General features: G+C 44.8%; 7 protein-coding genes and 1 long non-coding RNA gene across 10 annotated transcripts; 5 read left to right on the forward strand and 3 right to left on the reverse strand.

Annotated features, from left to right (window-relative positions):
• Nucleotides 1-11,676: 11,676 nt before the first annotated feature.
• On the forward strand, nucleotides 11,677-32,824 carry LOC120029645 (integrin beta-4-like). The gene is made up of 38 exons (XM_038974931.1): nucleotides 11,677-11,755; nucleotides 11,984-12,066; nucleotides 12,156-12,251; nucleotides 12,596-12,800; nucleotides 12,903-12,999; nucleotides 13,213-13,384; nucleotides 13,668-13,931; nucleotides 14,176-14,265; nucleotides 14,403-14,525; nucleotides 15,192-15,359; nucleotides 15,450-15,526; nucleotides 16,542-16,747; nucleotides 17,084-17,187; nucleotides 18,727-19,081; nucleotides 19,459-19,565; nucleotides 19,669-19,702; nucleotides 19,838-20,032; nucleotides 20,267-20,370; nucleotides 20,493-20,551; nucleotides 20,677-20,849; nucleotides 20,961-21,140; nucleotides 21,351-21,499; nucleotides 21,605-21,812; nucleotides 22,537-22,854; nucleotides 22,964-23,133; nucleotides 23,462-23,642; nucleotides 23,873-24,010; nucleotides 24,151-24,333; nucleotides 24,521-24,649; nucleotides 26,667-26,858; nucleotides 27,156-27,329; nucleotides 27,867-27,983; nucleotides 28,355-28,504; nucleotides 29,111-29,299; nucleotides 29,663-29,818; nucleotides 30,049-30,213; nucleotides 30,407-30,769; nucleotides 30,872-32,824. The coding sequence occupies exons 1-38, from the start codon at nucleotides 11,677-11,679 to the stop codon at nucleotides 31,018-31,020; spliced, it is 6,102 nt and encodes a 2,033-aa protein (XP_038830859.1). The 3' UTR covers nucleotides 31,021-32,824.
• A 1,079-nt stretch (nucleotides 32,825-33,903) lies between these two features.
• On the reverse strand, nucleotides 33,904-48,971 carry LOC120029519 (butyrophilin-like protein 9). Its single transcript, XM_038974776.1, has 8 exons — nucleotides 48,909-48,971; nucleotides 48,317-48,415; nucleotides 48,128-48,245; nucleotides 47,796-47,935; nucleotides 42,073-42,213; nucleotides 41,682-41,733; nucleotides 34,589-34,615; nucleotides 33,904-34,490 (listed from the first exon to the last, which is right to left on the reverse strand). The coding sequence occupies exons 1-8, from the start codon at nucleotides 48,969-48,971 to the stop codon at nucleotides 33,904-33,906; spliced, it is 1,227 nt and encodes a 408-aa protein (XP_038830704.1).
• Nucleotides 48,972-54,724: 5,753 nt separating this feature from the next.
• On the forward strand, nucleotides 54,725-55,255 carry LOC120029775. The gene is made up of 3 exons (XR_005473600.1): nucleotides 54,725-54,819; nucleotides 54,909-54,984; nucleotides 55,107-55,255. It is a non-coding gene; the product is annotated as an uncharacterized LOC120029775 (long non-coding RNA).
• A 936-nt stretch (nucleotides 55,256-56,191) lies between these two features.
• On the forward strand, nucleotides 56,192-69,085 carry si:ch211-250n8.1. The gene is made up of 8 exons (XM_038974932.1): nucleotides 56,192-56,367; nucleotides 56,560-56,692; nucleotides 65,168-65,389; nucleotides 67,884-67,949; nucleotides 68,037-68,096; nucleotides 68,208-68,293; nucleotides 68,760-68,854; nucleotides 68,994-69,085. The coding sequence occupies exons 1-8, from the start codon at nucleotides 56,324-56,326 to the stop codon at nucleotides 69,026-69,028; spliced, it is 741 nt and encodes a 246-aa protein (XP_038830860.1). The 5' UTR covers nucleotides 56,192-56,323; the 3' UTR covers nucleotides 69,029-69,085.
• Nucleotides 69,086-69,157: 72 nt separating this feature from the next.
• On the reverse strand, nucleotides 69,158-71,491 carry LOC120029781 (histone H3.3A). Its single transcript, XM_038975051.1, has 4 exons — nucleotides 71,394-71,491; nucleotides 70,373-70,504; nucleotides 70,066-70,219; nucleotides 69,158-69,964 (listed from the first exon to the last, which is right to left on the reverse strand). Exons 2-4 carry the CDS (start codon nucleotides 70,498-70,500, stop codon nucleotides 69,836-69,838), a joined length of 411 nt encoding a protein of 136 aa, XP_038830979.1. The 5' UTR covers nucleotides 70,501-70,504; nucleotides 71,394-71,491; the 3' UTR covers nucleotides 69,158-69,835.
• Nucleotides 71,492-74,097: 2,606 nt separating this feature from the next.
• On the forward strand, nucleotides 74,098-81,563 carry unk (unk zinc finger). Its single transcript, XM_038974896.1, has 14 exons — nucleotides 74,098-74,327; nucleotides 74,838-75,047; nucleotides 75,783-75,959; nucleotides 76,110-76,240; nucleotides 76,344-76,479; nucleotides 76,606-76,723; nucleotides 76,902-76,989; nucleotides 77,104-77,471; nucleotides 78,530-78,746; nucleotides 79,103-79,198; nucleotides 79,281-79,466; nucleotides 79,628-79,809; nucleotides 79,978-80,238; nucleotides 80,387-81,563. The coding sequence occupies exons 1-14, from the start codon at nucleotides 74,179-74,181 to the stop codon at nucleotides 80,537-80,539; spliced, it is 2,472 nt and encodes an 823-aa protein (XP_038830824.1). The 5' UTR covers nucleotides 74,098-74,178; the 3' UTR covers nucleotides 80,540-81,563.
• On the reverse strand, nucleotides 80,653-93,169 carry LOC120029610 (protein unc-13 homolog D-like). Its single transcript, XM_038974897.1, has 34 exons — nucleotides 92,964-93,169; nucleotides 91,935-91,967; nucleotides 91,761-91,811; nucleotides 91,473-91,529; nucleotides 91,216-91,323; nucleotides 90,977-91,036; nucleotides 90,764-90,830; nucleotides 90,377-90,557; nucleotides 90,145-90,189; nucleotides 89,979-90,050; nucleotides 89,782-89,851; nucleotides 89,518-89,622; nucleotides 89,083-89,175; nucleotides 88,897-88,997; nucleotides 88,696-88,813; nucleotides 88,486-88,607; nucleotides 87,818-87,908; nucleotides 87,660-87,716; nucleotides 87,416-87,513; nucleotides 87,217-87,268; nucleotides 87,003-87,133; nucleotides 86,754-86,874; nucleotides 85,717-85,869; nucleotides 85,462-85,557; nucleotides 85,060-85,266; nucleotides 84,448-84,522; nucleotides 84,243-84,322; nucleotides 83,951-84,065; nucleotides 82,808-82,879; nucleotides 82,575-82,658; nucleotides 82,372-82,492; nucleotides 82,161-82,284; nucleotides 81,758-81,975; nucleotides 80,653-81,682 (listed from the first exon to the last, which is right to left on the reverse strand). Exons 1-34 carry the CDS (start codon nucleotides 93,024-93,026, stop codon nucleotides 81,573-81,575), a joined length of 3,351 nt encoding a protein of 1,116 aa, XP_038830825.1. The 5' UTR covers nucleotides 93,027-93,169; the 3' UTR covers nucleotides 80,653-81,572.
• Nucleotides 93,170-96,719: 3,550 nt separating this feature from the next.
• On the forward strand, nucleotides 96,720-106,594 carry LOC120029316 (WW domain-binding protein 2-like). 3 transcript variants are annotated; one of them, XM_038974537.1, is made up of 9 exons: nucleotides 96,721-96,931; nucleotides 98,923-99,481; nucleotides 99,791-99,899; nucleotides 100,021-100,159; nucleotides 100,697-100,789; nucleotides 100,898-101,041; nucleotides 101,187-101,309; nucleotides 101,529-101,599; nucleotides 105,836-106,594. In XM_038974537.1, exons 3-9 carry the CDS (start codon nucleotides 99,798-99,800, stop codon nucleotides 105,881-105,883), a joined length of 720 nt encoding a protein of 239 aa, XP_038830465.1. In that variant the 5' UTR covers nucleotides 96,721-96,931; nucleotides 98,923-99,481; nucleotides 99,791-99,797; the 3' UTR covers nucleotides 105,884-106,594. The 3 variants fall into 3 exon arrangements, with proteins under 3 accessions (XP_038830464.1, XP_038830465.1, XP_038830466.1); XM_038974538.1 differs by having other exon boundaries at nucleotides 99,053-99,481; XM_038974536.1 differs by lacking the exon at nucleotides 98,923-99,481 and having other exon boundaries at nucleotides 96,720-96,931.
• Nucleotides 106,595-137,490: the final 30,896 nt, after the last annotated feature.

A 137,490-nucleotide genomic window follows, 5' to 3' on the forward strand; every position in this document is an offset into this window, starting at 1 on the left:
ATAATGTGAAGAGGGGTTTGTTCTCTGCCCACCTCATTTTATGGATAAAGAATCTTCCATGAAAGATAAACAAATGAACAATGAAAGTTAAATCAGGGTCCATATCATTTGGATCAAAATAAAACATAATATCAGAGTCTTTCAAATTAACATTAATAGTTGCTTCTTTTAAAATATAATCTTCTAACTCCAGAATCTTCTAACATAAGAACAGTCCCAAAATAAATGGTCAAGAGTTTCTGGGTCACAACCACAAAATACACAGTTGTTATCAAAAGCTATTTTAAATCGGTGTATAATAAAGGTCTTTACAGGGTAGATTCTATGAATGAGTTTGTATGATACTTCTTTCACCTTATTAGATAAATAATATTTACCAGACAACAATGAAACTTTGTTCCAGTTCACTTGTCCTACGGCTGCATTCCAGTTCACTTGTCCTAGGGCTCCATTCCAGTTCACTTGTCCTAGGGCTGCATTCCAGTTCACTTGTCCTAGGGCTGCATTCCAGTTCACTTGTCCTAGGGCTGCATTCCAGTTTACTTGTCCTAGGGTTGCATTCCAATTCACTTGTCCTAGGGCTGCATTCCAGTATATTTTAGCAGAGGGAATAGTAACATATTGACATAGTTTCCTTATATACATGTTATTACATTTAGAGTTTAAAATGTAAATTCCTTCTAATTGTATTGAGGCTACAAAATCCTCAACAGTTGCACTTGGAGTATTGTTATATTCTCCTAAAAGAAGAATAGCACCTTCAGGGACAGCTCTAACAACCATTTGATACTCCTCAGGAGTGAATGTAACATTGTGTGTTCTAATAAATTCTGGATAATCATATAGTTGTCCATCATTATTCAATAATTGTTTAACCCAAACAAAGACTTGTTTTTGTATTTTATGTCTTTATTATTCCAGAGTGTATACCTATGAGGGGAAAAATTGTGTTTGTACATGAGGTTCCAAGTTAGAAGTACTTGTTTATGAAAGTTTGCAAGCTTAATAGGGATTTTACCCAAATCAACGTTACATTTGAGTAAGAATTCTAGACCACCAATCTGTTGGAATATTAAATTAGGGATGACATTCCAGATGCAATCCTTATTTCTTACATAGTTTTGTTTCCATTTAATCTTAAATATCATATTAGAGGTTTTAAAATCCAGAGCATTCAACCCTCCCTCACCTTGGGTGCTACATATTACCGCTTTTCTAAAATAATGAGGTTTATTCCTCCATATGAAGTTAAATAATTTAGTATCAACCATTTTAGTTACTGACAGAGGAACATCCAAGGCAAGGAAGGTATAAACTAATCTGGACAGACCTTAAGATTTTGATAAAAGTCCAGATAAAGAAAGATCTCTTAATAACCAGGAGTTAAATCTCTTTCCAATTTCCTCTACAATAGGAGAGAAATTTAAGTTGGCCTGTTCTTTCTGATCTTTACTAACTTTAATACCAAGATATGTGATCACATATTTAACAGGGATAATCCTCTCGAGGCGAATTCAAGTTTCGAGAGCCATAGGAAGGAAATATGTATTCAGACAAGCATTCGATGCACAACCGTTCTTAATTAAATCGCGGGAAAACACTTTTAAAAACAGCTTTGGCAAATGTATTTTGATAGTATTTATGGCCTTTGTTTAAAAAATCGGGGGATCCAAGTTTCACATTGCCACCACGTGTATTTATATAATCCTTCAATTGCGCATGTGGCATCGTTTTACAAATGCAGTTTTAGAACCGGAGTTTCAAGCATGGTTTAGGTCAGTGGTTCCCAACCTTTTTCGGTTAGTTTACCAACAACTGAATTCTGCTCTGCCTGGAGTAGGCCTACCCCTGAAGTACCCCCTCGTGCATTTTACCAGTAGACCTATGGTCTTCTCAAGTACCCTGTGGATAGACCAAGTAGGCCTACCCCCAGAGGTCCCAGTACCCTTGCTTGGGAACCACTGGTTTAGGCGCAACTGCGCAACAGAGTAGTGATGTGCAGTTCGCGAACGATTCGTTATTTTTTAACGACTCTTTTTACTGATTTGAGAGTCATGATTCGTTTTTCTGAGTGACTCGTTCATACGTTTGACGTGCGAGTGCTGGCCGCAATGTGTTTTATAGCAGGATTAATACACGCTCCAGAGACGTGCTCCGACCACCGTTTTACATATGCGCGCAGGAAAATAGATCATGACGGTAGAGAATAAAAATACCTTAAGAACTGATCATTTATCGCATTGTGCAATTGATTATTTAATGTTATGATGGACAACTTTGTAGAACCAAAACATACACAGCCTCTGCTCCACAAACTCCAACTCGAAAACGAATCGTGTATCACTCTCACAGCAATCAAGCAATGCACTCCGCCAAGAGTCGTTCACACTCTAGTCCTGTAGCAGCCACAGCTAGACTTCGTTTCAAATGTATCAAGAAATAATCTAATTTGTATGCCTAGCAATCAACAAATGTACACTGTTTAAAGCACACGTTAATAAATCAATCACAAATGACAGCTCCAATAAGCCACCTATGCTTGAACTACATATGAACGGGAGGCTCGTAGAGGCATGACTCTTTCGAGTTTTCAGTTCGTCGGTAGTGGGTCCTGCGTGCTCTGGGCATTACTGACTCTAATAAACGAAATAAATCGATTTTTTTTCTTCTTTTGACTGTACGAGTCGAAAAGATCAGAGTGAGTAAAAAGAGCCGAACTTCCCATCAATCACTACAACAGAGCTCTTAAAGGGGCAATGCCGTCTTAAAAGGGCAATGACATACCTTGTCATAGAAACTGAATAATAATAATGTATAATTAAATAATAATAATTAATAATAACAATCAGGATGTTGTGTCCAATGGGGTAGATGCAGATGGAAAAACCCCATGCTTCAGCCTATTTACATTGTATAGCCACTATGCTTCATCGGTTGGGCTACAGGTGATAATGCTTATTGATAATAGCACATCTGATAATATAGACCATGCATAGGCTATATGCTTTGTCCAATATTTTAAAATCATTTTATCATCATTTTTACCAATATGTTGTTGGGCCCATTTCTGCAGGTGGAAATTATATTTTAGATGGTGTCAGCATCATTTTATTTTCATTCATTTTGGAGTAGAAGGTCCTTTTGAAAGGTCACCAGAACTGGGCTTCTCAGTCTATGTACATACAAATTATTCCAGGGAGGATCCCGGACCCCCAAAGCCAGGGGACTGGAAATGGACAAACTTGCAATTTTTCTTAAAAGCATGATGGTCATGACTTTCTTACATGAAAGGGGAGGTTAACTTGATCCCAGACAATCAATCTGAGATTGACTCAAATTTCAGTCATGGGATTTTTGTTGTTGTTGCTTTATCCTCTGTGCCATATCCTTTCTAAGTGTATTGAGGATGTCACATGTGGCTGGTTTGTCTCTTGATGAGTACAGAGGCCTGTACTCAGCAAGGGGAGTTTTGAGTGAAAGCCAATATGGTGGTAACAAAGGAAGCCATGAAAGAGAACTAAGACACATCCAAGGTTCCCTGTCATGGCATTTCAGACTAATCTTGAGACATTGCAAATGAACAAACATTTAAGTGAATAGCTGGGTTAGCTGACAATGTGATGTCAACAATGTGTTCCTGTGATGGGGCAGAAGTCCATGTGTTGTGTTATGGTCAGATAGCTAGCAACAATGAAAAGAAGCTACCATGTGGGGAATCCTAAGTGTCTCATTGTATCTTGTTATTGATACCATGTCTTGTTTTGACTCTTGTCATGTCTATGCTAATATGGCAAAAGAATCGATAGCTAGCTAACCAACAACTTTAATGATGTATTTGAGAGAGATCAAGTGCTCCTTGTGCAAATGTAACAGTCCTTTGATTCTATGCCAACACCCGTTTTGCTCCATTGTTGCTCAAGCATTGTTCTTGTTGCTAAACAACCCACCCGTCTATATTGACTGAGGTTCCTGTGTTTTTCAGCTCTTTCAGCTTGTCAGGCTATAGGGCCCACTGCCCAGATATGAATATGTCTATCAGGAATGTCAGCTATGAATATTGAAGATGTCTGTCATGACAGACGTTGTTCAGAGCCACTGGCAAGCACTCCTGGTTCGCATCCCATCACCAGCTCGGCTTCCCAAGATACTCCTGAACACTAAAACCAGATGAGAGTGGAGTCTGGAGAACTAGGAACAGAAGTAAATCGAAACAGTATGAGTTTCAATATGTCATTAAACTTTATTCTGCTTGTGCAAAAACTATTTCTACTACTTTTCTCTGTCTCACCCCCTCTCAATCTCCCCTCTCTGTTATCAGTATTGTTATTTGTGGGGGGGGGGGGTCTCTTTCTGTCTTACTTCACCTCTCTCCCTCCCTCCTACCCTCTGTTGTTGGCAGTGTGCTGAGATACGTCTGTACCACGCACGCACCCACACACACTTTTGGCTGAGCTGGGCCTGTCCTTGGAACTGCGCGCACACACACACACTTTTGGCTGAGCTGGGCCAGTCCTTGGAACTGTGTGTGTGCGTGTTTCTGCACACAGGTGAGTCACGAGACACACCCAATGTACAGCTAAGTGCTGACCCGGCCTTAACATTGCCTGAAAAATAAGACCTTTCATCCGGTGCACTGACACAGGGTTGACTCACAATGTATTCAGTGAATAAGAAGTCGGATTGTCTAAAACATTATCCACGCCAAATTTTGTGGGTAAGACAGCCTTTTTTAAAGCTAAATATCCTACATAACAACAGGCTAGCTACTGGTCTAAGAGATTTTCAGTCCATGTTTGGACAAAATGCACTGAAACACCAAGCACTTATTTAGCCTAGGCCTATAGCTTCAAGAATGGGTGTTCCACTCCTCCGAGAAACAGGCCAAATGTCGCATTGGCAAAGTTCCACACAAAGACTATTGAGCAAGTGCAATGATCTAAGAACGGGCGCCTTTGTCATGGAAATCCGAGGTTGGCACTAGACAGTGGGTTTCACAGAGCGCGAGAGTTGGAGTTGGGGACAGTATTGGGGACTCCCAAAAAAGCTCTAAACTTGGACATTTTGTACGCAATGACATTTTGACTGGATAAGTGTAAAATAGGCTATGGTAGGCTAAGTGTCATTGAAGACTGTCAATATCATGATTCACGCGTATCCCGTAGGCGCCAATACCACCTGCCATCGGTAACGAACAAGTTGTGTTTATCGGTAACAAACTAAGTTGTGCAGCCTAACATTTTTAGAGTGGAACAAATGTGAGTATCTGTTCAAATCTGTGTTTGTTTATGTTAAATTCTATTATCAATTTGCACTATTCAAAAAGCACCTACTTTTCGACAACGAAGGGCCCACTAGGCTACAGTTATGCTACTGAAGTGTCAAATATTTATTTACAGAATGTCATCGCCCCCGACATTGGGGTAGATACATTTTTCTTTTTTTCTTTCTTCCAGTGTGCTTTTAGCATGTCTAAATGTTTGGCATTGGGAGTGCCACCCGCAGCGGTCATTTCAACAAACATGGCACAGTCAGAATCCGGATGTCGCATAACGTTTAGAAGCAGCTTTAAAGCACATGCGTGTTTGTTAGACACCTCTCTGAGAAATCTGGCATACAATTAGTCTAGTAGGCCTATATATTACAACTTGTATTACTATTATATGTTGTTTATTGGGCATTCAATATCAAGCTTTTATAAAGTTGTTTAAAAAAACTCTCAGAGGTTAGAGGTTACTGGGTTGCCTGGCAGCTATGCCCTATCTGAGAATAGTGTAAGGGTGTGTCACAAAACCAACATCCTTTTATCAAGTTCCCTGTTACCGCCACATTAGCCTGCCATGGGCTGGCTTTCCTGCAGGCATCCAGTAGGTCTCCTTTGAAGTTTCTATGTATGTGTCAGAGCATTGTGATAGCTGGTCTAATATTCATGTCAAGATGGTTTGTACAACACCTGAAAGTAACCGGTATACTGCAATAAGATGCACAATAAGTACTTACACATGTTTACTGGACTGTAGTAAACCTTTTCATATGAATGTCTTACCGGTAATATTGAAGCATTGTTCAAGATTAAGAACACCCTCCTCTCCTACAATTAAAAGTTATAGGAAAGCAACCCCCTATATCTCCCTCAATCAAAAACTAAGGCAAAGTGATGTTTGTATTGGCAACATTGCCAAAAACCGAGGAGAGAGGGAGGGAAGAAGGGAGTGGTGTTTTGCAACATTTCTATTCCTCTGGAGAGGACTAAACCATTGTTAAACCCAAACTTTGTTTATATGAGCACGGCTGTGTTCTGTTTTAATGATGTCGTTTCCAAACAGTCCATTGTGGTGGAAAAGGCTGTTTTATCACCTATGAGTCATAGTGTGCCAGACAGGAGTCTGAGTACTCTATGAGATGCAGTGCCTGTTCTCTCTAATTGCTGAATAAGCCTGTTTGATGTGTTTTCAGTCCTCTGTGGATCAGAGAGTCTTGGTCTCCTGAGTCTTAAGACCCCGTAGATCTACTGTCTTTGTTTTGATCTACGTCTCATGGGCTGTGTGTGGACACTGGACAGTGGTTTCTCCAGTAAGAGCAGGTCTAGCCACAGGAGCTGTGTAACCTGTAACAGCTGGTCTGTGGTCTGTGGTCTGTGGTCTGGTCGGGGCAGAGCTCATTTCCCCTCCAAGGTGAACAGTAACAGATACAGCACAGAGTTCATGTCTTTAACTCTTTCAATAGAGCTGGTGGCAGAAAAATACTATAATGTGGTCATATGTACATATACTATATTTCACAGTGCATGAAGGTGCATGCAACTCTTCTTTAACAGACACACACAAACACACACACAGTCAGAGGTTAGCCCCAGAGAGAGGGCAGTGTGCCAGGTGGGCATGGTGACTGGGTCTGGTGCCCTCTGCTCCCCCTCTTCTCTCTGTTCTCTGTGCCCAGGAATGCACATTACTGCACTGCCCGCTTTTCCACCTCATTTACTCCAGCTGCACGCACAGTTTAGAAGTGTGTGTGTGTGTGTGTGTGTGTGTGTGTGTGTGTGTGTGTGTGTGTGTGTGTGTGTGTGTGTGTGTGTGTGTGTGTGTGTGTGTGTGTGTGTGTGTGTGTGTGTGTTTCAAGTTCAATAAATGTTCTTGCGCTGTGTGATATCATGTCACTAATTAAAGTGAGTTTGTTTGTATATTTGCGAGAGAAAGAAAATCTCTGTACACACACACACACACACACAGAGGTATGTGCAAGTCCAGTACTGCACTTCAGCTCTTTGTGTACTTTTGACTGTGACTGTTTCCCGTAACCTCCAGACAGTGTTCTGTTCTCTGCCACTCCCATGAGATTGGGCCACAGAGGGAGGGGCCAGCTTCGCCAGGCTCAAGCCCACACAGGTGAGCCCAGTCTGGAAGGAATGTAGCAGGGAGGGGGGCCTGACACATTTAGAGGTGTGGAGCTTTGAAAGTAAAAACGCCAGGTGACATATAGGGGGAGAGGAAGGGAGTTATCTATACTGTTAGCTACTTACCTGAGCTTGAGACAGGGAGAGAGTGTGAGTGGGTGAAAGTTAGAGGAGGGATCAAATCTCAGCACACATATTTTTACACTCACATGCTCACACAAACACACTCGGTGGCTCTCACTCTCCCTTGTCTCTCTCTCATTTCAAGACTGTGACACTCACGCGCACACACGGGCGCCTCGCCTCCAGGTTCAAGGGGATAGGAGTCAATATTTGACGGAGCAGAGAAGGAAGGAAGGAAGAAAGAAAGAGAGAGAGAGAGGGGGAAAGTAGAAGTGTGTTTCTCCCCTGTGCACTAGCATTAGAGATTCCTGGAACGTGGAACTTGGACTTGAAGGCTCATAAAGGAGGTTTTTTCCCCCCAGACGCAGGTGGATACTAACTTTACAGAAGAGTGGGGAGTTAAAGAAAAGGGGATTAAGCTTTTCCTTATTTTTTTTGTCAGACTTTTGGACTTGGATTGGGCAAGGCAGCCATAAGAGAGGTATGTTTGATCAGTAATCTCTTTAACAATGGTATAAACTCAAATAATTGCGCCCATTGTTTTGACTGATCTACCACTACTTATAGTTATCTACTTGAGTATTACAAAAGTCGTTTTTATTATATTTATTTTTTGATTTATCCTTATTAGAGTCCTATAGAAATATTTTTGGGGGGCATGGAAGTCCTGGCCACGAGGCAGCAAGCATGCAGAGGACTGTGCATTATAAGATAGTTAAAGCATATCACTTTACAATGTCTACGACCTGTGTTTTTATTAGAGTGTATGCTACTCAAATCAAGGATCACTAAAGTAAGTTAGAGTTGGAGTCTGTAGCTGTACTTCGTTCAAGGTGCTTTGTTGTTGTCCCTCTGATATTGTTCTGCATGTCATTCCTCTATAATTAACCATATTTAGACCAAAATGTGACACAAGTGAAGACAGTTATGTAATAAGAATTCAGTTTTGCAGATGAAATGAACTCACAATAGAGGCTCTTTTTGCAGGTGTCCACCTGCCCTTCGAGATAAGGATTTATAAATTCAAACCCTATGCTGATTCAAAAGGACACAATTTCATGTATTTTATTGCAATCCAACCATATTTGTGAATAGTTTGTAAGAAACGTTGTTGCCTAACAACCTTCTTCTTCTTGCAGAATATGTTTTTTTCCCACCAACTACTCTTGAGTACCGCTCCCTTTCTGGTCACATAGACCCAACTAGATTTACAGGGAAATTACAGTGTGCATTGTGACAGTGCAGACCACAAGGGACTCTCGTTCTGATTGCAGCAGAATGAAAAACCACAGACTGAGAAAAGGTCCTGGACGTCTTTCCACTCTTGCACTCTCAGAGAGCTGTTCCTACATGTATTTACGTGGTCAGATGTATTTACCTGGCTTAGATGGATTGATGGTGTGGTAATTTAGTAACTGTGTTTATACGGGGCTGACTGAGTGCTCCAGGTGTGTAGTTGAGGGTTGATTTACCTAGCTGTATCATGTAAGGCCCTAGCTGTGCTCCCTGTCACTGACCGGCGTGACGCGCCCTAAGGATGTCATAACGGTTTAGGTCCCCTCCCTTTGTTGGAATGTTCACCTGGCCGCCGGGCATGTTATTTAAAACAATAACTACTGAGCTAGCAATGATTCATGTCTTTTTTGGTACTTTTTCCCTGTCTTTCTCTCTCTTTCGGTCTTTACATTCTGAATCTGTCTTTTTGTACATCTCCCACTGGGCACAGATGTCATTTTAACGTATAGTTTTTATTTACATTTGGTTGAATTGTCAACTAACATGAAATCAACAAAACATTTCAACATATCATTGGATTTAGGTTCAAAGTTGAAATCCCTGACGTTGATTACTTTTTGCAAATCGAATCAATTTTCCATGTTTATTCAACGTCATCACATAAAATATTTTAGTTGAAATTATATGGAAACAACATTGATTCAACCAGTTTTCACCCAGTGGTACTATTGTTTATTTGGATACCTATTAGCTGTTACAGTCACAACTTTCTGGGGTCCATATATTTGTTCATTTTTAACCCCCTTTTTTCAATCTTGTCTCATCGTTGCAACTCTCCAACGGGCTCAGGAGAGGCGAAGGTCGAGTCATGCGTCCTCCAATCCGTGCTCCTTAACACCCGCACCAATGTGTCGGAGGAAACACAGTTCAACTGACGACCCAAGTCAGCCTGCAGGCTGCACCTGGCCCGCCACAATGAGTCACTAGAGCGCAATGAGCCAAGTAAAGCCCCCCCTCCAGCCAAGCCCTCAAGACATTGGGCCAATTGTGTGCTGCCCTATGAGACTCCCTGTCACAGCCGGTTGTGACACAGCCTGGGATTGAACCTGGCTCTGTAGTGACATCTCAAGCACTGTGATGCAGTGCCTTAGACCACTATTCCACTCGGGAGGCCCTCATATTTTTTCATTTCGACCAAGGTAAATTCAAACAGAACTTTATTGTTTTTTTTCCCTCAAACTCTTAGCACTTTAACTGTCTCCGTGAGAAAGTCTCTTCAACTTTAGACATTCTTCTTCTTTGATATGGCTGTGTTTAACAGTAGTTAACAGACAGTCTTTAGGGACCTTACATTCCTTCTCACAGTGAAGATATCATTGGTCCTGTTTTTCTCTCATAGCCTACTCAACCTGGTCAGTGATAAATGTGACCGGTAATACCGGAAACCCACACACACACACACACGCACGTGCACACACACACCTGTAGGCAGCTCAAGTTCACGATAAGGTGCTACGCTACAGTAAGTGCCAGTTCCTGTGTTTTTCTGCTCTGTTTTTGTGATGGCTGGGTCAGTTTCTCGCCTTGGGGTGAAATTCCTGTTCGGTGAGTCAATGGTCAAAATAGTGGGGGGGGGGGGGGGGGGGGTTGATCATAAAACCCTCTTTCTCCTCTGATTCAATTACTAGCACATTCTGTCAGCATTCACATCAACTGTAAGTTTCCCTGTGGAGAAGATCTGTGTGGTTTCCCATGTCTATGATTGCTATCTGCTACTGCATAAGACTACAGCTCCTTTCACACAACGTTTACATCAAACAATGTCTCTCTTGCTGTCTGGAAGAACATTCCCCTGAAATATCTCACACAGTTACACTTCAGCGCTTCCCCGTTGCAATTCATTTCACCATGCGTGCCCCAACTCGTTTTTACAAGCTGATTCTCCCGCTCCTCTGGCCTGTCTGAAGTTTGGCTGTGGAGGATCTGTCTTTAGTTTGGCATATGGATAACATAAAAGGGATTTGTGTGCTGCAGTCAGGGTATGGCAGGATATAGCTGGCTCTGTCTGGATAGAGGGTGAAATTGCCTTTAGTTTCCATCTGTTTGATGTGTTAGGGATGTTTTTTCGTTCGAAGTTACATCTGCTTATTAAAGGGATAATCCATATTTTAGTATTTTTTTCATTAGTCCACTGTTTATACAATCCAAAAATGTTTTATGAAGTGGACAGGGACACTTTGCTTCTTGAAAGTCCAATATCTTGAAAACTTGACTGCTGACATGTCAAACATTTTTGGACTGTATCAGTAGTGGACTAATGAAAACAATACCAAATATAGTTTTTGAGTGTATTTTCCCTTTAAGGAGTGTTCAGTGTAGATGTTTTTTGACAGTAGAGATATTTCTTTGGACCTAGTTGATCAGGCAGATAGGCTGAGCACAGATCCTTCTCTGAATGTGTGGATGGTTCACAGTGTCTCTCTGTTCTGTAGAAGTGTAAGGTCTGCGGTAAGCCCACAGAGAGACCTGAGCCAACCAGCGCCAGATGGTTTGGGTTACACCATAATATTTCTGTAGAGGAATAACCAGATACTGAGGTCACTGGAGGAATATGCAATACAGGAGGCAGATAATGCAACACAGGAGGCAATACTGGAGGCTGAAAGTAAACTTTCTTTAAATGATGAGGCTCTTTGAGTCAACTTGATGATACTCTTACCTGACCTCTCCAAGTAGAAGTTGCTTTCGGCACATATCTAGGATCACCTTAACCTCTCCAAAGGAGTGAAAACGCAAAACTGACCTTCTATCAGTGTCAAGTAGCAACTTTAACCTACAGTACTCCTACCTCACCAGGTCAGTGTAGTCTAGCCCGTGGGGAAAGTTGAAAGGTCATAAGCTGTGTGTGTGTGTGTTGCAGGTGGGAGATGGGGAGATGGACATTAAATCTCTTGGTGGGGGTTGTACTTCTTGCTGTCATCACAGCCAGTTGCTACGCTGAAAAAGGTGAGAATTATTTTCATGAATCAAGGGATTGTTACTGTGTGTCTCGTATTACTACAGTATTGACTCTTTCTTTGACTATTTTAATATGTCGATAGACCCCGTCTTGTTTATGCAGTTGGGCAATAGGTTGAATCATCTTCACTGAAAATCAAATCATATTTTTCATTGGAATTCTACTGATGCTAAATGTTAACACAGATATTCCTGCTATGCTTCTCTGTCCAATAGTGAATCACTGTCTGGCTACGAGGGCTAGCACCTGTTCAGAATGTATTCAGTCAGGGAAGGGCTGTGCCTACTGTCCAGATGAGGTGAGAAGAAACTACTACTCAAGTTGCCCACAGACACCGCTTACCCGCCACAAATATTTAGTGTGACCCATGTTTGTGTTTGCGTACAGATCTTTGATGGACCCCGCTGCGACCTTCATGACAACATCGTAAACCGCGGCTGTAATAGCGCGGTGACAGCCAAAAGCAGTATGTCGATGGAGAGAGTAAGTATCATAATGACACTAATCCTTACTACATGGATGCATGAATTAACAGGTTTTCATTAGACTGTTGTGCTCACAAGCAAGGTGTGCTCACAAGCAAGGTGTGCTCACAAGCAAGGTGTGCTCACAAGCAAGGTGTGCTCACAAGCAAGGTGTGCTCACAAGCAAGGTGTGCTTACAAGCAAGGTGTGCTCACAAGCAAGGTGTGCTCACAAGCAAGGTGTGCTCACAAGCAAGGTGTGCTCACAAGCAAGGTGTGCTTTTTGCTGAGGTTGGAGACACTTCTCTTTGTCCCCCATGTTTTTTACATGATATGACACACCCCTCCCTCCCTCCCGCTATAGAACGAGCAGATCGACATGCTGTTGAAGCAGTCCCAGGTAGCTCCTCAGGAGATGTCTATGACTCTGCTGCCAGGGGAGGAGAGGGAGATAGAGATGGAGGTGTTTGAACCAGCTAAAGGACCTCTGGACCTCTACATTCTTATGGACTTCTCCAACTCCATGGAGGACGATCTGGACAACCTCAAGAGAATGGGTGCTGAGCTGGGTAAGTTCCAGGTGAACGATGAGTCTGATTGTTACACCATTGACCTCAGTGTTGTAGTACTGGAGTAGTCTGTGGTACTGATATGTTCTGTTCCCCATACAGCGGCGTTGGTAAGTAAGCTGTCTGATGATTACACCATCGGTTTCGGCAAGTTTGTGGACAAAGTGGTGGAACCCCAGACAGACATGAGACCATCCAAGTAAGAACTTGAAAACTATTTTGATCCTCTCTACACAGACACACATACAGATACAGATACACACATAGATCCAAAAGTAAACATTACTACGGTACGAAAATATCGGCATTTATACACTACTCATACTCATGGCCCTTCCTTCTATCTATTTTGCTCCCGACCCCCTCTCCCTCCCCTTTCCTCCTCTTCCTCTCCATCCCTCCCTCTCACCAGACTTGCCAAGCCTTGGCCCAACAGCGACCCTCCCTTCTCGTTCCGTCATGTGATCACTCTGACCTCTGACCTGCGGTCCTTCACCGAGAAGCTGCAGAAGGAGAGGATCTCAGGGAACCTGGACGCTCCAGAGGGGGGCTTTGACGCCATACTGCAGGCTGCAGTCTGCGGGGTAGGACTATAGAGTTAGATTTACTAAGACGGATATTACCATTCAATGTTTTGTGGTTAGGGGACACAGGCGACCATCTTTGCTGTACTGTCTGGGATGTTTAATTAGTTGAAGCTTGCTGTTTGATTGGTTAACTGTAGTGCACCGCTGCGTGACTCTTTAAGAGCCTCCTTACACGTGTATAGAACTCTCTCCTTACCCCTTTTCTTCTCCTTCTCCCCTTTTTTCCAACTGTATCTCTCGCCCTCTTTCTTTCTGTCTCTTTCCTCTTCCTCCCCTCCAGGAAAAGATCGGCTGGCGTAGCCATGCCACCCACCTCCTGGTCTTCTCCACCGAGTCGGCCTTCCACTATGAGGCGGACGGTGCCAACGTGCTGGCGGGCATCATGCCACGCAACGACGAGCAGTGCCACCTGGACCCCGAGGGGAAATACACAGAGGACACCAGGCAGGACTACCCCTCTGTGCCCACCCTGGTCCGCCTGCTCGGCAAACACAACATTATCCCCATCTTCGCCATCACAAACCACTCCTTTACCTATTATCAGGTAAGAACTAGAAGAGTTACTACTTACTATCCCTGACCCTAACCCTGAACCTTACTCTAACCCTACAAACACAGTATCATGCCTATTTTTACCATCACCAGTCAATCATACTTATTGTAATGGGGGTTTGGCCACTGAGTTTAGCCACTGTCTGTTCTGGGGGGCCTGAAATACCTGTTAACTCATCTTTAGCATTGTAGATAAAACATATCTTATTCATGTTTTGCGGGTTCTCCCTGTGTAGAAGCTTTATGAGTATTTCCCCATCGCTGAGTTGGGTCTGCTACAGGAAGATTCTGCTAACATCCTCAATATCCTGGAGAAAGCCTTTGAGGTAAGAATGGGCTTGTTTTACAGGTGTGGCAAATTGAACACACTCATTCCATTAGATTGTACTTTAAGCATCCCCTAAGGGATATTACGTAAGGCACTGCCAGATGTCCTAATAACGCTCTCTGTCTGTCCTCTCAGAATATCCGTTCTAAGATCAGTATCCGTGCTGAGGACAGGCCTAAAGCTATAGAAGCTCAGGTCCTATCGTACAGTGGCAGTGTTGCGCAGGCTGGAACCTTCAAAGTCAAGCCTGGACAAATAGTAAGAAACACTTAGATGTCGCATGCACGCACGCACGCACGCACACACACACACACACACACACACACACACACACACACACACACACACACACACACACACACACACACACACACACACACACACACACACACACACACACACACACACACATACACACACAGTCTTGTACAACTAACCTTGAGGGGATACACAAATCAGTCTCAATTCAGTCCCAATTCAGTCAGTCACTGGTCAGCCATATTGATACTCCCCAGAAGAAGTAGTCCTCCATAGGAATGAATGTAATTCTACAGTATTTCAATGAAATGTTTCAATACCAAAATGTATTTAAGTATTTTTGGCTGTAGTGGGGACAGCAACATTAAAACCTTCAACATATTATACTTTAAGGAATTTTTTTAAATTTATTTTTCCTTTTATTTTGGGGGGTTTAGCTCATATAATATCATTCAAAAGTGTATATTTAGGTGTCTTTCATAGAATAAATATGGAAAAAAAAAATGTAGACATTAATAAATGCATTACTTTAGCTTCCAAAATATTTTTACAATGGTGTGGGTGCCAAGATGGAGGCGCGGTGGCTTCAAAACAGCACCCCCTGTCAGTCATCTACTGTGTACATATCAATCATTCACACACACTAACCCATTCTGTGTTTTCCAGGGGAAGTTTAAGGTGCGTGTCAAGGCCAGTGAGATGGTTGGGGAGCAACATGTGTGTAGTCTGGAGCAGGGTGACAAGAAGGGGAAGATGAGAGTCAAACCGACCACCTTCAGCACAGCTCTAAACATCAACGCTGAAGTGCTTTGTAAAACCTGCGACTGTGAGAAGGTATGAAGACAGACACATATGAGCACAAAGACACACACACACACAGGTTTTGGTTTCTAACTGTCTTCTTTCTCTCTTCGCTTCCTAAAGACCGCCACTGAAAATGCAGTGCGGTGTACAGGCCACGGGGACCTGGTCTGTGGGAGGTGCCGGTGCTACGGTGGCTGGTGAGACAAACAGAACTGAATGTACTTTCTCTCTCATATGCTATATCCTCCTGAGATCTTATGTAATGTAGAACATCGAAGCTATAAAAACAAAGAGAGTCGCACACTCCGTATGTATAACCTCCCAGTAATTAGACATCTTTGGGGGGGGAATTTGTTAGATTTGTTAAATTATTGGGAGGTTATACATACCGGTAAGTGTGCGACTCTCTTTGTTTTTATAGCTTCGATTTTTTACAGAAGTATTTGAGGTGAAAGGAACATGTTACCAAGAAATTGTTAATCTTTTATTGTAAGTGGAAAAAGTGTCCTCTGTAGTGGTCATTTAGACTTAAATATGAATAAATGAACATTACAGTGAATGGGTTCAGTAGGTGAAAAACATAGTTGCAGCATCTGGGTGTCCACTACAGAGGACATTTCTTGATAAGATTTTATTTAGCTCTTATTTAATGTGGGAAAAAAGTACACAGTCCTGACAACTCACTTGATTATTCCTGAGGTATTCACTTACTGGAAACAATTTCAATATCAAACTCACAAAAATTGTAATTAGTAATTACACACACACTTCTTTTCAAATTTCCATAAAATGCGCTAACGTTGTCAAGGTCACACCCCCCACACCTGTGATATCATTGAAAAGCCCAGAATGCCCTCTCAATGGGTCAACATGACTTAATACAGTGGCTTGTGTGGCCTCAGAGATACGGACCGAGAACGAGAGAGGGCAAAAAAGGTGCTGGGTCTCAGGAAGATATAATAATAATTGATAGTGCTTTTCCAGTGCTCGAAGCGCTTTACATTATAAGGTGGGAAACTCACTCCTGCCACCGCTGATGTATAGCACCCTAGGGTGATGCACGGCAGAACGCTCACCACACAGCAGTTACAGTATGATGTTGGAGAGCTGAGGAGTGATATATGCCAATTAGGAATCAATTACACTTGGACAGAAGAAAGACAGAACATGATCATGAAAGGCCATCTTTCTCCCCGTGGTGTGTGTCCCCAGGCTGGGTCCGTTCTGTAACTGCTCAACCAGTGCGTCGCCGGTCGCAGGTAGTTCCTGTCTGGGTCCTGGCGTGGGGGAGCCGTGTTCTGGCCGAGGAGATTGCCTGTGTGGAACGTGTGTGTGTTACAACACCGACCAGTACGAGGGACCCCTCTGTCAGTTTGACAAGTCCCAGTGTCAACGATACGGAGGCTTCCTCTGCAACGGTGAGTGTGTGGCCATCATCATTGTCTCAAGATACCGAGCTTGTGGCACCGCGTTGCGTTAGAATAACCCTCACTGTCATAAGACGTGCACATCTTTGTCATGCAGTTTGTGTTCCCTTAACTCCATAAAATCTGAATCTTTGTGAGAGTGTGTGAGAGTGTGAAGCACTTGAAGTAGATTCTAACCATTTCTGTGTGTGTGTGTGTGTGTGTGTGTGTGTGTGTGTGTGTGTGTGTGTGTGTGTGTGTGTGTGTGTGTGCGTGTGTGTGTGTGTGTGTGTGTGTGTGTGTGTGTGTGTGTGTGTGTGTGTGTGTGTGTGTGTGTGTGTGTGTTAGACCGTGGTCGTTGCTTCATGGGTCAGTGTGCGTGTGCAGAGGGCTGGGAGGGACCGGCCTGTGAGTGTCCCATGAGCAACCAGACCTGTCTGGACACTAAAGGGGTGAGCGCTACATCATCTCTCTCTCTCTTTGTCTCTGTTTCTCTCTCTCTCTCTCTCTGTTTCTCTTTATTTTTCTCTCTCTCTTTCTCTCTCTCTCTCTGTCTCTTTTTCTCTCTCTTTGTCTCTGTCTCTCTCTATCTCTTTCTCTCTCTCTCTCTCTCTTTGTCGTTTTCTCTCTCTCTATCTCTTTCTCTCTCTCTCTCTGTTTCTCTTTATTTTTTTCTCTCTCTCTCTCTCGCTCTCTCTCTCTCTCTCTCTCTCTCTCTCTGTCTCTTTTTCTCTCTCTTTGTCTCTGTCTCCCTCTATCTCTTTCTCTCTCTCTCTCTTTGTCGTTTTCTCTCTCTTTCTCTCTTTGTCTCTGTTTCTCTCTCTCTCTCTCTCTTTGTCTCTGTTTCGCTCTCTTTCTCTCTCTCTCTCTCTCTCTGTCTCTGTCTTTGTTTCTCTCCTTCTTTGTATCTGTTGCTCTCTCTCTCTCTTTGTCTCTCTTTGTCTCTCTGTCTCTCTCTCTTTCTCTTTGTCTCTCTCTCTCAATTCAATTCAAAGGGGCTTTATTGGCATGGGAAACACATGTTTACATTGCCAAAGCAAGTGAAAAACAATAAACAAAAGTGAGAAGACACAAAACAACATGAACAAAAAACTATTAGAAATGAACAGTAAACATTGCACTCAACAAAGTTTCAAAAAGATGAAGACATATCAAGTGTTATATTATCCAGCTATGTACAGTGTTTTAGCAAGGTGCAAATAATTGTGGAACGAATAGTGGGGAAAGATAAATAAACATAAAAATATTGGTGGTATTTACAAATATTTCCTCATGGCAACGGGCCACAAAACTTGCTGTTGTGATTGCATATTGTGGTGTTTCGCCACAATATAACAGATATGGGAGTTTAGCAATGTTGGATTTGTTTTCAAATTCTTTGTGGGTGTATGATTTGTGGGAAATATTTGTCTCTAATGTAGTCATACATTTGTCAGGAGGTTAGGGAGAAGTTCAGCTCAGGTCTGCCTATGGCGGCCTCTCTCAATAGCAAGGCTATGCTCACTGAGTCTGTACATAGTCAAGTCAGTCACAGTGGTCAGGTATTCTGCCACTGTGTACTCTCTGTTTAGGGCCAGATTCCAATTTGTTCCGTTTTTTGGTTGATTCTTTCCAGTGTGTCAAATAGTTATCTTTTTGTGTTGCTGGCCTGGGGCTCTGTGGGGTCTGTTTGTGAACAGAGCCATAGAACCAACTGGGACTCTTCTCTAGGTTAATTTCTCTGTAGGTGAGGGTTTTGAGGTGGAATGTGTGGGCATCGCTTCATTTTAGGTGGTTGTAGAATTTAACAGCTCTTTTCTAGAGGGGATAGTCCTATTTCTGCTCTGTATGCATTGTTTGGGGTTTTGTGTTGTACACAAAATATATTTGAGCTAAATTATGCATGCAGAGTCTCAGTTGGGTGTTTGTCCCATTTTGTGAACCCTCCCTCCCTCCCTGCAGATTGCTACAATATTATTCATGAATGATCTAACCCCCCCCCCCTCTCTCAGGGTGTCTGTAACGGGCGTGGTGTGTGTAAGTGCGGTCGTTGTGAGTGCCAGGACTCTGGCCTGGCCATGACCCCCACCTGCGAGGCTAACTTCCAGGCCCAGCTGGGGATGTGTGAGGACAAGAGGAGCTGTGTCCAGTGTCAGGCCTGGAAGACCGGCGAGAAGAAGGACAGCGACAAGTGCGACCAGTGCCAGTTCAAAGTGGTCATGGTGGACGAGCTCAAGGAAAATAAAGAGGTGATTGAGGCGTGTAGTTTCCGTGACGAGGATGACGACTGTACGTACCACTACACCGTGGACTACCCTGAGGACCAGACAGACAAGGAACTGGAAGTCCAGGTGCTCAAAAAGAAAGGTGAGGCATGACCAACGTTCATATATGGGTGACAGGTAGCCTAGCGGTTAGAGTGTTGGCCCAGTAACCGAAAGGTCAACGCGGTTAAACATTTTTTTTGATGTGCCCAGGGTCGCTGTTGATAATGGCAGAAAATTGCTACCCCACACTCTGAGGGTGTCTCAGGGAAAGTGGGATATGCAACAAAAAAAACATTTCCAATTCACACAAGGACAGATATAGGCACCCACCTAATTATTATAATCTTTATACCTTTGTTTATATGATGCTAATACAACTACGGGGGTTCTCTGGTTTGTTCTGGAAGTGCTCAGCATCTTTGTGCACTCTGGTTGTGATGCTGATGTTATTGTTGATGTTGTCGTCTGTCCCCTTAGACTGTCCCCCTGCTGGCTTCCTGTGGCTGATCCCTCTCATCATGTTCCTCATGCTACTGCTGGGTCTACTGCTGCTCTGCTGCTGGAAGTACTGCGCCTGCTGCAAGGTACTGTCCAGTCACAACCATAACACAACCAGCCATGGCCTTGCCATACTCTGAAGGAAATAATCCCTCTTTGCCTCCCTCCCTCATTCTGTTTCTCTCGCAGGCATGTCTTGCTCTACTGCCATGCTGTGGAAGAGGTGAGTTACTCAAGCCATATCACTTTTATGAACCTTTTAAAATCCTTCTGTGCGTATATTACTAGTTCTGTACCTTGTTTCCAGGCAGTATTATAACGTGTGATTGAACATGTGTTTTCCTATGTGTGTCTGTAGGCCGTATGGTTGGCTTTAAGGAGGACCAGTACATGCTCCGCCAATCCCTGCTCACCTCTGACCACCTGGACACGCCCCTAGTGAGGACCGGCCCGCCCAAGAGCACCGACGTGGTTCGCTGGAAGATCACCGACAATGTGCACCGATCGCCCAATCACCCGCTGGCGCAGGTCCAGCCAAACCCCAAAGAGACCAGTGAGTGTGAAGTGTTCCGAATTCCGTCTCTCCCATTGGTTGGAGTTATCACTAGAACTTCCTGGTTTACATGATCATGATTCTGAGTGATGAAACATAACCCTAATCCACCTCTCTTCTCCTCTTCAACTCTTCCTAATTTGCCTCTCCTCCTCTTCCTCCTCCTCCTCTTCCTCTCCTCCTACTCTCTTTCTTTCTCCTCCCCTCTTTCCTCCTCTCGTCCTCCATCTATAGTCCAGTTCCCTCTGTCCCTGCGTCTGAACAGGTTGTTCACAGAAAGTCTGTCCCACCCCGACGCCAGAGACACGGAGATGCTACGCAGGGAGGTTGATGACAACGTGAGTGTGTTTGTGTGTTTGTGTGAGTGTGAGCAAGCTGGGTGTATATATACAGTATTGTATGACATCCCTTGTGACAGTGGATTGCGTGTGTATACTTTATGTGTGTTTTCTCTGTTTAGCTCAATGAAGTGTACAAGCATGTTCCTGGAGCCCAGAAGGTTCAGAAGACCAAATTTAGGTGAGACACTTATTTCAGGATGACTTTCAATCCCTCTTGAATTTATTACAATGTAAGTCATTTTTGTGCATGTTGTCTAAATCGTATTTTCTCAAATCATTACTGATATTCTGGTTGTGTTTCAGATTACAGAGAAATGCTGGTAAAAGAAAAGACCACACAATTGTAGACACAGTCGTGTCCGCTCCTCGCTCCAGCTACCCCGACATCGTCAAATTGACTGAGAAAAACGTCCAGTCTGGAAACTTCCAAGATCTCAAAGTGGTGCCGGGCTACTACACAGTGGCCACAGACAAAGGTGTGTGTTTGTGTTTGTGTGTATGTCTTTGTGTCTGTGTGTTGGGAGTTTATTAACTGTCTCTCCATCTCGCTCTCTCTCGCTCTATCTCTCTCTCTCTTCTCTCTGCAGAGGCGGCTGGTGCCGTGGAGTTCCAGGAGGGGGTGGAGACAGTAGATGTGCGCGTGCCGCTCTTCATCAAGGAAGATGACGATGATAAGAAGAAGCTGCAGGTGGAGGCGGTGGACGTTCCTCTGGGCATCGCTGAGATAGGGAAACGCTTCGTCAACATCACCATCATCAAAGAACACGGTGAGAGCCAATCAGAGGAGCCTTATCTAACCCCTGACCTCCATACTCTCTTACACACACATGATTCTTCAAAACCATATAGCATTACAAAACACTTTCTTACTATTTATTTCCAGTGAATATGTGTAAATTTCTCTTTTCTTTTGTGTACTTCCCTTCTCCTGACCTTATTTAGCTCATAATTGTGTGTGTCTTTCCTCTCCTCTCTAGCCAAGAGTATTATGACGTTCCTCCAGCCTTCCTACACCTACAGCCGACAGGACGGAGTGGCTAACATCCCCATTAGCAGAGAGATCATAGAGGACGGACACACACAAGTCACCTACCGCACCCGAGACCTCACCGCCAAGGACAAGAAGGTAACACACGCGCGCGCACACACTAAAATACAGCAATATCACACCTTTCATTAGTCTGTGACTGTTTCTTTTTCCAATCCTAACTACTCCTCCGTCTCTCGCCAGGACTATGTGACAGTGGATGGGGAACTGTCCTACGGGCCAGGGGAGACCCAGCAGACTGTCCCTGTGCGTCTATTGGAGCTGGGAGAGGGAGACGGTCTGCTGAAGGACACACAGGTCAAACAATTTGTCATGGACCTCAGTAACCCAAGACAGGGAGCCAAGCTGGGACGCTACCCTAGAACCACTGTCACCATCACTGACCAACCAGGTGAGGTTATATACTACTGTCACTATCACTGACCAACCAGGTGAGGTTATATACTACTGTCACTATCACTGACCAACCAGGTGAGGTTATATACTACTGTCACTATCACTGACCAACCAGGTGAGGTTATATACTACTGTCACTATCACTGACCAACCAGGTGAGGTTATATACTACTGTCACTATCACTGACCAACCAGGTGAGGTTATATACTACTGTCACTATCACTGACCAACCAGGTGAGGTTATATACTACTGTCACTATCACTGACCAACCAGGTGAGGTTATATACTACTGTCACTATCACTGACCAACCAGTTAAGAGGTTATATACTACTGTCACTATCACTGACCAACCAGGTGAGAGGTTATGTACTACTGTCACTATCACTGACCAACCAGGTGAGAGGTTATATACTACTGTCACTATCACTGACCAACCAGGTGAGAGGACAGGGTCCAGGGTGTATCACATAGCATGAAAAAAGAAAGAAAGATACCTGAATATTATTTTGATCATTTCATAGTTGTAATATAACAGTGTTTCTTTGGATCTTCGTCAGTTCACAGGATAGCGTCGCACAACAGGTCCCGGACATTATTATCTTGGGTGTTGAGAGCATAGTTGATGTAACAGCCGCATTTGTGGTTAGAAAGCCAGCCATAACTTCCTCCTCTGTAAGATGGCCATAACACACTTCCTCTCCCGTTGCTTCCCTCAGAGCCCAGTGTGATGATGTTTATGAAGAGCACCCAGAACTTCTCCACCGCCGACCCGACCTACTCCATCCCCGTGGTCCGCACACGCAACCAGGAGGGGCCTGCCACCGTCCACTGGAAGACCCGCAATGCCAAGCGCTTCGAGCTGTCCGGTCCCCTCAAGTTTGCTCCCGGGGAGACTGAGAAGAACATCGTGATCGACCCGCGCCCTCACCCTGGACCGGTCAAACCAGAGTCCTTCCAGCTGGAGTTGTTTGACCCCAGTACGAACAGCGCGGTCGGGGAGAGGAAGACGACAATGGTCACGATTACTGATGGAGGTAATACACACAGAAACAGACACTGAAACACACACACATACAGTAGGGGGTATCTATAAGGAATCTGATGCATGAGATGTGCATCACTAGATTAAGTTTATTCCCTCAGCATTACCAGAGATTGCCCAGAAGCAGCAGCAGGGTAAGGACTTCATCAACCGGACAGCCATGTCTCCTGGGGGTCGTCTCTTCTCTCCCACCAACGTGAAGGCTAAAGCCACTGGCCCACGAAACATCCGTCTCAACTGGGACCCCTTAGGAAGCCCCCTGGGCTACAAGGTAAGGAACCCCCCCTCAAGATCTAACCCCTTGGACTGCAAGGTGCTGAGAGGAACTGTCATACAGGACTTAACTTACCTTGACTTAAACCCTTTTACCCCGTGAGGAGCATAGTTCATCAACAGAGGAACTCATTAGATTCGCCCCCATGACACACCTGCCAATTTTTGCTGTTGGAAATTATGAGATTATTTTCCAAAAATCTTTGGAGTGTAATTTTGGAGTATACAAATAAACGTTGGAATGTATTCCATTTAAGATTGTTCATTCCAACCAGTGTTTCACCTGTGTTTTCTGTATCTTCTGTTTCCCTCTCCGTGGTCACCAGGTGAAGTATTGGATCTATGGGGACCCTGAGACTGATGCCCAGGTGATAGATGTGAAGACCAACCACGCTGAGCTGACCAACCTGTACCCCTTCTGTGACTACGAGATGAAGGTGTGTGGCTACAACGCCCTGGGAAACGGAAACTACAGCGACATGGTGCCCTGTCAGACCCTGGAGGACGGTGAGTGAGCACACTTCCTGTTCCTGTCAAATATGGACTACATTTATTGTCTTTCACAAATAACACTTCTAGGATTGTGGACAGTTTTTTTTCTTCTTGTTGAATATTGTTGGGTCGACACAGGATGTAAGCTCAACGATTGTGTCGATGGTTTTCCCCCTTTCCTACCTTGTGATAAATGTTTCCACCTTTCTTTCCTCCCCTCATCCCTCTCTCCTCTCCTCCTCCAGTCCCCAGTGAGCCCGGTCGTCTTGCGTTCAACGTCATCAGTCCAACTGTCACTCAGGTCAGCTGGGCGGAGCCTGCCGAGACCAACGGTGTCATCACCAACTACGAGGTCCTCTACACACCCATCAATGACAACACAAGTGAGTGACCAATCAAATCGAAGAATCACCGAATGCCTCTTAATGCCTGTGCTTCTAAGACATTCTAACGCGTACATATTAGAACTCAATCATTTAATGGGATCTCTGTGTTCTCCTCTCCCTCGTCCTTCCCCCTGTAGAGCCGATGGGTGTAGCTAAGAAGGTGAAGATAGACAACCCTAAGAAGAGGATGTTGCTAATTGAGAACCTGCAGTCGGCCCAGACCTACTGCTATAAGGTCCGGGCTAAGAACAGCATTGGCTGGGGTCCATTCAGAGAGGCAACCATCAACCTGGCCTCACAGCCCGTCAGACCCATGTCCAGTGAGTTCCTCTAAGGGCACTGCGTTGCTGTTTTGTGGAAAATAAATCCTCAAATGAACCAATGAAAACCAACTGTCGCTGCAGCCCGGAATTGTTCTGTCTCCTACTATAGGATACTATATTGAATGTGATACTTTTAGCATGACCATTAGCTTCATGTTTGAGTCTCCTCCCTCTCTCCCTGCAGTCCCTATCATCCCAGACATCCCAATAGTGGACGCGGAGGCGGGGGATGAGTACGACGGCTACCTGATGTACAGCAGTGAGGTCATGAGGTCGCCAACAGGCTCCAAGAGACCCAGCGTCTCAGACGAAGGTGGGTACCCGCCGACTACGCCACCTTAGCTGGCTCTTGGAGCCTGTCTCTCTGAAGCCTACCTTCGGTGGCGTACTGTGTGTTGTGGTTTCGTAGTGTGTTTTCAGTGGATCCCATGAAGAATAGCTGTTGCTAAGTAACAGCTAATGGGGAAGAAGCTCACTGTTTTAGATGTATACATATTGGGTAGTAGCCCCCTCATTAAGCCAGTGAGCTTCACTGCTCTGTGAAACCAAGTGAATGCAGACTGGACAGGACAGGACTGTTATAAATGGGTTCCATGCAAAGAAAGATATGTCTATCCATCTTCTGTAGTCCAGTCCTCTGCTCACTGAAGGAGAGAGAGAAAGAAAATAAATAAAAACAGAAAAGGTCTTACAGTGTCATGGTCAAGGGGCTTACAAATATGAGGGCCTCCTCCACCCTTCTCTCTCTCTTTTTGCACTCTTTCGTCTTTCTCTTTCTGCCTCTTTCTTCTTTCTTTATCTTTATTTGTTTCGTTCCTCCCCCCTCTCTCTCTTTCTCTCTCTGAGGTGTCTTTTAAGAAACTGACATTTATTTTACATCTCATGAGATCATCAGAATATTTTCATCTTCATGGCTTTGGGTTCTATCATGCCAGTCTTCATACCAGTCTTTATTTTCTTCTTTATGGCTTTTTCGTGCCAGTCAAACCTTTCCTACCATTGATCCAAACTGCAAAGAAATCTGTGATTGCTGAAAGCCTCCAGACATCTGTAGTTGTAGATATCACCGAAGCTACATACATGCTGCCTCCTCCTCTTCCTCCTCCCTCCTTCACTCCTTCCATCGCTCGCCCTTTCACCAATCACCACGCTTCACAAAAACAACAACTGCCATGCAAACTATCAATCCAGACCATCACCCACCCACCCACCCTGCTTGCTTCTCCCCTCCATAACAAGGCTTTATCAAGTTGGTGGGTTCCAAGCTGGACCTGCGTTCGGTGTCCTGGAAGAGGCATGTGGATGTGATCCCCTACCACCTCAGCACAGACACAGACACCAGCACTGACGAGACTCCCCGGCCCAGTCGAGCACAGACCCCATCCCTGAAAGGTGAAGACCACCTATCTGGAGTGCTAGACAGCCAGACAAGACAGACAGATAGACAGAAAGATAGCCAGACAAGACAGACAGATAGACAGAAAGATAGCCAGACAAGACAGACAGATAGACAGAAAGATAGCCAGACAAGACAGACAGATAGACAGAAAGATAGCCAGACAAGACAGACAGATAGACAGAAAGATAGCCAGACAAGACAGACAGAAAGATAGCATGCCAGCTACTGCGCATGGCAGCCACCAACCTCCAATGCAGCTGCAGTGCCCCCTTATCATCTCCTCTCTGGCTACACAAAATATGCACGATCGGGGATCCTTTAAGATGAGCCTGAGTCTTCAGATCGCTAATCATCAGCATGCGCCCTTCCTCACATCTGCCATCTGCCCTGAAACTGCAACCTGGTTCTACTCTTATTCCTACCCCTGCTGCACCTCGCGACCTTCCACCCCAAAGAGGGTTCCAGGCATCAACTGCCCCACCTCCAGTTGATGATCGTGGACAGGCTTTTCCAGGTGCCTGTTTGTCTCCTCTGTCTGTCTGCTTTACACCTCTCTGTGGAGAGAGACTCTGGAAAGGAGGCAGCTTGTAAAGCTTGTATAAAGGCTTCTCATGGGTGTGAAGGTGGTGATAGCAAAAATATGTCCCTGTGTGCAGTCTGAGGTTGTAAGGTGGCCATTTCTCTTGCAGTTCGTTGTGATTTGTTGCTATCGATGCGCTTGAATCAATTGTTTTGGTTCCAACATGTTTGGTTTGGGTTATGTTGGGTTCCAGAATGTTTGGTTTGGGTTATGTTGGGTTCCAGAATGTTTGATTTGGGTTATGTTGGGTTCCAGAATGTTTGGTTTGGGTTATGTTGGGTTCCAGAATGTTATTGATGTCCTTTATGTTCTCCTCTCACTTCTCCGGCTCTCCTCATCTTTGTCTGTCAGACCAAATGAACGGCAGGTGGGAACAAAACTTCCTGTTCCCCGGGGGAAATAATTCCATGTCGCGCAGTGCCAATATGTCGTCTTCCAGCTACAGCCAGCTGTCTCCCATGTCCACCCTCAGCTCCAACCACAGAGGAGGGGCTGGGGGTTCCATGACTACGGAGTCCTCCACGACATACCACTCTGGACAAGGTACGGATGGATGCAGATTCCTTCTTAAAATGTGTCAGCTTTTGAATCTTTCAGTTGACTTACAATGGTATGATAGTGACAAGAAATTCCAGCTGGCTTGTCTTCACCAGCACAGTAGCTACACTTTACAGAGTTCAGCAAACTTGGGAGATTTAGAGTTTCAGTGGGCAACGTGTTGACACCGAAAGTTGGAAAGGCATTGCACTCAGAATGCATGCTAGAATTCTATAGTTCTGTATCCACGTCTCTGGTGGTCATCATTATTCTACTCCTGTCTTTTCTTCTCCTCTCCTACAGGAGGGAACTCGCTCTCCCGCACACAGATTATCGGGGGCGGGATGCGCACAGAGAATGTTGTCATGAGGAAGCGGTCAGAGAACAGAGGTTACTATGAGTATGATGACAACATCCGAGATTCCATCGTCATAGGAGACCTGTCCAGTGGATTGTCGGGATACACAGACGGCAAAAGTAAGATTAGTTGAAGTTGAGGCATATTTGAAGCATATTTTGAGATCAAGAGCCGATCATTTACGATCCACACTGACACAGGTCCCAGGTCACAGGCATATTTCACCGAGCCACTGAGATGAGGTCTTTGACTATGAGGCTTTTGCTGAGGAAAATGCCACTGCATAGTATTTAGATATTTCTGTCCTCTGCTATTGAAAGCTGGGAGAAGCTTATCTGTTTGCCTGTAGCAGTCGGGGCTATAAATGTCAGATATACACATCATCTGCAACAGGTTTACTGAGGAGATGCATGAGGCGGATGGATGGCTTGGATGTCAGTTATCGATTATTGGGGCTGGTGGCTGTACAGGGCTATGCAGGAGCTATGGTGACTGTCGCTCTCCTCTTCTCTCTTCTGTCGTTCGATCCTCTCCCCTCCCTTGCCTCTTTCTCTCCCCTCCCTGTGCTCCTTCTCCCACTCCTTCACTTCTCTCCCTCTCCTGTCCTCCTTCTCTTGTCCATTTGCTCCCTTTTTGCTCGCTCCCTGCGTTCTCAGGTACGTATGGCTTCAGCCCCACTCAGTACAGCTACAGTATGTCTCAGGTCTTGCGGGGCAGGACCCAGTCTGAGGATGTCAACGATGCGCTACTGAATCTGGACAGGGTGCTCCAGGGTGAGTCCGTCTGCCGGCAGCACACACACAGAGCTGTCCTCTCTCACACCACTGGGACTATAGCAGGGCTTAAAGCTACACTGTGGGTTCATAGTAGGACTTACCACGCCCATTGCTGGTTTGAGAGGAAGGCTTGGTGTCGCTAAAGCTGGTTTTTGCTGTGATATGTTTGGTTTCTTTCTCCCTCTCTCTCTTTAGTTCTCTCTCCATCGAGCTCACTCCCCGCTCACTAATCCTATCTTACCTAATAACTGTCAATGTAACTCCTGTAATTTAATTGACTCCACTTAACCCCTAACCCCTGACCTCTCTTTCTCCCCCCATCTCTCTCTGTCTGTCTCTATCTCACTGACCTCTCTTTCTCCCGTCAGACTCTCGTTTGGCCCCTGGGGTCCCTGACACCCCCACCAGGTTGGTGTTCTCTGCCCTGGGCCCCACGGCCCTGAAGGTCAGCTGGCAGGAGCCCCACTGTGACAGGGATGTGCTGGGGTACTGTGTCCTCTACCAGCTACTCAATGGAGGTATGGACCCATGATGATTTGTGTCACATTGTAAACACATGGTGTTTTGTTGATGTGTGGAAGAAGAATGTTGTTTTTCACTTGTGAACATAGTTCTCAGGTTTTTATTGACTAGGATTTGAAGAAATGTGTCTTTAACAGTTTCCTTAGCCCTGTCAACTTATTTAGATCTCAAAACCTTGTCCCAGCATACCTTCAGTACTTTCAGTGGGGACCCCATTTTTTCAGCCAGAATTTCTGGGGAACCCATTTTTTGCACAATAACTTCTCGTGACCCCACCCCAAATATAATGACAGCCTTAAAATTGGTAAATTCCGATTTTTACTTCAACAAATAACATTAAATTCATTACATTTTCATCTCTTATCAAAATGAAAATAAACCAGTAAATACATTTACTCATAAAAAAAATAATCTAAGTAACTTTCTCAAATTTTTTTGTATATTGTCCCATACAATAATCTGTGCTCTTAATTTTTCGTTCCAACCCCCCCCCCCCAAAAAAAAACAATTGGCAACCCCACTGCAGTACCCCCTTAGTGGGGTCACGACCCAGACTTTGAGTACCACTGCTCTACAGTAATCAAAGCCCCTTGTCTCTCCAGGTGATATGAAGCGTATAGATGTGTCCAGCCCAGCAGAGAACTCTGTGGTGGTGCAGGACCTGCTACCTAACCACTCCTACCTGTTCAAGGTGAAGGCTCAGAGTCTGGAGGGCTGGGGACCAGAGAGGGAGGGAGTCATCACCATAGAGTCAGCCGTCAACCCCAACAGCCCACTCAGTCCAATGCCAGGTAATCAGGAATACATCTCTGTTGATCCATTTTTATCCACACTCCATTGCTAGCTAATTCACACCTGACCTCTATCTCTCTTTCTGTTTTACTCTATATTTACTTTATCTCTCTCCAATTCCCTCTTTTTATCTTTAATCTCCTTTGTCCCCTTCTTTACATCTCCCTATTTTGTATCTTCCTCTCTCTCTCTCTCTCTCTCTCTCTCTCTTCCTCATTCTCTCTCTCTCACTCACTCTGTCTTTCCCCCCTCCAGTTTCTCCCTTCACTCTGAGCACCCCCAGTGCTCCAGCCCTCCTAATATTCACAGCTCTGTCCCTTACCTCTATCCTCTCTAACTCCCGTTCTCCCCCTCTCCCTCAGGTTCTCCCTTCACTCTCAGCACCCCCAGTGCTCCAGGCCCCCTGGTGTTCACAGCTCTGTCCCCCGAGGCACTGCAGCTGAGCTGGGACAAACCCCGCAAACCCAACGGAGATATTCTGGGCTACGTGGTCACCTGTGAACAGCTGCACGGAGGAGGTGAGACTGAGCGCTGACTCCAGCTTTTTGTCCACTGTCATTTGCTAGGATCTATACATGGGCATGCGATCATCAGAGACTTTGAATATCACTTATGTCAATTGCTCTTCTATTTTGCTCATAGACTTGTTATGGACAATGCTAGCATATGACCATTCACTTTCATAGTCATATTTGTATTTTACTTTCATTTCATATTCTAATCCCCACCTCCTCTCTCTCCCCTTCAGGTGACATGCGTTCCTTCCAGGTGAGCGGTAACAGCGCTGAGACCAGTCTGACGGTTCCGGACCTGAGTGAGAACATGCCATACAAGTTCAAAGTTCAGGCCAGGACGACCCAGGGCTTTGGGCCCGAGAGGGAGGGTATCATCACCATCGAGTCTCAGGATGGGGGTAAGAGTCCTACAACAGTCTTTTTTATCCAGGGTTTTTATCTAGTGTTTAAATTGAAATGAATAATGTGTCGGTACTCACTTTAAATTTACCATACTGGGTTTCATATTTAGAAGCCGATCATTTATACGTTTGTACATTTGGAATGATGTTGTATATAGAATTCTCTGTCTCTCTTTTTCCCCTTCTGTAGGTAGCACGTCTCAAATAGGTGGAATAGGAGGCACGTCTCAAATAGGTGGAATAGGAGGTATGTCCCAAATAGAAGGCCTAGGAGGTATGTCTCAACTCGGAGGCCTAGGAGGTATGTCCCAAATAGGAGGCCTAGGAGGTATGTCTCAAATAGGAGGCCTAGGAGGTATGTCTCAACTCGGAGGCCTAGGAGGTATGTCTCAAATAGGAGGCCTAGGAGGTATGTCTCAACTCGGAGGCCTAGGTGGTATGTCTCAGTACAGCAGTCAGTCCTTGACCAAGAGAGATGTGTTCCAACTGCCGACAGAGGTCAGCACCCACAGCAACGTCACACACACCATGATCAACGACCCCTACTTCTCAGGTATCAATTGAATCTCTTTATCTCTCTCTCTCCCTCACACACACACGCAGACACACACAGTGTCTCTCTCTCTCACACGCTAACTCCCTCTCCTACCCCTAGGAGACGGTATGATGATGACTTCCCAGCACACAGAGACCAGCGGCATGGTAACACGTCATGTGACTAAGGAGGTGGTCCAGAGGAGCATGCAGGTGGCCGGCTCCAGCAGCGTCACCAAGAAGGTCGAGAGGTCGTTCTATGAGGCCTGAGGTCAAAGGTCAACAACAAGATGGCGGTGTCCCTGGGTTCCAACACATCCTGCTCACCTCTCTGTCTGTTACAGTGGATCCTGTCCTGTCCTGACCTCTGTCTGACATGGGATTAATTTCATTCTTTTGTTTATAGTTTTTGTCTCTTGTTTCTATTTTGTTGAAAACATTTTACATTCAAAGAACTCTACCACCCCCACAGAGGTCTTGTTGGAAGTTTGTCATTTTTATACACAATACTCATGGCTCCCTCTATTGGTTCTGGCTGGTATTACGCCCAGAGGCTTTAGATTAGGCTGTTACGCTAGTCTGAGGTCGTATCACAATAGTTTAAAGTAGAGCCCGCACTGGTGTTAATATCTCTTGGCAGAGATTAGCTGAGAGATAATGGAGGGAGAGTGTGTACAAGTGTTTATCCTGGCTGGCTGCTAGATGTCTTGAAAGATGGCTGCAGTTTGTTAAATTGATTACACTTACATTTTTTTACATTTTAGTCATTTAGCAGATGCTCTTGTCCAGAGCGACTTACAGTTAGTACATTCATCTTAAGATAACTAGGTGGGACAACCACATATCACAGGTTGTCTCATCTTTGTAGCAACCGCCTGCCAGTACACTTAACTATGTTTGTTTGTAGGGGCTCATGGAGAATTGTATTGTTAGATTGTTGGTGATACTCACAGTCATTACTATTACAAACATGAAATATATTAGGCTGACGTGTTTTCTTTGTCAGAAGAGATTGAATTGAAACGTTGATGCCAAATACTGTATTGCGATGTATTGTTTGTGTAAAAATATGTTTCCTATGGTTTTGCATATTTCTTTTTTTTGTACATTTTCCATGCTGAACAAAGTTAAAGAGATTCTCTGGTACTTGTGTATACTTTTTAGCCAGTAGTTCTGAAGGTAGGCTCACAAGCCAAAAGTGGTCCCCGAAAATTCTGTACTATGTCACATATCTGCAGATATGTGCACCACGTCATTGCTCTCTCTCGCACGCTGCTGTGTGTGCTATCTTGCTATCTGTCACTCAGATGGCGAGGGGCTGAAGCTCATTGGCTGAAACTCGCCCCACATGGGGCAAAATGTAGAGAAGATGGAGCCGCACAGCTTCCAGAAATCAGTCTCTATCAAATTAGGAATTTCGTGGCTAATTGAGATAACAGTAATCCTGCTCATAGATTATGCATGTATGAATTACACATTGACACATCCAGCCCAAATTAGGAGCTTTAAAAAATACTTACTAGTCGCCAAAGTTGCGGAGCATGTCTTTAATTAATCCATAATGTAGATATAACATCATAAGGTGTAATGTAACAGTATTTCATACTTTAAATGTTTATCTCATTACTGTATAATTGTTTTAAAAAGAGTACTTCGGTCTACAAGCATGTTATGCCTAACTAATATATTCTAGCATAGATAGAAAACTTGGTCATGATATTTCAGAGGGATATGTTTTGTGACAAAAAGATTGTATTCTCTTTATAATGTATTTTTACACCTATGTTGTGCTTTGGTTCAATTCTAAATACTGTCCATTGGTAAACTGTCTGTTGTAACAAGTCCTTACACTTAGTGAGATATATGGCGAAAATAATTATACTGGTCGAATGTAGAAGTTGAATTTGATATATAAAAAAAAAAGTCATGATATTTCATAAATATACCAAAAATAAATGTTTATACTTTGTCATCAATTACTTCATGTAACGTCCATACAATAATCTGCTGTTTGTTTTTTATATCTGGCATGTCCATTTTATGGCATTTAATAAAGATTGAATATGAACCTCAATATTATAGTTGCATTTCTATCTATTCTCATAACCTTTGTAGACCACAAACCGACAAACAGATCTTTGAAAATGTGGTTAATTTATCGATGACTGAAAAAAAGCATTGTTCACACCATTATACACACACGGTCAATATCATACCGCAACTTCCCAAAAATACGCTGATACACATTATGAGACTACTGCGTGCTGTCTGTCTTTCTTCTGTGCGCAAACTCCACTGAACTACAGCATTTCAACTACATTGGATCTTTGGGAAGCACTTTCTTTTACAGTGTCTTTATACCATGAAATACTATGGCAATTTAACAACCAATACAAATAGTTACCACTTCATTTCCAGATGGTATGAAGGCACTTTAAGAGAAAAAGTGTTGGGAGGGGGTAATGATTGTTCTTCAACCCTGGTCCTGAGGAGTGCAGGCTTTTGTTCCAGCCTAATTCGAACATACCTGATTCAACTAATCAACTAATCATCAAACCATTGAATAAGGTGTGTTAGGGCTGGAGTAGAGCAAAACGCCTGCACTCCACTAGCCTGGAATTGACACGGAATATTGCTACGTTTACAATATTAAGGGCTCGATTCAATCAGATCTGCGCTAGCCGACACCCGCATAGCTGTTGTTTTGACTGTCTGAGGTGGAACCGTGTTACAGCTGTCAAAATTCACAAGCGTCTCCCAGTATTATACCTATCGTGAACATTGCCATCCCAATGCAGCCTTGTTTACAAGTTCGAACACTTGAATGTGTGATGTAATCTACACATTGATTTAGCTCATGGAAATCCTCATTATTTCATTGAATGATTTTCAGTTTGAGCGTCATTATTTATGTATAGTCTACACTTTCTCGTTCTGAACGTCTAACGCGAGTGGGACGGGTGTGGCTTCATGACAATGACTACGAGTAGCTGCTCACCGATTTGACAGCTCCAACGCAGTTACAACTCCGACACCGCCAAAACTTAAGCGTTAACGCTTAATCTGATGGAATCGAGCTCTAAGTGTGGATTCTAGGCTAGCTCTCCAGGACCAGTTTTAAAGATGCTGTGATATGTTATCTAAGCACTTAGCTTAGCACCAGAGACAGGGTCCAGGGCAGAGGCAGGGTTCCCTGGTCTGTGCCGACCTGATCACCAGACCCTTCACCACCTCTACAGTCCCAAACACAGGGAACAGTCTCTCTGTGAAGGTCTCGTTGTACGTGTAGATGTGGGACCTCTTCTCCACGTCGTAGAAGGAGAGCTGGCCTTGCTCATAGTCCAGGTAGACCCCCACCTTCCTGGGGACCAGCATCTGGGCCAGCGGGGTGGAAGGCACCGTCAGGGCCTTGAGGTCTAAGCCCCTCTCCAGCCGCAGGGTGAGGTAGCCCGTCTTTGTGTTGAGGGAACTATAACCCTTCCTTTGGGCAGAGGCTTTAGCCACGCCCAGCCGCCAGTCCCGGTTGCCCACTTCAACTTCCCAGTAATGGCGCCCAGAGGTGTAGCCCTCGTTTCCCAGAGCGCACCACCAGCCATCGAAGCGACACGTGCAGTTAGGGATGTCTCGCCGCTCCAGGCCACAGCACATGCGCTTGTCGTCGTTGGAGAGGATGAGGTCAGGGTTGGCTGTCTTGGGGTCAAGGGTCACTTCCTCTGCAGCATCACAGATCCAGTTCCATACTGAGAAAAAAAGTTGTTAGGGTGAGAAATGGGATGACTGTATTTACAGTTTCCTTTACTCCTCAATAAAGCATGAGTCCAGCATGAGTTTCACATACCATTATGGGGAATGTAGCGTGCTGCATCTGAAAGTGTTAACAAAACTGTGGTTAAAATACTGTTAAAATTAAATCTTAACTCATTTTCTGTTACGTAACTGCAAAGGACTCAGGAATGTTTGTCCATTCCTCTGGTGTCTACTGGAATTAGTTATTTCTTTCATGTTTTATCAGTACCAATTGGCAGCACTTCAAGTGATTCATCAACCATCCCAGCCCACATGCCCACCAAGACTGTGTTTAGACAGGCAGCCCAATTCTGATCGTTCTTTTTACTAATTGGTCTTTTCACTAAAGATCTGATGTGAAAAGGTCTGATGCGATTGGTCAACAGACCAATTAGTGGAAATAAATATCAGAATTGGGCTGCCTGTGTAAACACACCCATTGGCACAATGTGGGCCCAATGCGGGCAAAAATATTGGCACCATGTAAGCTGCACACACTGGGCCGATGGGCAGCCCTCACTGCCTGATATAAACCCATATTTTCCCAGAAAACATGCCCACACTGGCATGATGTCGGCCCGATGTGGGCTAAAATAATGGCCCTATTTGAGCTGTCCACCTTATACATTTGATCTATTATTTAACCCTCAAAGGTATTTAGCGAATGACAGCTATCATACATATATTTTTACAAGAGAAACTGCTAAGTTCCTCATATGTCACATGCACTTATTTCATTTTTTTTCTCCATCAATGGCAGTGTACTAGATCAGAATGATTTTGCATCACACATCAGAACACTTAAACTGGAACGACACTCTCAGTAACGGGTTACACAAAAATAACTGTGTGCAAACCATGCCCCCAAATATTCTATAATATTCATGCTGGGCTAGAGTGGGAATGGTGTGGGCTAGCCTGTGCCCACCTTGCCCTGATGTGATATCTTGACCACTGATCGATTATTACCCTTCATCAATACTTAGTGGCATAATCAAAATAGTCATCATCTCTCATTGTCACACATTGACACACCTGTGATCTCCAACATCTCTTTGTCACTGATTGCTGTTATACTTGTGTAAGGGCTATATTCAATCAGATTTGTGCTAGCTGACACCATGTTGCTGTTGTTTTGGAGGTGTTAAGGCGCCCACATTCTAGGTTCGGTTGCTCCTAGCGGAACTCGGCTAGGCAAAGCGAACGTCTGTGCCTTGCCATACTCCCTTAAAAGACCTTCACTTGAAAAACGAGAAAAAAGCATCAATATTACTGTTTCTCCCTCTTTAGATGCTGTAGCAACAACATAGTCAATAACACTCCCCCAAAATACTCAGAATTAATCTAAGATCAATTAATAAATCTGTAATACATTTTGACGTCTGAATCGCGCAATTTCACATCTAACAAAGATGTTTGGTGCCGTATTTCTCAAGTAAAAAATTGTGCATGAAAACTAGTGGTCTCTCATTGAAAAACAACACTTCATTGAAGAATCCCGTCCATAGTTCTCACTCCGACTCAAACAGCCCAACAAAAATAACTGCTGAACACCAAAACGTCACAAAATGTCATCATAATACATGCGCAAATGTTTCGACTGGGAAGCATGTGACAGGCTTTAGAGCTGTCAAATCCACAAACGGCTGCGGACATTATATCTATTGTTGTAAGGCCTGGGTGTCGGAGTGTGAAGGAAAAAGCGCAGGAGCAGCAATTGCAAAACAAATGCTTTTTAATGAAACACGGACAAACTAGGCCACCCTACTAACACACTGGGTGTACACTAATAAACTACCCCAGACACGTGGGGAATGAATAATGTCCAGAAACATGAAGCACAAAACCAACACCAACTTACATACAAACAATCCCGCACAAAGAAACGTGTATGCCGGCTGATTAAATAAGCCCAACTAATTAACCCTCATACAAAACAGGTGCGCCCAATAAACACATAGGGAGGGGGAGAAAAGGATCAGTGGCAGCTAATAGGCCGGTGACGACGACCGCCGAACGCCACCCGAACGGGAAGGAGAGCCTGCCTCGGTCGAAGTCGTGACAGTACCCCCCCTCTGACGCGCGGCTCCCGCAGCGCGCCGACACCGGCCTCGAGGTCGACCCGGAGGACGAGGTGCAGGGCGATCCGGATGGAGGCGATGGAAATCCCTCAGCATAGACGGATCCAAAATGTCCCCCACCGGTACCCAGCACCTCTCCTCCGGACCGTACCCCTCCCAGTCCACGAGGTACTGCAGGCCCCTCACCCGGCGTCTCGAGTCCAGAATGGCCCGTATCTTGTACGCCGGGGTCCCCTCGATGTCCAGAGGGGGGGGAGGGACCTCCGGTACCTCACCGTCCTGCAGGGGATCAGCTACCACTGGCCTGAGGAGAGACACATGAAACGAGGGGTTAATACGATAATAGGAAGGGAGTTGTAATCGATAACACACCTCGTTTATTCTCCTCAGGACTTTGAAGGGCCCTACACACTGCGGACCCAGCTTCCGGCAGGGCAAGCGGAGGGGCAGGTTTCGGGTCGAGAGCCAGACCCTGTCCCCCGGTACAAACACGGGGGCCTCACTGCGGTGGCGGTCAGCACTCCTCTTCTGCCGTCCACTAGCTTGTTGAAGTGATTCCTGGACGGCTCTCCATGTCTCCTTGGAGCGCTGCACCCATTCCTCCACCGCAGGAGCCTCGGTCTGGCTCGGATGCCATGGTGCCAGGACCGGCTGGTACCCCAATACACACTGAAAGGGGGACACGTTAGTAGAGGAGTGGCGTAGTGAGTTCTGGGCCATTTCGGCCCAGGGAATGTATCTCGCCCACTCCCCTGGCCGGTCCTGGCAATACGACCGCAGAAACCTACCCACCTCCTGGTTCACTCTCTCCACCTGCCCATTACTCTCAGGGTGATAACCGGAGGTAAGGCTGACCGAGACCCCCAAACGCTCCATAAACGCCCTCCATACTCGGGACGTGAATTGGGGGCCCCGATCAGAAACAATGTCCTCCGGCACCCCGTAGTGCCGGAAGACGTGGGTGAATAATGCCTCCGCAGTCTGTAGGGCTGTAGGAATACCGGGCAACGGGAGGAGACGACAGGACTTCGAGAACCGATCCACAATCACCAGTACCGTAGTGTTCCCCTGAGACGGGGGAAGATCGGTCAGAAAATCTACGGACAGGTGCGACCAAGGCCGTTGTGGAACGGGGAGGGGTTGTAACTTCCCTCTAGGAAGGTGCCTAGGAGCCTTACTCTGGGCGCATACCGAACAGGAGGAAACATAAACCCTAACGTCTCTCGCCAAGGTAGGCCACCAATACCTCCCCCGAAGGCTCCCCACTGTCCTCTTCACCCCAGGGTGACCCGAGGAGGGTAGAACGTGAGCCCACCGAATCAATTTGTCCCGAACACCAAGCGGCACGTATTTCCGCCCCACCGGACACTGAGGAGGAGCGGGTTCCGCCCGTAACGCCCGCTCGATGTCCGAGTCCACTTCCCACACCACTGGTGCTATCAGCCTAGAGGCGGGAAGGATGGGAGTGGGTTCGGTGGGCCGATCGTCCGAGTCGTAAAAACGGGACAGTGCATCCGCCTTTACGTTCTGGGAGCCCGGTCTATACGTTAAGGTAAACTGGAATCGGGTAAAGAACATGGCCCACCTTGCTTGACGTGGATTCAGTCTCCTAGCTTCCCGAATATACTCCAGATTCTGGTGGTCGGTCCAGATGAGAAAAGGGTGCTTAGCCCCCTCAAGCCAGTGTCTCCACACCTTCAGGGCACTGACCACTGCTAACAACTCCCGGTCCCCCACATCATAGTTACGCTCCGCTGGGCTGAGTTTCTTCGAGAAGAAAGCACAGGGGTGGAGTTTTGGTGGCGTACCAGAGCGCTGTGATAGCACGGCACCTACCCCAGCCTCGGACGCGTCCACCTCCACTATGAATGCTAGAGAGGGATCCGGATGTGCCAACACGGGCGCATCCGTGAACAGCGCCTTCAACCTGTTGAAAGCTCCGTCCGCTTTTGCTGACCACTGCAAACGCACCGGACCCCCCTTCAGCAGTGAGGTAATAGGAGCTGCCACCTGGCCAAAACCCCGGATAAACCTCCGGTAGTAGTTGGCAAAACCCAAAAACCGCTGCACCTCCTTTACCGTGGTCGGAGTCGGCCAATTACGCACGGCCTTAATGCGGTCACTCCCTACCACCACGCCCGAGGTGGAAATGCGATAACCCAGAAAAGAGACGGCTCGTTTGGAGAACACACACTTCTCAGCCTTGACATATAGGTCATGCTCCAGCAGTCTACCAAGCACCTTGCGTACCAGAGACACATGCGCGGCGTAAGTGGCTGAGTAGATCAGAATGTCATCGATATAAACAACCACTCCCTGCCCGTGCAGGTCCCTGAGAATATCGTCTACAAAGGATTGGAAAACGGCTGGAGCATTCTTTAACCCATACGGCATGACGCAGTACTCATAATGGCCCGATGTGGTACTAAATGCGGTTTTCCACTCGTCTCCTTTCCGAATACGCACCAGACTATACGCGCTCCTGAGATCCAATTTTGTGAAGAACTGCGCTCCGTGAAATGATTCCATTGCCGTAGCAATGAGAGGTAGTGGGGAACTAAACCCCACGGTGATGGCATTTAGACCTCTATAATCAATACACGGACGCAAACCTCCCTCCTTTTTCTTCACAAAAAAGAAACTCGAGGAGGCGGGTGAGATGGAGGACCGAATGTACCCCTGTCCCAGAGACTCAGTGACATATGTCTCCATAGCCACCGTCTCCTCTTGGGACAATGGGTACACGTGACTCTTGGGAAGCGCAGCGTCTACCTGGAGATCTATCGCACAATCCCTTCCCGGTCGATAAGGTGGTAATTTAGTCGCTTTCTTTTTACTGAAAGCGATTGCCAAATCGGCATACTCGGGGGGAATGTACACCGTGGAACCCTGGTCTGGACTTTCCACCGACGTGGCACCGATGGAAACTCCCAAACACCTTCCAGAACACTCCTTTGACCACCCCTGGAGAACCCCCTGTTTCCACGAAATTTTAGGATTGTGCCGGGCCAGCCAGGGAATCCCTAGTACCACCGGAAACGCAGGCGAATCAATAATATAAAAGCTAATACGCTCCTTATGATTCCCCTGCGTCACCATGTCCAGGGGAACCGTGGTCTCCCTGACCACCCCTGACCCTAATGGCCGGCTATCTAGGGAGTGCACGGGAAAGGGAGAATCTATCGGCACAAGCGGAACCCTTAACCTAAGAGCGAGTCCGCGATCCATAAAGTTCCCAGCTGCGCCTGAATCGACTAGCGCCCTATGCTGGGAAGAGGGGAAAAATTTAAGAAAAAAAATCAAGACAAACATGTGACTAACAGGGGGTTCTGGGTGAGTTTGGTGCTGACTCACCTGGGGTGATCGAGAAGTGTTCCGCCTGCCATCTCGACTCCCAGACGGACCCCCCCAGCACCGATCGGCCGTGTGTCCTCTCCGACCACAGCTGGTGCAGGGAGAGCCTCCTCCTCCGGTATCCCTCTGCCCAACCCCTCCCACCTCCATCGGAATAGGAGCGGAGGGACTGGGTGGTGGAACGTACAGGACCCTCTCAGAACGCCCGCGGGCAGCCAGCAGATTGTCCAGACGGATAGACATGTCAATCAGCTCATCCAGGGAAAGAGCGGTGTCCCGACATGCTAGCTCCCTGCGGACGTCCTCCCGGAGACTACACCGGTAGTGATCAATAAGGGCCCTGTCGTTCCACCCAGATCCTGCAGCCAGGGTCCGGAACTCCAACGCGTAATCCTGGGCGCTCCTCTTCTCCTGCCTAAGGTGGAACAGTCGTTCTCCCGCCGCTCGGCCCTCTGTAGGATGGTCAAATACGGCCCGAAAACGGCGGCTGAACTCTGGGTAGTGCTCCTTCGCTGAGTCTGGGCCATTCCAGACTGCGTTTGCCCACTCCAGAGCACGACCCGTGAGGCAGGAGACGAGGACACTCACCCTCTCCGCTCCCGAGGGAGTGGGTCTTACGGTGGCAAGGTACAGCTCCAGTTGGAGTAGGAACCCCTGGCACCCTGCCGCCGATCCATCATAATCCCTCGGGAGTGTCAGACGGAGAGCGCTGGAGCCGAGGGATGGAGAGTCCTGGGCTGGAGGAGCCGAAGGTGGAGAGAGGAGACCACTCCTCTCCCATCTGTCCATTCGCTCCATCATTGAATCCATCGCTGTTCCAATACGGTGGAGAACGGTGGTATGATGGAGCACCCGTTCCTCCATCGATGGGAGAGGGTTGGCCGCTGCTCCTGCTGACTCCATAGGTCAGAGCTGGTGCGGGATTCTGTAAGGCCTGGGTGTCGGAGTGTGAAGGAAAAAGCGCAGGAGCAGCAATTGCAAAACAAATGTTTTTTAATGAAACACGGACAAACTAGGCCACCCTACTAACACACTGGGTGTACACTAATAAACTACCCCAGACACGTGGGGAATGAATAATGTCCAGAAACATGAAGCACAAAACCAACACCAACTTACATACAAACAATCCCGCACAAAGAAACGTGTATGCCGGCTGATTAAATAAGCCCAACTAATTAACCCTCATACAAAACAGGTGCGCCCAATAAACACATAGGGAGGGGGAGAAAAGGATCAGTGGCAGCTAATAGGCCGGTGACGACGACCGCCGAACGCCACCCGAACGGGAAGGAGAGCCTGCCTCGGTCGAAGTCGTGACAATTGTGGACATTGCCATTGGCTGCACCGAGCCACATTTAGAAATCCCATGCAGCTGTGATTACAAATCTGAACACTGGAATATAATCTGCATCTCCATTAGGCTGATAAGAATCCGTATTATTTCATTTTATAATTTTAAATTTGAGCGTCATTATTTCTATACAGCCTACACTTTCTCATTCTAAACTTCTAACGTGAGTGGGACGGGTGTGGCTTCATGATAATGACCACGAACACCCGCTCACCGATTTGACAGCTCCAACGCAGTTACACCTCCTGCACCACCAAAACACCAGCAATGCGGGCGTCGACTAGCGCGGGTTAACGCTTGACCTAATTGAATCTAACACTTTCTTGAAGACTCCAATACGTCAAAGCTCTACACACCAATCTTCTGACTCCTCTGTCTTCTGATCAGCCACTGCTTGGTTACGTCCTCCTGCAGACACAGAGGAAAGGCTCGAGTGAGTTTATCCGTGTGATATGTATCTAATCAGACACATGAATTGATAATCAGTTGGTTTACATGAACATCTTAGTCATTTAGCAGACGCTGTTATACAGAGCGACTTAGAGTTAGTGTATTCATTTTAAGGTAGCTAAGACAGACAACTGCATATCACAGTCGTAGTAAGCAAATAGTTGCCTCAATAAGGAGCTATCAACAATCAGTGCTAATAAGAAAGGAAAAGTGTGAGTGTTAGGTCAAGACAGGCAAGGGTGTTCGTTTTTATTATTTGTATTATTATTTTTTGTTGACTCATTGACACTCACACACCTTGTCAGGGCTGTCTGCACTCAGCACGACCCACATGACCAGCTCCATGGCTGGGAGAAGGTTCGGCAGACGCCCCCTCCTCCACTGGAACTCCAGATCATCCAACATCATCAATACGGGCTCACCGGGCCAGATACTGGGCTAGAGAGGGAGGGAAGTCAATATGGTTATTACTTTATATACTAAGAAACTAAAAGAGGGTAGGAGAGGCGAGATTTAGAGGGAGATGGCATCTTCTGTTAAGGAAATGGGTATATATATATTTTTTTTTAAATGCACTCAACAATTTACTGGATAAAAACATTCATGAAATAGTGATATTGGATCATTCTCCGGTATCACAGTAATAGAAAATACATTTAGCGACAGAATTTGGAGAATGAACAGAGCGCATCTTCTGAACCCGAATTTTATTAAACACGTAAACAAAAAAATTCTAAACTTTACCATTACAAATGTAAACATAGAGGACAGTATGTATCACTAGCCACTTTAAACAATGCCACTTAATATAATGTTTACATACCCTACATTACTCATCTCATATGTATATACTGTACTCTATACCATCTACTGCATCTTGGCATCTTTATGTAATACATGTATCACTAGCCACTTTAAACAACGCCACTTTTATATGTTTTCATACCCTACATTACTCATCTCATATGTATATACTGTACTCTATACCATCTACTGCATCTTGCCTATGCCGTTCTGTACCATCACTCATTCATATATTTTTATGTACATATTCTTCATCCCTTTACACTTGTGTGTATAAGATAGTTGTTGTGAAATTGTTAGGTTAGATTACTCGTTGGTTATTAATGCATTGTCGGAACTAGAAGCAGAAGCATTTCGCTACACTCGCATTAACATCTGCTAACCGTGTGTATGTGACAAATAAAATTTGATTTGATTTTGATTTGATTTTGACAGGGAAAAGCCGACCCCCGATATAATCTGGGGTGCATTTAAGGTGTACATTAGGGGAATGAAAATCTCATACTCTGAAAAAGTTACATCCGATTTCAAACTTAAAGAAAAATAAATCACTATCTTTCCCATAGAATTCTATTCTAACATTTTGGGATAAAGTAGCCCCCTATCTACACAAATGACAACACACGTCACTTAATTCAGTACTTCTTAGTTCCATGTATCAAACAGTTATTTCAGTTATATTAAAACCAGGAAGATCTGGAGAATCCCTGATTATAGACCCATAACTTTATTAAATTGTGACAATAAAAAAGCTTACAAGCAATAGAATGGCAAAAGTCTTACCAGACTTCTACATATCAATCAAACAGGGTTTAGTAAAAATAGACACTTACAAACAAATACAAGAACATGTTTCAGTTTAACACAACACGCAAAAAACAAGATATGGATTCATCAATAATGGCTGTTGATGCAGAAAAGGCTTTTGATCGTCTTTAATTGCCTTTTCTATTAAAAACGTTGTAAGCTGACAACTTTGCAGCTTAAATAATCAATTAAATTAAAATATTATATAAATGTCCTAAAGCAAAAATATACATGAATACAGTGCCTTGCAAAAGTATTCATCTCCCTTGGCGTTTTTCCTATTTTGTTGCATTACAACCTGTAATTTAAATTTACATTTATTTTGATTTTGATTTCATGTAATGGACATACACAAAATAGTCCAAATTGGTGAAGTGAAACTAAAAAAATAACTTGTTTCAAAAAATTCTAAAAAATAAAACATGGAAAAGTGGTGTGTGCATATGTATACGCCCCCTTTGCTATGAAACCCTTAAATAAGATCTGGTGCTACCAATTACCTTCATAAGTCACATTATTAGTTAAATAAAGCCCACCTGTGTGCAATATAAGTGTCACATGATCTGTCACATGATTTCAGTATATATACACCTGTTCTGAAAGGCCCCAGAGTCTGTAACACCACTAAGCAAGGGTCACCACCAAGCAAGCGGCACCATGAAGACCAAGGAGCGCTCCAAACAGGTCAGGGACAAAGTTGTGGAGAAGTACCGATAAGGGTTGGGTTATAAAAAAATATCAGAAACTTTGAACATCTCACGGAGCACCATTAAATCCATTATTAGAAAATGGAAAGAATATGGCACCACAACAAACCTGCAAAGAGAGGGCCGGCCACCAAAACCCACGGACCAGGCAAGGAGGGCATTAATCAGAGAGGCAACAAAGAGACCAAAGATACCCCTGAAGGAGCTGCAAAGCTCCACAGCAGAGATTGGAGTATCTGTCCATAGGACCACTTTAAGCCGTACACTTCATAGAGCTGGGCTTTATGGAAGAGTGGCCAGAAAAAAAGCCATTGCTTAAAGAAAAACATAAGGCATGTGGGAGACTTCCCAAACATATAGAAGAAGGTACTCTGGTCAGATGAGACTAAAACTGAGCTTTTTAGCCATCAAGGAAAACACTGTCTGGCGCAAACCCAACACCTCTCATCACCCCGAGAACTCCATCCCCACAGTGAAGCATGATGGTGGCAGCATGCTGTGGGGATGTTTTTCATCGGCAGTGACTGGGAAACTGGTCAGAATTAAAGGAATGATGGACGGCGCTAAATACAGGGAAATTCTTGAGGGAATCCTGTTTCAGTCTTCCAGAGATTTGAGACTGGGACGGAGGTTCACCTTCCAGCAGGACAATGACCCTAAGCATACTGCTAAAGCAAAACTTGAGGGAAACATTTAAATGTCTTGGAATGGCCTAGTCAAAGCCCAGACCTCAATCCAATTGAGAATTTGTGGTATGACTTAAAGATTGCTGTACACCAGCAGAACCTATCCAATTTGAAGGAGCTGGAGCAGTTTTGCCTTGAAGAATGGGCAAAAATCCCAGTGGCTAGATGTGCCAAGCTTATAGAGACATACCCCAAGAGACTTGCAGCTGTAATTGCTGCAAAAGGTGGCTCTACAAAGTATTGACTTTGGGGGAGGGGGGGTGAATAGTTATGCACTCTCAAGTTTTTCTGTCTTATTTCTAGTTAATTTCACAAGAAAAAATATTTTGCATCTTCAAAGTGGTAGGCATGTTGTGTAAATCAAATGATACAAACCCCCCAAAATATCAATTTTAATTCCAAGTTGTAAGGCAACAAAATAGGAAAAATGCCAAGGGGGGTGAATACTTCCGCAAGCCACTGTAATACATTATCTGATTAAATTGTTTTAGAAAGGGGCACAAGACAAGGATGTCCCTTCTCCCCCCTCCTGTTTGCACTGGCAAGTGAATCACTTGCAGAAAGAATTAGACAGGACTCAAACGTAACAGGTATCAGTATTGTTAAACATACAATTATTTGCAGATGATCTCATGATATACCTGAATAATATTGAAAACTCAATTTCCCTTTGTAAAAATATTTTCTGAATACTCAAAAATCTCAGGTTATAAAATGTACGTGGAAAAAACGAAATAATGGCAATAGGAAAAAGAAAAAGAACAACTCCCGATCTACAGCAATCCTTTAAGTGGACCACAAAAATATGAAATACTTAGGATGCTTAATAAGTGACAACAAACAACAAATATATAAATAAAACTTTATTCCATTACTCAACAATATGAAAGCAGATCTAATTAAATTGAATAATCTTCCCATAAATCTTACAGGTAGAATAAACCTCTTTAGAATGGCATGGCTGCCAAAGTTTTTATATTTATTTTCAGTAATACCAATTAGCCCACCGATGACATTCTTTTAAAAAAGTATACTCGGTCCTAACAGACTTTATATGGGCCAAAAAAATCATAGAATAAAAGGGAAAGTTTTACATCTTCCTAAGTCTGAGGGGGATTTTAACCTTCCAGACTTTCCAGAATTGTATCAACTCGCTACCTAAGGCTTTTACTTGAGACATATAGTTAAATGCACTAAAGAGGAACAATGAGTACATATTGAAGATGCGCAAGCTCACCCCCAGAATATTTTTACATGTCTATTTACAAAGGATAAAGCTAAGAACATGAACAACTTCATAGTTAAGAACACTATAATGATATGGAAGAAAATGAAATGTATTTTACAAGTACCAATATCACTTCCTAGAAACACAACCTTATGGAACAATCCTTGAATAGCTTTCCAGAGTTCATCAATAAATTGGCCCACATGGAAAACTAAAGGCACAGAAACCGTAAATGACTTGTTAACAGGAAATACATTTATTTCCATGACAGAATTAAAATGTAATTCTGGACTGACCAATGTAGATACGTTCAAATACATGCAACTTAAAGGTTACATATCACAAAATTTACATTTCAAATCTTTTGGACATTAGAGCAACCTTGAGGGAATCCTATTTGAGTCAGAAAAGGATGTTCATATGATAGGGAAGATATATAAAACCTTGCAGAGACCATATCTAAGTGACAATCTCTTAGAAAAAAATCTAAACTATTGGAAAAAATATTTTAAAAGAACTTATGTTGGCACAAGATGGAGGGAAAGTTGGAGCCTAACTAATGAAATTACATTTAATGAAAATGTACGCTTAATCCAATATAAACTAATGTATAGAATGCATTACACAAGAGACAAAATTGACAAATTCTACAGTACAACGACAGAGTCGTCTCTCAAGTGTAAAACTAATAATGACTCAATAATCTATGCTTTCTGGGAACGCTATTAAGTCTGGAAGTTGTGGGCGGAGCTAGAAAGTTGGCTGTCAGAAGTATTACAATGTAAACTTTCTTTTAATCCGTCTGTCTGCATATTTTAAGACATGACATATGGGGTGTAGTGAGATCCCCAATGGGCTAGACGATTCCTTTTTCCTCACTCATCTTGAAAAAACGTGTGCTAAAAACTTGGAAGTCAATGGACACAATGTAAAAAACAAATGATTTATTATTGAATTATTGAAATAGCATGGACGACCAAGAAGACCAATTTAAGGCCAAGTGGCAAACAATAATGCAGGCACTAGGCATAAGGGTGTGAGAATTCGGGACTGGGCAGATGAGATGTAGTCATTGTTTGTGTGTCTGTAAACTGTTGATGGTATGTTTTTGGAATGTAAAAAAAAATGGAACAACATTTTTTGTTAAATAAATGAAGAGCATGTCATATGAGAAGGAGAGGTGAGGATGAACTGGGACAGGGAGCTGCTCCTTAATTACAGAGGTGTCAGAGACGGAGGGATAAAGAGAGCGAGAGAGAGAGAGAGAAAGAAAATGAGAGTGCGAGAGAGAGAGAGGGAGAGAAGAATAGGAATTGGAGCAAGAGTAAGTCTTTAATCAAATAGGTGTGACAGCCTTGGAGTCTGACAGCAACAGAAATAGAAGAAGAGGGAGAGAGGAATACAGAGAAAGGGAAAGAGAAAGAAGGGGGAGGCCAAGGGATAACAACAACTCTAATAAGTTAATCAGTAAACTACTCGCTGTGCCAGAGAATAAAATTAGATAAAGAAGGACAACGTGTCTTTGTTAATTTGTCAACAATAAGTAGTATTGTAGTACAACCACTTTAGTAATACACTGGACTCACAGGAGGCTGCTGAGGGGAGAGCGGCTCATAATAATGGCCGGAACGGATCAAATGAAATGGCATCAAATACCTGGAAATGTGTATGATGTATATGATACCATTCCTCTGATTACGCTCCAGTCATTACCACAAGCCCGTTTTTTCCAACTAATGTGCCACCAACCTCCTGTCGTAGTGACCCAATCCCTCCCCTATTCCATACCTCTAGTTTGTTTCTGAGCTGGTGTGTCCAGTCCATGATGACCCGTTTGTGGGATGCCATGTCATACTCTCCACCTGTCTCCAGCATACACAACAGGTGACCGTTCCACTCCCTCTTCTCTGGCCTGTCAGCCTGGAGCTCTCTCTGGATGCTCCTTGGCTGCAAAAGCAAAGGACATGGGTCAATAAAGAGATCGTTAAGTAAAAACTACATTAACAAGTCTCACATCAAGGCATGATAATAGTTTATCAACAAAGAGAACAATGACAAATGTTTGATTTCAAGAAATAAAGGCTTTTAAAGTAAAACTTAGTTTCACTTCTTTCAAATACGAGTGCTCGCCTGTACTCTATTCTCCAGCACGGCAGCCCACTCCACTATGCATTCTCTACACACACTGGGAGGCCAGGAGTCTTCATTGGTCCAGATGTAGGCTAGGACATTTGACCTCTGCAAAGAGAGAGAGAGAGTTAATAGTAGAGAGAGTGGTTGTGTGCATGTGTGTTTGTGTATGTGTGTACCTGGCACAGTCTGTTGAGTTCCCTGGCCAGCTCCATTATAAACAGCTGACTCTCCACTAAAGGTTCTTTCTTCTCATTTGTCACTTTCTTACGAGACTCCTAGAACAGAGAGATCAATGGATGAGAGAGAAAAAGAGGGTAAAAAAAAAATCACTAGCAGCACTGCTACACAGATAAACCACAGAGGGGAAATTAACCATCAGTACTATTATCCTTGTACTGCATTGGGCAGTAATCTTGGTAATCTTAAACAAATCTACTTTGAAACAAAAGTATACACCTCACACACATGGTTATGGGCTAAAAAAATGAAACACCTGTACCATATCAGATATACTGTAGTGTTGAAATGTATTACATTTTGAGTTTGCATCCCAATATTACACTTTATATACATCGTAGAAGACTGAAATATAACAAAACCGCTTGACATAGAAACACCAGATTTTCTGCGTTCATATCTTAAAATATTTTTTTTATTATGAAAATATGAAAAATACTAAATAACATTCCACCCATGAGGCCACTAGGTCATTTGACTGCAGGAAAGGGCAACGAGGTGTCTGAGAGTTGAGGTGTCCCAGGGTCGTACCTTGAGGCGGATCTTAATTTTTTTTGCCGGCTCGATGAGGAACTGGAGGCACTCCTTCATCATGTTGGCAGCTGGGGGGAGAGAGAGGCCCTGTGGCACAGTGATACACAGCTTCAATATGCTGGCACGGTGATACACAGATTTAATCGCTGGCGCAGTGATACACAACTTTATTATGCACTGGCACTCACTCTGTCAGTGCTAGGCTTGATCTACAGCTGACTGGGCTCCAATAGCACCTCAAATCGATGTGTGTGTGTGTGTGTGTGTGTGTGTGTGTGTGTGTGTGTGTGTGTGTGTGTGTGTGTGTGTGTGTGTGTGTGTGTGTGTGTGTGTGTGTGTGTGTGTGTGTGTGTGTGTGTGTGTGTGTGTGTGTGTGTGTGTGTGTGTGTTGTTACGAAACCAATAACCAGTCCACTGATTTTTCTGCACTTGTTATGTTTAAAGGTCTTAGGCCTAGCTACACTGCACGGTCTGTAACCTGATTTGATGTGTGAAGAAATGTGAGAAGTAGGTATATGTGACCAGGTGTTCAATGCGTGTACCTAGGAGACAGCCACCTTACCTTAAGTCCAGTGCTAGCCCAACATTGGACTAAAAGAGCTTAACGTTACTCCTTAGTCCAAGGACCTTACATGTTCTGTTTAGAGGTGAATTGGCTCTGGCAGTCAAAACAGCCAAATACTCCATCTAAACGTGAATCGATTCTCAATTGCGGTGTGGTTCTAGAAACATAAATCCCTCTACTTTCATATCACATCAAAATCATTTCACAAATGAAAAATACACACACACTGTTTAAACCTGAAAGATAAGGTCCTCGATAAGACATGACATATGGGGGTGTAGTGAGATACCCAATGGGCTGGACGATTCTCTTTTCATTCATCTTGAAAAAACATTAAAAACGTGGAAATCAATGAATCCGCCATAATTAACACAATGGGAAAATCGCAATGATTTATTTTCTGAATATTTTAATAGCATGGGCGACAGAGCTAAAAACGAATTGGTACAACCGATCGACCGTTTGGCCCCAGTGGTGTTGAATCAGCAGCACCCCCCTGGCCTGCAGTCTCCAGTTAGTTTGATGTACAAGAGGGTACATTTTCTGTCCTTTTTGTGACAGAGGCCGCAGGGGAAAGTGGCCAAAAGAAGATGCAATTCATCAACTTTTAAAGGAGAACACAGCAGAGTAACAATGATGCTTTGTGTTTGGAAATGTTGCCTACAAAGGATTTTCACAGCTGGTTGGTTGTTAGGGTTATTTTGGAGGCACTATGCCATCACCTTATAATAACACCTTGAAAGGACTTATCCTTAATCAGGTGGCGTTACCCTCCTGTGGGGTTTTGTTCCAACCCTGCCCTAAAACAACTGGTTCTACTAATAAGGTGATGCTCAGGAACTTGATTAGTTGAATTAGGTGTGTTATAGTTGGGTTGAAACGAAAGCCTGCATAACCAGTATCTCTCCAAGAGGAGGGCTGGCCACCACTGTTCTAACACAGTTTGATCAATAAGAGCCCCTTCCCCTTAGACCTGAACTTGTAACTTGTCATTTAGACTTATTGGTTTAGATCAGAATTGACAGAAGAATTTAGGCATACACGCCAATATTTATGCACCATATTACTACGCAAAGATGGGAGTTTTGAATGAGACAGTTGAGCCACTGAACCTAAACGTGATTGTAACACTTTCACAACAGGTGAACCTGCGTCTTCTATTTCTGTGGTCTAAACAACAAGCGGGATTAGCGCATGTCCAAAACGAGTGACTGGGACACGTGCGCGCACACAGTGACCGGGAGAGTCTACCGAGGACACCTGCAGAACCCGTGCCAGTAATCCGGTTAACGAATTAAACGGAGTTGAGTAAACTGTAATAAACATAAAGCCAAATTTGTAAACACGACAGGCAATTTCCGGCGAAACATAATAACATAGGCTATCTAGTTAATGGACACCTTTATCATTACGCACCTGTAATTAAAGGTTTATTAGGCTATGCATTAGGTGTATTGTAGATTGTAGTGGATTTGAGATAAGAGGAGATCCCGGATTATAACTCACCTGTCCCTGACCACAACCTTAGTGACTTTCTATTCTAGGACACACAAAACAACACCTCTGGCCGGTAAGAACAGATTATCACAACAGAGTGGGCTGGAGGTTTCATTTGGACTGGTTCCAAAGCGTAATATCACATGAGTAATACCATTATGAAGCCTATATAATAAGAACATATATTGACACAATACTTCTGTAGCTGACCCGACCGCTCCCCAGAGCGCACAGCGCAGACATCATCAAGTAATACAAACGATTCCACTTTCAGGGCGCATCATGCAGAACGTTAAACAATTCTCCAAACATATCCAAACTCAATGTTGCAAGACTAGCTTGGATAATGCAACCATCATTTTATGCGTAAAGCTTGCGTCTACAGTAGCCTACATTGATTATTTTAGACATCGTGGAGAAACAAATAAGAAAATATTGCATTGAAATTAAGATGCCTGAAGCAGAAAACTTACCTAGGGAATGGTTGTAGTCCAGAAAATCACGTAAATGTTTTCGGTAGGAGTAGGGCCTATGACTAACTACTGTTGTAGCCTACTCTGCACCTCACTACCGTTATACATGCGCCAGGCTCTATCTACTGCAACTGCATTGAGTGAGTGAGTGAGTGAGTGACCTCATTAGCACCACGCTGTGCGAATAAAAGTTCGGGTGTTTCCGAAACATTTACGAATACAGACGAAACAGGTAGACATCTTTGTTGGGTCTTCACGCGTTTTGATAATTCACTTTGTTTTCCACAAGAGGTCGCCAGAGTATAGAATCTCATTTACAGCGCGTCAATTTGAGAGACCACGATTAAATGACAGAAACAATGTAGCCATTCAGTGTGTGCAAAATGAAGCAGTCTATTCTGAAACCGAGTAGGCTAGCTTCAATGTTTTTGAGTGAAAATTGTTTATTGCAGCTGTCACTGACATTTCCAGTCCAACCTCCCCAAAATGTGATTCATGTAGTCTATTTGGACATTGATATCATTGATATCATTTACATTTCCCTATCTATAACAGCCTAAGGGAAAGGGTGTCTCGGTATGTTTTAGACATGCGGAAGTGTGTGAAAGCTATGACGCATTGTTAAATGACAGGCGGTACAGTGCGTCTATATCTGCGCTAATAATATTAGTTATGCCTCCGAAAGACCCGCTGCTCGGGACCCTCAAAGGTAAGAACATACTGCAAATGGACACCGAGTGAATGGAGACATGCATATGGGGGTTATGTGTTGTTCATTTGTAGATACACAGACAGGAATAGGCTGAGCGAGAGTATCAGCAGATATTTACTCAGCCTAGTATAGCCTAATCATTAGACAAACGCTCCTACATAGGCGGCGCAGGTTACGCTCATGTGCTGCAGCAGGGACTATAGAATAAGTACATTCTTCTACCAGAAAATTGCTTTATAGTCTATCTTTTGTGAAGCATGTGTTATCTCTGAATGTTAGACATATCATCCATCCGCTGTATGAAATATTTTGAAGGATCACTTTTCGATTTTACTATTGGAGCTGCATCTTTGATGAATTAATGCAGTTTCACTGCACCTTTTACCTCTATTTTATTCTATCACTCAACCACCTGACGCAATCTAGTGCTGGTGAAGCCTATCAGACACTATGCAAAACACAAATAGACAAAAGCAGTGATGTTTTCAGGTTGCCAAGTAACTGGGTCCTCCTTGGCCATCAAGTGTGGAAGAGGTGCCCTTTGTCAGTCAACATCATACAGCGAAAGGAAAGACACCACCCACATGTCTGCCATATGTTGTCCATGTATTGTGCATATATCACAAGCCTACACAGAAAATTGGCCAGTGTTAAAACGACACCCAAAATCACTGTAACAATGTTTTTGCATAACACTAGTAGGAGTTAACTATAGATTAATGTAACGGATGTGAAATGGCTAGCTAGTTAGCGGTGGTGCGCGCTAATAGCGTTTCAATCGGTTACGTCACTCGCTTTGAGACCTTGAAGTAGTGGTTCCCCTTGCTCTGCAAGGGCCGCAGCTTTTGTGGAGCGATGGGTAACAACGCTTCGTGGGTGTCAGTTGTTGATGTGTGCAGAGGGTCCCTGGTTCGCGTCCGGGTCGGGGCGAGGGGACGGACTAAAGTTAAACTGTTACATTGGTCCCGTGATCCGGATCACTGGTTGCTGCGGATAAGGAGGAGGTTGAAAGGGGGTGAGTGTAACGGATGTGAAATGGCTAGCTAGTTAGCGGTGGTGCGCGCTAATAGTGTTTCAATCGGTTACGTCACTCGCTTTGAGACCTTGAAGTAGTGGTTCCCCTTGCTCTGCAAGGGCCGTGGCTTTTGTGGACCGATGGGTAACGACGCTTCGTGGGTGTCAGTTGTTGATGTGTGCAGAGGGTCCCTGGTTCGCGTCCGGGTCGGGGCGAGGGGACGGACTAAAGTTAAACTGTTACATTGGTGCCGTGACCCGGATCACTGGTTGCTGCGGATAAGGAGGAGGTTGAAAGGGGGTGAGTGTAACGGATGTGAAATGGCTAGCTAGTTAGCGGTGGTGCGCGCTAATAGCGTTTCAATCGGTTACGTCACTCGCTTTGAGACCTTGAAGTAGTGGTTCCCCTTGCTCTGCAAGGGCCGCAGCTTTTGTGGAGCGATGGGTAACAACGCTTCGTGGGTGTCAGTTGTTGATGTGTGCAGAGGGTCCCTGGTTCGCGTCCGGGTCGGGGCGAGGGGACGGACTAAAGTTAAACTGTTACATTGGTCCCGTGATCCGGATCACTGGTTGCTGCGGATAAGGAGGAGGTTGAAAGGGGGTGAGTGTAACGGATGTGAAATGGCTAGCTAGTTAGCGGTGGTGCGCGCTAATAGCGTTTCAATCGGTTACGTCACTCGCTTTGAGACCTTGAAGTAGTGGTTCCCCTTGCTCTGCAAGGGCCGTGGCTTTTGTGGACCGATGGGTAACGACGCTTCGTGGGTGTCAGTTGTTGATGTGTGCAGAGGGTCCCTGGTTCGCGTCCGGGTCGGGGCGAGGGGACGGACTAAAGTTAAACTGTTACATTGGTGCCGTGACCCGGATCACTGGTTGCTGCGGATAAGGAGGAGGTTGAAAGGGGGTGAGTGTAACGGATGTGAAATGGCTAGCTAGTTAGCGGTGGTGCGCGCTAATAGCGTTTCAATCGGTTACGTCACTCGCTTTGAGACCTTGAAGTAGTGGTTCCCCTTGCTCTGAAAGGGCTGTGGCTTTTGTTGAGCGATGGCTAACGACGCTTCGTGGGTGTCAGTTGTTGATGTGTGCAGAGGGTCCCTGGTTCGCGCCCGGGTCGGGGCGAGGGGACGAACTAAAGTTAAACTGTTACATTAACACTAGTGTTTAACATAAATAACACTGTGAGTGTTAATTACTCCATAGTGTTACATTTGAGTAACAATGGCAAGTCTAATGCGGTGTTCATTTTTTTACATTATAAAGTGTTGCATTAACACTCAAAATGTAACAGTATAATAAAAGTACTTTTTACACTCTGTAGAATAGGACCATATGTTATCTGGGATGGTGTTAAAATTAACTCTTGAACTATTGATTTAAAACGTCTAAATTGACTGTGTATGGTCTATTATTGTGTCTATGTCTGCCCATTATGATTCATGCATTGTTCCCGCAACGCCTGTGCACATACAGTATCTACCCAATGTGGCCCATGTAATGTGTGCGCACATATATTGCATTGTGTGTATATTTTTTCTCGTCCAGTATGCATCCTGAACCTGCAGACAGAAGAGGGGACAGTGACAGATGTCAACCCTCACCTCTCCTCCTGCTGTGAATTACTGGAGCTCATCCTCAGGAAGGGCCTTCAACGTGAGTATTATAACAAAGCAAAGTCCTACAGACAGGAGTACAGAACATTAGAGCCTGCCTACATTCTAACTAGTGTGTATCTCCCTCAGAGCCAGTCCTTGGTCTAGTACACAGGGACTACTGGCAATGTTTCGAGCAACTCCTCCAACACGACAACTGCGGCAGGTAAACTACCTACAGCACATTTAGAGATTGTGTTCTAGAAAATAACATACAGTGACTACTAACCCCCCTGTTGTTGTCTTGGCTCCCTCACTGGTGTGTGTGTTCCTGTGCGTGTATTCTAGACTGAGTACTGTGTCGCTTGCGGTTGAACAGACCTTAGCCTGCAGGAAACTGTTGTCAGCTCAGGGACGAGGACGCTACCTCCTTAGGCTAGCCCTCAGACGGAGGGTTCTAGAAGGAGTCATCAAACACCTGTTACACACACCCAAAGTACTAGAGGTCTGTTATCTCTCACTCATATTGGCTCTAATACCTTGTTGTTACATTGTTGTAACATTACAATTGACATTTCTTTGATGTTCAGTAATTAGGCTATATTCCAGTTATGTTTGAATAGGCTATCATATCATTGACTTATTTTACTGATTTCTATTTTCCAGTGGTACAACCCAGCTATTTCACTTCTTAGGAATGAGGAATTTGTGGGTGAGGCTTTTCTTCTCTTTGTTTTCACTGAATGGTTGGTGTTGGCATTGGCCTTAATATCAGGAAATGATTTTCATCACAGCAGATCAAATAAAATCACATTCTATTGGTCACATACACATATTTAGCAGACGTTATTGCGGGTGTAGCGAAATGCTTGTGTTCCTGACTCCAACAGCGCAGTAGTATCTAACGATTCACAACAACACACAAATCTAAAAGTAAAACAATGGAATAAAGAAATATATAAATATTAAGACGAGCAATGTTGGAGTGGCATTGACTAAAATACAATAGAATAGAATACAGTATATACTGTACATATGAGTTGATTAAAGCAGTGTGTAAACATGATTAAAGTGACCAGTGTTCCATTATTAAAGTTCAACTTGTGAAGTGTCCAACAACACTCATGATGACTGAGTCAAATATCCTTCCTCTCTAAGAGCCTTTCATGTCCCTGCTCATGGTCCTCTCAGAAATGGAATTCAAACTGGACATGGAGGTACAAAATGTTTCCTTCCCTCTCCTGTTTGCCTGACTATGATGTGGTTGATGCACAGTGTCAGAAAGCACGAGGCAAGTCTCTGCTTAGACTGTTGGCCTAAAACAAAATGTTGCAAATACAAAGTGTTCTCAAAACATAGAATGTCACTGCTCACATCAGCAAAATGTCTGCCTTTTCACTTAAGAACTGCAGTTTTCTGGATGAGAGCTGGCTTCTACCGGTAAGATATTGAAATGAGCACTGTACAATCTCAGATCTATGTATGACCTCCCTGCCTCATAGTTAGTCTGTGTATATTTTGCCTATTGAAGTGAGGACTATGTCTGTGTTTTCCAGGTGTGTGATATGTATGAGGCAGTACCCTGTCGTGAGCTAGGGATGGTGCTCAGGTAAGTGGCAGTGTTTGTATCCTTCCTCATAATACACAGTCATCCCTCTCTCTCTCTCTCTCTCTCTCTCTCTCTCTCTCTCTCCTCTCCTCTCCTCTCCTCTCCTCTCCTCTCCTCTCCTCTCCTCTCCTCTCCCTTCCTCTCCTCTCCTCTCCTCTCCTCTCCCACCTCTCTCTCTCTCTCTTCCCCCAGGTATCTCAGCGGCCGTGTCTTTGTCCTGAAACTGTTGCCAGGTAGCCAGGCTCAGGTGGACAAGTGTGTACATCCAGGTGACATCATTGATGAGATCAACGGAATCTCCTTACGGAATGCCTGCAATGGACAGGTAAGGAGACCTTTACAAAAAAAATAGCTCCAGCCCTAATCTAACACACCTGCTTTTTAGTCAGCTGCTCCTCAGCAGTGGTGGGCCGTCAGGGCCTGCAAGGCCTTCTCTGCTGGCCTAAACATCATCAGAATATAATTTTTTTTTTAATATATTTCCCCACAAATATGTATTAAATTATTCCCCAGAGTAAGAGTTATACTCTTCATTTCATAGCTTTCCTCTTGGTTGCACTGCTTCCAGCCCCAGGTTGAGATTTGGAGGGCTGGTCTTTATGTTAGATCTTTTATCCAATCATATTCAGCCATCATGTGTTGCCAGGGGTCTAAAATCTGCCCTCAGGCCTTCAGAATCAACAGTGCGGGCGCTTGTAGCTTATAGTGAATGGAAATGAAAATTTAGTGTCAACCAATCAGCTTTAGGGTTGGCTATTGTACGCCTGCTGGCTGGCTCCAGTATTATACAGGAGCCAGCTAGCAGGCGTAGTGCGTGCACGTCTTTTGATTGGATTACCAATATTGAGAGGCAGGTCCTATGGGCAGGTCTTTGCAGATCTAGGAAACTGAATTTGATAAACAAATTAATTTGCGTACTACTAAGCTGTTTTTTCAACCCACAATGGCGGAAGGAGAAGATATCGATTTGGTCGAGGATATAATTATAACGCCATTCTCAAGACGAACTTTTCAAGAAAAGTTAGACATTGTAAGGAGAGGTCGCCCGACGCCACAAAGCCTGTCACAGGCGGGAAAGACTTTCGTTCGCTCGCCACTTTCAAAGTTTCAACTACGAGCGCTGTCAATGGCTCACAGGCTCCGAGAAGCACTGCAAACTGTACTGCTGGGAATGCCTATTATTTGCAAGTGATCGATTTGGTGTTTGGAGCCACACTGGCTTTGCAAACTTGAGTTGTCTAACCAAGGCAGCAACGAGACACCAAAGTACGGCTGGGCACTTACAAGCAATGGTGCTTTTGAAAACTTTTGGGGACACCGGAGTGGATCTACAGCTCAAAGAACAAGCCCGCAGGGCAACGGAGCTGCACAATGAAAAGGTGAAGGGAAATATTGAAAAGACTCATTGATTGTGTCATGTTTTTGGGTAAACACTGTTTACCCAAAAATTTCAATTCTTCAATTTCAAGGTGACGCAACGCCTGGTTATACTGCGTTTCTGTCTAAATGTATAGTGTCTAGAGCCATGGCATCATAATGATGGTAATAAGAGGTGGATTAATTCGGGTGGGACTGTGTAGTACCTCACTGAAGGCCCAGGCCCCAGGCCCACGGCACGCCACTGCTCCTCAGGACCATGCAAAATCATCCGACTTAGTATAAAAATAATTAGTCAAGCAGTGCATTTCAAACACAGATTCAACCACAAAGACCAGGGAGGTTTCCCAATGCCTCGCAAAGAAGGGCACAAATTGGTATATGGTTAAAAATCAAATCAAAAAGATATTGAATATCCCTTTGTGCATGGCGAAATTATTCATTACACTTTGGATGGTGTATCAATACACAGACACTACAAAGATACAGGCGTCCTTACTAACTCAGTTGCCGGAGGGGAAAGAAACCGCTCAGGGATTTCCCCATGAGGCCAATGGTGACTTTAAAACAGTTACAGAGTTTAATTGCTGTGAGGAAACTGATGATGGATCAACAACATTGTAGCTACTCCACAATACTAACCTAAATGACAGAATGAAAAGAAGGAAGCCTGTACAGAACACAAATATTCCATAAAAATATTCCAAAACATGCATCCTGTTTGCAATAAGGCACTAAAGTAAAACTGCATAAAAATGTGGCAAAGAAATTAACTTTATGTCCTGAATACAAAACGTTATGTTTAGGGCAAATCCACACAACACATCACTGAGTACTACTATTCATATTTTCAAGCATGGTGGTGGCTGCATCATGTTATGGGTATGCTTTTCATCGGCAAGGACTAGGGAGTTTTTTAGAATAAAAAGAAACAGAATAATGCTAAGCACAGGCAAAATCCTAGAGGAAAACCTTTCAGCGGGACAATAACCTAAAATACAAGGCCAAATATACACTGGAGTTGCTTACCAAGACGACATTGAATGTTCCTGAGTGGCTTAGTTACAGTTTTGACTTAAATCAGCTTGAAATCTATGGCAAGACTTGAAAATGGCTGTATAGCAATAACCATCAACCAACTTGACAGAGCTTGAAGAATTTAAAAATATTAATGTGCAAATATTGTACAATCCAGGTGTGCAAAGCTCTTAGAGACTTACCCAGAAAGACTCAGCTGTAATCACGTTTTTTTTTTATAACAAATGTTAGAATTTTTCTTCTTTGACATTACAGAGTATTTTGTGTGAATTGATGACAAAAGAATTACAATTAAACCCATTTAAATCCCACCCTGTAACACAACAAAATGTGTGAATACTTTCTGAATGCACTACAGTACAGTATATGGGGCTGTTTTGCTTCCACTGGTCCTGGGGAACTTTGAAGAAAATTGAAGCTCATTTACTGCATTTCTATACAATTTAAAACCCCTAAAATGCTGTTTGGAGAACAACAAAAATCAAATCTTCTGCAATTCTAAAAATTATAACTAGGGGTTGAGGAGAATTTTTAGCAGTTTTAAAAGCAAATTTCCTGCAATTATACACATTTTGTCGTGTTAATATGATATCTGAGTGAAAGTGACTAACAAAATTAACAGGGACACTGGGCACGTGCCCTGCTTTCTATCAGAATTCCAGTCGTTAAATAAAGGTTAAATAAAATTCCAATAAATGTTATACACCTTGATCTTCAAGAATAGGACTTAATGGTTTACAGGCCCTGCCACATCCGATGAGCGTCAGAGCCGGTGTAGTACGACTCGATCTTAGTCCTGTATTAACGCATTGCCTGTTTGATGGTTCGTCGGAGGGTATAGTGGGATTTCTTATAAGCTTCGGGGTTAGAGTCCCACTCCTTGAAAGCGGCAGCTCTAGCCTTTAGTTCAGTGCGGATACTGGTTGGGGTATGTACGTACGGTCATGTTGGGGACGACGTCATCGATGCACTTATTGATGAAGCTTTGGCAGATGTGGTGTACTCCTCAATGCCATTGGAGGAATCCCGGAACATATTCCAGTCTGTGCTAGCGAAACAGTCCTGTAGCTTAGCATCTGCTTCATCTGACCACTTTTTTTTTGATCTAGTCACTGGTGCTTCCTGCTTTAATTTTTGCTTGTAAGCAGGAGGATGGAATTATCGTCACATTTGCCAAATGGAGGTCGAGGGAGAGCTTTGTATGCATCTCTGTGTGTTGAGTATAGGTGGTCCAGAGTTCTTTTCCCTCTGGCTGCACGTTTAACATGCTGATAGAAATTTGGTAAAACGGATTTAAGTTTCCCTGCATTAAAGTTTAAACACTAAGGTAACCTGCCTGAATGACTACCGACCCGTAGCACTCACGTCTATAGTCATGAAGGGCTTTGAAAGGCTGGTCATGGCTCACATCAACACCATTATTCCTAGACCCAATCCAATTTGCATACCGCCCCAACAGACCCACAGATGATGCAGTCTCTATTGCACTCCACACTGCCCTTTCCCACCTGGACAAAAGGAACACCTATGTGAGAATGCTATTCATTGAGTACAGTTCAGTGTTCAACAACTTAGTACCCTCAAAGCTCATCAATAAGCTAAGGACCCTGGGACTGAACACCTAGCTCTGCAATTGGATCCTGGACTTACATTTACATTACATTTAAGTCATTTAGCAGACGCTCTTATCCAGAGCGACTTACAAATTGGAAAGTTCATACATATTCATCCTGGTCCCCCCGTGGGGAATGAACCCACAACCCTGGCGTTGCAAACGCCATGCTCTACCAACTGAGCCACACGGGACCACTTCCTGACGGGCCGCCCCCAGGTGGTAAGAGTAGGTAACAACACATCCACCACTCTGATCCTCAACACAGGGGCCCCTCAGGGGTGCGTTCTCAGCCCCCTCCTGTACTCTCTGTTCACTCATGACTGCACAGCCAGGCACGACACCAACACCATCATTAAATTTGCAGATGACACAACAATCGCCGACAACAACGAGACAGCCTATAGGGAGGAGGTCAGAGACCTGGCCGGGTGGTGCCAGGACAACAACCTCTCCCTCAACGTGATCAAGACTAAGGAGATGATTGTGGACTACAGGAAAAAGAGGACCGAGCACGCCCCCATTGTCATCGACGGGGCTGCAGTGGAGCAGGTTGAGAGCTTCAAGTTCCTTGGTGTCCACATCACCAACAAACACCAAGACAGTTGTGAAGCGGGCATGACAAAACCTATTCCCCCTCAGGAGACTGAAAAGATTTGGCATGGTCCTCAGATCCTCAAAAGGTTCTACAGCTGCACCATCGAGAGCATCCTGACTGGTTGCATCACTGCCTGGTATGGCAACTGCTCGGCCTCCGACCAAAAGGCACTACAGAGGGTAGTGCGAACGGCCCAGTGCATCACTGGGGCCAAGCTTCCTGCCATCCAGGACCTCTATACCAGGCGGTGTCAGAGGAAGGCCCTAAAAATTGTCAAAGAGTCTAGCCACCCTAGTCATTGACTGTTCTCTCTGCTACCACACGGCAAGCGGTACCGGAGCGCCAAGTCTAGGTCCAAGAAGCTTCTAAACAGCTTCTACCTCTAAGCCATAAGACTCCTGAACATCTAGTCAAATGGCTACCCAGACTATTCGCCACTTTCTGTTGTCATCTATGCATAGTCACTTTAATTAACTCTACCTACATGTACATACTACCTCAACTAACCGGTGCCCCCGCACATTGACTCTGTACCGGCACCCCCCTGTATATATTGTTATTTTTTACTGCTGCTCTTTAATTACTTTTTACTTTCATCTCTTATTCTTATCCATATTTTTTTGAACTGCACTGTCGGTTAGGGGCTCGTAAGTAAGCATTTCACTGTAGGGTCTACTACACCTGTTGTATTTGGCGCATGTGACTAGTAGAATTTGATTTGATTTTGATTTGCTGCTCCAGATACACAAATAGTCTAAAGAAGACCAGTTTTATTGCTTCTTTAATCAGGACAACAGTTTTCAGCTGTGCTAACATAATTGCAAAAGGGTTTTCTAAGGATTAATTAGCCTTTTAAAATTATGAACTTGGATTAGCTAACACAACGTGCCATTGGAATACAGGAGTGATGGTTGCTGATAATGGGCCTCTGTACGCCTATGTAGATATTCCATTAGAAATCGGCCGTTTCCAGCTACAATAGTCATTTACAACATTAACAATGTCTACACTGTATTTCTGATCAATTTTATGTTATTATAATGGACCAAAAAATTATCTTTCCTTTCAAAAACAAGGAAATTTATAAGTGACCCCAAACTTTTAAATGGTAGTATATGGTAGTATACATACAGTTGAAGTCGGAAGTTTACGTTCACAATTCCTGACATTTAATCCTAGTAAAAATTCCCTGTCTTAGGTCAGTTCGGATGACCACTTTATTTTAAGAATGTGAAATGTCAGAATAATAGTAGAGAGAATGATATCTTTCAGCTTTTATTTCTTTCATCACATTCCCAGTGGATCAGAAGTTTACATACACTCAATTAGTATTTGGTAGCATTGCCTTTAAATTGTTTAACTTGGGTCAAACGTTTCGGGTAGCCTTCCACAAGCTTCCCACAATAAGTTGGGTGAATTTTGGCCCATTCCTCCTGACAGAGCTGGTGTAACTGAGTCAGGTTTGTAGGCCTCCTTGCTCGCACACGCTTTTTCAGTTCTGCCCACAAATTTGCTATATGATTGAGGTCAGGGCTTTGTGATGGCCACTCCAATACCTTGACTGTTGTCCTTAGGCCTTTTTGCCACAACTTTGGAAGTATGCTTGGGGTCATTCTCCATTTGGAAGACCCATTTGCGACCAAGCTTTAACTTCCTGACTGATGACTTGAGATGTTACTTCAATATATCCACATAATTTTCCTTCCTCGTGATGCCATCTATTTTATGAAGTGCACCAGTCCCTCCTACAGCAAAGCACCCCCACAACATGATGCTGCCACCCCCGTGATTCACGGTTGGGATGGTGTTCTTCGGCTTGCAAGCCTCCCCCTTTTTCCTCCAAACATAACGATGGTCAATATGGCCAAACGGTTCTATTTTTGGGTCATCAGACCAGAGGACATTTCTCCAAAAAGTATCATCTTTGTCCCCATGTGCAGTTGCAAACCGTAATCTGGCTTTTTTATGGCGGTTTTGGAGCAGTGGCTTCTTCCTTGCTGAGTGGCCTTTCAGGTTATGTCGATATAGGACTTGTTTTACTGTGGATATAAATACTTTTGTACCTGTTTCCTCCAGCATCTTCACAAGGTCCTTTGCTGTTGTTCTGGGATTGATTTGCACTTTTCGCACCAAAGTACGTTCATCTCTAGGAGACAGAACGCGTCTCCTTCCTGAGCGGTATGACGGCTGCGTGGTCCCATGGTGTTTATACTTGCGTACTATTGTTTGTGCATATGAACGTGGTATCTTCAGGCGTTTGGAAATTGCTCCCAAGGATGAACCAGACTTGTGGAGGTCTACAATCTTTTTTCTGAGGTCTTGGCTGATTTCTTTTGATTTTCCCATTATGTCAATCAAAGAGGCACTGAGTTTGAAGGTAGGCCTTGAAATACATCCACAGGTACACCTCCAATTGACTCAAATTATGTCAATTAGCCTATCAGAAGCTTCTAAAGTCATGACATTATTTTCTGGAATTTTCCAAGCTGTTTAAAGGCACAGTCAACTGACTTAGAATTATGTGAAATAATCTGTCTGTAAACAATTGTTGGAAAAATGACTTGTGTCATGCACAAAGTAGATGTCCTAACCAACTTGCCAAAACTATAGTTTCTTTACAATAAATTTGTGGTGTGGTTGAAAAACAAGTTTTAATGACTCCAACCTAAGTGTATGTAAACTTCTGACTGCAACTGTATATATATATATGCAGTACCAGTCAAAAGTTTGGACACACCTACTCATTTTTCTTTATTTTTACTTTTTAGTGAAGACATCAAAACTGTGAAATAACATATATGGAATCATGTAGTAACCACAAAAGTGTTAAACAAATCAAAATATATTTTATATTTGAGATTCTTCAAATTAGCCGGCCTTTGCTTTGATGACACCTTTGAAAACTCTTGGCATTCTCTCAACCAGCTACACCTGGAATGCTTTTCCAACAGTCTTGAAGGAGTTCCCACATATGCTCAGCACTTGTTGGCTGCTTTTCCTTCACTTTGCGGTTCAACTCATCCCAAACCATCTCAATTGGGTTGAGGTCGGGTGAGTGTGGAGGCCAGGTCATCTGATGCAGCACTCCATCACTCTCCTAACCCTAACCCACCTCCAGCCCTTACACAGCCTGGAGGTGTTTTGGGTCATCGTCCTGTTGAAAAACAAAAGATAGTCCCACTAAGCACAAACCAGATGGGATGTCGTATTGCTGCAGAATGCTGTGGTAGACATGCTGGTTAAGTGTGCCTTGAATTCTAAATAAATCACAGACAGTGTCACCAGCAAAGCACCCCCACACCATCACACTTCCTCCTCCATGCTTCACGGCTGGATCCACACATGCAGAGATTATCCGTTCACCTATTCTGCGTCTCACAAAGACACAGCGGTTGGAACCAAAAATCTCAAATTTGGACTCATCAGACCAAAGGTCAGATTTCCACCGGTCTAATGTCCATTGCTTGTGTTTCTTGGCCCAAGCAAGTCTCTTCTTATTGGTTTCCTTTAGTAGTGGTTTCTTTGCAGCAATTCGACCATGAAGGCCTGATTCACGCAGTCTCATCTGAACAGTTGATGTTGAGATGTGTCTGTTACTTGAACTCTGTGAAGCATTTATTTGGGCTGCATTTTCTGAGGCTGGTAACTCTAATGAATTTATCCTCTGCAACAGAGGTAACTCTGGGTCTTCCTTTCCTGTGGCGGTCCTCATGAGAGCCAGTTTCATCATAGCGCTTGATGGTTTTTGCGACTGCACTTGAAGAAACTTTCAAAGTTCTTGACATTTTCCGGATTGACTGACCTTCATGTCTGAAAGTAATGATAGACTGTCGTTTCTTTTTACTTATTTGAGTTGTTCTTGCCATAATATAGACTTGGTCTTTTACCAAATAGGGCTATCTTCTGAATACCACCCTACCTTCTCACAACACAACTGATTGGCTCAAACGCATTAAGAAGGAAATCTATTCTACAAATAATATTTTAACAAGGCTCACCTGTTAATTGAAATAAAGAAAAACCCTTGAATGACTAGGTGTGTCTAATCTTATGATTGGTGCTGTATACAGCCACACCTTAGACAAACCATATATTTATTTAATATGCTGTACAGGGCATTTTTCTCTTTGAATATCTAATTGAGACATTGTGCTTTTGTGTGTGTGTGTTCTCAGGCAGGTGTGGTCCTCTCCAGGCTTAAGGGGCGTCCCCTGTCCCTGCGTGTGTTACGGTGGTGTGTGCAGGACGGGGGTGTATATCGCCCCATCATCAAACTCCTAAGAGCTCTTAGAGAAGAGAACCCCTCCCTGCAGCTAGGCCCCTCCCCTTCCTCCCAAGAACCCACCAATCAGGGCCAGAGGCCCACACCCTCTCAGTGCCTCAAAGAGGGAAGGCAAGTCTGAGAGATTGTTGTTGCGGTAATGCATCTGTTATTGGTTTGCAGCCCGCTAATAAGAAAGCAATTTGGTGTTATTACCAATGATGTATATAAACCCTGGATTGCTATGCATTGGACAATGAGAGGCTTTGAAGCCACCGGTCGGCAATATTGGCACTCCCCAGAAGAAGCAGTCCTCCATAGGAATGAATGGAATTCTACAGAATTTCAATTAAATGTTTCAAGGACAAAATGACATGTATTTAGTATTTTTTGTGGGGACAGTAACATTAGTACTTTCTGCAAATGTTACTTTAAGGGACATTTTTTATTTTGTCATGTTTTTATTTTTATGTTCAGCTAACATAATATAATTAATAAAATGTGCATTAATTTGTAATAGGATAAATGTAACGAAAACAAACGTAGACATTAACAAATGCATTTCTATAGCTTCCAAAATATTTTTTGCAACAGTGGGGGAGTTCCAAGATGGAGGTGAGGTGTCGTCAGCGGTGGCTGTTAGTCATCTAATGTATATACACTGCTCAAAAAAATAAAGGGAACACTTAAACAACACAATGTAACTCCAAGTCAATCACACTTCTGTGAAATCAAACTGTACACTTAGGAAGCAACACTGATTGACAATAAATTTCACATGCTGTTGTGCAAATGGAATAGACAAAAGGTGGAAATTATAGGCAATTAGCAAGACACCCCCAAAAAAGGAGTGATTCTGCAGGTGGTGACCACAGACCACTTCTCAGTTCCTATGCTTCCTGGCTGATGTTTTGGTCACTTTTGAATGCTGGCGGTGCTCTCACTCTAGTGGTAGCATGAGACGGAGTCTACAACCCACACAAGTGGCTCAGGTAGTGCAGTTCATCCAGGATGGCACATCAATGCGAGCTGTGGCAAAAAGGTTTGCTGTGTCTGTCAGCGTAGTGTCCAGAGCATGGAGGCGCTACCAGGAGACAGGCCAGTACATCAGGAGACGTGGAGGAGGCCGTAGGAGGGCAACAACCCAGCAGCAGGACCGCTACCTCCGCCTTTGTGCAAGGAGGTGCACTGCCAGCGCCCTGCAAAATGACCTCCAGCAGGCCACAAATGTGCATGTGTCTGCTCAAACGGTCAGAAACAGACTCCATGAGGGTGGTATGAGGGCCCGACGTCCACAGGTGGGGGTTGTGCTTACAGCCCAACACCGTGCAGGACGTTTGGCATTTGCCAGAGAACACCAAGATTGGCAAATTCGCCACTGGCGCCCTGTGCTCTTCACAGATGAAAGCAGGTTCACACTGAGCACATGAGCACATGTGACAGACGTGACAGAGTCTGGAGACGCCGTGGAGAACGTTCTGCTGCCTGCAACATCCTCCAGCATGACCGGTTTGGCGATGGGTCAGTCATGGTGTGGGGTGGCATTTCTTTGTGGGGCCGCACAGCCCTCCATGTGCTCGCCAGAGGTAGCCTGACTGCCATTAGGTACCGAGATGAGATCCTCAGACCCCTTGTGAGACCATATGCTGACACATGCACATTTGTGGCCTGCTGGAGGTCATTTTGCAGGGCGCTGGCAGTGCACCTCCTTGCACAAAGGCGGAGGTAGCGGTCCTGCTGCTGGGTTGTTGCCCTCCTACGGCCTCCTCCACGTCTCCTGATGTACTGGCCTGTCTCCTGGTAGCGCCTCCATGCTCTGGACACTACGCTGACAGACACAGCAAACCTTTTTGCCACAGCTCGCATTGATGTGCCATCCTGGATGAACTGCACTACCTGAGCCACTTGTGTGGGTTGTAGACTCCGTCTCATGCTACCACTAGAGTGAGAGCACCGCCAGCATTCAAAAGTGACCAAAACATCAGCCAGGAAGCATAGGAACTGAGAAGTGGTCTGTGGTCACCACCTGCAGAATCACTCCTTTTTTGGGGGTGTCTTGCTAATTGCCTATAATTTCCACCTTTTGTCTATTCCATTTGCACAACAGCATGTGAAATTTATTGTCAATCAGTGTTGCTTCCTAAGTGTACAGTTTGATTTCACAGAAGTGTGATTGACTTGGAGTTACATTGTGTTGTTTAAGTGTTCCCTTTATTTTTTTGAGCAGTGTATAAATGATTAGGTACTACCATATTGCTTATACCAATCCCATCCATTCAGATCTACAGTGTTCAGGGCGTAGGGCTATTTGTAGTGTCACACTGAAATCTGTTTCTAATCTCTTATGTTAAAATAGTACACAGGCATGTTTACCTCATCTGAGTTACTAAACCCCTCTCCCCCCACAGAATTGTGTACATTGTGCAGTTCTTGGGAAAGACAAACATTGGAATGGTAGATATGTTATTTGAACATTATAATTACATGTTGGTGTGTATTGTCTTAGCGTTTCACTGTTTGAGAAGATTTTTTATGTTGTACTATTTGCACATCAATTGTGGTGTGTTGTGTACTTGTGGTTATTGTGTGTTAAATTGTGTGTGACCGTGTTTTATCTCTTTTCTTGACAGTATGGAGGCAAGGAGGTGCTTCAACATGGAATCCCCCTGGTCTTACAGCAAAACCAGCCCCGCATGGTACTGACAAATAGAGACATGCTGACCTGACTAGTTTGTTGTAATCTGTAATCTAACTACTAACATATCCTCTCACTTTCCCAACAGGAAGTACTTTTAGACCTTAAGGAAACCCACTTGATCTGCACTGAGAAATCCAATATGACAGTGAGTAACTGGATCATATCACACGTTGGCAAAACAGTTTTTGTCCAGTGGATCGAAATTATATAGGGTCGTTGGTTGAAGTTCTCATCATTTTCCCCTTTGTGTGTTTAGGAGTTGTTCCAGCATCATTACCCAGAGATCTCATGTGTAGGGCGGTTTGGCCAGCCGGACTATACCGTCTTTGCCTTCTGCGTAGTGTGAGTATTAATAAAAAACATATCAGCCATTATATATCAGAGAATAGTCCCAGGCCTTCTCACCATTGCAGCTATATTCCAACAAATACAACTGTTACAACCTTAGACAACGTGCCTTTTTAGTCTGTGCAAAAGCACACTCAAATGAGTCATTCCTTATTGTACAGTAGACTAAATAACTGGACAGGAAGAGTAACAGCATCCCGTTTTCCTGTCGCTCACACCTCCCCAGCTATAAAATGCCCGTAACCAGATTTAGGATCAGTTTACACGATCCCCCATCCTAACAATAACATTCCGGAGGGGAAATAGAGAACAGTTCTTAGATCAGCATCTAGGGGCAGCCTCATTGAATTTCTAAAGCTCTCCTCTGGAGAAAAGCATTAACAGCAGTGAAGCATCCGGAGCTGCACAGGGCCGTTGCTTGAGAGCAGATGTCAGAACGTGTAATTGGCTCCATTTTCAGAGACTCCCCAGAAACTCCTCAGTCAACAGGATTCTACTGTGTGGTGCTTAGAGCCAGCGCAGTCAAAGAATGTGAGGAGATAGTCAACCGCATCGGTGAGTATAATTGAAGACAATGAAATATCTCTGGTATGAGCATTTCCTGTTGTGGGATGCCATCAAGACCGTAAACATTTGAAATATTCTCCCATTCCAGTCACATTTCAAAAATCAGATTTTTTCCTCAATTCCACAGCTACCGGTTTCAAGCACACGGAGTGGTTCGTATGAAAAGAAACCCCTTGACAACTGGATATGTGCCAAACATCAAAATGTTGTGGTAATTGAATAAACACATGCTTTGAAAAATACAAGTGTGAACACCAAATGTAAAAGCCCCTAGTGGATAGAGACATTATCCTCAGAACAAGAAACACATGAGCATTTATTCATAAAGACATTTAATAGAAAGACTACAATGCGACAATGCTTCCATAAATAGTATTAAATGTAGCTGCCAAGGTTTTGTATGTTGGAAAAATAACATGTAAAAAGCAGTTCAGAATATACAGAGGGGCTTTGTCATGCTCCTAGCCATCCCAGACAGTGTCAAGAGGTAAATCCCGACACCACTATGTAGTAGTGAGGTGTTGTGCAAGACATGCTGACAGACAGAGGGTGGAAATTGATGAAGCACACAGACCATGCCTTCCCCTGGCAGCTGAGAAGAATTCAGACATCTTGAATCCCCCCCCACCTTGAACCACAAGCAAGAGCTCCAACCTCATCTGGAGCCTATACTATCCACCAGGATCCAAAATGAGCCAGTTAACATCTGAAGAGGGCATCTGACTGAACAGTCAATACAGTCATGTAATACACTATCCTCTACTCAATGTAAAAACAAGCCTCATTTGCAATTGAAGCAGATATTCCTACATTCTTCTGTCCTCACATTGGCCAGATCTGAATTGAGGTTTGTGGAATGACTGATCTCTTATCATTCTAAAATACATTACAAAAAACAGAAGGAAAAAAAAACTTATGAAATGGTTAAGATAAATAGGATTATGTCTGGAAAAGGCAGTTGAACGCCATTTAAGCCCTCTCTCCCCTTATCCTCCGGGCCAGCTGGATGTCTTTGGGCATGATGGTGACACGCTTGGCGTGGATGGCACACAGGTTGGTGTCCTCGAACAGACCCACCAGGTATGCTTCGCTGGCCTCCTGTTGGAGAGAAGTGGGAAATAACAAAAATTGTTACAGTTTGCCCTGTACATTAGCCCTCATACTATTAGTGTGATAGCAGCAGTCAGCGTGGATCTTACCTGAAGAGCTCCAATGGCAGCACTCTGGAAACGCAGGTCAGTCTTGAAGTCCTGGGCGATTTCTCTCACCAGGCGCTGGAAGGGCAGCTTGCGGATCAGCAACTCAGTTGACTTCTGGTAACGACGGATCTCACGCAGAGCCACAGTTCCTGGCCTGGGGAATAAAAACAGTATAATGTTAGATTAGTTAATTAGAAATTAACCCTAAAATGTGTGAAACTAGAACTGTTACTGACACACCTGCAAGTTAAATCTAGACAAAGTAAACAAAATAATGTTGGAAAACCGGTTGAACTGCTCCCAGTACCTGTAACGATGGGGTTTCTTTACTCCCCCGGTGGATGGCGCGCTTTTCCTGGCTGCCTTTGTAGCGAGCTGCTTCCTTGGCGCCTTTCCTCCGGTGGACTTGCGGGCGGTTTGCTTGGTACGAGCCATTTTACTAGAAAATTTAAATAACGGAGATTATGGTCAGTCTGGGATTTGAAGAGGGCAATACCGATTTGAAATAGCTTTTCAAAACGAGGCACAACGTCTACGATCTTGGGCTATATGCTGCAAGTTCAGTTGCCTCAAACCAACAGCTCAAATGTTGCCGCCGAAAACGCTTAAATTGGTCCCGTCAACTTTGCTAGGTAGTGACGATTGTTGCAAAGCTTGCAACAATTGAGCAACATTGTAACAATGGCTAATTTGAATACTCCCCCTCCCCTAGGTACCCCTCGGAGAGGAGTCTCATCCGTCCCAGCAGCGCGCTTGCTTATGAACAAACCTCCCCGCCTTAACTTGTTGCCTCCCAACATTTCGTATTTTTGCACTGCAGTGCGTACCTTTGTTCGTTTGAGCGGGCAAACGCTATAGCTAGGTGTAATAAACACAGGTCAAGAACGTTTTGCTATCAATTTAACGAGTCATTGTGGGAATGACGCCAGCAAAACGAAAACACATACTGTAGAAAAGAGAACGTTAAAAACGTAAAGCTACAACACTGATCAACCACTAACCAACCAAGCGCATTAGCACTATGGCTAACGTTAGCTAGCAACATGCCATATAGCAACGTTAACGTTAATTAAAACTCACGCTCCTGCTTGAATCGAAAGTCACATTTTTAGTAACAAAATAGCTATCTAGAATGGAGAAAATGCAGTAAACCAAATTAACGTAATTTACCTACAGTACTGTAGCCAACCAAGTCTGTTTAGCCTCCAGCCATCTCAGATCTCCAATTGGAATTCTATTGTTCCATATTTAAGACCGTCAACCGACGACAACTTCAAATATTTGTGATTGGTAAGACGAAAACTACCAAAACCGCTAAAGTTACTTACCGATTGGTAACTGCTGGACTATTCCAAAACTGAACGTATTTAAAGTTACTCCGTTTCCTTCAGACACAAACCACGAATAACGATAACTGGGGAAGTGAGTCAAATTTTATATTTCCCAATGACGTCAACTAACCGTTTATAAATCCGGTTGGTTGAGAACTAGAAACTCGTGAGACCATTGGTTTAAACTCCACCAAAACGTCTCTCTCATTGGTTAACAAAGTCACCCTCCCATTGGTTGTTGTCTGTCCTCTGTAGCCAATCAGCAGCCGAGACATTATAGGAAACTACTTTGGTTGAAAATAATGCCATTTCAACAAAAAAATTACAAAATGGGATTCATAACATGTCTCATCATGTTCTAACAATTCTGTGCAACTTGAAGGACATCACCATAGCTCTTGATCATGTCTCTCAGTTCCATTAAATGACACATAAGAGTCATTGAACAAAGACTTCTTTAGTCGGAGGGAGTTTTGTTAAGATCCCAGAGGTTCGGTCTAAACATTAACATGCATCGCTTGCGGTATGGTTTTGGAAGCATAAGGACCTTAGGTTAAATTGATATACACCTTGATAGGTTTAAGGCACTGTGAAGCCACATGCTTCACAGCCGAAAAAGTTCGGTTCGTGCATATATTATGAGGACGTTTTTGCATTTTGTGATTTTTTGATGGGCTGTTCAGGTAAACCACATTTTTCTGGAGGCAAGCTGAAGTTCGGATCCTGGTGATTGGTCAACAGTAGGGATTCTTCAATAGAGCCACACAGTGGAGGTGTCATAATACCCATAAAACCTAGCGGTCAAACAGGGAAATGGTTCCAATTGTTTTTTCACCATTCATTTTTCTCATAAGAGATTTTAGAAACAGGGCTGTGTCTTGTGTAGGTTTACCCTGGCGTGACGTTTTGATAATAATTTAATTCTCTTTCGGACAAGGGGACTTTTAATCAATATATTCGGCCCTATTTACTCTAAGATTTAAAAAATGCTCATTAGCATCAAAGTAGACATCTTTATTTAAACTGACTTGCCTAGTTAAATAAAGGTTAAATTAAAAAAAACTAGGCAAGTCAGTTAAGAACAAATTCTTATTTACTATGACGCCTACCCTGGCCAAACCTTAACCAGGACGACGCTGGGCCAATTGTGCGCCGCCCTATGGGACTCCCAATCACGGCTGGTTGTGATACAGCCTGGAATCAAACCAGGGTCTGTAGTGACGCCTCTAGCACTGATATGCTGCGCCACATCATGCAAGACTACAAATCCCTGCACAGCATCTCTAGTTAACACCTTTGCTAACAGGTACTGTGTCAAATTAAACCTTACCCAAGACAGTTCACAGAATTGTCAATTATTTATTACTACATTTAGATAACATTATATAGTTAATCCAGAGATGACCTTTCTCTCGATTTGGAAGTCGCATCCAGATCCAGAGAGAATGCAAGCACATTTGTTCGGCTAGCCGAGTTCTGCTAGCCACCAGCTGAACCTTTGGTGTTCCCACATGACCATATCTCCATGTTACAGCGCTTGTTTACGGAGAACAGACGGCAGAGAAGAGGCGACCACCTGTGCTAATTTGCTATTTAGCATGCTCCGAACACCTGTGTGTAAGCGTGACTTGGGAAGTGTAGTTTCGTTGGATGGAGGCACTCATACCATAGTTGTATGGATCTGTTAAAAACTGCTACAGTAAGTGTATCTTTTTTTTTATTTAAAGAAGGATTCTTTCTCACTGATGAAAGATAAGGGCATGTTTGGCTCCAGGCATAAGCAGTCACTTGTGTAGAATTGCAGGGAATTAGCTTTAAAACTGCAAAAATGTGTCTCCACCCAATGGCAAAATGGATTAGAATTGTTGGAAATTAGCTGTTAAACAGATTTTTTAAAATTCATCTCTACCCCATGGCAACATAAGTAGAATTGCATTGATTTTTTTATAAAATTGCTAAATTGTTACTTCGCCCAATGGAAAAATATGTAGAATTGCAGGAATCACATCTTGCTTAGGTCCCCAAAAAGGCTAGAGCCGGCCCTGGATAAGGGCCATACGTTTCAAAGGCGGTATCACAAGCGATGATTATTGACGTTTCTAGACGCTGAGACACAGCGTCGGGATTGTAGTTCACATGAGGCAGACCTGGGCGAAGCTAATGGCTGAGAACTGTAGGTAGAAGGCAGAATGCCCCCTAGAGTTTTCGACAGATAGCTATAACTCTTATCACCATATTGCTCGTGAATGACCAGGAAAATATTAAATATCACACAATTGTACATATTTCCATATTACAAAAAAGATTGCAGTTTTGAAACTGCAGGAAAAGTGTAGTAACTGCAGTCGACTGTGGTATCTTGGAAGTAGTAATTGCAAAATTCTGTTTTGAAAGTTAAATAAAAAGTTGAGCATGTTTTGTAACTAATAGTTCATGAATGACCACACACGTGGGAAACCGTGTAATATTGTTATTTATTATTTGGTTTGCACATAACACATTTCATATGTGTGACTCAAACGTCAAGTACAACTTTATGTATGCTCCATCTAATAAAGATAATTGTTTTATGTTAAAATTATATTTCTGTCTTTCACTGACTGCAGTTTAAAGGCAAATGGGACAGACAATGTTGAACTACATGCCCCACAGTTCTTAGCAAACCGTTCGAACTGACGCTTCCACTTCCTCGTACCAGGCGCAAGCGCGCAAAGGTAAAGAATGCGGACTTCGTCGCACACTGGAAACAGAACGCTGGTACAAAAGCTTCAAAGAGGAAAACATGTCGAAAACACACACAAAGCCCCCGTCCTCGTCGGGGGCTACGACCTCCGGTGGACCTTCTTCCTCCTCATCCTCCTCGCCCGCAGGTGGCACGACGTCTCCCGCCAACGTCCTGCACGTACAGCCTGAGAAACCTCAACACTACACGTACGTAGACCACACAACCTCACGTGTATAAACACACCCAAACACCACTGACGTTCGGATAATTAGTTAAATTGCTCCTGTCGGGTTTGAATTTAAGTATTTTTTACCAGCTATCTCTGGTCTGCATTAGTGTGTACCAATTCTAGTTAGGCAATATAAGTGAGAGGCCTACTGTTGACTGAGTTGGCGTGGTTTGGATCTGTACAGTAGCCCTGGACTGTTTGGGGACATTTTATGTCAGGATATGATAATATGCCGTCAAATTACAGTATAAGACACTTTAATTGGTGTAATGGTCCATAAGTGGTTCATAAGTTGTCTTTATGTGTCAGTGTGTTTTTGAGAGCGAGTCTGAGGGGGACATGTTTACATCTGCAACATAGGTGAAAAGTTGTGATAACTAATACGTGCAGCTTGCTATTGTTATTTTTTTGGTATTAAATATACGACATGCACTAATGTACTACTCCTATATCTCTACCCATTTCCTCTCTTTCCCGCTCTATGCAGGTATCTGAAGGAGTTCAGGACAGAACAGTGTCCTCTGTTTGTGCAGCACAAGTGTACCCAGCACCGGCCCTTTGCATGCTTCCACTGGCACTTTCTGAACCAGCGGCGCCGCAGGCCCATCCGCAGGCGGGACGGAACCTTCAACTACAGTCCAGACGTCTACTGCACCAAATACGACGAGGGCACAGGCACCTGCTCTGACGGGGATGAGTAAGTGTGTGTGAGAGAGGAAGAGAAAGATTTTTTATTTGATCTATTGGTACAAAAGACAGAGACTTGTTTTCTTCACTATTTTATGGTGCACTAAAACCAATGTTTTTGGGGGGGTCTCAAATCTGTCCTATTAGGTAAATTCTTGAGTTCCCCACATTAAAGGCATGGACAGACTGGTAGGATTTGCCCGGCTGAGAGTACTTTGCACCTCTGATCAGAGTGCCGGCAGTAATTTTCAAACCGATTGTACATGTAGTAACGGGCGAAAATTATGACTGTCAATGGCCAACAGCGGGTGGTCCCTATAACACACCGCGCCGACACCAAGTGAACAAATGGCCCCGTACTGTGCAGACTGACAATCGGTGTGATGAGTTTCATCCTAAAGATACACAGAACATGCTCTACATTGCATAATAAAGCACCTAAGAATCTGAGATTGAGATTTGTTTTCAGATTGAGGGTACTGTATCAATGAGGTGTACCCATTCAGTTGAATAGCTGAGGTGATCGTTGTTGACTGCTGTGATTTGCAGCTGAAAACAGCACCCCTCCCCCCCTCTGGGCCATGCCTCAGGCAGATCAGGAGAAGTGCTGACACATTATCACTTTCACACACTCAGCCTATTAACACACACAGGGGGAATGCTAATGAGGAAGACTGTAGCTCTGAGACAATATCACATGACCCAGCAAGATATTTAGTTTGTTTTCCCAATTTGTGATTTCCAGATGTCCGTACCTGCATCGTACGGCGGGCGACACAGAGCGGCGGTACCACCTGAGGTACTATAAGACGGGCTCCTGTATCCACGAGACGGATGGGAAGGGCCACTGCAGTAAGAACGGCTCCCACTGCGCCTTTGCACACGGATCACATGACCTACGATGTCCCGTCTACGACGTCAGGTACAGGAGTATACAGTGCAGCGGAGACATATCTTCTGTTCGTCTTCAAATTAAGGTTTAGTTTAATGACCCAAAGCCAGAGATTTCTGTTTCATTGTTCCACTTTCTAACGGGTCTCGTTGCCATGTGCACCCCTCTTCCCCTCTCCAGGGAGGTGCAGGTGATGGAGTCTCAAGGGGGGTCGGGGGCTGCTGAGGGAGGAGGGGGGGAGGGCCAGTCGGGGCTGGCGGCCAGTACCGCCCTCATTGAGAAAATCCTGAGTGAGGAACCGCGTTGGCAGGGTACGAATATACACATGCACATCCTTTAACTGATCAATTGATGTTCCATGTGAAGGCCATGATTCCAATGCTACTACATTTCTCTCCCTTTCTCTCTCTGTAGATAACACCTATGTGTTGTCCCACTACAAGACAGATCTGTGTAAAAAGCCTCCTCGTCTGTGTCGCCAAGGTTACGCCTGTCCCTACTACCACAATAGCAAAGACAGGCGGCGTAGTCCACACAAACACAAATACAGGTACAAAACATGCACACATCCATTTGACACACACAGGTCATATGACCTGTTTTTAAAAATATATTATTTACTTGTGTCCCAAAAACAATACTAAAGTGTGTGGGGTCTCTCTCTCTCCCTCTCCAGAGCGCTGCCGTGCCCAGCGGTGAAGCACAGTGAGGAGTGGGGAGATCCCAGTAAGTGTGAGGTGGCAGAGGGATGCCAGTACTGCCACACACGCACAGAGCAGCAGTTTCACCCTGAGGTACGTGATGCGGTCCGTCCAAACTTCAGAAACATGCTCCTTGTCTCAAATTATAACTACGTCATCCGTTTATATCATTGGCAGATTTGTGCCAAAGTTCGAGTTAGCTACATTTGCTTAACACAAATTAGAACTCTATATTAAATGACAGTGTGTTTTGTCTGATGTGCCTCTCCAGATCTATAAGTCCACGAAGTGTAATGATATGCAGCAGTGTGGCAGCTGCCCCCGGGGCCCCTTCTGTGCCTTTGCACACCTTGACAACAGTAAGTGTCTCAACACCCTAATCGTGTTGTAAAATGAAAGTTAGCAAAATCGTGTTGTAAAATGATAGTTAGCAAGTAAGTAACTGATCTACTCTTTCTCCTCCTGTCCCATAGAGCCCCCTATCAGTGAAGAACCCTCGTTTCAGACCCCCAGCTCCCCACCTCTCCTCCCAGGACCCCAAGACCCTCACCCTGCCCAGGAAGGATGCTCCAGCCCTGGGGGCCGAGGTGGAAGATCTGGGTCTCTGTCTGGAGGTCCGTTCTCCCCGTCAGGGGGGGGGTGTGTGGCAGAACAAGGCCTGTTAGGGAGGGTGCTGTCGTTGTGTGAGGACGTGTGTGGGGGAGGCGAACCCCTCTCCCCCTGGGCTGGGGAGGGGGGGTACGGTAGGGCACCGGGGTACGAGAGGGAAGACCATGCCAAACAGAAGAGTTTTACCATGGACCAGCGCAACAGAGAAATGGCGTCTCATCACAGCAAACAGGTACCTTTTTATTGTTGTCAAAATCAACCAGCTTCGAACTATAATTACACATTAGAAAGAGGAGGAAGGGATGCGCTACTAAGGTACACAATAGTACATTTTGGTAGACAGAAGGTGCTCTTTGGTAAAAGGGGTAAATTGGTCATCAAAAAGAAAGGAGGACCAAGGCACTCTTCATATAATTCATTAAAATGCCTTTATTTGTATGGCATGTTCAATAGAATCAAAGTTTTAAAAATATGACTGTGAGAAGTGTCAAGAATAAGAAAGCAATATATTCCATAGTACACTAGAACACAGCAAAACATGAAGTTTTTGGATTTACAAACTACAGGCCACTAAATACCCTGGTTTAAATGAAGATATGGATTTCTCACCCTTCCTGTAGGGTCGTGATGGGTCCATTTGCTGTCATCTAGTGGACATTTTTGCTCAATTGCCCTCAGCTATGTTTAGACTGTTGTTCATGTTTTGCTGTGGTCTAGTGTACTATGGAATATATTGCTTTCTTATTCTTGACACTTCTCACAGTCATATTTAAGGTTAGAACTACCTTTTAGTGTTCTGATACTTCTAGCTTGGAGTTGTACTTTTATGATAACAGCTACAGTATTTCACATTTTTAATGTGTATAGTATTGCTTACTAGGTGTGTCCAATCAATTTTGTAACCATTCCCTCTTCTAATTAGGGCTAATTGGAAAAGCTGTTCAAAAGAGGACATTGTATTATTTCTTTGTACTCCCTGACGAAGGCCATGCAGCCGAAACGTCGGATTTTTAAAATGTTGTTTCTATTGAACATGCCATACAAATAAAGGCATTTTAATGAATTATATGAAGAGTGCCTTGGTCCTCCTTTCTTTTTGATAATTACACATTATTGGCTTGGGTGTCTGTTGCTGCTTCAGCCAGCTTGTCATTCATTGTCTTGATGTCTCTGTAAGGCAGCAATATCACATTGTTGAAAGCAGAAACTATTAGGCGACATTGCTTATTGTACTATAACTACACCAGTCTGTATAGAAGATACCATCACCACCCTTCTCGCTCTCTCTAGGACCTGCTGGTGTTCCTCCCAGTGGGTAGTCCTCTGAGTCTGTCATCGAGTGTTCCCTCCAGCCTGGCAGCCACCCCTCCCAGCCCTGCCCCTCCTGGACCCCTGCACCAGGGCCACCACCTCCACCATGGAGCCCCAGCACCAGGCCTCTTCTCGGGCATGAATGCCAACGCACTGCCCTTCTACCCCACCAGCGACACCGTAGAGTCTGTAGTGGGTGAGTCAGTCACACAGGCACAGTAGACTTTTGAAACTCTTATTACTCTTAGTCAGAGGAGCTAGCCATTTGTAAAATTAGCTGACTATTGTAGTTCACTTCCTAACATTACATTCAATTAAAAAAAATATTTATCCCGGAGGGGCAATTACATGGGATATCGCTGAATAATATTGCCACTTGATTGCTGCCGTACAGATCTGACAGACTGATGTTTTGGTTAATAATGTGGGACAGATCTGACGGACTGATGTTTTGGTTAATAATGTGGGACAGATCTGACGGACTGATGTTTTGGTTAATAATGTGGGACAGATCTGACGGACTGATGTTTTGGTTGATAATGTGTTGTATAGAGTCAGCTCTGGATGACCTGGACCTGAACGACTTTGGCATGTCTGCCCTGCAGAGAAGTCTGGACAGCAGCTCAGCTCTTCCCAGAGCCATGCTGGGTAAGTATGGAGCCTAGACACACGCACACGCCTGAGTGGAATTTCATGATTGATTGATTTAAATTATTGGTTGATGTTGCAGGAGGAAATCAGCTCCAGAGCTCTGCTCCTGTCAACATTCCAGGAACCCTCTGCAGCTCTGCCCCTTTCAGCTCCCCCTCGCCCTCTCCACCAATCAGAACCCACCAATCGCCATTCTTCTCCTCCCATCTATCGCAGCCCAGCAAATCAGAAAGCAGCTTCTTGGGGCCATCGCATAGCTCTTTAGGTTTGTGGATATCTTTTTAGATCATGTATTTTTCTGCCCAAATCCTACAAAATTCGAGGGTTTTAAAATGTGTATAATTTCTTTAATTCTCCCATACATTCCAAAGACACCTCAGCTAAATATCTAAATGTCTCATGTGTTCCATGTCTCCTGTATTGCAGGTCTGAATGGTATGAGCAGTAGTATCTGGGAGCACCCATCAGGCCAGGGTTCTCCCGGTACGCCCCCGGCCCTGCTACCCACCATGGGCCAGAGCATGGAGACAGCCCGGGTCCGACAGGAACTAGACGATGCTAACAGACTACTGAAACACTGGGACCACACCTGGAGACATACAGCACAGGTACGAGAAGTGGGAGTGGGTTTGTGTGTGTGTGCATGTTAGTGTACACCAATAAACCAACAGATGGGTCAGACTAAAACATTTTCCCTCTCTTCCTTCCCCCTTTCTCCCTCTGTTGCTCTCTCCCTCTTTTTTCTCATCTCACTCTACATCCCGCTCTCACTCCAGTCGTGGGCGGTGTTGAAGTCGGATGCAGAGGAGTCTCGTGGCTCGGCCGGTCGGTCAGCTCTTGAAGCGGAGCGGGCGAGGCAGGCTGAGGAGACGGCAAAGAGACAGACCTCCCTCCTCCAGGAGGCACTGGAGAGCATGAGGACAGGAGAGAACCCTCACTTGGGCCTCCACCAGCTCCAGCTGCTCCACAGACTGCCTCTAGAGTCTGTCCTCAGTTTGCAGGCCCAGCTCTGTACATGTCTACACACTGTGGAACAGGTAAAGGAGACACACCGATATTTACAGTATACACATGCAAACTCACATACACACAGAGCTTTGCTTGTTGGTGTGAAACATTCCCCAACTAACCAGCAGACTATTCACTTTTTCCTCCCCTCTCCCTCTCTTTCATCCCCCTATCCAGGTGGTGTATAGAAAGCAGTGTCAATGTTGTGTGACGTGTGGAGAGCAGGGATCGGTCTCTCTGCCCTGTGGACATGGTCTACTGTGTAACAGCTGCACCAGCTCTACAGAGTGCCCCCTTTGCCCAGAACAGAACCTAGATCAGTTATCCTGACCTAACTCAACTATCTATAGCCCAGATATAGATATGGTATCCTCACTCAAAGACCAGCCCAAAGACCAGCCTCCGGTCCATATTGTCACTGATTCAAGATCAGATTTTTTTTATTTTTACATGCACTACCTGTCCATAAGAAATGATTCAGGATCAGCTCTCTAATCACAGACCTGGCTTTAACCATTACAAGCTGAACCACAAATCTGACTCAGTTGTTAAAGGCATGCATGATCCAGACAGCCATCTCATGATGCAGCCTAAGTGGGCCACCATTTGAAGGAGTACAAGGTTTTAGTTTTTACCGTTAGTTATTATTGTTTTGCTAATGAGACTTATAGTCCGAGGAAGAATAGGGCTGCATCTCAATAGTATAAAAAGGCTTCCTCTCCTTGTCTCCTTCACACTGATCTGAAACTACAGGAAGGACATATGGTGGAAGCCTACAAAGAAATTGCAGATAAAGGAAGGAAAGCCATGTTAAACTATTTGGACGCAGCAGTCTGTGTTGCTTACAGATAGTTTCTGTGCGTGACTGACTCAGGTTTGCAGTCTGTAATATTATTATTCTTCGTTAACCGGAAAGATGGGAGCATGTTAAAACAATCAAGAAAAATGTACTATTGTAGTGTGTAGTCTGAAATGATGCCGATTTTCATTTAATAACAAGGCGCTTCACGTTAACTCAAATGCCAGCCTTTTTTTAATCAAAATCTATGTATAATGTTTCTGGGGCATAATTTACATTTGCAAGCATTTTGATATTTCACAGTATGTCAAACTCGTGTCAAATATACATAGTTCTTGTATGTCATACTTGCTACATGCACTGACTACACCAGGTGTCAGGCTTTGGAAACAGCAGGGGTGTGTGGGTGTGTTGATAACCAGTGAAAAGACACGATCACTACTATACATAGACCTGGCACAAAGTTCACACCTTGTCCTACTGCATCCACCAACAGTGTTTCATTTTGTGTGTTTTGGTATAGAAAAATAAAACAAATTTATATTTTTGGATGAAGCTGTGTTATTATTGTTTCCCGTCCTGGGACTGTTTCTCTCTCTGTCTGCGTTTCTTCACAAACAGCTGAGCCTCCCTCTCTCCTCTCCTCGACTCCAACAGCTTCAGGATACTGTCATCTGGAGAGAACACACACACTTCAGTATCATGCACCTTTGTGTTTAATTTTCACAGAATTGAATTCCAAATCATACCGTTTGGTTTAGGGTGCATGAGCGGCAGGCGTATCTGGGCCGGGGAGGGGTCTGGCTTGTGCCCCTGTCTGTCCCCTGATCCCCCTCCGACCCCCGGCACTGCCTTCAGAGCCAGGAAGGCCTCCCCCTCGAAGTCGTCTGTTGTCAGGGTGTCATAGTCCAACACTGTCACCACCAGACACGCTCCCGCAGCCTGGCACTGCTCCACTGACACCAGACTGACCGGGAGTACATAAAGAAGAGGGGAATGAGAGTGGGATATGGGAGAGATAATTACTTGTATAGTTCCTAAGGGCAGGGATGAGTAGGAGGCAAGGTTAAAGTTGGAAAGATCTGAGAGACTTGGATTATCCGCTGCCACCAATGTAGCGACGGAAGGGCAGCAGTTGGAGCTAGTGCTTACAACTCGAAGGCCTCGTCGAACAGGGGGTTGAGGTCACAGTTCTTGATCTGGGTGGTGCGAGGCTCCACCTCAGAAAACACATGACCAGGCTCCAGACGCAACTGGACAAACGGATCACTGGAACCTGGAGAGAGACAGGAGACATCTGATCTGTAAGAAGACCTGTCTAGTAGACCTGTCTAGAAGGAGACAAGGAGAGGAAACCAATTACCGTTGGAGTCCATGGGTAGGAGGTTAGCTGCATTCAACACTTCCACTCTGAGTCTATGGTCAGACCTCCTGTAGGATGCTAGTAGTGTGACCGCGCCGTACTTCTCTCCACTGTAAACCTTCTGTTACACAAACACAGATTCAATGTATTCTCTATAGCAATGCTTTTTACTGTTATACAACACAAATAAAATAGGCTCTTACCTGCTCCCATACTTTTCTATCCAGGAATTTCTCTATGAGCTGCTTGCAGTTGAGAGAGTTGTGTGTCAGATGAGCTTTCAGAATCTCAATGAATGAGTAGAGAGAGGAAAGAGAGTTATTGTATAGTGTTTATAACCCAAGATCCCCCCCCCATTTAATGTTTCTACATGTCCTTATAGAACCATTATATGTTTCTAACAATATAATGTGAAATGTAACCAACATGAACTCACCTTGTAGCTGTCAATGTGAAGAGTATCCAGTGGCAGTCCATTCCCCTCAGCATGAAAACACTGCTCCAGACACTGCAACACACAGTCAGAAATGTTCTGAAGTGTGTATTTAAGAATAATGTATTAATCTGGAGTGTGTACTCAGTACTATACCAACCTGGAGTGTGTACTCAGTACTTAACTAACCTGGAGTGTGTACCCAGTACCATTCTAACCTGGAGTGTGTACCCAGTACCATTCTAACCTGGAGTGTGTGCTCAGTACTTAACTAACCTGGAGTGTGTACCCAGTACCATTCTAACCTGGAGTGTGTACTCAGTACTTAACTAACCTGGAGTGTGTACCCAGTACCATTCTAACCTGGAGTGTGTACCCAGTACTTAACTAACCTGGAGTGTGTACTCAGTACTTAACTAACCTGGAGTGTGTACCCAGTACCATTCTAACCTGGAGTGTGTACTCAGTACTATACTAACCTGGAGTGTGTACTCAGTACTTAACTAACCTGGAGTGTGTACTCAGTACTTAACTAACCTGGAGTGTGTACCCAGTACCATTCTAACCTGGAGTGTGTACTCAGTACTTAACTAACCTGGAGTGTGTACCCAGTACTTAACTAACCTGGAGTGTGTACCCAGTACCATTCTAACCTGGAGTGTGTACTCAGTACTTAACTAACCTGGAGTGTGTACCCAGTACTTAACTAACCTGGAGTGTGTACCCAGTACCATTCTAACCTGGAGTGTGTACTCAGTACTTAACTAACCTGGAGTGTGTACCCAGTACCATTCTAACCTGGAGTGTGTACTCAGTACTTAACTAACCTGGAGTGTGTATCCAGTACTTAACTAACCTGGAGTGTGTACCCAGTACCATTCTAACCTGGAGTGTGTACTCAGTACTATACTAACCTGGAGTGTGTACTCAGTACTTAACTAACCTGGAGTGTGTACTCAGTACTTAACTAACCTGGAGTGTGTACCCAGTACCATTCTAACCTGGAGTGTGTACTCAGTACTTAACTAACCTGGAGTGTGTACTCAGTACTTAACTAACCTGGAGTGTGTTCCCAGTACCATTCTAACCTGGAGTGTGTACTCAGTACTTAACTAACCTGGAGTGTGTACCCAGTACCATTCTAACCTGGAGTGTGAATTGCAGTCGTTGACAGAACACCATGAGTCCATCCTCCTGCTTCTGCTGTGTAGCTACCTGGTATAAGGTCCTTATGGAGTTAGTCCACAACGGAGTCAACAGACTGGGGAAGGAAGGAAGAGTGGAGATGAGGAGAATATTTGAAAGGCTTGTCAACTACTATAAGATATTCATACAGGTATGCTGGAACAAAGAGGGTGATACATGTTCAGTACCAGTTGAACAACAAAGATTGTGTGATCGGCGCTACAGCTATGTGTGTACGTGCGTGTACCTGTACCTGTTGAAGTTCTCTTGGACTAGGTTCTCATTCATGTACTGCAGTTCTCTCTCCAGATATTTTATCAGGGGAACCACAGCCTACGATAGGGGACACATGGAACAGTTCATGTCAGTTACAGTAATATGCTTTTCATAAGTCAAGGAAATGTTTGTCTATAAATTCAGTATTGCTGAATCGGAAATGGCTGACGGCAGTTTCTTACTTCTTCAGTGGACTTGGAGGGGATTCTGCATCGAGTAGACATGCTGCGGACGTACATCGCAATGTCTGAATTCAGCTGGAGAGAGCGAGAGAGAGATACTTCAATAACTATAAACTATATTAATGAAGGTGACTATAGGCCAATTTCTGAAGCGTTTGGGTCTTAAAGGGCGGCTGAACTTCCTGGTTTGGCCTTGTTTAAGATTTGGTTCATGAAGAAATGCTAGAGGCCAAGACTGAATTCTAAATGTGAGTTGAGGTGTGTTCAGTTCGCTTGAACGTTTGCTACGTTGCGGAACGGTTTGTACTAAACGACACGTTTCCCCAAAACTTTCTTGTAAGTTCTTGAACAGACTTTGAGGTACGTTTGCTCCCGTTTGGTGGGTGTGGCGTGGTGTGGCTTGAAGCATTGAGTGATGTATTTAAAGGGAAGTGGCCATGCTGACAGCGTTCCCCAACCCAAACCCTCCCTGTTTTTTAACTGGTCATTCAGTACAGCACCGTTTCCATTCAATTGAACGTTCCAGAACGTAAAAACGTACTGAACGTAGCCCTGGTCTAGGTCTCTTTTGACTCCTCCATTGAACCCCACCCCTCTCTCCTACACCCCTACCTTCCGTCCAACGGTCTCTAAGGCAGAGCGTATCTCTTTGTTGAGGACCCCCTGTGCATGCTGCAGCTGTGAGGGGAGCACGTTGTGGAACTGAGGGTCCCCTATCACGTGAAGGGTACGTTCTCGAAGCCCTGCCCAGTTGAGTTGCTGGGGCAGGCGGATCAGCACTGACCTCAGGTGTTCCAAGTCATTCACTACTACACACAGCTGGGGGGGGGGGGGGGGGGGTGAAAGAGAGAGAGACACAGAGAGATGGCGATGAACATAATTCACTTAAATGTAGTTGAGAGAAGAGGAGATAGACACACAAAAATTGTGATTGAGATGGACACAAGTAGAAAGAGAGAAGGAAAATAAATGAAAGTGGATAGAGGATAGAGGGAGGAGTGTTCTTCCCCTCACCATGTTGACAGCACTGCCGGGGTCTGAGTTCTCAGACAGCTCCCTGACCCGCTCCTTCAGGATACGACAGTAGTTCATCACAATCTTACACACGTCCTGAACGCACACCGCGCACACCCACAAAAAATTAGCAAAAACGTGTATGCCAACAATAGTAAATGTGTGTATGATAATGTATGATAGAGCATGTCCTTGTCTGGTTATGATGAGATACTATGTGTACTTGCATGACAATGTATGTTTATGATGCAGTACCTCAGTGAGTTTGACCATGAGCATGAAGGCCTCCTCAGGGTCTGGCCAGGAGAGTTGCTCCCACAGCTGACAGATGGGCTGGACACAGGTCACCAGGTCTACTGCTGACGAACTGTGTTTTATGGGCACCGGGCCCGACTGCAGCGGCTGGAGCTGGGAAAGACAGGAGAGAGAGAGGGAGTGACTATTTTACCTGGCTTTAAAAGACACACTCCAGACATTTTTTTACTTTTCCTGTTGAAAAACAATATCCCACGTATAAATACAGTCATGTAGACAAAAATATTTTTTGAGGAAAATAGGGCTTTTTTTTGTTGCAAACTTCAAGATGTAGGCCATTTAGGGAGTTGGTCTGATGGTGCCCTCTGATGTCATCGGCCTCCCCCCTTGCTTGGAGGGAAAAGTAGAGGAGCAATAGAGAACAAAATAGGGAAGTCCAATCCCCTCACTTGTGCCAAATCACGAGGATACCTCGACCACCTATCGAGATGTGCCTTTTGTTGAGTATATCAGGTGATAAATGAGGTGAAAAGGAGACTGGAGTGCAACTTTAAGGTGTACAGTGAATATTTTAGCTGGTATCTATTCTACTTAATTATATTATTCTATTCAATTATTGTAAAAACTGGTAGACTGAAAGGACTGTATAGGTTGTGTTGCTGATGTTGGTATGGGCTACCGTGGAATTGTGTCGGTAAGAACACACAGAGAGATGGAGAACAGTTCAAAAGGCTATAGCCTATTTTAATCATAGAATGTAATAGCAGGGATGATAGGATGGTACAGATGATTTATTTTCAATAAATATATCAACAGGTAAAAGGTATAACCTACTGAACTACTACAAACACCGAAAGGTATCAACTGGAGGTTTGTCAGGCTGCCACTAATTGCCTGCAGGTGTGTGTATTTAACCTGGCGAAGGGGCTGAAGTCTCCCTCTGCTGGAGGGAGAATGGGCGGGATAATGGTAGTTTTGATTGAGGAGTGGGTGGAATGCCATTCTATTCTAGGTGTTGTGTTATAACAGTATGTTACCTGGTCCACCTGTACAGCTCTCTCCACCCTGCCCTGAGTGGTGCTGAAGGCCTTGTTCAACCAATAGGGAAGCGCCTCACGGAAGCCCTCATGGAAGTTAGTCAGCTCCAACAGTTTACCCCTGAAACAACACAACAGCCTTAGCTCTATCATATAGTGTAGTAGTGTGAAGTACTGAGTATGTGTAAGGGAGTAGTGTGTAAGTAGTGTGTACTACTGAGTATGTAGCATAAGGGAGTAATCTCTGACCTTTTCTGTAGGAAGGCCTTGTCTTTGTGGATGACCTGTAGACTTAGGTAGAGAGGGAACAGGCTATTGGCTAGACTCTGCTCCATCTCACCCTCCAACAGGCTGAGAGTGTCTCTCACCTCCCCTGCCAGCTACAGGAGAGAGAGGGGAAAAGGTGTGAGTTATACAGAGGAGAGAGAGAGGTAGAGAGTAAAAAACGCTGGACTCCACTTACCAGGAAGTCCAGCTTTTGGTAGACTACAGTGAACACATCCACCTGCACAGCACTACAGAGAGAGAGAGAGAGAGAGAGAGAGAGAAACAACCCCATTCAAGTCCATTCATATGATAAACAACCAGACCTTCTTCGTATTGAAGACAGATAATGACACCTCCCACTATACTTATGTTCTGTATGGTCGTCTGTCTCTTACCTGACAAACACTCTATTCCAGCAGTCCTTGTTGTGCTTGATGTCCTGCTGTACTTCACCTATCAGCCTAGAGAGAGCACTCACGGTCTCTGTCAGGTCCTGGGATGAGGGAAATGGGGGGTGGGGGGGTGGAAAGAGAGATAAAGTTACAGAATGTGTATAAAGGGAAAGTGTGTAAAGAAGTGCATGATGTGCTTTGAAATTGATATGTGGGAGGGGTCTCTCTTCCTTTGTCTGTAGCCTACCTTGTTCATGGGCTGGTGTAACCCTTTCTTTATGGTGAACCACTCCTGTGTACCAGACTGAGGCAAACAAAGACATTTAGTCTTACAGAGTAATAGCTCTGTGGATCTTTCACAGTATTAACTGTAGACTTCATAGTAGTCTTTCTATATGTACTTACATGCACAGCCTCGTTGACCTCGTCATGTAGGTCAAACTGAGCTGCGTTCAGCTTCTGAAATGCCTGCGTCTTACAGACCTGAGACAGGATCCTACAACAAGACAACACACAGGTTGTTCATTAGCTCTGTTTTAATAAACACACACACACACACACACACACACACACACACACACACACACACACACACACACACACACACACACACACACACACACACACACACACACACACACACATTTGACAGTAAACAAAATGACAACAGACTTTCAGCACGCTTGTAGGGAAGGACATTCAACAAGCACAGCACTTACACAAATAACTGATGATTGGCTGAGAGAAATTGATGATAAAAATATTGTGGGGGCTGTTTTGTTAGACTTCAGTGCGGCTTTTGACATTATCGATCATGGTCTGCTGTCGGAAAAACGTAAGTGTTATGGCTTTACACCTGATAGGTCAAATTGGGGCCTTGGCAGCAGCTAATGGGGATCCATAATTAATACAAATACAAACACACACACACACACACACACACACACACACACACACACACACACACACACACACACACACACACACACACACACACACACACACACACACACACACACACACACACACACACACACACACACACACACACACACACACACACAGCAGGGTACCTGAGCAGTCTGTGTAAGCGAGGGGTAGCGTCCTGCGTTGGAGGAAAGATGTCTCTGTATTTGGCCACGAGACACAGTCCATAATGCAGGAAACCACGTAGAGAGTCCCCTAGCTCCTGTTTCTGTACACATATGTTTGTGTTTATTTCTTTAGTAAATGATATACACAGTATATAATATGCAATAAAAGCAAAGTAAAGCCTGTCTTACCTGTTGGTAGGGTAGATCCTGCTGGTGCCAGTGGTACTCTATACTGGTCAGCTGCTGGAGCAGCACTGAGGAATCCACCTCTAAACTTTGGTATAGTTTACTGTAGGCCATCCACTTCCTATAAAACATATAGTGTCAATTTGAACATGTAAACGAGTGTAGATGTGTGTATGTGTTTTGAGTGTGTGGTAGCCTACTTACGCAAGGTCCTGCAGGAAAGGCGAGAGGTTACACTGAGTGGCGTAGAGTTCCAACAGGGTCTGTCCCTCCCCACACAACTCCCCCTTCCATGGAACACTACCCTGAGGCAGGTGTATTACCTTCACAGATTAACCACTAGATGTACAGGTATATGACTGTCAAATGTTGGAACTGAACATTTATTACCTGCTGCTTAGCGATGTAAGACTGGACAAACTGCAGTAGGATCCCACAGTAGTTGACGTAAGCACTACGACCAGCACTCAAAGTCCCGTCTCTCTGTCACAGACAAACAAACACTATAATCGGTCTGTTTCTTTTTTCACATACAATAAAATACAATTGTACAGCAGACACATCACCAACTACAAGTGATAACCTGAGCTTACTATAGATCAACAACTATTAATAACTGTTAATTAAACATTGTTTAAAAAAAATCATATATCTCACAGTTACTGTAAGAGAAAGACCACCCTGCTCCTTTGGTGTTTCTCTCATCCGTCTGACTAGATGTGTAGATTGACAATTTTGGTTTTGTGTGTTCATTACGTTGACCAATTCTGCTTAATTAAACATAAGTTGCCACTAGAGAGTTGTAGAGGGACTCGAGCTCCATACCTCTTTATGGATGAATTTGAGCTGCAGATGACACTGGCCCCGATCTGGATAAGTCTCTGTCCTCGGCTCCAGAACATACCAGTTATCCTCTGTACAATGCAGGTCCTTCACACACACACACACACACACGCACGCACGCACGCACGCACCCACACACACACACACACGCACACACCCCCACACACACACACACACACACACATTAGGAGTGTTGCTTGGTGAGCATCAGGGTGGGTGAGCATGTGTGTTTTGGAACTGCTTTACCTTCAGTCTCAGCACAATGCTTCCCAAGTAATCATCCTGGCCTTTCTCCTTCTTAGCATCTTTGATCATCCTGAATGGGGTCAGAAACGATCAACATTGGGATAATGTGTGTGTGTGTGTGTGTGTGTGTGTGTGTGTGTGTGTGTGTGTGTGTGTGTGTGTGTGCGCGCGAGTGCGTGTGTGTGTGCAAGCTCTACCTCCTCAGTCCATGGAAATTGGTTCGGATCTCCTCTAGCTTCTGTGCCAGAGACAACTCCTCATCCTTGTCCCTATGAGAGAGAGATTGATCCGAATGAATATGAAGTAACAGGTTGAGTTTCTTTTACTTCAACTTAACAGAACAGTGGTTTACTGGAAACTCACCACATCTCGATGTGGAAGCTGGCCACTGTAGTGTCTTCAAACTCCCTACCAGCCCAGGGGAAGAAATATGTTTACAATCTCCATGAGAGACACCACATGGAGTAGCTTCAGTGTTTACTTTGTCAGGATGTTCAGGGGGACCAGGCTATTTCAAGGCACCCTTTGTAAAGTAAACTCATAGATTTGTTATATTTATAGGTTCTAGGTGCTATGTAAATGTTCCTTCACGCACAGTACGAAGGTCTGGTTCCAGATGGGGTTGAGGGTCTGTTTCTTTGTGTCTGTCGTGTAAACCTTCTCGTCTGAGGCGGCGTCCTTCACCACGGCTTTACGGGGTTTAGGTCTGGACCGCCGTGTCCTGCTCTCCTTCTCATCCTCCAGGATGGTCAGTAAGCAGTATGGGTCACTGAAACCTGGGGACAACATAACACAACCCACTGGAGGTCAACTATAGTTGGATTCGCAGGCCACAATAGTAGAACTTCTGCTAGATCTGTAGTTCCTAAACGGACCAACCTAAATAGAGAAATCTCTTGCCAACTCCAGATAATCTAAATAGTTCACCCTAACCCTAAATGAAATGAATTGTGTTCACAGATCTGAGGTGAGGAAGACGTACCACTGACGTCTTTTCCCAGGATGCCCGTGGCTTCCTTCACAGTGGCCATCAGACAGTAGACTGGAGGCTGTGGACAAGACTCAGACTCAGGAACTGAGAAAAATAATAGGTGGACTCTTGCATGCGACAAAATCCCCCTTAGATACTGTATAGGTAAATACTGCTGGGTCAAATGGCTTCTCATAGACCTTTGAAACTCCTCTGCTAACTCACCTCTGTGTTCTGGACCCTCTCTGTCAGACTCTGGTGTTCATCCACTGCCATAGAGAAAGCCTAAAGGGGGAGGGGTAGTTTGATAGCAACAAGGTATTAGTATTGGGACAATTAAATAATCAGAGCACAGCATTTGGTCTGTGAGAGGTTGAGGACAGAGAGAGTGTGGTTAGATGTCATGTAAATGAGAGGGTTAGTATATTACAGGGTTAGTTGAGTTTGTTCGGTTAGATTATCACCTCTCTGATGTATTGGTGCAGCTGGTTGTCAGTGAAGACCTCTGCCGAGGCTGGCTTCCCCAGCTTGTGGGTGATAGTGTACAGCAGCTCTTTATACAGCGACTTGAGCTGGGAGGGAGAGGATGTGGGAGAAAGAGAGAGAAGATGTACAAACATGAACCTTCAATAGGGACTCTAAAAGGACTACTAATGTAACCTGCTGTAGAAAAAAATCCAATGAAAATGAGCACAATTCTTATGAGTTATAACGATGATACCTCTTGCTCATTATGTATTCTCTCCTTCTCTTCTGGGTTCTCATTCTCCTTAAAGTCCTGAAAGTACATAGATCATGTTATCTACTGTGTGTGCTGTATTCAAGAAATGCTGAAGTCAGAGTTCATAAAGTGATTGTGTACAAACTTACTTAATAGTTTATTTGATAATGACAAATACAATCAAGACACAACATCATTGATTATGATATTCATTGCAGCACAAGGCTTTAGCTCATACTGCTTAACCACCCTTGTCCCTATGTCGAGAAAAAAAGAAGCTGGACCTACCCTCGTGTCCTTCTCTTTCCTGGTCATCCCCAGTTTACGGGCAGGGGAGCTCTGAGAGAAAGAGGGGTCACACACAATACCGTAATACAGGAAACCTTGGTTGTCGGAAGCATGTATAGCAAAATAGCATTCATATTTTGTGCATATTTAAAATAGAGGTTCTTCTCACTCTACCTGTCTCTGTCTGTTCCAAGTTGAGCCACGAGTCTGTATGGAGGCAAATGTGGAAGGGAAGCAACACAGTTTAGCCACTGGTGGTCAAGAAACCCCTGGCCCTATACTTATCCTAGAAATCCACGCCATAGATAGGCCAAATGTACCTGCTGGGTCATAGCAATTATGCAATAGTGGGGAGCTTGAGAAAGGTTTTAATGTGAAACAATCCCATGCATAGTCAGGGTGACACAAGTCAGATAGGCATCGATTCTGGCAGGGACTTCCTCATTGAAGGCGATAAAGAAACTACACTACTCCAGTCTCTACACAAATGTAGGATTGGATAAGAAATTATGCACATAAAACATGAACGCACACACACACACACACACACACACACACACACACACACACACACACACACACACACACACACACACACACACACACACACACACACACACACACACACACACACACACACACACACATACAGGTATTACAACTATGGATGTCTTGTCTGTGGTTCTTTTATGAAAAGTGAAAACACATCCCTCTCCATACAGTATCATCTGACCTCAAGTAGTACCGAGTAGTACCGAAGTATGATTCATGGTCACATCTTGTCTAGAAATACCAAATGGACTGCATGTAATGCTTACACAACGAGTACATTAACGATAATTCAAGTGTTATTAAAACATCATGACACATTTCTTCTCAATACAAAAGGTATTTTGAAGTCACTCAAAACTTAACTGATGCGGAAAATAAAGTTTTTCAAACCAATTTGACCTCAGCATCCGTTGAGGCCATCCTCCCAAACTGTTATCTAAGAGTACATCAAACTCTAAACACACACACATGAGCCTGATGATAAACATAGTGCCAAAACGCAATATAAACCCGTTCTAATAAGATGGGCCAATGCCAGGACAATAAAGGTGTTTCACAGAAGACTAATGCTTTGGATTTATTTAGTTGCGTATTACAAATATGAACACATCAAATTAACTTATTTTCTACATGACAAAGTTTGGTACTTGCCTGATCGGGAGGTTGTAGTAGGTCATCTCCTGTTCTGGAGAATCCATCCTGGCTTGTCATCATGGTTGATGTGGACGAACAGCCAAATGCCCGTCTTTGGTGAGTCTGTATGACTGCGTGTGTGTGGCTGTGTGTTGTCTGCTGTGTCTAGTGGATGGGAGGCTATACGAGAGAGCAGTGCTATCGCTTAGCAACAGGAAGTCATAATTTCCTGTTGAAGGTGGTTGCTGTAACTTGCAACCGTTTCTTTATCTTTGTCCAAATGCCATCTCTCTCTTTCTCTTGCAAACTGTATACAGTAGTGTACACACACTCAAACGCATAAACACACACACACACACACACACACACACACACACACACACACACACACACACACACACACACACACATACACACACACACACACACACACACACACACACACACACACACACACACACACACACACACACACACACACACACACACACCATCACTTTCAAGAACATAGCATGTTTCTCTCTCCCGTGCATGGTGTTCTCTTCTCGTTTGTCTCTGTTTCAACAAAACTCATCAGCCCATCACCACCAAGCTTCTGTAACCGATGTGAAATGGCTAGCTAGTTAGCGGTGGTACGCGCTAATAGTGTTTCAATCGGTGATGTCACTCGCTCTGAGACCTTGAAGTAGTTGTTCCCCTTGAAGTAGTTGAAGTAGTTGTTCCCCGAGGCTTTTGTGGCGCAATGGGTAACGATGCTTCGAGGGTGGCTGTTGTCTATGTGTGCAGAGGGTCCCTGGTTCGAGCCCAGGTAGGGGCGAGGAGAGGGACGGAAGCTATACTGTTACATTGGTGCTGTGACCCGGATCACTGGTTGCTGCGGAAAAGGAGAAGATCAAAAGGGGGGTGAGTGTAACCGATGTGAAATGGCTAGCTAGTTAGCGGTGGTTTTGTGGCGCAATGGCTAACGATGCTTCGAGGGTGGCTGTTGTCTATGTGTGCAGAGGGTCCCTGGTTCGAGCCCAGGTAGGGGTGAGGAGAGGGACGGAAGCTATACTGTTACACTTCCTCTAGAAACTACAGGGAACTACACACATTTGTGAAGGTTTTCTGCGTCAACCAATGTATGGTGTCAACAAGAGCACTTGCACCTGTAGTTTGGGGGTGAGGGTGCTGAGATATTTTCGCTGACGGTGGGTGGTGGTGCTGCAGTGCTGAATAAATGTTTTTGCCCGCGCTACAGACGACTATATCGGTGCGCTAATACAGGACTACTAAAGGCTCCATTTTTTAGGGGGCGCTGCAGCGCTAGGGGTGTGCCGACATGGCCATACCCATATTTGTAATTATATCCGTAAATGTTTTAATATGCCTATGTAGATGTTAGAAAAATACCTCCCTGCATGTTTCTCACTGCAAAAAATGTGTGTGTGTGTCAAATCAAATCAAATGTTATTTGTCACATGCGCCGAATACAACAGGTGTAGACCTTACAGTGAAATCTTACTTACAAGCCTTTAACTAACAATGCAGTTTTAAGAAAAATACCTAAAAAAATAAGAAATAAAAGTTAACAAATAATTAAAGAGCTGCAGTAAAATAACAATAGCGAGGCTATATACAGGGGGTACCGGTACAGAGTCAATGTGCGGGGGCACCGGTTAGTCGAGGTAATTGAGGTAATATGTACATGTAGGTAGAGTTATTAAAGTGACTATGCATAGATAATAACAGAGAGTAGCAGCAGCGTAAAGGGGGGGGGGGAATGCAAACAGTCTGGGTAGCCATTTGATTAGATGTTCAGGAGTCTTGTGGCTTGGGGGTAGAAGCTGTTTAGGTCTGTCTCTTCAACTCTTCTTTGTCTGTCTCTTCAACTTGCAGCGGGCAGCCAAGTTTGCTGTCACTCAATCAGAATCAGTGGAGGCTGATGAGGGGAGAACGGCTCATAATAATGGCTGGAATGGAGTCAATGGAATGGCCAAGTGGAATGGCCAAGTCAATGGAATGGCCAAGTCTAGGTCCAAAATGCACAGCTTCTACCCCCAAGCCAACAGCTTATCAAATGGCTGGACTATTTGCATTGACCCCCCCTATGCTAAAACATTTTTTAAAGTATGCTGCTGCTACTCGCTGTTAATTATCTATGCATAGTCACTAAACCCCTACCTACATGTACATACTACCTCAATTACCTAGACTAACCTGTACTCCCGCACATTGATATATAGCCTCGTTATTTACATTTTATTGTTACATTTTTATTTTTTACTTTAGTTTATTTAGTAAATCTTTTCTAAACTCGTATTTTTCTTAAAACTGCATTGTTGGTTAAGAGCTTGTAAGTAAGCATTTCGCAGTAAAGTTGTATTCGGCGCATGTGCCACATCAAACACATCAAAAACATGGTTTACATGTGGTTGATCCCACTCCATTGACTCCATACCAGCCATTATTATGAGCCGTCCTCAGAAGCCTCCACTGGTCAGAATCCGCATCAGCATTTTATATTTCTTTCTCTAAACTTGTCCCGATTGTTTTGATATTATGCATATTGATAGCTTGATAGCAAACGTCCTCACCATATGCTTAGTCCCGTGTGGCCCAGTTGGTAGAGCATGGAACTTGCAATGCCAGTGTTGTGGGTTTGATTCCCACGGGTGGACCAGTATGAATGGAAAATGAATACACTCACTCTGGATAAGAGTGTCTGCTAAATGTTATAATAATAATAATGTTTAAAAAGTCAAATCAGGGGCCTCCCGAGGGGTGCAGTGGTCTAAGGCACTGCATTGCAGTACTAGCTGTGCCACTAGAGATCCTGGTTCGAGTTCAGGCTCTGTCGCAGCCGGCTGCGACTGGGATACCCACGGGGCGGTGCACAATTGTCCCAGCGTCATCCGGGTTAGGGGAGGGTTTGGCCAGCTGGGATGCCCTTGTCCCATCGCGCTCTAGCGACTCCTGTGGTGGGCCGGGCACATGCACGCTGACATAGCTGCCAGGTGTACAGTGTTTCCTCCAACACATTGGTGTGGCTGGCTTCCAGGTTAAGCAGGCATTGTGTTAAGTGTCGTTTTTCGAAGGATGCGTGGCTCTCGACCTTTGCCTCTCCCAAGTCCGTACTGGGAGTTGCAGCGATGGGACAAGACTGTAACTACCAATTGGATACAACGAAAAAGGGATTAAAAATAAATGAAAGTTAAATCCTAGTATCAGGCAGCAGCAATCTAAATGATCAGACTGAAAACATGTGAGGAAAAGTGATCTGAAGCGAGTGGACTTAGAAATACGCTCTATCAGAGCAGCAGGATCAAAGTACAGCCCGCCCATCTCTTTACAGACAGGCAAACTAGCCAGTTGAGTTATTTAGAAACTCGCACATATGAATGATTGACATTAGAAAGTTGTGTGCTGACACCAGATTTTTTTTTTTAAATCAACAAAAAAAATCGCGGATAATAAAAAAAATACTCGTATCATATTTGTATCTGGAAACCTGCCCATATATTTATTACAATAACTGACTACTAGGCACACCCCTACTCAGCACCACTATTTCCAGCAGCTATGCTTGCACCCATAGTCAATAAGTAGCCTAAATATTGGGTACTGTAGAGCTCTTTCAAATTCAACTACTAATATGTTTAACAAAATACAGTATGGTAAACCACTTCACTGTGTACCTTAATGACATCTTTCTAAAGTCGTCCACTCTCTCTCTAGAAATGACCAGAGAGACACTTTGAGATGACACCGCCGTGTGGGCGTAACATGCCAGAAAGTGCAGGCGCATCAGCATCACAACAAAAGTGGTCCGTGAAGCAGGCGGACTAGTGAAACTACACAACGATTTTATCCAGTTCACATTTGAGACTGCATTTGTCAGTCTTTTACTTTGTTCATTCCACTCGGTAGTTACGAAGCGACATCGCAATGGCTTTGAACAAGAACAATTCAGAATCCGGAGGCGTCATTATCACCAACAGTGAAAGGTAACGTTAGATAGCTAGAGCTAGCTTGCTCATACTAGCTAGCTAATGCTCTTCAGTCAACGTGAGCAAGCTAGCCGTAGTAGACGCACAGAGTTTCTTAACACAGATACGGAACATCACTAGACTTCTGTGAACGCTTGCGAAGCAGACTAAACAGACCAGGCCGGGGTTTGGGGTTTGAGAAGTCAATGAGAGAAGTGAAAAAATATTCATTGGTTGTTAATTTTCATGAAATGTAAAGGCACCACCTAGATTCGAGCCAAATGTCTTAAGTATTTGAACATGTTATTACTCCAACCTCGTGAAAGTGACAAACTGAAACGTTTTTATTTTCGTCAAAAACGACTTTATATCGAAGGAGTGCCTTTGAGTTGATGGTCTACACATGCGCAGTTCGGCGTGAGACGACCCCAACGTGTTTCTGCGCATGAGCTTAGCTAGCCAACATCGCCTTCAAGCGTGATCCGGAATTTCTATTCAAGAAGCAATTCCTTCCCGTCTTCATACTGTAATGTCTTTGGTAGAGTTACGTTAGTTAGCTGTGTGTATGGGAGAATCTCCTCGTCCTCTCTTCACCTCCTCAAAACCCATTTGGAGGAGAAGGTCAGAGGGGGGGAACCTAGGAGTATGCAATTGAGATTCTCCCTATGTAGCTAGGCAATGTCTAGCTATGTAACGTTAGTTAGCTTTCTGTGTATCTTACCAGCTAGCCATTCAATGTATTGTAGCTTTGACATTGCGTATTCTTTCAGACACCTAGCAAACTAGCTAATAGATCTTGCCTTGTCAACAACTTGGCCAGGACTCAGAAGCTAACTCTTGCATAATGATGACAATCAAATCGTGTGTTGACTATCTGTCAGTGTCACTTCAGCTCATCAGTTTAGGTTGAGTTTATGCCGCGTTCAAAACAACTGGGGGAAAAAACGACGTCTGAACGGTTGAGACTGGCATTTTTCAAGAACTCTGACCTGAAGATCACTGATGTCATGATTTGACCTCGTCTTCTTCTTCCAATTGTGAATTTCTGGCAAACTAGACCCTTTTTGGCATATTGCTGCGTTACTTAGTTTGGAATGTGCATTCCACATTGTGACAAAACAAGAAAATAAAGGAGAATAGCAAAAACCTAAATTGCAGCACCATCAAATCCTGCACATATACAGTATCCCCAGAAACCCACCACCCCATCCCACTACTCAGTGGTGTAAAAATACTTTAAAGTACTACTTAAGTAGTTTTTGGGGGTATCTGTACTCAACTGTTTATTTTTTACTTCACTACATTCATAATGAAAATAATGTACTTTTTTACTCCATACATTTTCCCCGACAGCCAAAAGTATTCATTACATTTTGATAGGAAAATGGTCCAATTCACACACTTATCAAAATCCCTGGTCATCCCTACTGCCTCTGATCTGGTGGACTCATTAAACACAAATGCCTTGTTTGTAAATGATGTCTGATTGCTGGCTATCTGTACATTTAAAAAAAGAAAAGAAAATTGTGACGCCTGGTTTGCTTAATTTAAGGAATTTGAAATGATTCATGCTTTTACTTTTGATACTTAAGTATATTTCAGCAATTACATTTGCTTTTGATACTTAAGTATATTTAAAACCAAATACTTTTAGACTTTTACTCAAGTGGTATTTTACTGGGTGACTTTCACTTTTACTTGAGTCATTTTCTATTAAGGTATCTTTACTTGTACTCAAGTATGACAATTGGGTACTTTTCCCACCACCTCCACTACCTAAACGATCCTACAGAAGACCGTCAGCCTGGGAGGATGGAACCCCTTCTCCCAAAATTTCCTGTAGATCTTCTGCACTAAAATCTCTCACACCCAAATATCTTTGCTGCTGCAACGACCAGATCTATCTTCTGTGATTTTTGCTCCATCAGTGCATTGCAGTTGATCACCATGGCTATAAATGCAAAAAATCCAACCTTACTAAAACCCATCCTCTCTGGCTCTCTCTTCAGGCCTACTCAATTGGGGGCTCGGAGTTGCCTAACTAACCCTTGGGCTATCCTCTACTCTCTTCACTGCCTCAGCATAGGACGTTTTCTGCCCTACTCAAACTCTGGCAATCTCAACCTGTCTCTCTCACAGGGCATTTTGGATCCCCAGTTGCATGGGCACCCCCACGGTTGACACAGGGCTTTCTCTATCCCAACTGTACACTCCCTCTGACTTTGCCCTCCTGCACATTTCTCACATCGTGGGATCTCCTGTCTACACACTGCTGCAACATGTCCGGATCCTTGGCACCTAAAGCACCGAAGCTGGTTCGGAACATAGGCCCTCACAGAATAGCAACTATAACCTGACCTTATCAGGAAGAAACACTGTCAAAGCTCAACAAGACAGGCTGGGAATTCTCCGTCTTGCCATTGCCACCGGGTCTACTTCTCACCAAACGGCGGGCGTCACAAACACTAAGAATATTTATTTGATCCACCTCTACACTCAACGCTACTCCACTAATCATGCCGTTTTCCCGGAAATACGCGTTACGTATCTGTCATGCGGGCATGGCAGGTAAACCTATTAAGGTGTTGTAACTAACCATCTAGCCAGCCACTAGTGTGTCACCAAGCCTAAGCCTATTACAGCCTACTAGCTCTTTACTGGAGATGAGCAATGGACCACTTATGGTAACTGACCAACTCGGACAGTTGCACAATGCCCCCCTGATCTCATAAGCATGCTCTTTTAAATCTTTTATTTTTATCTGTGGTTATGGAAAATAATAATTGTCATGTTGAGTTAGGTAAATTAACACTGAATTGACTTGCAACTTCAAAATTATATGTTGACAAAAGTGTGTGTGTGTGTGTGTGTCATCAGTGTGTTGATGAGCTATGAGAACGTGGAGCTTGTATTCTGTGAAGCTGAGTGCCTGCCTGATGCCTTCAGGAAGAGTAAGAAGGGGAGTGTCTTCCTGACTCCCTACAGGGTAAGAGGAGACACACTTCTTTACCGTGCACATTTTTCACACACCCCAACCCAGTCCCTAACCCTATAGGCACTAGATATGAAAGCAAATGATGGGCGTAATCCAGGTTGTCTGTCCCCAGGTGATCTTTGTGGCGAAGGGGGGTCATGATGCTCTGCATTCCTTCATGATGCCTTTCTACCTGATGAAGGGCTGTGAGGTCAAACAGCCTGTCCTGGGGGCCAACTACATCAAAGGCACAGTCAGCGCAGAGCCCGGAGGTGTGTGTGTTTGTGTGTGAGAGAATGAGACTGAGGTGTGGTGGGATACAGTCAAAGAACTTCACACTGTCAGTAGCAGAGAAACATAAATCAAATCAAATTTGTCACATGCGCCGGATACAACAGGTGTAGACCTTACTGTGAAATGCTTGCTTACAAGCCCTTCACCAACAATGCAGTTAGGAAAATAGTAACGAAAATATTTACTAAGTAAACTAAAGTAAAAATAATTAACACAATAAAATGACAATAATGAGGCTATATACAGGGGGTATAGGTACCGAGTCAATGTGCGGGGGTACAGGTTAGTCGAGGTAATTTGTACATGTAAGTAGAGGTAAAGTGACTGCATAATAAGTACATTTATGAGACATACCTAGCCAAGGACCACTTCTGTGCTTAAAATGGACATAGAAGGAAAGTCTTCTTGATCTCCCTGCCAAACCTTGGAGGAACAGGCTCGCTTTAGTTTAAAATCTGGAATATGTTTTATCTTTTATTTTTTGAAAGAGTTAACTGTACTTCTCACTCTCTCAGGAGGCTGGGAAGGCTGTGCCACCTTTAAGCTGGTGTTTGCTGCTGGAGGAGCCATTGAGTTTGGACAGTGCATGTTACAGGTCGCTGCACAAGGTGAAGAACTTTGGAGCTTTAATCTTTTACCATTTTACCCAGTGACTAGCTCCTTTTGAAATAGCTAGTTTAAATGGATGTTTCCCCCTCTCCTCTTCCCCTGTGCAGCATCCAGAGGGCAGCCTGTGAGTGGTGGCTTTGGGGGCTGTCCGTACATGGCCAACGGGGCATATGCCTACCCTCCTCCCCCAGCCAATGGGTACCCGGCGGGACCCCCACCCGGGTACTCCTACCCCAACCCCCCTCCGCCAGGTACTGACCAGACACCAAGACGACTGCTGTCTTCCTTTTAATGTTTTGTACTTGTCCAATTGGACTTTAAAAAATAGTTTAATCACAAAAAAACAGTCCATGTATTATTGCATCTCATATCTAACCACTGTCTGTTTCTTTCCAGATGCATTCTACCCCAACCCCGCCGGGTTTGATGGCCCTGCGGCCTACATGCCCCCTCCTCCCTACTCGGCCCCCCTGGGACAGCAGGCCCCCCACAACCCTGACCTGCCCTCCACACCTGCAGGTCAGAATACATTTTGGTTCTCGCTTTCTCTCCTCTCTCTCGTGCTCTCTCTCTCCTTCCCCTCGCTCACTCTCTCCTTTTCTTTCTTTCTTTATAACTCACTCTTGCAAAGTTCCTTCATTAGATATAGTTTTAATTAGCGTGATGTGAGCGATCCCATGCTGCCAAAGCATTAAATAATAGGACAATTAATTAATTTGTGCTTCTCTCCTCCCCCAGCCGAGGCAAAGGCAGCAGAGACAGCAGCCAGTACCAGCTGTGCCACACTCCCTCCCACCTACCTACCACAGGTACACCTGTTTACCACCTGTTTACCATTTTACCACTGTAAATCTGACTTTATCAAATGCACATAGATAACATTTCACTTTAGTAGGGTATGGATTCTCCCCATTATATTTAAATTGTTGGCCCAGTAGGAGAGGCAGCGTCATCAGGACAAGTCAATGCAGACAGCTGCCTGACCCAATAAACAAAGAGCAGGTTAGAGTACAGCCAATTAATGCCATGCAGGAAGCAGCACAGGACCAATGAGAGAGGAACAATCCAATGGTACAGAGACCTGTGAGAGACATCCCACATCCCACTTCCAGTGCAACCAGAGAACAGGTGCTCACTTCCTCTCCGGTGGAGAGTAGTCAGACTAGGGCTGTTGTGGTGACTGTATTACCACCACACCGGCAGTCAGGACCGCAGTAAAATTCCACGTAACCTTTTGAGTCACGTAATCTCCTTTTATGCACTCTGGACATGAGTTGGTAGTACCCAATTTGCTAACTACCATCAGGTTGCTAATGGCCTGGTACTCAGGGCTCTATTGTCCCTCTAACCACTCTGACATCAATGCAAATGCTATTGAAAATCACATCAAACACTTATCAAAACAGTATGTGCTTTTAAAACTCACCTCACTGTGATGATCAGTTTGAAGAGAGAAGTTCAACAGCAGGTTGAAACTGAGTGGAGAACATGGTTGTTGTGGATGTTGTTTCAAAGCCTAACACAATGAAATGGACAGCGCTTTCTAAGGCGACGATTCATTCAAAACACCCATGAGCATATTAGAGCTTATGCAAATGCATAGGCCTATATTTGACACCAAGAAAGAAGGGAATTAAAATGATACAATACATCGCCTACTGCATATTACACATGGCACAGAAACATAAGAGAAACGGATTTAAGATGTCTGGTACATAATTGGTCGAGTCTATACTCAAATTCTAGTAATCTTCTTTGAGTGAGGACTGTATTATCATGCATACTGGATGGACTGTTTACCTTATGCTACACTCCAAACATTCTATATATGATTCTGGGAGAGAACATATAGGCCTAGGCATGCTTACAGAGTTAGCTTACAATTATAGTGAAATTGCAAATTCCCTAGTAAATATTTTCATAATTAATAGGCTGGCGTGTGACTTTTTAGCTTTATACCGTGCATTTCCATCTCCCCTCTCTCCTACATTCCTTTCTCGAGCAAGCAGAGAGGGGCTGTCAACAGTTGAATTAAATGTTTCCTTGTGAAAATGTAATACTATCGATGTTCCCAAACATATTTCACTTGGTTTCCCAAATGAAGCACTGGGGTAGCTGTAGGAACAGGGTTGGAGAGCCCATGGCATACAGAGCACTGGGGTAGCTGTAGGAACAGGGTTGGAGAGCCCATGGCATACAGAGCACTGGGGTAGCTGTAGGAACAGGGTTGGAGGGTCCATGGCATACAGAGCACTGGGGTAGCTGTAGGAACAGGGTTGGAGGGTCCATGGCATACAGAGCACTGGGGTAGCTGTAGGAACAGGGTTGGAGGGTCCATGGCATACAGAGCACTGGGGTAGCTGTAGGAACAGGGTTGGAGGGCCCATGGTATACAGAGCACTGGGGTAGCTGTAGGAACAGGGTTGGAGGGCCCATGGCATACAGAGCACTGGGGTAGCTGTAGGAACAGGGTTGGAGGGCCCATGGCATACAGAGCATTGGGGTAGCTGTAGGAACAGGGTTGGAGGGCCCATGGCATACAGAGCACTGGGGTAGCTGTAGGAACAGGGTTGGAGAGCCCATGGGATACAGAGCACTGGGGTAGCTGTAGGAACAGGGTTGGAGAGCCCATGGCATACAGAGCACTGGGGTAGCTGTAGGAACAGGGTTGGAGAGCCCATGGGATACAGAGCACTGGGGTAGCTGTAGGAACAGGGTTGGAGGGCCCATGGCATACAGAGCACTGGGGTAGCTGTAGGAACAGGGTTGGAGGGCCCATGGCATACAGAGCACTGGGGTAGCTGTAGGAACAGGGTTGGAGGGCCCATGGCATACCGAGCACTGGGGTAGCTGTAGGAACAGGGTTGGAGAGCCCATGGGATACAGAGCACTGGGGTAGCTGTAGGAACAGGGTTGGAGAGCGCATGGGATACAGAGCACTGGGGTAGCTGTAGGAACAGGGTTGGCGAGCCCATGGCATACAGAGCACTGGGGTAGCTGTAGGAACAGGGTTGCAGGGCCCATGGCATAGAGAGCACTGGGGTAGCTGTAGGAACAGGGTTGGAGGGTCCATGGCATACAGAGCACTGGGGTAGCTGTAGGAACAGGGTTGGAGGGTCCATGGCATACAGAGCACTGGGGTAGCTGTAGGAACAGGGTTGGAGGGCCCATGGCATACAGAGCACTGGGGTAGCTGTAGGAACAGGGTTGGAGGGCCCATGGCATACAGAGCATTGGGGTAGCTGTAGGAACAGGGTTGGAGGGCCCATGGCATACAGAGCACTGGGGTAGCTGTAGGAACAGGGTTGGAGAGCCCATGGGATACAGAGCACTGGGGTAGCTGTAGGAACAGGGTTGGAGAGCCCATGGCATACAGAGCACTGGGGTAGCTGTAGGAACAGGGTTGGAGGGTCCATGGCATACAGAGCACTGGGGTAGCTGTAGGAACAGGGTTGGAGAGCCCATGGGATACAGAGCACTGGGGTAGCTGTAGGAACAGGGTTGGAGAGCCCATGGGATACAGAGCACTGGGGTAGCTGTAGGAACAGGGTTGGAGAGCGCATGGGATACAGAGCACTGGGGTAGCTGTAGGAACAGGGTTGGCGAGCCCATGGCATACAGAGCACTGGGGTAGCTGTAGGAACAGGGTTGCAGGGCCCATGGCATACAGAGCACCGGGTAGCTGTAGGAACAGGGTTGGAGAGCTAATGGCATACAGAGCACTGGGGTAGCTGTAGGAACAGGGTTGGAGAACCCATGGCATACAGAGCACTGGGGTAGCTGTAGGAACAGGGTTGGAGAGCGCATGGGATACAGAGCACTGGGGTAGCTGTAGGAACAGGGTTGGCGAGCCCATGGCATACAGAGTTTGGCAGAATATCACCAGTCGTGCAGCGAGAGCCTGCCTGCGCCTCAAACAGTGGTTGATGCATGGAGTGAAATATCCAGAGTAGCCTACCCAGCATGATTGAAAAATGAACCGTGGGAAAGCGGCCTCCATTCGCTATTCGAGTGCATACGTCTTTTCTTTTACCACTGTTGCTGCCATTCTAAATCGAAACGCATTTTTACATATTAGTTAAGACTAAGTTGAGAATAGTCTGTTGGGTGAAAATATGATCACTTGATGAGAGAACGTGTGCAGCCTGAGGCAAGGAACAGAGTGGAAGCTTTTTTTATGACTTTCTCAAATCATCAATAGCCTATGGTCGCATCATGCAGCCCATATATGTTTTGATTTCAAAGATCTAAGGTATCATTCACAACTAAAGTTGCCAAATAGCTCTAAATCTAGTGTATAGGACTTGTTTCAAATGATCACTTATGCTCAACATAGCCACTTTATATGCACACTTGATCCAGAATGAAAAACATCCTTTGTATTTTATTCAACTAAGTTCAATTATATTATTCTTAAAATAAAATCATATAACATAATGGCATGGGACTTATAAACATATATCGTCCGCTAAATGAACAAGCCTACAGCCTATATATAGCATGGTGCATAGCCAGATAACATACAGTAGGCCAACTCGTATTTTGTTCTTCTGAAATACAATTTCTTCATATCATAATGAGTTGATGCCTGGAGATGCTAAATGTTTGTTAATTAACCGTCAATTACTGTGAGACCCGCAGTCTTTTGCATGACAATAACCAGCTGACAAAATGTAATGACAGCTACAGCCCGAAATCAGCCACACAGGTTGGGGAAACCAGTCAAAGCAAATGCCAAATGTTATCCTGCTATATCTAGTGTAGGAACTGACAGTATATCAGATTAGCATAGTATCAATGTAGTACTTTAATCAAATGTTATCCTGCTATATCTAGTGTAGGAACTGACAGTATATCAGATTAGCATAGTATCAATTTAGTACTTTAATCAAATGTTATCCTGCTATATCTAGTGTAGGAACTGACATTATATCAGATTATCATAGTATCAATGTAGTACTTTAATCAAATGGGTTTAACTCAGTTGATTTTGTCCTCCATACTGTGTATATCTGTAATAATACTGTTTTTCTCCTCTTCTCCAGGACAAACCTCCCCCCTACTCTCCGACTGAGGACAAGAAGACCAAGTAGAGCATCGATATCTCAGCTCCCACGGCCTCTACCGCCCCATCTCTCCATCCCTATGTTTCCTCCTCCTTTCTCCTCCTCTGTCTCTTCCATCAACACCTCCTGTCTACCTGGCTCCCTTTGAATCCATCCCAGCTTTCTCAAGCTCGTGTACAGGCAGTTCCCTTCTACCCGAGTTCCACTAAACAATTATATCATACCCAGCTGACTTTAACTAAAAAGTGTAACTTACAGCTCTTCTAGAGTGGTTGATGATATGATTGTAGCTTGTTTGGGCCCTAAGCTGTCAGGAAACCTAACATAATATTAGGTTAAGGCTGAGGTGAGGTTTAGTACTAGTCTTGGGTACCTGCCTTTTTCTGTATTAGCAAACCCTACATTTTCTTGCCAGACATGACAACGGCAAGTTGGCTAAAGCAGAAACGGGCAGACATGCAGGCTGAAGGTCTAGCCGGTTGTTTTGATGGGAAAGTGATTTATTTTCTAAGACGACCTATCAAACTGGATTGAATGAAGTTTTTTCTTTGCTAATCTATCCAGTGGCTAGCGCAAGTCTGTATTGTTTATTTATTTATTTATAATTTTTCTGTACAGGATTTTAATGTGACTACTTTAAATATGAGAGCATAGCAGTAGATCATTGGACCAGGTCTCTGTTGAAAAATAAATGTTATTGCAATGAGACTAACCTGAATAAAAAAAGGTTAAAGAACAGTTGGTGAAGTTTGACATATATGGTACAAATCTGAAATGATACCCTTGTATATAGGAAATATGGTGTCATTTGAGACTCGCCCTTTGTGTTGATAGGGACCATAATGTCAGTTATAGTTGACAGCTAGTTAGAATATTAGTGAATCCCTGATCCTAGTCGAACTATACTGAACAAAAATATAAAACGTAACATGCAACAATTTCAACGATTTTACTGAGTTACAGTTCATATAAGGAAATCAGTCAATTTTAAATAAATAAATTGGGCCCTGATCTACCCACTGGGGAGCCAGGCCCAGCCAATCAGAATTCATTTTTCTACACAAAAGGGCTTTATTACAGACAGAAATACTCCTCAGTTTCATCAGATGTCCAGGTGGCTGGTCTCAGACAATCCTGCAGGTGAAGAAGCCAGATGTGGAGGTCCTGAGCTGCCGTGGTTACACGTGGTCTGAGGTTGTGAGGCCGGTTGAACGTAATGCTAAATTCTCTAAAATGACATTGGCTTTTGGTAGAGAAATGAACATAAAATTCTGGCAACAGCTCTGGTGGACATTCCCAATTGCACGCTCCCTCAACTTGATATCTGTGGCATTGTGTTGTGTGACAAAACTGCACAATTTAGAGTGTCCTTTTATTGTCCCCAGTACAAGGTGCACCTGTGTAATGATCATGCTGTTTAATCAGTTTCTTGATATGCCACATCTGTCATGTGGATGGATTACGTTGGCAAAGGAGAAATGCTCACTAACAGGTATGTTAACAAATTTGTGCCCAAAATTTGAGAGAAATATCTTATCTGCTACTGCCTGTGTGTGTATAGAGCAGTTGCCCTATGATGTAATGTCCTGTGTGTCACTCTTCTGAACATTCTAGAACTCCCCCACCACATCAGATCAAGGATAAGTGCTGTCATGCTTGCGTCACAGCATTTTGCAGTGTTCCGGACTTGCACTAGATAACGGACTAGGTCAGGTCTCTGTCTTAAAACAACAGCAATGGCTGTACTTCTCTTGTGATGTGTTCTTCACTGACATGTTTGAGGTCAATCTCTGAATCGGATCTGAGCACCTTAATATTTTGGCCACTCTTTCTCCCTCAGTTACACAAGGCAGTTACCTGATTCTTTGCACTTTAAAAAAACTGCATCAGGCGTCTTCGCTCCTGCTATGGCTGTATATAGTAAACAAGTCATATGACTATATTTATTTGTAACTCCCATTCATTTTAGTATTTTATTTGAAATGGTCAAATATTTTATTGAAAAGATGAAACAAAAGCATGGTCTCAATTGCAACTAATTGTCTTTTTCTGTACACATTGTGATGCTAACTTGGGTACCTGACTATTTCTGCATTTATATGCTACATCATTGCCTTGTTTGACAAAACGACATGTTCGGAGAACTTGTGCAAATCTACATCAGTATCCTAAAGGCTAGTCCGCTGTACCGAGTCTGATCCCATGTTCCAGAACATTAACATTCCAGAAGATTCCTGTGTCACAGCTGTGCTTACTAATTGCCTCCCGTTCAAGTCCGTGTCCCACAACAGGACCGTAAAAACATCTGTACAGGAGACATCACAACACTGTCATCATAAACTTTACATGTTAGGGACAGCAACAGGAGGGAGAGTGGTTTGCATTCCTGTTAATAACTCTTGCCACTATAGGGGGTGCTGTTTCGCATTAGCATAATTTGCTCTACAGATTAAACTGCCTAGTACTCAATTCTTGCTCGTACAATATGCATATTATTGTTATTATTGGATAGAAAACACTCTCTAGTTTCTATAGCCGTTTGAATTATGTCTCTGAGTGGAACAGAACTCATTCTACAGCACTTTTCCTGATATGGAGTGAGATTTCAGAAATCTTGGCCTCTGGTCCCAGGTCAGTTTTAATGTCCCTGTAAATGCTATGAGGTTACAAACACTGCCCACGCCTTCCTCTAGATGTCAGTAAGTGGTGACAATTTGAATGGAGTCGATTGCGCAATCAGGGCCTGTATAAAAGGCCAAAGACCGGATGTACCGTTCTTTTGCTCCCTGCGCCTGACGCACGATGGACGTCGGACCTGCTCTCTTTCCAAGCTGTTGTTTAGCCAGTAATATATCGCCGGTCATGTTTTTACTCGTTATAGGTGTTAAAAACATCATAAGGTAGTTAATTTAAACCGTTTTATAGCAATTTATATCCGTTTAGTGCGATTTTGAGGCATTGCTTTGTGATGCACTTTGACGCGCCGGGCACGTTTCGGGGTCCCGGTCGAACGTTAGTGGGCATTTCGACGGACAAGAGGACATCTTTCGACCAAAAGAAGATTAGACCCAAGAAAGGATACATTGCCCAAGATTCTGATGGAAGATCACCTCATAGTAAGAAATATTTAAGATGATAAATCGTTCTGTCGAAAAATTTTAAACGCATATTCCGCCATTTTTTTTGGTATAGCTTCGCTTGGCGAACCCTGTATTGCACAGTAAGGATAATTTTAGAAATGTAATTCAGCGATTGCATTAAGAACTAATTTGTCTTTCGATTGCTGTCCACCCTATATTTTTTAGTAAAGTTTACGATTAGTTATTCATTACGCCAGATCACTGTCCAAAATGGCGCCCGACATTTTCAGGCTAGTTTTGCTAGTATTGTCATTGTATAACCACGTTTTTTTGTGGCTAAATATGCACATTTTCGAACAAACTCTATATGTATGTTGTAATATGATGTTACAGGAGTGTCATCGGAAGAATTCTGAGAAGGTTAGTGAAAAAATTAATATATTTTGGCGATGATTACGTTATCGCTCTCTTTGGCTTGAATCAATGCTCGGGTAACGTTTGCACATGTGGTATGCTAATATAACGATTTATTGTGTTTTCGCTGTAAAACACTTAGAACATCTGAAATATTGTCTGAATTCACAAGATCTGTGTCTTTCCATTGCTGTGAGCTGTGTATTTTTAAGAAATGTTTTATGATTAGTAATTAGGTAATACACGTTGCTCTCTGTATTTATTCTAGTCGAGTTGTGATGGTGGGTGCAATTGTAAACTATGATTTCTACCTGAAATATGCACATTTTTCTAACAAAACCTATCCTATATAATAAATATGTTATCAGACTGTCATCTGATGAGGTTTTTTCTTGGTTAGTGGCTATCAATATCTTTATTTGGCCGAATTGGTGATAGCACCTGATGGAGTAAGAAACTGATGGAGTTAGAAAAGTGGTGTCTTTTGCTAACGTGGTTAGCTAATAGATTTACATATTTTGTCTTCCCTGTAAAACATTTAAAAAATCTGAAATGGTGGCTTTATTCACAAGATCTGTATCTTTCATTTGGTGTCTTGGACTTGTGATTTAATGATATTTAGATGCTACTATTTAATTGTGACGCTATGCTAGCGATGCTAATCAGTGTGGGGGGGGGTGGGGGGTGATCCCGGATACGGGGTTGAGGTTCGTGAAAGGTTTTAAGAGGATCCGCTCCTTTTTTTCAATTTTCGCCTAAAATGACATACCCAAATCTAACTGCCTGTAGCTCAGGACCTGAAGCAAGGATATGCATATTCTTGACACCAATTGAAAGGAAACACTGAAGTTTGTGGAAATGTGAAATTAATGTAGGGGAATATAACATTAGATCTGGTAAAAGATGATACGAAGAAAAAAGTATTTTCCATTTTTTTGTTACATCTTTGAAATGCAAGAGAAAGGCCATAATGTATTATTCCAGCCCAGGTGCAATTTAGAATTTTTATTTTATTTTTATTATTTTTTTTTTTATTTTTTAAATTTTATCCCCTTTTCTTCCCAATTTTCGTGGTATCCAATCGCTAGTAATTACTATCTTGTCTCATCGCTACAACTCCCGTACGGGCTCGGGAGAGACGAAGGTCGAAAGCCATGCGTCCTCCGAAGCACAACCCAACCAAGCCGCACTGCTTCTTAACACAGCGCGCCTCCAACCCGGAAGCCAGCCGCACCAATGTGTCGGAGGAAACACCGTGCACCCGCCCCCCTCGGTTAGCGCGCACTGCGCCCGGCCCGCCACAGGAGTCGCTGGAGCGCGATGAGACAAGGATATCCCTACCGGCCAAACCCTCCCTAACCCGGACGACGCTAAGCCAATTGTGCGTCGCCCCACGGACCTCCCGGTCGCGGCCGGCTGCGACAGAGCCTGGGCCCGAACCCAGAGACTCTGGTGGCGCAGCTAGCGCTGCGATGCAGTGCTCTAGACCACTGCGCCACCCGGGAGGCCCCTGCAATTTAGATTTTAGCCACTAGATGGCAGCAGTGTATGTGCAACGTTTTAGGCTGATCCAATGAACCATTGCGTCTGTCAACATTTTGTATCAAGACTGCCCAAATGTGCCTAATTGGTTTATTTATACATTTTCAAGTTCATAACTGTGCACTCTCAAACAATAGCATGGTATTATTTCACTACAATAGCTACTGTATTTAAGCTTTCTGTCCATATCAGATATGTCTATGCTCTGGGAAATGTTCTTGTTACTTACAACCTTATGCTAATCACATTAGCCTACGTTAGCTCAACCGTCCACGGGGGATCCACCGATCCTGTAGATTAAGGTTCCCAAAGGAGTGGTCCTTTTTAAGTCACAACGTCGGGTTTGTGCGGTGGGGGAGATCTTTGTGGGCTATATTCTGCCTTGTCTCAAGTTGGTGGTTTGCTGGTGTGGGGGCTGTGCTTTGGCAAAGTGGGTGGGGGTTATATCATATACATGTATTTTTATAGAACAAGGCACCACTGGATGCACAGACCACCTCGCGCACTCAAAGTCATCGAGATATGCCAAGTTTCCTTGTAGGTGGGCTTTTCTCTATTGCCTGTTTGTCTTTTATTAAAGAATGTAAAACAATGTCTGTTTTCTGCTTTTCATTAAATCATGCATAGCTGTTCTTTTTATGACATAAAATAAATGTGTTCCTATGGGCAGAATGTGATCTAAAGGCTATAGCATACCGAATTTTGATCAATAATGAAAACAATATATCTGGTAAACGGCCCGAAATTTGGACGTTTCAATTAAAAAAGACTCACATGACTATAGAGATTGAAACAATGATTTTAGAGACACAAAGTAACAATAGCCTATGATTAAAGAGGCTATACTGGGCTCTCACCATCATCACTATTATTATTAACATCATGTAATTCAAACAAGTCAAAATGATCAGCTTTGGTATTGGCATCAGTGAGCAAGCTTTCCGAGTGAGGAGAGACACATGGGTAGGCCTACCAAAGGAAAACATCTGAAAACAAAAATGATTATGACATGCGAGCCACAGAAATCCAATGTTTATATAATGTCTGCCTTTCCCCCTACATTTTAATAGTCTAATAAGTCCATATAATATAGCACAACATCACCAAATTAATTTGACCTATGTCAGTTAATGTAGTCTCATTCTAATACTGAACATGTTTGGCTATTTCAAAAGAACAGAACATGTTTTCACTTGAATCTATAGGCTATTACACTAAAGATCTGAGGTTGAACTTTAAGGCAAGGGCATCTTTTAAAACTATTTTGATATGTCTTGATAATATGAATGGGAATGAAGCCCATTTTGAAATAAGTATTTGTCCATCGCTCCGATTGTTACCATTTTCAATTTAAAAAAGTATGCTGGAGAGATTCACAAGACTTTAACATTGGAATGTTGTAAGTCCTGCCCTACCCTGGCTGGCGAGGACACTCAGGTGAATAATAATAGGCACACAAACTAAAGGAGACTATTTTATACTTAACAAAAATATAAACGTAATATGTAAAGTACTGGGCCCATGTTCCATGAGCTGAAATAAAAGTACCCACCCACAAAAAGCTTATTTCTCTATAATGTTGTGCACACATTTGTTTACGTCCCTGTTAGTGAGCATTTCTCCTTTGCCAAGATAATCCATCCACCTGACAGGTGTGGCATATCAAGGTAGCTGATTAAACAGCATGATCATTACACAGGTGCACCTTGTTGTGGGGTCAATAAAAAGACACCAAAAATTTGCAGTTTTGTTGCAAAACAATGCCACAGATGTCTCAAGTTGAGGGAGTGTACAATTGGCATGCTGACTCCAGGAATGTCTACCAGAGATTTTGCCAGAACATTTAGTGTTAATTTCCCTACCATAAACTGCCTCCAACATCGTTTTAGAGAATTTAGCAGTATGTCCAACCGGTCTCACCACGGCACACCACATGTAACCACACCAGCCCAGTTACCTCCACATCCGGCTTCTTCACCTGCAGAATCATCTGACACCAACCACCTGGACAGCTGATGAAACTGAGGAGTATTTCTGTCTGTAATAAAGCCCTTTTGTGGGGAACAATTAATTCTGACTGGCTGGGCTTATGGCCTTCCAGGCCCACTCATGGCTGTGCCCCTGCCAATTCATGTGAAATCCATAGATTAGAGCCTAAAGAATTCGTTTCAATTGACTGCTTTCCTTATGTGAACTGTAACTCAGTAAAATTGTTGCATGTTGTGTTTATATTTTTGTTCACTATATTGTATTTTATTAACCTAAGATTTTCACCAAGACAGGCAGACAGTTCAGACGGACAAACAGTACAGTAGGCTATACACTGCACATGAAGAGTATAGGCTATTTTACGAGATTTAAGAGAATGCATGCAAATGTATGCTGCTAATGAACAATAACTAGGCCCAATCGATTACCCTTGAAACTATCCTCTTTGAACTGCCAGATCTGAATAAATGGTTTGGATGGATGGCTTCGATTAACCAGCAATCGAAATGCAAATCGTTCATAAACTAATAATCCAAATATTCTCCTTAAAAAGACCTTGCACTGCTACACTCAGCATTCATTATTCTTAGAGGTCAGAACAAGCAATCGGGCTCAGCCCTGAAGACCAGTGTCCGACGTCGGACGCGCAAATCATCGTACAGTATTTGCACGTCTGAGAAAAACATAGCCTTTTCTAAAATAATTTCTGCCAATTCTACATAATTTTACATGACTGGATATATTTTTTAATACCACACAAATGACCAAAATGACAAGATACACTGTCAATGACATACTGAGATCAATAAAACGAACGGCCCATGTCTTAAACGCAACCAATAGCCAGGGTTGGGAGTAAGGGATGTAATCCGTTACATGTAAGGGATTACAAAAAACGGTAAATGTTCCCTTACGTTACCAGCTAAAATATTGTAGGCTAATCAGATTGCCGATACTTTTAAAAACTAGATGATTACTTCGAGGATTACTTTTAAATTCAGAAAGGATGTTTGCGGAAAAAAAATCTAATGGACACATGTTCAAATTTGCACACTTTTGATATACTTAAAGGGGCAATCTGTAGTTGCTACATCCATTTTTGGACTTATAAATTATATACATACATTGATTCTTGAAGAATATAACTTATAAATGCCCTAGTTTTGAGTTTAGTTCAACTGTCACACTCCATGTGAACCCAAAATATAAGCTTGTTTTTCTCCAATGTTTGTAAACATTATAAATATAAACAAACACTTTATAACCTCATAACATGGTTAAAACAATAGTTGTTATATCATGGATGGTCAGTCCTTGCATCTGTAGCTCTGTCTATTAATCTGAGAGTGGTAACATTTCTCCAGGCTCATCCCTCAGTCTTTTACTAAAATAGAGGTGGGGCATCTGTGGATGTGCCCTTTAAACAGTGGATGTGCCCTTTATTCATATTATCAATATATCAAAGTGTCACCAACAAAAATGTAAACAATAGGCCTATAGCAAATGCAGCATATGGTATTCATTTTTCACATGTAAATGGCACTTTTCATTAATGCTCAAAGCATGCCATTCCATGAGCGCAGCATTTATTTTTCAACTTGAATCAATGAGCCCAATCAGTCCATGACAACAAAATCATAAACAACAGAGTAGGGCTAGCTAATAAATCCTTAGTTTTGGGGTTATGCTCAGGTTAAACAATTTGGCTAATCTATACTTCCATATTTCCAAGTCCTATTCTTGAAGATCAAGGGGTATACCTTGTATTGGAATGACTGGAATTCTGATAGACTTTGGTTTTTAATGTGAAGATATCATTCAATCGTATTATTATATGTAGTAAAAAGCGATGGGTTAGAAGAAGCCTGTTACGTGGGGCGGAGCAGGTGAACCCAAGTGCAGACTCAGACGAGGAGACAGGGATAAGGTAACCAAGGTATTTATTGAAAAGCAGGGAGAGATGGGGTGCAGGCCAGGGGGAGCTCGGCGGGTAGCAGGGAACCAGGAACTGAGGCTGGGGCAAGGGGAGTAGGGGCAGGGTAAGCAGGTCCGGAGCGGAATCCAAGGAAGCAGTAGAGCGGGGGTCCAGGGCAGGGAAGCAGGACTGATGAGATGAGGGACTGGAGACAGGGACCAGAGTCAGAGCGGACGGAACTGTAGCGGAGAGAAAAGTAGCGTCAGGCTAGGGAAACCAGGCACAACAGAATAACAAGATCTATGCAGGAACAAACAGCTTGAAATGCAGACTGACTGAGCAGCGGCTATGATCTGGCAGCGTGGAAGTGGCAGGGCTGAGTATTTGTAGAGGTCTTGATATGGAACAGGTTGCAGCTGGCGGGGATCTGCTCTGACTCCAACACACCTGTCTCCACTCACACGATCAGATACACCCACAGAGAGAGAGAGGGAGGGAGAGAGCACTGGGGGAGTGGCGGCAGGTTAGGGAGACACAGGATGAGAAGTAGAGGGCATGGCAGGGGCAGATGTAACAAAGCCTACATAACCAACCCATAAAGTAAAATGTAACATCCATATATGGCCAGTTATGTAAACTTTAACATTGATTTATCCTGCAATAGATGTCATTCAATTGGTAACATACATTTTTGTCTTCTTCTAATGCCTCTTAAGGGGAAAGTAAAAGTAACAGAATGTAATCAGATTACGTTACCGAGTTTGAGTAATCCAAAAGTTACATTACTGATTACAATTTTGGACAGGTAACTAGTAACTGTAACATATTACATTGAGAAGGTAACCTACCCAACCCTGAATATGAGATTGTTAGGTCACGGTCATTCCCTTTCTCACCTCCCTCCTGAAGGGAGGTCCTCGACAGCTGTGCTGGACTGGGGAGTCCAACGAAGCCTTTCGTGCGCTCAAGGAACGTTTTACTAACGCATCTGTTCTGGTTCACCCTGAACCGTCTCTGCCTTTCATCGTGGAGGTGGACACCTCTGAGGTTGGAGTAGGGGCTGTTCTCTCCCAACGCACTGGATCGTCGCCTAAACTCCATCCATGCACCTTCTACTCACGGAAGCTGTCTCCCGTGGAGTGGAAATACGACGTGGGCGATCGTGAGTTGTTGGCCGTCAAGAAGGCGCTGAAAGCATGGCGGCACTGGCTGGAGGGTGCTAAACACCCATTCATTATCTGGATGGACCACAGGAACTTGGAGTACATTCGAGCAGCGAAGAGGCTGAACCCGCGTCAGGCCTGGTGGGCCCTATTCTTCGCCAGGTTTGACTTTACCCTCTCCTACCGGCCGAGATCAAAGAAGGTTAAGGCCGATGCGTTGTCCCGGATGCATAACACAGAGGATCGGAGGGAGAAAGTGACAACCATTATTCCCCTGTCCAGCATTGTGGCTCCTGTGATGTGGAATGTGGACGGAGACATCCGTTGAGCCCTGCGACAGGAGCCCTCACCTGCCCACTGTCCCGAGGGGCGTATCTACGTGCCCTCTGATGTGCAGGACCGTCTCCTCGCCTGGGCACACACAGCACCTGTGAAGGGGCACCCGGGTATAGCCTGTACTATCGACTGTCTCTCTGCCAAGTACTGGTGGCCCACCTTGGCCCGGGACGTCCGGGTTTACGTCTCTCCCTGCTCCACCTGCACACAGAGCAAGACACCTAGACACCTCCCCTATGGCAAACTCCACCCGTTGCCGGTTCCTCAACGACCCTGGTCCCATCTCTCCATGGACTTTGTCACAGACCTTCCCCCCTCGGAGGGACACACCACCACCCTGGTTGTTGTGGACCGGTTTTCCAAAGCCTGTCGTTTGATTCCTCTGCCTGGTCTCCCTACGGCCCTGCAGACCGTGAAGGCTCTCTTCTCTCACGTCTTCTGGCACTACGGGATCCCAGAGGACATCGTGTCTGACCGTGGTCCTCAGTTCACTTCCCGTGTCTGGAAGGCCTTCATGGAACGACTGGGGGTCACGGTCAGCCTCACCTCCGGGTACCATCCCCAATCAAATGGGCAGGTGGAATGGGTAAATCAGGAACTGGGTAAGTACCTTCATAATTACTGTCATGACCGGCCGGGGGGAGTGGGCTGCATTTCTGCCTAGGGCAGAATACGCACAAAACTCCCTCCATCACTCCTCCACTAACATCACACCCTTTCAGTGTGTTCTAGGCTATCAGCCGGCCCTGGCACCCTGGCACTGGAGTCAGATCGAGGCTCTTGTGGTGGACGATTGGTTCCGGCGCGCCGAGGAGGTATGGAACAACGCGCACACCCGTCTCCAAAATGTCGTACTCCGGTTAAAGGCGTGGGCTGTTCGTCACAGCAGTGTGGCCCCGGTCTTTCACCCCGGTGACAGGGTCTGGCTTTCTATGAAGGATCTGCCCCTCCGCTTGCCCTGCCGGAGGAAGCTCAGCCCGCGGTTTGTGGGGCCGATCAAGGTCCTGAGTCAATGAGGTGACGTACAGATTTCAACTCCCCGTCAATTACCGTGTCTTATCCTCATTTCATGTATCTCTCCTCAGGCCGGTGGCAGCTGGTCCCTTGGCTAGTGCTGGACCCCACAACGCACCTCCCCCTCCCTTGGACATCGTGGGGGCCCTGGCGTACTCTGTCCGCAGCCTGTTGGACTCTGCGTCGTGGGGGGCTTCTCCAGTACCTGGTCAACTGGGAGGGGTACGGTCCCAAAGAGCGGTGCTGGGTTCCGGTGCGGGACGTCCTGGATCGTTCTCTCATCCGGGACTTCCACATCATCCCGATCGACCCGCACCGCGTCTCCGGGGTGTGGTGGATGAATCAGAATTAGTTGGGTAACATAAGTAATTAAGATGTCATATCTGCATAATATTCTTATGTGATATACTTTTTATTAGAATGTATTTCTAATAGACTCTAGTGTTGGCAGTTGCATTTCTTCCCTCAGCTGGGGCTCAGTCACTTGGGGCCCAGAGAGGGGAGAGGTCAGGCTTGTCTTTTACATGTCTCTGGTGCTATGCAGAATATCAGAAAGGGAAGAGGACAGGATGGAACATTGTCTTCATATGTGAATGTGTCTGTTAAACCATGTGAAGGGATGGCGTAACCAATTACTTGTCTCCACAATGTCTGTGCGCAAGTCACTCCCCTCAGTGAGTTTGTCCAGGAGAGAGGTCAAGAAGGGGTTTTACTTTAGATGGGAGTATCTAGAGTTGACAATTGAGTTATGCCATTGGATGAGGTAATGGTTCTGTGCTATGAAGTACCAGGAACGAGATTAGAACCTCGTCTTAGGGACCAAACTGAACGATAATTTATAGCAAATGTTATCTGGCTAAGGGATACTCCTTTCTCAATTATAAAGTCCCTTTGTGAACTATTCCTAAAATTTGTGGTTCGTCATGTAGGTTGAGAGGGGTGTATCTTGGCTATAAAAGATCTTTGTACTTTTCTGTTGTCACTTTCAATGGTTCATTAGAGATGGCGCATCATTGAAAGTCAAAGGCTATTGCAAAGCTCTTATTATTAAAGATGTAGTCTAAGTATAACTCTGACTGGTGTGTGAAGTTTGTAACTCTCCTCATTTGGTAAAGCAGAAATATGCCACCACAGGGGTCATCCCTAAGGTTGGCGGTGCCCCGCTGCTGGTGCAGTGTCTCGGGGGGGGGGGGGACTTTCACACCAGCCTTCGCTTTGGCTCCCCCTCGAGTCCAGCTCAGGCGTTCGGCATCGCCGGCCTTCTAGCTGCTGCCGAACCCACTGCTGGCAAACGCCCTTCACTCATCAACCCTGGACTTGTCTCATCATCAGTACATACACCTGGTTCCCCACTCTATCACTGTACATATACTCCCTCTGCCATTTATCTTTGTCGGCCACTGTAAATGTTACTTGTTTTCCTGAGAGGAATCTCTCCTACTATTTCCTGAGTACTGAGTCGCCCTGTGCCTTTTTGTTTATGAAGATATATTTTGAGCACAACAGCATTTAGGTTTCGTCCCGTTTTGTTCTATGGTGCTTAAATACATTCAGTAGTTCTAAACCTGCGACTGCCTACTGACTACTCCTCTCAACACCTGTGACACTATGCATAATTATATGTGCAAAGAAAAACCAAAGTCTGATAACATGACGATTCCCACTCTCTCTTTGCCTGACTATGCCTTCAGGATACTTTTCAGCTGGGTTCCACAAAAATGAAGGCCTTAAAAAACCTTATGCTTTCACCCAGTCTTCAGAGAGGTGTTCCCAAGCCATGTTTCCAAGCCATGTTATTTTCACTTTGCTCCCCTTCTCCTTCTTCCTCCATAGCCACCCAATATACACGTGCAGTAGCCTTAATCCACTTTACCTCATCTTGAGGTAACTCAGCACTGTATATACACGTTTCAACCTCACTGCCTTCAGAAAATTATATCCCAACAATGCTACTAAAGTAACCCCTGCTACTACTGACACTGCCCATGACGTATACATCAAAATCCCTCATTTGCACCCTATTCCTATTCCATGTCGTTACTCTACCATCCTTCAGTTACTGTCCCTACAGTGACTGCCGTGAGTACAACTACTGCATGGAATCTGTCTCCTGCTCTTCTATTGTTCGTGGTTCACTAATAGATTTAGGACTGACCCTTTCATATACTCCCTATGCATCTCCCAACACATACCTGGTCCCCTAGCCACCAACATCTCCAATGACCTCCTGTATTCTACTACAGTCTACCTGTGGACAATACTTTCTTGTGCTCAGGTTATGTACACATCGCTCATCCCAAGGCCGATCTACACCCCACCCCTTTGTGAACACCCTCTTTATAGTGTAAACTTTGTGTCCCAACAGTTGATAAACAGCCACCCTCTGACATTAACCGTTTACCGTCACTCGGTCCCAGTCTTCTGTCAAGTGTTTGCTGGCTGTTAGAAATGGGTGAGAGATTAGTGACATTGGAAGAGTATCCAACCTTACACAACTCTGAGTCACATGTTTCTTAATCACACTCTGCAAGAGATGTGATGCTATTATTACAGCCTTCCGGTGATGTGGCCTCCTCTATACAGGAATCTGTGGCTATTCTTCCAAGCATTGTCTTCTTTGACAAACCCATCATTGAAATTTGAAAACAGTGTCTGAAATGACAACACTATCTCTGCTACTCTCACCATGATCTGGGTTTGTGTGACGTTCAATTTAACATCATAGTAGTCTATCGTGCAGTTAGCTGTCGTCTCTCTCCTATGAGCTATCTCCTGTAGCAATATACATAGAGGAGTTGTATCATCCCCCACAGACTATCACCCCGTCCTTCATTTACGAGCTCCACATTCACATTCCATTCCGCTTTACACCCTCATGTAAACATTCTGTCTCAACCACAGGCCTCATTTGTACCTCGCCTCCTGCCACAAATACATTTGCACATAAATCATTCCATCTAACCCATAACACATTAGTCACTACTATAGTTATAACCGTACTAAAACATTCTCAAATCAATTAGTCAATATACACCAATCCCTCCTCTGGAACAATGATCACTCTTATGTTCCACGACACCTAAACACATATTGACTTGAACAGGGAAGAGAGACAATACATGTTTAATAATTTCACACCACCCTTGATGCGACCAAGACAGGGGGGAAAATGTCCATCTGTTCAGTTCTATGCCCATGTGATGCTGGTCCCCAAGCCGTCTCCTTCATTTTCATCTTTAGGTGTTATCGCAAGACACAGACTATGAACCTTGTATGCAATTAATTGTACCGTATCATCCAGACATTTTTATGTATTGATGCGATTTAACATAAAAATTCTGATGACATGGTAAAACAAAAAAAAACCTTCATGGTTGACTCAAGCTATCATCTAGTGTTCTCTAATAACCTCACTCTCGGAGGACATTTAAAGAAAAGGTTTCTAGAGAGAAAAAACCTTCCTTAGACCAAATACACCCACCCCTCACAGTTTGAGAGCAACGCTCTCTCTCTCCTTCTCTCCTTTCCGAATCATAATTAAAACATTTGATAAATTATCCAACCCAAATTTAGAATGACAGTCCATAGTGCTTTACATTGAGTTTGTCACATCTGCTCCTGCAACGCCCTCTGCTGCTCATCCTGTGTGTGTGTGATTGTGTGGGCGGAGACAGGTGTGCTGGAGTCAGAGCAGATCCCCACCAGCTGCAACCTGTTCCATAATCAAGACCTCTACAAATACTCAGCCCTGCCACTTCCGTGCTGCCAGATCGTAATCTCTGCTCAGTCAGTCCATGTTTCTAGCTGTTTGTTACTATTCAGATCCTGTTGTGCCTGTTTTCCTTTCCACTACAGTTCTGTCCGCTCTGACTCTGGTCTCTGTCTCCTGTCCCACGTCTCGTCACCCTGCTACTCTGTCCTGGATTCCCCAATCTACTACTCCCTTGGATTCCCCCCGGACCTGCTTACCCTGTCTCAACCCCTCAGCCTCTGCACCTAGTTTCCAGCAACCCGCCCGAGTTTCCTCTGACCTGCACTCCATCTTCCCCCTGTGTTCCAATAAATTCCTTGGTTACTTCATCCCCGTCTCCTCGTCTGAGTCTGCTCTTGGGTTCCCCCTTCCACTCCGCGTAACAGAGTCTATCACTCGAATTCAAGCCCCTCAACCTAGCACACATCATCACGGTAAGAATATACATTTACAAACGGGACCATATATTACCGGTCATAACTCCTCTCATTGTAACCCCTGTTTATCCCTGTTTTACTGTCGCGAGTGGCATGGTAATTAATGACAGATCAGTATCTCAATGCTGTCTTAGTCTTCATTACTATAAATTTCAGTGTGCAGACTTCCTCAATAAACCTGACACCCCAACTAAATTATTAAAGGCATTGTTGACCACCCCACCTTCACGCGGCCCTCATCCTTTTAGCGTGTCTTTATTTGGTTCTTCTTCAGATAGCGTTACATCTTCCCATCGGCACACATGTAACTCATGCCTGTCACAGTTGATGGCCCTTGATAATGTCCCGATTTCAATATACAAAGAAATGAATCCGTTTTTCCCAAGTACACAGTCTCTCACCTGAGCCGCCACCACCATTCTGTCTGGTTGATTTTCCCCACCAGTACTCCAGCAGCATGAGAGAAGTTTGAACGTTATCTCTCTCCATGCTCACTCCACATGCGCGGTCTCAGGACTCATGGTGCACTCCTGCCGCCCGTACCCAGGTTGATGGCCTGGACTCAGGTCACAGGTAGGAGTGTTAAAAGTCACGGTCATATTGAATGCCTTTGTCACTCTTTCTTCAGCCGGTTAGGGAGGGTTTTGAGGTTCACACACTATTCGTGGTCAAATGATCCCTTCCATTCATCAAGACACTGTGGTCACCTTCACCATAACTTGAGTGAGAAGAGAACAAAACAACAATTTAAGACACTTCTGAATTTGGAACTCAAGACCATCCATTCACTGTATGACAAATGATTACATTCCCAATTTTCTTAATATTCCCAAAAACTCTAAGACGAATGTCAAAGAGCATAACCACAACTGTTTTAACCATTTTCACAATTAGCTTATACACCCTCATGATACTGGCGACCTCTCCGGTCGGGGAGTTAGAGCGCTAACCCATCGGGAGAAATCCCAACAATACAGCAGACCCAATCTGGTGAGATGTATCGAAACAAAGAAAAGAATGAAAACAGCAATACACATATCACAATCGATTTGGAATAACTGTCAACCATTATTAACATATATTTTTCCTTTTATATGCAGACTGAACAAAATATTATTTGCATATTTACCAAAGGGCCAGGGCCACAGGGAACAGGTCATTTCCCCTTTGAACACGTCTCAAATCGTGACTCAAAAACAAACAAGACTGCAGGTTAAATCAATAAATTTAGAATTACAACTCTCAATAACTCCATAAGGAAATAATGGTATCCTATAACGTAATGGTAAACGTAATGGTAATGGTAAACTAGACTAGAGACTGGTGTCCCTCATGTTATAATTAAATCCCACCTGTCTCGATAATTTCTAGTGAGGTTGATCAGGCCTCACTGTGGGAATGCTATTCATTGACTACAGCTCAGCGTTCAACACCATAGTGCCCTCAAAGCTCATCACTAAGCTAAGGACCCTGGGAATAAACACCTCCCTCTGCAACTGGATCCTGGACTTCCTGACGGCCGCCCCCAGGTGGTAAGGGTAGGTAACAACACATCCACCATGCTGATCCTCAACACGAGGGCCCATTAAGGGTGCGTGCTCAGTCCCCTCCTGTACTCCCTGTTCACTCATGACTGCATAGCCAGGCACGGCTCCAACACCACCATTAAGTTTGCCGATGACACAACAGTAGTAGGCCTGATCACCGACAACGATGAGACAGCCTATAGGGAGGAGGTCAGAGAACTGGCCGTGTGGTGCCAGGTCAACAACCTCTCCCTCATCGTGATCAAGACAAAGGAGATGATTGTGGACTACAGGTAAAGGAGGACCAAGCACGCCCCCATTCTCATCGACGGGGCTGTTGTGGATCAGGTTGAGAGCTTCAAGTTTCTTGGTGTCCACATCAACAACAAACTATCATGGTCCAAACACACCAAGAAAGTCGGGAAGAGGGCACGACAAAGCCTATTCCCCCTCAGGAGACTGAAAAGATTTGGCATGGGTCATCAGATCCTCATAAGTTATACAGCTGTACCATCGAGAGCATCCTGACTGGTTGCATCACTGCCTGGTATGGCAACTGCTCGGCCTCTGACCACAAGCCACTGCAGAGGGTTGTGCGTACAGCCCGGTACATCACTGGGGTCAAGATTCCTGCCATCCTGGACTTCTATACCAGGCGGTGTCAGAGGAAGGCCCTACAAATTGTGATGGAAGCCTACCATACGAGCCAAATGCCTTTTATGCTCGCTTTGAGGCAAGCAACACTGAAGCATGCATGAGCTCTGTAAATGTGTTCTGAAAATTAGCCATGCTGTGGATACAGTCACTAAAGTGGTAAACTTCGAGCAAAATCTTTAAACCACAGGCAGTTTGTCTCACTGTTGGAAGAGACAGAGTCGGGTCATGCAGATCTCCCCTACCACACAAACGTGAGATAGCTGAGTTTGGGGAAGGTGCTTAAAAGGGTGTGAGACCTGAAGTCAGAGATTGCTGAATTTTTGCAAATTAAAGGAAAATATGTGGATTTCCCTCAACTGCAAGATAAAGAATGGTTGGCTGATTTTGCCTTCACTGTGGACATCAGGGCCCTCATGAATTAACTGAATTCCAAACTACAAGGGAAAGGCCTTTTTGCAAAAAAGTCAACAATGAAGGCAAAATCAGCCAACCATTCTCCTGACCCGCCAAGTAGAAGCCAACAATCTCACCCACCTTCCGACACTACTAGTCTGTTCCCTATCAGATGACCAGCGGGAGAAGTATACATCGCTGCTGCGTGCTTTGAAAGGTGAGTTTTCTCGTCGTTTTGAGGATTTCAAAGTGTTGGAAAATGACATGCTGTTTGTTTCCTCTCCTTTCACCTTCAATGTGGATAACGCTCCCACTGACCTGCTGTTGGTTTCCTCTCCTTTCACCTTCAATGTGGATAACGCTCCCACTGACCTGCTGTTGGTTTCCTCTCCTTTCACCTTCAATGTGGATAACGCTCCCACTGACCTGCTGTTGGTTTCCTCTCCTTTCACCTTCAATGTGGATAACGCTCCCACTGACCTGCTGTTGGTTTCCTCTCCTTTCACCTTCAATGTGGATAACGCTCCCACTGACCTGCTGTTGGTTTCCTCTCCTTTCACCTTCAATGTGGATAACGCTCCCACTGACCTGCTGTTGGTTTCCTCTCCTTTCACCTTCAATGTGGATAACGCTCCCACTGACCTGCTGTTGGTTTCCTCTCCTTTCACCTTCAATGTGGATAACTCTCCCACTGACCTGCTGTTGGTTTCCTCTCCTTTCACCTTCAATGTGGATAACGCTCCCACTGACCTGCTGTTGGTTTCCTCTCCTTTCACCTTCAATGTGGATAACGCTCCCACTGACCTGCTGTTGGTTTCCTCTCCTTTCACCTTCAATGTGGATAACGCTCCCACTGACCTGCTGTTGGTTTCCTCTCCTTTCACCTTCAATGTGGATAACGCTCCCACTGACCTGCTGTTGGTTTCCTCTCCTTTCACCTTCAATGTGGATAACTCTCCCACTGACCTGCTGTTGGTTTCCTCTCCTTTCACCTTCAATGTGGATAACGCTCCCACTGACCTGCTGTTGGTTTCCTCTCCTTTCACCTTCAATGTGGATAACGCTCCCACTGACCTGCTGTTGGTTTCCTCTCCTTTCACCTTCAATGTGGATAACGCTCCCACTGACCTGCTGTTGGTCTCCTCTCCTTTCACCTTCAATGTGGATAACGCTCCCACTGACCTGCTGTTGGTTTCCTCTCCTTTCACCTTCAATGTGGATAACGCTCCCACTGACCTGCTGTTGGTTTCCTCTCCTTTCACCTTCAATGTGGATAACGCTCCCACTGACCTGCTGTTGGTTTCCTCTCCTTTCACCTTCAATGTGGATAACGCTCCCACTGACCTGCTGTTGGTTTCCTCTCCTTTCACCTTCAATGTGGATAACGCTCCCACTGACCTGCTGTTGGTTTCCTCTCCTTTCACCTTCAATGTGGATAACGCTCCCACTGACCTGCTGTTGGTTTCCTCTCCTTTCACCTTCAATGTGGATAACTCTCCCACTGACCTGCTGTTGGTTTCCTCTCCTTTCACCTTCAATGTGGATAACGCTCCCACTGACCTGCTGTTGGTTTCCTCTCCTTTCACCTTCAATGTGGATAACGCTCCCACTGACCTGCTGTTGGTTTCCTCTCCTTTCACCTTCAATGTGGATAACGCTCCCACTGACCTGCTGTTGGTTTCCTCTCCTTTCACCTTCAATGTGGATAACGCTCCCACTGACCTGCTGTTGGTTTCCTCTCCTTTCACCTTCAATGTGGATAACTCTCCCACTGACCTGCTGTTGGTTTCCTCTCCTTTCACCTTCAATGTGGATAACTCTCCCACTGACCTGCTGTTGGTTTCCTCTCCTTTCACCTTCAATGTGGATAACGCTCCCACTGACCTGCTGTTGGTTTCCTCTCCTTTCACCTTCAATGTGGATAACGCTCCCACTGACCTGCTGTTGGTTTCCTCTCCTTTCACCTTCAATGTGGATAACACTCCCACTGACACTCTGTTGGTTTCCTCTCCTTTCACCTTCAATGTGGATAACACTCCCACTGACCTGCTGTTGGTTTCCTCTCCTTTCACCTTCAATGTGGATAACACTCCCACTGACCTGCTGTTGGTTTCCTCTCCTTTCACCTTCAATGTGGATAACCCTCCCACTGACCTGCTGTTGGTTTCCTCTCCTTTCACCTTCAATGTGGATAACGCTCCCACTGACCTGCTGTTGGTTTCCTCTCCTTTCACCTTCAATGTGGATAACACTCCCACTGACCTGCTGTTGGTTTCCTCTCCTTTCACCTTCAATGTGGATAACGCTCCCACTGACCTGCTGTTGGTTTCCTCTCCTTTCACCTTCAATGTGGATAACGCTCCCACTGACCTGCTGTTGGTTTCCTCTCCTTTCACCTTCAATGTGGATAACGCTCCCACTGACCTGCTGTTGGTTTCCTCTCCTTTCACCTTCAATGTGGATAACACTCCCACTGACCTGCTGTTGGTTTCCTCTCCTTTCACCTTCAATGTGGATAACACTCCCACTGACCTGCTGTTGGTTCCCTCTCCTTTCACCTTCAATGTGGATAACACTCCCACTGACACTCTGTTGGTTTCCTCTCCTTTCACCTTCAATGTGGATAACACTCCCACTGACCTGCTGTTGGTTTCCTCTCCTTTCACCTTCAATGTGGATAACGCTCCAACTGACCTGCTGTTGGTTTCCTCTCCTTTCACCTTCAATGTGGATAACACTCCCACTGACCTGCTGTTGGTTTCCTCTCCTTTCACCTTCAATGTGGATAACGCTCCCACTGACCTGCTGTTGGTTTCCTCTCCTTTCACCTTCAATGTGGATAACACTCCCTCTGACCTGCTGTTGGTTTCCTCTCCTTTCACCTTCAATGTGGATAACGCTCCCACTGACCTGCTGTTGGTTTCCTCTCTTTTCACCTTCAATGTGGATAACGCTCCCACTGACCTGCTGTTGGTTTCCTCTCCTTTCACCTTCAATGTGGATAACGCTCCCACTGACCTGCTGTTGGTTTCCTCTCCTTTCACCTTCAATGTGGATAACGCTCCCACTGACCTGCTGTTGGTTTCCTCTCCTTTCACCTTCAATGTGGATAACTCTCCCACTGACCTGCTGTTGGTTTCCTCTCCTTTCACCTTCAATGTGGATAACTCTCCCACTGACCTGCTGTTGGTTTCCTCTCCTTTCACCTTCAATGTGGATAACGCTCCCACTGACCTGCTGTTGGTTTCCTCTCCTTTCACCTTCAATGTGGATAACACTCCCACTGACACTCTGTTGGTTTCCTCTCCTTTCACCTTCAATGTGGATAACGCTCCCACTGACCTGCTGTTGGTTTCCTCTCCTTTCACCTTCAATGTGGATAACACTCCCACTGACACTCTGTTGGTTTCCTCTCCTTTCACCTTCAATGTGGATAACACTCCCACTGACCTGCTGTTGGTTTCCTCTCCTTTCACCTTCAATGTGGATAACACTCCCACTGACCTGCTGTTGGTTTCCTCTCCTTTCACCTTCAATGTGGATAACGCTCCCACTGACCTGCTGTTGGTTTCCTCTCCTTTCACCTTCAATGTGGATAACGCTCCCACTGACCTGCTGTTGGTTTCCTCTCCTTTCACCTTCAATGTGGATAACGCTCCCACTGACCTGCTGTTGGTTTCCTCTCCTTTCACCTTCAATGTGGATAACGCTCCCACTGACCTGCTGTTGGTTTCCTCTCCTTTCACCTTCAATGTGGATAACGCTCCCACTGACCTGCTGTTGGTTTCCTCTCCTTTCACCTTCAATGTGGATAACGCTCCCACTGACCTGCTGTTGGTTTCCTCTCCTTTCACCTTCAATGTGGATAACGCTCCCACTGACCTGCTGTTGGTTTCCTCTCCTTTCACCTTCAATGTGGATAACGCTCCCACTGACCTGCTGTTGGTTTCCTCTCCTTTCACCTTCAATGTGGATAACGCTCCCACTGACCTGCTGTTGGTTTCCTCTCCTTTCACCTTCAATGTGGATAACACTCCCACTGACCTGCTGTTGGTTTCCTCTCCTTTCACCTTCAATGTGGATAACGCTCCCACTGACCTGCTGTTGGTTTCCTCTCCTTTCACCTTCAATGTGGATAACGCTCCCACTGACCTGCTGTTGGTTTCCTCTCCTTTCACCTTCAATGTGGATAACGCTCCCACTGACCTGCTGTTGGTTTCCTCTCCTTTCACCTTCAATGTGGATAACGCTCCCACTGACCTGCTGTTGGTTTCCTCTCCTTTCACCTTCAATGTGGATAACGCTCCCACTGACCTGCTGTTGGTTTCCTCTCCTTTCACCTTCAATGTGGATAACGCTCCCACTGACCTGCTGTTGGTTTCCTCTCCTTTCACCTTCAATGTGGATAACGCTCCCACTGACCTGCTGTTGGTCTCCTCTCCTTTCACCTTCAATGTGGATAACGCTCCCACTGACCTGCTGTTGGTTTCCTCTCCTTTCACCTTCAATGTGGATAACGCTCCCACTGACCTGCTGTTGGTTTCCTCTCCTTTCACCTTCAATGTGGATAACGCTCCCACTGACCTGCTGTTGGTTTCCTCTCCTTTCACCTTCAATGTGGATAACGCTCCCACTGACCTGCTGTTGGTTTCCTCTCCTTTCACCTTCAATGTGGATAACGCTCCCACTGACCTGCTGTTGGTTTCCTCTCCTTTCACCTTCAATGTGGATAACGCTCCCACTGACCTGCTGTTGGTTTCCTCTCCTTTCACCTTCAATGTGGATAACTCTCCCACTGACCTGCTGTTGGTTTCCTCTCCTTTCACCTTCAATGTGGATAACGCTCCCACTGACCTGCTGTTGGTTTCCTCTCCTTTCACCTTCAATGTGGATAACGCTCCCACTGACCTGCTGTTGGTTTCCTCTCCTTTCACCTTCAATGTGGATAACGCTCCCACTGACCTGCTGTTGGTTTCCTCTCCTTTCACCTTCAATGTGGATAACGCTCCCACTGACCTGCTGTTGGTTTCCTCTCCTTTCACCTTCAATGTGGATAACTCTCCCACTGACCTGCTGTTGGTTTCCTCTCCTTTCACCTTCAATGTGGATAACTCTCCCACTGACCTGCTGTTGGTTTCCTCTCCTTTCACCTTCAATGTGGATAACGCTCCCACTGACCTGCTGTTGGTTTCCTCTCCTTTCACCTTCAATGTGGATAACACTCCCACTGACACTCTGTTGGTTTCCTCTCCTTTCACCTTCAATGTGGATAACGCTCCCACTGACCTGCTGTTGGTTTCCTCTCCTTTCACCTTCAATGTGGATAACACTCCCACTGACACTCTGTTGGTTTCCTCTCCTTTCACCTTCAATGTGGATAACACTCCCACTGACCTGCTGTTGGTTTCCTCTCCTTTCACCTTCAATGTGGATAACACTCCCACTGACCTGCTGTTGGTTTCCTCTCCTTTCACCTTCAATGTGGATAACCCTCCCACTGACCTGCTGTTGGTTTCCTCTCCTTTCACCTTCAATGTGGATAACGCTCCCACTGACCTGCTGTTGGTTTCCTCTCCTTTCACCTTCAATGTGGATAACACTCCCACTGACCTGCTGTTGGTTTCCTCTCCTTTCACCTTCAATGTGGATAACGCTCCCACTGACCTGCTGTTGGTTTCCTCTCCTTTCACCTTCAATGTGGATAACGCTCCCACTGACCTGCTGTTGGTTTCCTCTCCTTTCACCTTCAATGTGGATAACGCTCCCACTGACCTGCTGTTGGTTTCCTCTCCTTTCACCTTCAATGTGGATAACGCTCCCACTGACCTGCTGTTGGTTTCCTCTCCTTTCACCTTCAATGTGGATAACGCTCCCACTGACCTGCTGTTGGTTTCCTCTCCTTTCACCTTCAATGTGGATAACGCTCCCACTGACCTGCTGTTGGTTTCCTCTCCTTTCACCTTCAATGTGGATAACGCTCCCACTGACCTGCTGTTGGTTTCCTCTCCTTTCACCTTCAATGTGGATAACGCTCCCACTGACCTGCTGTTGGTTTCCTCTCCTTTCACCTTCAATGTGGATAACGCTCCCACTGACCTGCTGTTGGTTTCCTCTCCTTTCACCTTCAATGTGGATAACGCTCCCACTGACCTGCTGTTGGTTTCCTCTCCTTTCACCTTCAATGTGGATAACACTCCCACTGACCTGCTGTTGGTTTCCTCTCCTTTCACCTTCAATGTGGATAACGCTCCCACTGACCTGCTGTTGGTTTCCTCTCCTTTCACCTTCAATGTGGATAACGCTCCCACTGACCTGCTGTTGGTCTCCTCTCCTTTCACCTTCAATGTGGATAACGCTCCCACTGACCTGCTGTTGGTTTCCTCTCCTTTCACCTTCAATGTGGATAACGCTCCCACTGACCTGCTGTTGGTTTCCTCTCCTTTCACCTTCAATGTGGATAACGCTCCCACTGACCTGCTGTTGGTTTCCTCTCCTTTCACCTTCAATGTGGATAACGCTCCCACTGACCTGCTGTTGGTTTCCTCTCCTTTCACCTTCAATGTGGATAACGCTCCCACTGACCTGCTGTTGGTCTCCTCTCCTTTCACCTTCAATGTGGATAACGCTCCCACTGACCTGCTGTTGGTTTCCTCTCCTTTCACCTTCAATGTGGATAACGCTCCCACTGACCTGCTGTTGGTTTCCTCTCCTTTCACCTTCAATGTGGATAACGCTCCCACTGACCTGCTGTTGGTTTCCTCTCCTTTCACCTTCAATGTGGATAACGCTCCCACTGACCTGCTGTTGGTTTCCTCTCCTTTCACCTTCAATGTGGATAACGCTCCCACTGACCTGCTGTTGGTTTCCTCTCCTTTCACCTTCAATGTGGATAACGCTCCCACTGACCTGCTGTTGGTTTCCTCCTCTTTCACCTTCAATGTGGATAACACTCCCACTGACCTGCTGTTGGTTTCCTCTCCTTTCACCTTCAATGTGGATAACGCTCCCACTGACCTGCTGTTGGGTTCCTCTCCTTTCACCTTCAATGTGGATAACACTCCCACTGACCTGCTGTTGGTTTCCTCTCCTTTCACCTTCAATGTGGATAACGCTCCCACTGACCTGCTGTTGGTTTCCTCTCCTTTCACCTTCAATGTGGATAACGCTCCCACTGACCTGCAACTTGAGCTTATCGATCTTCAGTCTGATGCAGTGATTGGAGAACTATTCAAAACAATGTCGCTGACGAGGTTCTATGCATCTCTCGATGAACAAAACTTTCCAAAGATTAGGAGTCATGCTCAGAAGATGTTTGTACTGTTTGGGTCAACCTACATATGTGAACAGACATTTTCAGTGATGAAATATAACAAGTCTTGCTATCTTTGTATCTAAGATAATTGTGTAGCTTAGAGTAGTTTAGAGTAATTATTCGGTTAACTAGCCAGCTATTTTCGCCGCGCTGCCGTTCTCCTACCTAGTCAACACTGCTAGCTAACACTGCTAGCTAGCCAACTTCTACCGAATAGCAGCACTGTAGAAACTCACATTACAACTTACATTACAACGGAACGACTTGATTAGCGTAGTGTTAGCTAGCTACATAGTTGTCTTTGCTGTCCTTGTATCCAAGATAATTGTGTAGTTTTGAGAAATTGTCGAGGTTACCTAGCCAGTTAGAGGTTACCTAGCCAGCTACACTTTCAAACAAAGTCAACAACGCAGCCACTGCTAGCCAGCCTACTTCACCGCCAGCAGTACTATATCATTTTAGTCAATACGATTTTTTTTATTTTATTTTTGCAACGTAAGCTTAACTTTCTGAACATTCGAGACGTGTAGTCCACTTGTCATTCTAATCTCCTTTGCATTAGCGTAGCCTCTTCTGTAGCCTGTCAACTATGTGTCTGTCTATCCCTCTTCTCTCCTCTCTGCACAGACCATACAAACGCTTCACACCGCGTGGCCGCCGCTACCCTAACCTGGTGGTTCCAGCGCGCACGACCCACGTGGAGTTCCAGGTCTCCGGCAGCCTCTGGAACTGCCGATCTGCGGCCAACAAGGCAGAGTTCATCTCAGCCTATGCGTCCCTCCAGTCCCTCGACTTCTTGGCACTGACGGAAACATGGATTACCACTGATAACACTGCTACTCCTACTGCTCTCTCCTCGTCTGCCCACGTGTTCTCGCACACCCCGAGAGCTTCTGGTCAGCGGGGTGGTGGCACTGGGATCCTCATCTCTCCCAAGTGGACATTCTCTCTTTCTCCCCTGACCCATCTGTCTATCGCCTCCTTTGAATTCCATGCTGTCACAGTTACCAGCCCTTTCAAGCTTAACATCCTTATCATTTATCGCCCTCCAGGTTCCCTTGGAGAGTTCATCAATGAGCTTGACGCCCTGATAAATTCCTTTCCTGAGGATGGCTCACCTCTCACAGTTCTGGGTGACTTTAACCTCCCCACGTCTACCTTTGACTCATTCTTCTCTGCCTCCTTCTTTCCACTCCTCTCCTCTTTTGACCTCACCCTCTCACCTTCCCCCCCTACTCACAAGGCAGGCAATACGCTTGACCTCATCTTTACTAGATGCTGTTCTTCCACTAATCTCATTGCAACTCCCCTCCAAGTCTCCGACCACTACCTTGTATCCTTTTCCCTCTCGCTCTCATCCAACACTTCCCACACTGCCCCTACTCGGATGGTATCGCGCCGTCCCAACCTTCGCTCTCTCTCCCCCGCTACTCTCTCCTCTTCCATCCTATCATCTCTTCCCTCTGCTCAAACCTTCTCCAACCTATCTCCTGATTCTGCCTCCTCAACCCTCCTCTCCTCCCTTTCTGCATCCTTTGACTCTCTATGTCCCCTATCCTCCAGGCCTGCTCGGTCCTCCCCTCCTGCTCCGTGGCTCGACGACTCATTGCGAGCTCACAGAACAGGGCTCCGGGCAGCCGAGCGGAAATGGAGGAAAACTCGCCTCCCTGCGGACCTGGCATCCTTTCACTCCCTCCTCTCTACATTCTCCTCTTCTGTCTCTGCTGCTAAAGCCACTTTCTACCACTCTAAATTCCAAGCATCTGCCTCTAACCCTAGGAAGCTCTTTGCCACCTTCTCCTCCCTCCTGAATCCTCCTCCCCCTCCTCCCCCCTCCTCCCTCTCTGCGGATGACTTCGTCAACCATTTTGAAAAGAAGGTCGACGACATCCGATCCTCGTTTGCTAAGTCAAACGACACCGCTGGTTCTGCTCACACTGCCCTACCCTGTGCTTTGACCTCTTTCTCCCCTCTCTCTCCAGATGAAATCTCGCGTCTTGTGACGGCCGGCCGCCCAACAACCTGCCCGCTTGACCCTATCCCCTCCTCTCTTCTCCAGACCATTTCCGGAGACCTTCTCCCTTACCTCACCTCGCTCATCAACTCATCCTTGACCGCTGGCTACGTCCCTTCCGTCTTCAAGAGAGCGAGAGTTGCACCCCTTCTGAAAAAACCTACACTTGATCCCTCCGATGTCAACAACTACAGACCAGTATCCCTTCTTTCCTTTCTCTCCAAAACTCTTGAACGTGCCGTCCTTGGCCAGCTCTCCTGCTATCTCTCTCAGAATGACCTTCTTGATCCAAATCAGTCAGGTTTCAAGACTAGTCATTCAACTGAGACTGCTCTTCTCTGTGTCACGGAGGCGCTCCGCACTGCTAAAGCTAACTCTCTCTCCTCTGCTCTCATCCTTCTAGACCTATCGGCTGCCTTTGATACTGTGAACCATCAGATCCTCCTCTCCACCCTCTCCGAGCTGGGCATCTCCGGCGCGGCCCACGCTTGGATTGCGTCCTACCTGACAGGTCGCTCCTACCAGGTGGCGTGGCGAGAATCTGTCTCCGCACCACGTGCTCTCACCACGGGTGTCCCCCAGGGCTCTGTTCTAGGCCCTCTCCTATTCTCGCTATACACCAAGTCACTTGGCTCTGTCATATCCTCACATGGTCTCTCCTATCATTGCTATGCAGACGACACACAATTAATCTTCTCCTTTCCCCCCTCTGATAACCAGGTGGCGAATCGCATCTCTGCATGTCTGGCAGACATATCAGTGTGGATGACGGATCACCACCTCAAGCTGAACCTCGGCAAGACGGAGCTGCTCTTCCTCCCGGGGAAGGACTGCCCGTTCCATGATCTCGCCATCACGGTTGACAACTCCATTGTGTCCTCCTCCCAGAGTGCTAAGAACCTTGGCGTGATCCTGGACAACACCCTGTCGTTCTCAACTCACATCAAGGCGGTGACCCGTTCCTGTAGGTTCATGCTCTACAACATTCGCAGAGTACGACCCTGCCTCACACAGGAAGCGGCGCAGGTCCTAATCCAGGCACTTGTCATCTCCCGTCTGGATTACTGCAACTCGCTGTTGGCTGCCTGTGCTATTAAACCCCTACAACTCATCCAGAACGCCGCAGCCCGTCTGGTGTTCAACCTTCCCAAGTTCTCTCACGTCACCCCGCTCCTCCGCTCTCTCCACTGGCTTCCAGTTGAAGCTCGCATCCGCTACAAGACCATGGTGCTTGCCTACGGAGCTGTGAGGGGAACGGCACCTCCGTACCTTCAGGCTCTGATCAGGCCCTACACCCAAACAAGGGCACTGCGTTCATCCACCTCTGGCCTGCTCGCCTCCCTACCTCTGAGGAAGTACAGTTCCCGCTCAGCCCAGTCAAAACTGTTCGCTGCTCTGGCACCCCAATGGTGGAACAAACTCCCTCACGACGCCAGGTCAGCGGAGTCAATCACCACCTTCCGGAGACACCTGAAACCCCACCTCTTTAAGGAATACCTAGGATAGGATAAAGTAATCCTTCTAACCCCCCCCCTCCCCCTTAAAAGAGTTAGATGCACTATTGTAAAGTGGTTGTTCCACTGGATATCATAAGGTGAATGCACCAATTTGTAAGTCGCTCTGGATAAGAGCGTCTGCTAAATGACTTAAATGTAATGTAAATGTAAGTCAAGGCACAGATCATCTCTTACTGACTCTCACCTCTCAGCAATCCTGCTCATAGTGATGTCAGAAACTATACCTGACTTCACCGCTCTAGTCAATGTCCATCAGAGACTTCACTCCTCACACTGATTGAGTAGTTTAAATGTAATGTTGAGCTCTCTCTTTCTTGTGTTTTTGTGCATACCCGTTAACAAGAGTTCTGTCTGTGGTGCTGAATGCACAGTGTACTTTCCCCCCGTGTAGTTCAATGCATGTTTAATAATGAAAATACCTACCAAAAGGATAACATGGATGTGGTTTATTTCTGTGCATGTTAAAAAAGTAAAATAAGTAGCAAAGCTGGATGTGATTTACAGTAGATACATCTGTCAACACAGTCACATGATGTACAAACCTGTAATATGTTTCTGGCCCACGATGGCAAAAATATATTCTAACGTGGCCCTCCATGGGAAATAATTGCATAAGAGAACGAAAAGGGTCGTTTTCTGGAAAAGTAGCAGTATTTCAATCTTCTCGATGTACAGTTTGGATAAAGGTAAAATTTGGAGTACAGTGGCATATCCCATCCCTGCATTGAGGTACGTTTTCAGACCCATATCTCACGCCAGCTCCACGGAGTCTTAATCTAACCATGATGGCATGCCGACCCCAGTGCAGTTCAGTGTAAACAAGCGTAACGGTAACAAATATTTTGGCTAAGTAAACAAGTAATATATGGCTACATACAGTGCATTCGGAAAGTATTCAGACCCCTTCACTTTTTCCACATATTGTTACGTTGATAAAATTATTATTTTTTCTCAACAATCTACACACAATACCCCATAATGACAAAGCGAAAACGGGTTTAAAAATGTTTGGACCAGAAATATCACATTTACATATCTATTCAGACCCTTTGCTATGAGACTCGAAATTGAGCTCAGGTAAATCCTGTTTCCATTGATCATCCTTGAGATGTTTCTACAACATGTTTGGAGTCAACCTGTGGTAAATTCAATTGATTGGACATGATTTGGAAAGGCACATACCTGTCTATATAAGGTCCCACAGTTGACAGTGCATGTCAGAGGAAAAACAAAGCTATGAGGTCGAAGGAATTGTCTGTAGAGCTCCGAGGCAGGGTTGTGTCAAGGTACAGATGTGGGGAAGGGTACCAAAAAATGTCTGCAGCATTGAAGGTCCCCAAGAACACAATGGCCTCCATCATTCTTAAATGGAAGAAGTTTGGAACCACCAAGACACTTCCCAGAGCTGTCCACCCGGCTAAACTGAGCCGGAGAAGGGCCTTGGTCAGGGTGTTGACCAACAACCTGATGGTCACTCTGACAGAGCTCCAGAGTTCCTCTGTGGAGATGGGAGAACCTTCCAGAAGGACAGCCATCTCCGCAGCACTCTACCAATCAGGCCTTTATGGTAGAGTGGTCAGACGGAAGCCCCTCCTTAGTATAAGGCTGTAACGTAACAACATGTGAAAAAAGTCAAGCGGTCTGAATACTTTCTGAAAGCACTGTATTTATTTAAAACTCACATTAATTTATTGAGTAATTCAAATATAATATTGAAAAGACAAAACAAAAGCAAAGCATGGTCTCAGTTGTAACTAATATGCATTGAACTGGGTTTTATCAAACTGATCTTGTGTGATGTGAAGTGTGTCCATTTTATTAATTTGACTGTATTTCATTTTTCTCTACACATTGTGATGCTAGCCTGGGAACCTGACTATTTCTGCATTTATGTGCTACATCATTGCCTTGTTTGGCAAAATGACAAGTTGGCTAAATCAGAAACAGGCTGGCACCAAGTCTACATTAATAACAGATTTATGTCCAGTTCCAACTTCCAACACAAAGTTGTTCTAAACATTTAACATCATCTCCAGTACAATTCCAACAGGAACTTTTGTGACATTTCCTTAGCCTATAGCAGCCCTAGAGACGTGATTTTCTGTTCTCTCACGGAAAACCGGGTTCCCGTACAGTAGTCCTTTCCAGTTCCCAACAGTATCCCAAAGACTAGTCCACTGTACCGAGTCTGATCCCATGTTCCTGAACATTAACATTCCAGAAGATTCATGTGACACAGCTGTGTTTACTAATCTCTCCCATTTAAGTCAGTGTCCCACAACGGGACTGTAAAAACATCTGTACAGTAAGGTGACATCACAACACTATCATCATCATCAGCTTTACATGTTAGGGACAGCAATGTGAGGGACAGCACTGTGAGGGAGAGTGGTTTGTCATCGTGTTATGGTTCCAATTAGGAGGGGTCTCTTTTAACTCACAACATTTGGCAACTACACAACTAGATTTAATTCACCTCTAGCTCTGGCCTAGAATGTTTTTCTTGATGATTTTTTTCTTCTATGTAATCAATACATCTTAGAGAAGACTGGACACACAGCAAATGCTACTAAG

The sequence above is a fragment of the Salvelinus namaycush genome, chromosome 35 (genome assembly GCF_016432855.1).
Source record: "Salvelinus namaycush isolate Seneca chromosome 35, SaNama_1.0, whole genome shotgun sequence".
Taxonomy (NCBI): domain Eukaryota; kingdom Metazoa; phylum Chordata; class Actinopteri; order Salmoniformes; family Salmonidae; genus Salvelinus; species Salvelinus namaycush.

What these genes read in the sequence shown, in the direction of transcription:
- LOC120029781 (XM_038975051.1), bottom strand. Translation starts at nt 70,500, where the DNA reads ATGGCTCGTACCAAGCAAACCGCCCGCAAGTCCACCGGAGGAAAGGCG. An exon ending in AAGAAACCCCATCGTTACAG is followed by an intron (nt 70,220 to 70,372) that starts GTACTGGGAGCA and finishes TTTATTCCCCAG; the next exon opens with GCCAGGAACTGTGGCTCTGC. An exon ending in CTGCCATTGGAGCTCTTCAG is followed by an intron (nt 69,965 to 70,065) that starts GTAAGATCCACG and finishes TCTCTCCAACAG; the next exon opens with GAGGCCAGCGAAGCATACCT.
- LOC120029316 (XM_038974536.1), top strand. Translation starts at nt 96,873, where the DNA reads ATGGCTTTGAACAAGAACAATTCAGAATCCGGAGGCGTCATTATCACC. An exon ending in ATTATCACCAACAGTGAAAG is followed by an intron (nt 96,932 to 99,790) that starts GTAACGTTAGAT and finishes GTGTGTCATCAG; the next exon opens with TGTGTTGATGAGCTATGAGA. An exon ending in CCCCAACCCCCCTCCGCCAG is followed by an intron (nt 101,042 to 101,186) that starts GTACTGACCAGA and finishes GTTTCTTTCCAG; the next exon opens with ATGCATTCTACCCCAACCCC.
- unk (XM_038974896.1), top strand. Translation starts at nt 74,179, where the DNA reads ATGTCGAAAACACACACAAAGCCCCCGTCCTCGTCGGGGGCTACGACC. An exon ending in ACCTGCTCTGACGGGGATGA is followed by an intron (nt 75,048 to 75,782) that starts GTAAGTGTGTGT and finishes TGTGATTTCCAG; the next exon opens with ATGTCCGTACCTGCATCGTA. An exon ending in GTCTACACACTGTGGAACAG is followed by an intron (nt 80,239 to 80,386) that starts GTAAAGGAGACA and finishes CCCCCTATCCAG; the next exon opens with GTGGTGTATAGAAAGCAGTG.
- si:ch211-250n8.1 (XM_038974932.1), top strand. Translation starts at nt 56,324, where the DNA reads ATGTATGAGGCAGTACCCTGTCGTGAGCTAGGGATGGTGCTCAG. An exon ending in GAGCTAGGGATGGTGCTCAG is followed by an intron (nt 56,368 to 56,559) that starts GTAAGTGGCAGT and finishes CTCTTCCCCCAG; the next exon opens with GTATCTCAGCGGCCGTGTCT. An exon ending in CTGAGAAATCCAATATGACA is followed by an intron (nt 68,097 to 68,207) that starts GTGAGTAACTGG and finishes TTGTGTGTTTAG; the next exon opens with GAGTTGTTCCAGCATCATTA.
- LOC120029519 (XM_038974776.1), bottom strand. Translation starts at nt 48,971, where the DNA reads ATGATGAAGGAGTGCCTCCAGTTCCTCATCGAGCCGGCAAAAAAAATT. An exon ending in AAATTAAGATCCGCCTCAAG is followed by an intron (nt 48,416 to 48,908) that starts GTACGACCCTGG and finishes TCTCTGTTCTAG; the next exon opens with GAGTCTCGTAAGAAAGTGAC. An exon ending in TAGAGTACAGGCGAGCACTC is followed by an intron (nt 47,936 to 48,127) that starts GTATTTGAAAGA and finishes GCATCCAGAGAG; the next exon opens with AGCTCCAGGCTGACAGGCCA.
- LOC120029645 (XM_038974931.1), top strand. Translation starts at nt 11,677, where the DNA reads ATGGGGAGATGGACATTAAATCTCTTGGTGGGGGTTGTACTTCTTGCT. An exon ending in GAGAATGGGTGCTGAGCTGG is followed by an intron (nt 12,801 to 12,902) that starts GTAAGTTCCAGG and finishes TTCCCCATACAG; the next exon opens with CGGCGTTGGTAAGTAAGCTG. An exon ending in CGGAGGCTTCCTCTGCAACG is followed by an intron (nt 16,748 to 17,083) that starts GTGAGTGTGTGG and finishes TGTGTGTGTTAG; the next exon opens with ACCGTGGTCGTTGCTTCATG.
- LOC120029610 (XM_038974897.1), bottom strand. Translation starts at nt 93,026, where the DNA reads ATGATGACAAGCCAGGATGGATTCTCCAGAACAGGAGATGACCTACTA. An exon ending in GCATTGTGCTGAGACTGAAG is followed by an intron (nt 89,623 to 89,781) that starts GTAAAGCAGTTC and finishes GTGTGTGTGAAG; the next exon opens with GACCTGCATTGTACAGAGGA. An exon ending in TTCGACGAGGCCTTCGAGTT is followed by an intron (nt 81,976 to 82,160) that starts GTAAGCACTAGC and finishes ACTCCCGGTCAG; the next exon opens with TCTGGTGTCAGTGGAGCAGT.